At 37.7% G+C, this 144179-nt stretch overlaps 1 protein-coding gene and 1 pseudogene across 1 annotated transcript; one reads left to right on the forward strand and one right to left on the reverse strand.

Moving 5' to 3' along the window:
* Nucleotides 1–40691: 40691 nt before the first annotated feature.
* LOC140894771 (uncharacterized) lies at nt 40692–77390 on the forward strand. Its single transcript, XM_073303388.1, has 23 exons — nt 40692–40871; nt 40986–41206; nt 42652–42757; nt 43221–43322; nt 44827–44886; nt 45653–45731; nt 46809–46956; nt 49318–49438; nt 52181–52361; nt 53213–53241; nt 59229–59380; nt 59851–59953; nt 60986–61081; nt 61511–61566; nt 62104–62212; nt 64467–64529; nt 64611–64670; nt 75593–75754; nt 76129–76202; nt 76299–76392; nt 76635–76759; nt 76850–76930; nt 77264–77390. Exons 1-23 carry the CDS (start codon nt 40692–40694, stop codon nt 77388–77390), a joined length of 2529 nt encoding a protein of 842 aa, XP_073159489.1.
* A 9219-nt stretch (nt 77391–86609) lies between these two features.
* LOC140894777 (uncharacterized) lies at nt 86610–110226 on the reverse strand (annotated as a pseudogene).
* Nucleotides 110227–144179: the final 33953 nt, after the last annotated feature.

The following is a 144179-nucleotide window of genomic DNA, read 5'->3' on the forward strand; positions in this document are numbered from 1 at the left end:
CCAAGAAGCTTCAAGGAAGCAATTTCTGATGCGGATTCGAATTTATGGCTTGAAGCTATGCAGTCAGAATTGGATTCGATGCATACTAACCAAGTCTGGACTTTAGTGGATCCTCCCGATGGAATTGTTCCAATAGGGTGTAAATGGATCTACAAAAGAAAGCTTGGGCCTGATGGTAAGGTATTGACCTACAAGGCGCGATTGGTGGCTAAAGGTTATACTCAAAGGCAAGGAGTTGACTATGACGAAACCTTTTCACCAGTTGCAATGTTCAAGTCCATAAGAATCCTTATTGCCATAGCTGCATGGTATGACTATGAGATATGGCAAATGGATGTGAAGACTGCTTTTCTTAATGGAGACATTAAGGAAGAAATCTATATGAAGCAGCCTGAGGGGTACACATCCATGGGAAGCGAGCATAAGGTATGCAAACTTCAGAGATCAATTTATGGTCTAAAACAAGCATCAAGAAGTTGGAACCAGAAATTTGATGAAACAATTAAAGACTTTGGTTTCATCAAGAACCCGGAGGAACCTTGCGTGTACAAGAAAGTAGTTAAGGATGCGGTGACATTCTTAGTACTTTATGTTGATGACATCCTACTCATTGGGAATGATGTAGGGATGTTGCAGTCAACAAAGATATGGTTATCAGGTAGATTTTCGATGAAGGATTTGGGTGAGGCATCCTACATTCTTGGGATACAGATCTATAGGGATAGATCTAAGAGAATGATAGGACTCACTCAATCAACCTACATCGATACCATATTGAAACGGTTTTCAATGGATGGGTCCAAGAGAGGACATCTACCCATGTGTCATGGAGTTTCTCTATCCAAGTCTATGTGTCCCAAGACTGATGCAGAGATAGAGAATATGACACATGTACCATATGCGTCAGCTATAGGTAGTATCATGTATGGGATGATATCTACCAGACCGGATGTAGCATTTGCTCTGAGTGTCACGAGCAGATATCAGTCTAATCCTGGTCAGATGCATTGGAAAGCCGTGAAGGACATTCTTAAGTACTTGCGAAGGACTAAGAATATGTTCATGGTTTATGGAGGACGAGAACTCAAACTGGAAGGCTATACCGACTCTAGCTTCCAAAGTGATGTGGATGACTCGAAGTCAACCTCTGGATTTGTGTTCATGCTCAATGGCGGTGCTGTCTCTTGGAAGAGTTCCAAGCAGGACACCACAGCGGATTCCACCACTGAGGCTGAATACATTGCAGCATCAGCTGCTGCTAAAGAGGCCGTTTGGATGAGGAATTTCGTCCAAGAGTTGGGCGTCATTCCTGAATTTGTTGGTCCAGTCCCGGTGTACTGCGACAACACGGGTGCCGTTGCTCAAGCAAAGGAACCAAGGTCTCATCAAAGATCCAAACACGTACTGAGGAAATACCACATAATCCGGGAGATTGTGGAAAGAGGAGACATCAGTGTCGAACGAGTGGCCTCTGCAGACAATATCGCTGATCCACTTACTAAGCCTTTGCCAGGACCATTGTTTGACAAACATCGCGAAGCAATGGGTCTACGTAGTATGACTAGTTGGCTATAGGGCAAGTGGGAGATTGTAAGAGTGGGTGCCCAGTGAGCCAACTGTGTGGCTATGGGCTTTGTTGACTCTTTGTATAAACAATCTTTTGTTTAATATTATTTACACTTTTATGGCAATGACTTTATATTACTTCATATTGTTATATTATGATATACTATTGTTGTTTTGATAAAGACCTTGAATATACTATAGTGTATGTAAGATGTGGTAGAACATGGAGATGTCTATCATGAAATACATCTTATAGTCACTGTATATTCTAAAACCGTTCCTAGTCGATTGAGCCGTCCGATAATAAGGATAAGGATCGCTCGAGTTTGAGACTAGCATTTGCGATGCGGAGTACCACGTTTCATTGGTAGGGAACATGGAGATGTTCGAAGCATGCAAATGGATATTCATAGGATGAATAGTCGAACTACCCTATCCGGACTTTCCAAGTGGTTATCACTTATCGAGTGGATAAAGTCCGCGGTTTTGGTTGTACACCATTAGTCCTTACGACTTGAAACATCATGGAGACTCTATATGCTAGTACTGTGCTTTGACTCGTTTACCGACTCTGAGGGGGTCATCAGGTGTCGAGATTGGGTACAGTTACGACACATATAGGAGTCAATGCATTGTTGTCAAGGATTCACCACATACTTGCGAGTGTGGATATCCTATGCGATCTGAGGAGATATTAGTGTGACAAATCTCTGGCCAGAGTACTTGATGTGATTTAAGAAATGGTTTCTTAGTAGCACATGCGATGTCACTAATTTGATCTTCAAGATGTATTGCATAGTTATCGAATCTTGAGCGACTCTCGATATACCAATGGTTGTTGATTCGATCGGGATATATGGATGAAGGGACCGTACTGTACGCTAACCAAAATCTACTGGTTCTTGTAGGCACTATCAGTGATACCTAGGGAATCATGGGGCGATGTTGCTAGGCGCTTTACCATGATTCGTTGGGCAAGTCGGAAAGTGTTGTTCCGAGTCACAAGGAGTTGTGAGCCCACGGCTAGCTGTATCCCTGAACCATTGAGGGTCACACAGTGTAATGGAGTTTTAATCCCCGTTGAGATAGTTAAATTTAAAGAGTTAAATTTAATGAACTAAGGAGTTGGACTTCTTAAATAAGAGTAAGGGAGTAGGATTTCCTAAAATGACATAGGGATGGACATTTTTGGAAACCACTGAATTCGGATTCAGGAAAATTTATTTTGACTTTAAAACGTGCAGAAATGGTTTCTGTGCACATTGGTGAAATCGTTTCATCAATCGGAGTCACGATGAATTTTATATTAATTTCTGAACGAGTGGGCTTTGCTTGTCGGGCCCCAGCTTATGACTAATGGGCCCTAAGGTGTTAGTGGCCTGCATTATAAATAAGTTATTTCAGTACAGAAATTACACACAACAGGTCATTATTTTGAGAGCAATTTTTCGAAAACCCTAGCCTCTCAAAAACGTTTTTTGGCCGCCCCCTCCCTACTCTGTCAGAGAAAATTCCGGTCTGTGATTTTGAATCGCAGTAAGGAATAACGAATCAAATTCGTGTATTCTCTTCGCAGAAAACTTCTGATAGATTTTCTAGTGCAATCTATCAGAGGGATTAAACCTCTGTTCGTGGACCTGATTGAAGGCGTTCATCGGTTCCAGGGAGAGACAACAAGAGCAGAATTGTTCTGTTGGTGTCCATTAATCTCGTTGCGAGATTTGAGGTAAAATTTATTTAATTGTTATTTAAATTTTACACACACATAATTCAATCGATGAACGGTTGATACCCATACCATGGAAACGTTCCATGAAAAATTTTTAAACTTCCGCTGCACCGGGTATCAATCGTAATTGGTCTGGGAACTCGCCAGTTTTCCAACAGCCTTCACACAGCTGGGTAAGCTTTTCCCAGATCTCATTTTCAGTGGTATTGGTCTTGATCTTGCTGAATATGTTCTTGTCCAGAGTCTTGTAGAGGATATCTTGGGAAAATTTATCGAGATTAGATTTCTTCTTATGCTCAGTTGTCCACTCTGATCTGTGCTTCTCCATCATTTGTGGTCCACCACTAGAGATGTCAACTGCAGTATTTGCTTTTAGAATCTTCATAGGTCCATCAGTGATGTCATACCACATGTCTTCATCCTGAGCTGAGAGATGTGTGAAAGAGTGGGTGCCCGGTTAGCCAACTTGTGGCTAAAAGGCTTTTATGACTCTATGTATAAACAATCTTTGTTTAATATAATTTATATTCATTAATGACATTTTCTTTATCTTTCTTCATATTGTTATATTGTGATATACTATTGTTTGAACACGGTGTTCAGATCAATCAGAATAGATACCCGGTGCAGCGGAAGTTTTAAAATTTTATATGGAACGATTCCATATCATGGGTATCAAAACTTTACGATTAAATTGTGCGTGTAAAAATTAAATAACAATTAAATTTTTACCTTGAATCTCGAAACGAGATTATGGATACCAACAGATAACTCTGCTCTTGTTGTATATCCCAGGAACTGATGGACGAACAATTCTTCAATCAGGTCCACGAACAGAATTCGAATCCCTCTGATAGATTGCCCTAGAAAATCTATCAGAAGTTTCTACGAAGAGAATTAACGAATTTGATCCGTTAAACCAGACTGCAAATTTGAAATTCACGGACTGGATTTCAGAGAGAAAAACACAGAGAGGGGGGCGGCCACTCTAGGTCTCAAAACCCTAGTGTTCGAAAATTATGAGACTTGTGTCTAATTTTTGCACTGCAATAACTTATTTATAATGTGGGCTGCTAACAGCTTAGGGCCCATTAGTCATAAGTTAAAGCTTGACAAGCAAAGCCTGCATATTCAGAAATTAATATAAAATTCATCGTGACTCAGATTGATAAACCAATTTCACCAATGTCCACAGAAACCATTTCTGCATCTTTTAAAGTCAAGATAAATTTTCTGAATCCGAATTCAGTGATTTCCAAAAATTCTCATACCTATGTCATTTTAGGAAATCTTACTCTTCTACTCTGATATAAGAAGTCCCACTTCTTTATTCACTAAATTTAACTCTTTAAATTTAATTATCTCAACGGGGATTAAAAATCCATTACTTGTGTGACCCTCAATGGTTCAGGGATACAGCTAGCCGTGGGCTCACAACTCCTTGTGACTCGGAACAACAATTTCCGACTTGCCCATCGAATCATGGTAAGAGCGCCTAGCAACATCGCCCCATGATTCCCTAGGAATCACTGATAGTGCCTGCAAGAACCAATAGATTTTGGTTAGCGTATAGTACGGTCCCTTCATCCATATATCCCGATCGAATCAACAACCATTGGTAAATCGAGAGTCGTTCGAGATTCGATAACTATGCAATGCATCTTGAAGATCAAATAGTGACATCGCATGTGCTACTAAGAAACCATTTCTTAAAAACACATCATGTACTCTGGCCAGAGATTCGTCACACTAATATCTCCTCAGATTGCATAGGATATCCACACTCGCAAGTATGTGGTGAATCCTTGACAACAAAGCATCGACTCCTATATGTGTCGTAACTATACCCAATCCCGACACCTGATGACCCCAATAGAGTCGGTAAACGAGTCAAAGTACAGTACTAGCATATAGAGTCTCAATGATGTTTCAAGTAGTAAGGACTAATGGTGTACAACCAAAACCGCGGACTTTATCCACTCGATAAGTGATAACCACTTGGAAAGTCCGGATAGGGTAGTTCGATCATTCATCGTATGAATACCCATTTGCATGCTTTGAACATATCTATGTTCCATACCAATGAAACGTGGTACTCGGCATCGCAAATGCTAGTCTCAATCTTGAGCGATCCTTATCCTTATTAACGGACGGCTCAATCGACTAGGAACTATTTAGAATATACAGTGACTATAAGATGTGTTTCATGATAGCCATCCCCATGTGCCACCACATCTTACATACACTATAGTATATTCAAGGTCTTCATCTAAACATCTTATAGTATGTCACAACATAATAATATGATAAAATATAAAGTAAATGCCATTATAAAATTGTAAATTATATTAAACAAAAGATTGTTTATACATAGAGTCATAAAAGCCCTTAGCCACAAGTTGGCTCACCGGGCACCCACTCTTTCAATCTCCCACTTGCCCTAAAGCCAACTAGTCATACTACGTAGTCCCATTTCTTCGCGATGTTTGTCAAATAATGGTCCTGGAAAGGGCTTAGTAAGTGGATCAGCGATATTGTCTGCAGAGGCCACTCTCTCGACAGTGATGTCTCCTCTTTCCACGATCTCCCGGATGATGTGGTATTTCCTCAGTACGTGTTTGGATCTTTGATGAGACCTTGGTTCCTTTGCCTGAGCAACGGCACCCGTGTTGTCACACTACACTGGGACTGGACCAACAGCTTCAGGAATAACGCCCAACTTTTGGACGAAATTTCTCATCTAAACGGCCTCTTTAGCAGCAGCTGATGCCGCGATGTATTCTGCCTCAGTGGTGGAATCCGCTGTGGTGTCCTGCTTGGAACTCTTCCAAGATACAGCACCGCCATTGAGCATGAACACAAATCCAGAGGTTGACTTCGAGTCATCCATGTCACTTTGGAAGCTAGAGTCGGTATAGCCTTCCAATTTCAGTTCTCTTCCTCCATAAACCATGAATACATTCTTAGTTCTTCTCAAGTACTTAAGAATATCCTTCACGGCTTTCCAATGTATTTGACCGGGATTGGCTTGATATCTGCTCGTGACACTCAGAGCAAATGCCACATCCGGTCTGGTGGATATCGTCCCATACATGATACTCCCTATGGCTGATGCATATGGTATGTGTGTCATTTTCTCTATCTCTTCGTCAGTCTTGGGACACATAGTCTTGGATAGAGAGACTCCATGACACATAGGTAGATGTCCTCTCTTGGACTCATCCATTGAAAACCTTTTCAATATGGTGTCGATGTAGGTTGATTGATTGAGTCCTATCAATCTTTTAGATCTATCTCTATAGATCTGAATTCCTAGAATATAGGATGCCTCACCTAAATCCTTCATCGAGAATCTACCTGATAACCATATCTTTGTTGACTGCAACATCCCTACATCATTCCCAATGAGTAAGATGTCATCAACATAAAGTACTAAGAATGTCACAGCATCCTTAACTACTTTTTTGTACACGCACGGTTCCTCCGGGTTCTTGATGAAACAAAAATCCTTTATTGTTTCATCAAATTTCTGGTTCCAACTTCTTGATGCTTGTTTGAGACCATAGATTGATCTCTGAAGCTTGCATACCTTATGCTCGCTTCCCATGAATGTGTATCCCTCAGGCTGCGTCATATAGATCTCTTCCTTAATGTTTCCATTAAGAAATGCAGTCTTTACATCCATTTGTCATATCTCATAGTCATACCATGCTGCTATGGCAATAAGGATTCTTATGGACTTGAACATTGCGACTGGTGAAAAGGTTTCATCATAGTCAACTCCTTGTCTTTGAGTATAACCTTTTGCCACCAATCGTGCCTTGTAGGTCAGTACCTTTCCATCAGGCCCAAGTTTTCTCTTATAGATCCATTTACACCCTATTGGAACAATTCCATCGGGAGGATCTACTAAAGTCCAAACTTGGTTTGTATGCATCGAATCTATTTCCGACTGCATAGCTTCAAGCCATAAATTCGAATCTGCATCAGAAATTGCTTCCTTGAAGTTTCTTGGATCACATCCAATGTCGGGTTCACTTTGATCCCCTTCAAGAAGAAAACCATATCTAATAGGAGGCCTAGAAGTCCTCTCGGATCTTCTAGTAATAGGCGTGTCAATCAATGGTTCCTGAGGTGTAGGATCATTATTTTGTATCTTGGGTTCTTCTCGAATTTCTTCGAGTTCCATCATCTTGCCTTTCTTATCCAATAAGAACTCCTTCTCCAAGAAGGTGGCATTCCTTGAAACAAACACTTTTGTTTCAGTAGGATGATAGAAATAATATCCGATTGAATTCTTCGGATACCCTACAAAATAACATAAGGTGGATCGACTATCCAACTTATCTCCCACTGTCTGCTTCACGTAAGCAGGACATCCCCAAATCCTCAAGTACGAATACTTAGGAGCTTTGCCATTCCATAAGTCGTATGGTGTTTTGTTCACTGCTTTAGTGTGAACGTTGTTCAACAACAATACCGTTGTTTCAAGAGCATAGCCCCAAAATGAAGGTGGGAGCTCAGTGAAGCTCATCATAGATCGAACCATGTCCAACAAAGTTCGATTGCGACGCTCCAAAACACCATTAAGCTGAGGTGTCATAGGAGGAGTCCACTGAGAGAGAATCTCATTCTCTTTTAGATAGCTCAAAAACTCGGTACTCAAGTATTCTCCACCTCGATCTGATCGAAGTGCTTTAATCCTCTTACCTAGTTTGTTTTCTACTTCAGCCTTGAATTCTTTGAACTTTTCAAATGATTCAGACTTATATTTCATCAAATATAAGTACCCATACCTAGAATAATCATCAGTAAAGGTAATGAAGTAGGTGTGACCAAATTTTGTACCAATACTAAATGGTCCGCAAACATCCGTATGGATCAAATCCAATAGATTTTGACTACGCTCAGGTTTTCCTTTGAAAGGAGATTTAGTCATTTTTCCTTTCAGGCAGGACTCACAAGTAGGTAGAGAGTTAATATCAGACATATCAAACATGCCCTCTCCCACTAGCTTGTTCATCCTCCTTGATGAAATATGACCTAGCCTAGCATGCCAAAGGTTTGCCGGGTTTTGACTATCGATTTTCCTTTTCTTCGTTGTTACCGGTTTATCAACATAATTTATTGGAACGTCTTTTAATTTTAAGTTATATAGATCGTTTTCAAGTTGTCCATTTCCAATCAAACATTCATTCTTGTAAATATTGCAAATCCCATTCACAAAATTGCAATAAAAACCATCTCTATCAAGCATAGAAACAGAAATAATGTTTTTAATCAAGTCTGGAACAAATAAAACATCTCTCAAAAGTAACTTAAAATCGTTCTGCAAAATTAAATAAACATCTCCCATAGCTTTGGCTTCAACTCTAGAACCATTTCCGAGCCTCAGCTGGGTCTCACCCATTCTAAGCTTGCGACTTCTTGTCATCACCTGCAAATCATTGCAAATGTGAGATCCACATCCGGTATCCAATACCCAAGAAGTAGTATTAAGTGAAACATTTATTTCAATATAAAACATACCCTTCGCAGTTCGCAACTGCTCTAGATATTCCTTGCAGTTACGTTTCCAATGACCGGGTTTCTTGCAGTGATGGCAAACATCCTTGGACTTTTCCATGTTTGAAGCCTTTGTCTTGTTCTTCTTCTCGGGTCCGGTTTTCTTGGATGGGGCAGAACGTTTCTTACCCTTTGTACTTGGCCCCTTCTTAGCAGAAGAAGAGGATCCCACCAAGAGAACCGGTTTATCCTTCTTTAAAGTGGCTTCATAAGTTACAAGCATATTGACCATCTCTTCAAGGGAGGCCTTTATCTTGTTCATATTGAAATTCACCACAAAACCGTCAAACGATGAAGGAAGAGAGAGAAGTAATAAGTCCACATTGAGTTCATGCTCCAATACCAATTCAAGCGTTACCAACTTCTGAATGAGCCAAATCACGCGTACCCCATGATCACGTACCGAAGTCCCTTCATGCATGCGACACGTCATTAACTCTTTTACAGTAGCGAACCTTTCAGCTCTCGATTGAGCCCCAAAAAGTTCCTTGAGTTGTACGTGAATGTCAGCAGCATTCACGGTATCCTCAAATCGCCTCTGGAGTTCATCAGACATCGAAGCTTGCATATAGCATTTGGCCTTGATATCATGGTCCCACCATTTATCAAGTTTGGCCAACTCTTCCGGACTTATATCAGCTGGTGCTTCCTTCGGAGGAGATTTTTCTAACACGTAGAATATCTTCTCCGAGGTCAAGACAATCTTCAACTTACGGAACCATTCCGTATAGTTTGCGCCAGTCAGTTTATTTTGTTCGAGAATAGAGAATAGTGGATTGCGCGAATTCATCTTAATGAAATACTGAAAAGAAACAGACAATAATCAGTGATTGTTTAATTAATTTACTAAGACATAAAATAGGCGAAATTTATTTTATGAATCTCACTCCCACTATTTTAACGATTTCACTACCCTCAAGTGAAAACGAGAAACATTTTCTTTAGTGGGAACATGGAGTCCAATTGACAAACTATAGTCCCGAATAATATCAGCCAACCATAATTTTCAAAATGTAGAGCCCAATTGCTTCCAAAGCAACCTCCATGTTTTTACCTCATGTCCAATAAGGGCCCAATAATATGACGCCGTTTATTGTGACATGTCAAGATGACCCATCAATATCAAGTTGTGATGGATGGTCGCCATGTGGATCCCCAATAATATGAGCCAATCCCATGGGAGTTCCATCCAACTTACAACATGTGTCGATCCAATGTACAGCTTTCCGACGAACGGGCCCTCCCAATAATATGAGCCGAACCGTATCCGCGGGTAGCATCTCATACATTGATCGTTGATGGAAGGTAGGAACATTTAAACAATATTTAAATTTCCTTTATTTATCTTGATATCAATTTTAAATAATATTTAAAATGAGGGATTTTAATTTTGAAAATTTGTCTCATCATTTAAAATTTGTATGCTTGCGGGATTCATACAATTTAGTCTAAAACATGCATACATCAATAATATCATATATTATTTAGGATGATCGATTCCATTTCTAATCGACCCGTGCTTGCCAATCACGAGTCTAAGTCCAATCCTAGGTAATATGCAAGTATGAAATGCAATCCTATTACATTGAGCTTCCAATTTACATTTCTTCAGTCTTTATTGTCTGCTGGGCCCACCTTCGTCTTCAAATCTTCATCTCCCACTAAGTATAATGTATTTACAATAAATAACTATGACAAGTAGGGGATACATTTTAAGGGGTGGGAACGGGCCATAAACCAGGCCCACTTTTATTACATATGACAATTCATATTGGGCCATAAACCAGGCCCATTAATAAATCCAACAACAATAAAAACAAATGTAAATTCCCTAACATACACCTACAAAATTGGTCATGGTAATCGATCATCCTTATCCAATAATATTTAATTCAAAATTAATTTATTGGATAACATGCAATGGCAATTAAATTAAAAAGGATAAAATCATATTCCATATATAAAATCTTATTTTACATACAAAATCATTTTACCTTTTTATCAAATAAAATCATATTTTACATATAAAATCCAATTTTATACATAAAATCATATTTTACTCAATATTTCCATAAGATCATATCTTATCAATTGTACCAAAAATAATTAATTTCATAAAATCTGATTTAACGGATAAAATCTATAAATTTTCCAAAAATTCAAATTTATCCAAAAATCAATTTTAAAATTTTCGGACTCGAACAATTCGATCCGACGCCTCGTGGACCAATCAAAAACAATTTTCGATCGGACCAAAAATAGAATTTTAACATATTAAAATTTTAATTAAAAATAAAAATTAATTTTCACGGGACGCCCGGGACGATCCCAGGCAGCCCGCGCCCCAAAGGAGCTCAGGCCGGCCAGCGATCAAATCGCTGCCCATGGCGCTGCCCCGGGTTTGCCCATTAATTTTAAATTTTTAAAATCCTTTTGTTTCAAAAAAAACCAAGGCTTAAAAATTTTGTACAATCGATTAATTTAATCGCTTGATCTGAGCAACCTGGCTCTGATACCACTGTTTGAACACGGTGTTCAGATCAATCAGAATTGATACCCAGTGCAGCAGAAGTTTTAAAATTTTATATGGAACGATTTCATATCATGGGTATCAAAACTTTACGATTAAATTGTGCGTGTAAAAATTAAATAACAATTAAATTTTTACCTTGAATCTCGAAACGAGATTATGGACACCAACAGATAACTCTGCTCTTGTTGTATATCCCAGGAACTGATGGACGAACAATTATTCAATCAGGTCCACGAACAGAATTCGAATCCCTCTGATAGATTGCACTAGAAAATCTATCAGAAGTTTCTACGAAAAAAATTAACGAATTTGATCCGTTAAACCAGACTGCAAATTTGAAATTCACAGACTGGATTTCAAAGAGAAAAACACAGAGAGGGGGGCGGCCACTCTAGGTCTCAAAACCCTAGTGTTCGAAAATTATGAGACTTGTGTCTAATTTTTGCACTGCAATAACTTATTTATAATGTGGGCTGCTAACAGCTTAGGGCCCATTAGTCATAAGTTAAAGCCTGACAAGCAAAGCCTGCATATTCAGAAATTAATATAAAATTCATCGTGACTCAGATTGATAAACCAATTTCACCAATGTGCACAGAAACCATTTCTGCATCTTTTAAAGTCAAGATAAATTTTCTGAATCCGAATTCAGTGATTTCCAAAAATGTCCATCCCTATGTCATTTTAGGAAATCTTACTCTTCTACTCTGATATAAGAAGTCCCACTTCTTTATTCACTAAATTTAACTCTTTAAATTTAATTATCTCAATGGGGATTAAAAATCCATTACTTGTGTGACCCTCAATGGTTCAGGGATACACCTAGCCGTGGGCTCACAACTCCTTGTGACTCGGAACAACAATTTCCGACTTGTCCATCGAATCATGGTAAGAGCGCCTAGCAACATCGCCCCATGATTCCCTAGGTATCACTGATAGTGCCTGCAAGAACCAATAGATTTTGGTTAGCGTACAGTACGGTCCCTTCATCCATATATCCCGATCGAATCAACAACCATTGGTAAATCGAGAGTCGTTCGAGATTCGATAACTATGCAATGCATCTTGAAGATCAAATAGTGACATCGCATGTGCTACTAAGAAACCATTTCTTAAAAACACATCATGTACTCTGGCCAGAGATTCGTCACACTAATATCTCCTCAGATTGCATAGGATATCCACACTCGCAAGTATGTGGTGAATCCTTGAAAACAAAGCATCGACTCCTATATGTGTCGTAACTGTACCCAATCCCGACACCTGATGACCCCAATAGAGTCGGTAAATGAGTCAAAGTACAGTACTAGCATATAGAGTCTCAATGATGTTTCAAGTAGTAAGGACTAATGGTGTACAACCAAAACCGCGGACTTTATCCACTCGATAAGTGATAACCACTTGGAAAGTCCGGATAGGGTAGTTCGATCATTCATCGTATGAATACCCATTTGCATGCTTTGAACATCTCTATGTTCCATACCAATGAAACTGTAAGAGTGGGTGCCCAGTGAGCCAACTGTGTGGCTATGGGCTTTGATGACTCTTTGTATGAACAATCTTTTGTTTAATATTATTTACACTTTTATGGCAATGACTTTATATTACTTCATATTGTTATATTGTGATATACTATTGTTGTTTTGATAAAGACCTTGAATATACTATAGTGTATGTAAGATGTGGTAGAACATGGAGATGTCTATCATGAAATACATCTTATAGTCACTGTATGTTCTAAAACCGTTCCTAGTCAATTGAGCCGTCCGATAATAAGGATAAGGATCGCTCGAGTTTGAGACTAGCATTTGCGATGCGGAGTACCACGTTTCATTGGTAGGGAACATGGAGATGTTCGAAGCATGCAAATGGATATTCATAGGATGAATAATCGAACTACCCTATCCGGACTTTCCAAGTGGTTATCACTTATCGAGTGGATTAAGTCCGCGGTTTTGGTTGTACACCATTAGTCCTTACGACTTGAAACATCATGGAGACTCTATATGCTAGTGCTGTGCTTTGACTCGTTTACCGACTCTATGGGGGTCATCAGGTGTCGAGATTGGGTACAGTTACGACACATATAGGAGTCAATGCATTGTTGTCAAGGATTCACCACATACTTGCGAGTATGGATATCCTATGCGATCTGAGGAGATATTAGTGTGACAAATCTCTGGCCAGAGTACTTGATGTGATTTAAGAAATGGTTTCTTAGTAGCACATGCGATGTCACTAATTTGATCTTCAAGATGTATTGCATAGTTATCGAATCTTGAGCGACTCTCGATATACCAATGGTTGTTGATTCGATCGGGATATTTGGATGAAGGGACCGTACTGTACGCTAACCAAAATCTACTGGTTCTTGTAGGCACTATCAGTGATACCTAGGGAATCATGGGGCGATGTTGCTAGGCGCTTTACCATGATTCGTTGGGCAAGTCGGAAAGTGTTGTTCCGAGTCACAAGGAGTTGTGAGCCCACGGCTAGCTGTATCCCTGAACCATTGAGGGTCACACAGTGTAATGGAGTTTTAATCCCCGTTGAGATAGTTAAATTTAAAGAGTTAAATTTAATGAACTAAGGAGTTGGACTTCTTAAATAAGAGTAAGGGAGTAGGATTTCCTAAAATGACATAGGGATGGACATTTTTGGAAACCACTGAATTCGGATTCAGGAAAATTTATTTTGACTTTAAAATGTGCAGAAATGGTTTCTGTGCACATTGGTGAAATCAGTTCATCAATCGGAGTCACGGTGAATTTTATATTAATTTCTGAACGAGCGGGCTTTGCTTGTCGGGCCCCAGCTTATGACTAATGGGCCCTAAGGTGTTAGTGGCCTGCATTATAAATAAGTTATTTCAGTACAGAAATTACACACAACGGCTCATAATTTTTGAGAAGCAAAAATCGAACCCTAGCCTCTCAAAAGTTTCGGCCGTCCCCTCCCTGTCCTCTGCCCGAGAAAATTCCGGTCTGTGATTTTGAATTGCAGTCTGGAATAGCGAATCAGATTCGTTTATTCTCTTCGCAGAAAACTTCTGATAGATTTTCTAGTGCAATCTATCAGAGGGATTAAACCTCTGTTCGTGGACCTGATTGAAGGAGTTCATCGGTTCCAGGGAGAGACAACAAGAGCAGATAAAATCTGTTGGTGTCCAGTAATCTCGTTGCGAGATTGAAGGTAAAATTTAATAACTGTTATTTAAATTTTACACACACAATAATTTAATCGTTGAACGGTTGATACCCACACTATGGAATTGTTCCATAACAAAATTTTTAAACTTCCGTTGCACCGGGTATCAATCGTGATTGATATGAGAGCCGCGTTTTCCAACAGTGGTATCAGAGCCAGGTTGCTCAGATCAAACGATTAAATTAATCAATTGTACAAAATTTTTGAGTCTCGGTTTTTGAAACAAAATAAATATTTTTAAATAAAAAAAAATTTTTTTTTTTCGGGGCAAAACCCGGGCAGCGATTGGATCGCTGCCCGGTGGGGCAGCAATTGTTGCTGCCCCGGGCGGCGCACGGCGCCGCCCAAAGGGGGCGCACGGCGCCGCCCAAGGCGGCGACCGTCGCCGCCCAGGGCAGCGCTGTGCGCTGCCCAGGGGCGGCGCTCGGCGCTGCGCAAGGCGGCGCTCGGCGCCGCCCAGGGCAGCGCACGGCGCCGCCCAGGGGCGGCGCCAGGCGCTGCCCTAAGGGGGCAGCCGGGCTGCCCCCGGCCCGCGCCCCGGGTGCGGGCCGGCCCGGGAGTGTCCCGGGCGGCCCGCGGGAAAAATTATATTTTTATTTAAAAAATTAATTTTAATATTTAAAATTTTATTTTTGGTCCGGTCAAAAATTGTTTTTGATTGGTTCACGAGATTTCGGATCGAATTGTTCGAGTCCGTAAATTTTAAAATTGATTTTGGATAAATTTGAATTTTTGGAAAATTTTAATATTTTATCCGTAAATTGAATTTTGAAATCAATTATTTTGGTACAATTGATGATAAGATATGATCTTATGATATATTAAGTAAAATATGATTTTATTTGTAAAATTGGATTTTATAGATAAAATATGATTTTATTTGATATAGAGATAAAATATGATTTTATATGTGAAATGAGATTTTATATATAAAATATGATTTTATCTTGTTTAAATTTGAATTGCCACAGCATGTTATCCAATAAATTAATTTTGAATTAAATGTTATTGGATAAGGATGATCGATTGCCATGACCAATTTTGTAGGTGTATGTTAGGAATTTACATTTTGTTTTTATTGTTGTTGGTTTTATTAATGGGCCTGGTTTATGGCCCGATATGAATGTCATATGTAATAAAAGTGGGCTTGGTTTATAGCCCGTTCCCACCCCTAAAAATGTATCCCCTACTTGTCATTGTTATTTATTGTAAATACATTAGATTTAGTGGGAGATCAAGATTTGAAGATGGTGGGCCCAGCAGACAATGAAGACTGAAGAAATGTAAATTGGAAGCATATGTAATAGGATTGCATTTGCATACTGCATATTACCTAGGATTGGACTAAGACCCGTGATTGGCAACCACGGGTCAATTAGAAATGGAATCGATCATCCTATATAATATGTGATATTATGATTGTATGCATGTTTAGACATAAATTGCGTGAATCCGGCAATGCATGCAATAAATTAAATATGATGAGACAAATATTTTTATAAATAAAATCCCTCATTTTAAATATGATTTAAAATTTATATCAAGATAAATAAAGGAAATTTAAATATTGTTTAAATGTTCCTACCTTCCATCAACGGTCAATGTAAGTGATGCTACCCGCGGATACGGTCCGGCTCATATTATTGGGGGGGCCCGTCCGTCGGAAAGCTGTACATTGGATCGACAAATGTTGTAAGTTGGGTGGAACTCCCATGGGATCGGCTCATATTATTGGGGGATCCACATGGCGACCGTCCATCACAACTTAATATTGATGGGTCATCTTGACATGTCACTTTAAACGGCGTCATATTATTGGGCCCTTATTGGACATGAGGTAAACACATGGGGGTTGCTTTGGAAGCAATTGGGCTCTACCTTTTGAGAATTATGATTGGCTGATATTATTCGGGACCATAAGTTTGTCAATTGGACTCCATGTTCTCACTAAGGAAAAAGTTTCCCGTTTTCACTAGAGGGTGGTGAAATCGTTAAAATAGTGGGAGTGAGATTCATAAAATTAAATTCGCCTATTTTATGTCTTAGTAAATTGTTAAACAATCATTGATATATGTCTGTTTTTCTTTTCAGTATTTCATACAATGAATTCGCGAAATCCATTATTCTCGATCCTCGAACAAAACAAGTTGACTGGCGCCAACTATACGGAATGGTTCCGGAAGTTGAAGATTGTCTTAACTTCGGAGAAAATGCTCTACGTGTTAGAGAAAGCACCTCCGAAGGAAGCACCAGCTGACATAAGTCCGGAGGAATTGGCCAAACTTGATGCATGGTGTGACCATGACATCAAGACCAAATGCTATATGCAAGCCTCGATGTCTGATGAACTCCAGAGGCGATTTGAGGACACGGTGAATGCTGCTGACATTCACACGCAACTCAAGGAACTTTTTGGGGCTCAGTCGAGGGCTGAAAGGTTCGCTACTGTTAAGGAGTTGATGACGTGCCGCATGCGTGAAGGGACTTCGGTCCGTGATCATGGGGTACGAGTGATTTGGCTCATACAGAAGTTGGCGACCCTAGATTTGGTGTTGGAGCATGAACTCAATATGGATTTATTGCTTCTGTCTCTTCCTTCTTCATTCGATGGATTTGTGATAAATTTTAATATGAACAAGATAGAGGCCACCCTTGAAGAGATGGTCAATATGCTCGTTACATATGAATCCACACTTAAGAAGGATAAGCCAGCTTTCTTGGTGGGCTCCTCATCTTCTGCGAAGAAGGGGCCAAGTATGAAGGGCAAGAAACGTTCTACCCCACCCAAGAAAGTCGAGCCCGAGAAGAAGCAAAAGACAAAGGCTTCAAACAATGGAAAATCCAAGGATGTTTGCCATTACTGCAAGAAGCCGGGTCATTGGAAGCGCAACTGCAAGGAATATCTTGAGCAGTTGGGAACTGCAAAGGGTATGTTCTATATTGAAATAAACATGTCACTTAATACAACTTCTTGGGTATTGGATACCGGATGTGGATCTCACATTTGCAATGATTTGCAGGTGATGACAAGAAGTCGCAGGCTTAGAATGGGTGAGACCCAGCTGAGGCTCGGGAATGGTTCCAGAGTTGAAGCTACGGCCATTGGAGATGTTTGTTTGACTTTGCAGAACGGTTTTAAATTATTGTTAAGAGATGTTTTATTTGTGCCAGATTTAATTAAAAACATTATTTCTATTTCTATGCTTGATAGAGATGGTTATTCTTGCAATTTTGTGAATGGGATTTGCAATATTTACAAGAATGAATGTTTAATTGGAAATGGACAACTTGAAAACGATCTATACAACTTAAAACTAAAAGACGTTCCAGTGAATTATGTTGATAAACCGGCGACAACAAACAAAAGGAAAATCGATAGTCAAAACCCGGCAAACCTTTGGCATGCTAGGCTAGGTCATATTTCCTCAAGGAGGATGAACAAGCTAGTGGGAGAGGGCATGTTTGATATGTCTGATATTAATTCTCTACCTACTTGTGAATCCTGCCTAAAAGGAAAAATGACTAAATCTCCTTTTAAGGGGAAACCTGAGCGTAGTCAAAATCTGTTGGATTTGATCCATACAGATGTTTGTGGTCCATTTAGAGTAGGGACTCAACATGGCCACACCTACTTCATTACCTTTACTGATGATTATTCAAGGTATGGGTATTTATATTTAATGAAATATAAGTCTGAAGCATTTGAAAAGTTCAAAGAATTCAAGGCTGAAGTAGAAAACAAGCTAGGTAAAAGTATTAAGGCACTTCGATCGGATCGAGGTGGAGAATACTTGAGTACCGAGTTTTTGGACTATCTGAAAGAGAATGGGATTCTCTCTCAGTGGACTCCTCCTATGACACCACAGCTTAATGGTGTATCGGAGCGTCGTAATCGAACTTTGTTGGACATGGTTCGATCTATGATGAGCTTCACTGAGCTTCCACCTTCGTTTTGGGGCTATGCGCTTGAAACGGCGGTATTGTTGTTGAACAACGTCCACACTAAAGCAGTGGACAAAACACCATACGAGTTATGGAATGGCAAAGCTCCTAAGTATTCGTACTTGAGGATTTGGGGATGTCCTGCTTACGTGAAGCGGACAGTGGGAGATAAGTTGGATAGTCGATCCAGCTTATTTTATTTTGTAGGGTATCCGAAGAATTCAATCGGATATTATTTCTATTATCCTGCTGAAACAAAGGTGTTTGTTTCTAGGAATGCCACCTTCTTGGAGAAGGAATTCTTATTGGATAAGAAAGGCGAGATGATGGAACTCGAAGAAGTTCGAGAAGAACCCAAAATACAAAATAACGATCCTACACCTCAGGAACCATTGTTGGACACGCCTGCACCTAGAAGATCCGAAAGGACTTCTAGACCTCCAGTTCGATATGGTCTTCTTCTTGAAGGGGATCAAGATGAACCCGACATTGGATGTGATCCAAGAAACTTCAAGGAAGCAATTTCTGATGCGGATTCGAATTTATGGCTTGAAGCTATGCAGTCAGAATTGGATTCGATGCATACAAACCAAGTTTGGTCTTTAGTAGATCCTCCCGATGGAATTGTTCCGATAGGGTGTAAATGGATCTACAAAAGAAAGCTTGGGCCTGATGGTAAGGCATTGACCTACAAGGCGCGATTGGTGGCTAAAGGTTATACTCAAAGGCAAGGAGTTGACTATGACGAAACCTTTTCACCAGTTGCAATGTTCAAGTCCATAAGAATCCTAATTGCCATAGCTGCATGGTATGACTATGAGATATGGCAGATGGATGTGAAGACTGCTTTTCTTAATGGAGACATTAAAGAAGAAATCTATATGAAGCAGCCTGAGGGGTTCACATCCATGGGAAGCGAGCATAAGGTATGCAAGCTTCAGAGATCAATTTATGGTCTAAAACAAGCATCAAGAAGTTGGAACCAGAAATTTGATGAAACAATAAAAGATTTTGGTTTCATCAAGAACCCGGAGGAACCATGCGTGTACAAGAAAGTAGTTAAGGATGCTGTGACATTCTTAGTACTTTATGTTGATGACATCCTACTCATTGGGAATGATGTAGGGATGTTGCAGTCAACAAAGATATGGTTATCAGGTAGATTTTCGATGAAGGATTTGGGAGAGGCATCCTACATTCTTGGGATACAGATCTATAGAGATAGGTCTAAGAGAATGATAGGACTCACTCAATCGACCTACATCGATACCATATTGAAACGGTTTTCAATGGATGGGTCCAAAAGAGGACATCTACCCATGTGTCATGGAGTTTCTCTATCCAAGTCTATGTGTCCCAAGACTGATGAAGAGATAGAGAATATGACACATGTACCATATGCGTCAGCTATAGGTAGTATCATGTATGGGATGATATCTACCAGACCGGATGTAGCATTTGCTCTGAGTGTCACGAGCAGATATCAGTCTAATCCTGGTCAAATGCATTGGAAAGCCGTGAAGGACATTCTTAAGTACTTGCGAAGGACTAAGAATATGTTCATGGTTTATGGAGGACGAGAACTCAAATTGGAAGGCTATACCGACTCTAGCTTCCAAAGTGATGTGGATGACTCGAAGTCAACCTCTGGATTTGTGTTCATGCTCAATGGCGGTGCTGTCTCTTGGAAGAGTTCCAAGCAGGACACCACAGCGGATTCCACCACTGAGGCTGAATACATTGCAGCATCAGCTGCTGCTAAAGAGGCCGTTTGGATGAGGAAGTTCGTCCAAGAGTTGGGCGTCATTCCTGAATTTGTTGGTCCAGTCCCGGTGTACTGTGACAACACGGGTGCCGTTGCTCAAGCAAAGGAACCAAGGTCTCATCAAAGATCCAAACACGTACTGAGGAAATACCACATAATCCGGGAGATTGTGGAAAGAGGAGACATCATTGTCGAACGAGTGGCCTCTGCAGACAATATCGCTGATCCGCTTACTAAGCCCTTGCCAGGACCATTGTTTGACAAACATCGCGAAGCAATGGGTCTACGTAGTATGACTAGTTGGCTATAGGGCAAGTGGGAGATTGTAAGAGTGGGTGCCCAGTGAGCCAACTGTGTGGCTATGGGCTTTGATGACTCTTTGTATGAACAATCTTTTGTTTAATATTATTTACACTTTTATGGCAATGACTTTATATTACTTCATATTGTTATATTGTGATATACTATTGTTGTTTTGATAAAGACCTTGAATATACTATAGTGTATGTAAGATGTGGTAGAACATGGAGATGTCTATCATGAAATACATCTTATAGTCACTGTATGTTCTAAAACCGTTCCTAGTCAATTGAGCCGTCCGATAATAAGGATAAGGATCGCTCGAGTTTGAGACTAGCATTTGCGATGCGGAGTACCACGTTTCATTGGTAGGGAACATGGAGATGTTCGAAGCATGCAAATGGATATTCATAGGATGAATAATCGAACTACCCTATCCGGACTTTCCAAGTGGTTATCACTTATCGAGTGGATTAAGTCCGCGGTTTTGGTTGTACACCATTAGTCCTTACGACTTGAAATATCATGGAGACTCTATATGCTAGTGCTGTGCTTTGACTCGTTTACCGACTCTATGGGGGTCATCAGGTGTCGAGATTGGGTACAGTTACGACACATATAGGAGTCAATGCATTGTTGTCAAGGATTCACCACATACTTGCGAGTATGGATATCCTATGCGATCTGAGGAGATATTAGTGTGACAAATCTCTGGCCAGAGTACTTGATGTGATTTAAGAAATGGTTTCTTAGTAGCACATGCGATGTCACTAATTTGATCTTCAAGATGTATTGCATAGTTATCGAATCTTGAGCGACTCTCGATATACCAATGGTTGTTGATTCGATCGGGATATTTGGATGAAGGGACCGTACTGTACGCTAACCAAAATCTACTGGTTCTTGTAGGCACTATCAGTGATACCTAGGGAATCATGGGGCGATGTTGCTAGGCGCTTTACCATGATTCGTTGGGCAAGTCGGAAAGTGTTGTTCCGAGTCACAAGGAGTTGTGAGCCCACGGCTAGCTGTATCCCTGAACCATTGAGGGTCACACAGTGTAATGGAGTTTTAATCCCCGTTGAGATAGTTAAATTTAAAGAGTTAAATTTAATGAACTAAGGAGTTGGACTTCTTAAATAAGAGTAAGGGAGTAGGATTTCCTAAAATGACATAGGGATGGACATTTTTGGAAACCACTGAATTCGGATTCAGGAAAATTTATTTTGACTTTAAAATGTGCAGAAATGGTTTCTGTGCACATTGGTGAAATCAGTTCATCAATCGGAGTCACGATGAATTTTATATTAATTTCTGAACGAGCGGGCTTTGCTTGTCGGGCCCCAGCTTATGACTAATGGGCCCTAAGGTGTTAGTGGCCTGCATTATAAATAAGTTATTTCAGTACAGAAATTACACACAACAGCTCATAATTTTTGAGAAGCAAAAATCGAACCCTAGCCTCTCAAAAGTTTCGGCCGTCCCCTCCCTGTCCTCTGCCCGAGAAAATTCCGGTCTGTGATTTTGAATTGCAGTCTGGAATAGCGAATCAGATTCGTTTATTCTCTTCGCAGAAAACTTCTGATAGATTTTCTAGTGCAATCTATCAGAGGGATTAAACCTCTGTTCGTGGACCTGATTGAAGGAGTTCATCGGTTCCAGGGAGAGACAACAAGAGCAGATAAAATCTGTTGGTGTCCAGTAATCTCGTTGCGAGATTGAAGGTAAAATTTAATAACTGTTATTTAAATTTTACACACACAATAATTTAATCGTTGAACGGTTGATACCCACACTATGGAATTGTTCCATAACAAAATTTTTAAACTTCCGCTGCACCGGGTATCAATCGTGATTGATATGAGAGCCGCGTTTTCCAACAGAAACGTGGTACTCGGCATCGCAAATGATAGTCTCAATCTTGAGCGATCCTTATCCTTATTAACGGACGGCTCAATCGACTAGGAACTGTTTAGAATATACAGTGACTATAAGATGTGTTTCATGATAGCCATCCCCATGTGCCACCACATCTTACATACACTATAGTATATTCAAGGTCTTCATATAAACATCTTATAGTATGTCACAACATAATAATATGATAAAAGATAAAGTAAATGCCATTATAAAAGTGTAAATTATATTAAACAAAAGATTGTTTATACATAGAGTAATAAAAGCCCTTAGCCACAAGTTGGCTCACCGGGCACCCACTCTTTCAACTATTGCTGTTTTGATAAAGACCTTGAATATACTATAGTGTAAGTAAGATGAGATAGTGAATAAAGAGAGATCACTATTATGAAACACATCTTATAGTCACTATATATTATAAACAGTTCCTAGTCAATTGAGCCATCCGCAAATAAGGATAAGGATCGCTCGAGATTGAGACTAGCATTTGTGATGCCAAGTACCACGTTTCATTGGTAATGAACATGGAGATGTTCAAAGCATGCAAATGGATATTCATATGATGAATGATCGAACCACCCTATTCGGACTTTCCAAGTGGTTATCACTTATCGAGTGGATAAAGTCCGCGGTTTTGGTTGTACACCATTAGTCCTTATTACTTGAAACATCATTGAGACTTTATATGCTAGTACTGTACTTTGACTCTTTTACCGACTCTATTGGGGTCATCAGGTGTCGGGATTGGGTACAGTTACGACACATATAGGAGTCGATGCTTTGTTGTCAAGGATTCACCACATACTTGCGAGTGTGGATATCCTATGTGATCTGAGGAGATATTAGTGTGACAAATCTCTGGCCAGAGTACTCGATGTGATTTAGGTTACTTGGTTTCCTAGTAGCACATGCGATGTCACTATTTGATCTTCAAGATTCATTGCATAGTTATCGAATCTCGAACAACTCTCGATGTACAAATGGTTGTTGATTTGATCGGGATATTTGGATGAAGGGACTGTACTGTATGCTAACCAAAATCTACTGGTTCTTGCAGGCACTATCAGTGATACCTAGGGAATCATGGGGCGATGTTGCTAGACGCTCTTACCATGATTCGATGGGTGAGTCGGAAATTGTTGTTCCGAGTCACAAGGAGTTGTGAGCCCACGGCTAGCTGTATCCCTGAACCATTGAGGGTTACACAAGTAATGGATTACTAAAACCCCATAGAGATAGTTAAATTTAAAGAGTTAAATTTAATGAAAGAGAAGTTGGACTTCTTAACTAAAGGGAGTGGGATTTCCTAAAATGACATAGGGATGAGCATTTTTGGAAATCACTGAATTCGGATTCAGAAAAATTATCTTGACTCTAAAAGATGCAGAAATGGTTTCTGTGCACATTGGTGAAATCAGTTTATCAATCGGAGTCACGATGAATTTTATATTAATTTCTAGAACAACGGGCTTGCCTTGTTGGGCTTAAGTTATGGATTGTGGGCTTTAAGGAGTTAGAGTCCTAATACAATTATAACTTAATTTAGTCTAGAAATTATCTATAAATAGGCAGCAGTGTTTGAAAATTACATACAGTTCATTCTTGAATATTCGAAAATATTGCATCAAATTATTCAAGAGGATTTTCAAAAATTCTTCTATCCCTTTTGAGAAAATTCGAACTGTGATTTTTGTGAAAAATTGCAATCCGAATTAACATATCAAATCTGTTTATTCTCTACGTAAAACTTCTGATTGATTTCTAGTGCAGTCAATCAGAGGATTTCTGTTTTTCGTTCGTGGACCTAATTCCGGTGATTGATCGTGACGCCATCGGTTCCCGGGATTTACAAGAAGAGCAGATTAAGTTCTGTTGGTGTCCATAATCTCGCTTCGAGATTTTAAGGTAAAATATTTAATTGTAATTATTTGTTTTACTTACACATATTTAATCGTAAAAGTTTTGATACCATTGATATGGAATCGTTCCATATAATAAAATAAAATTTTTAAACTTCCGCTGGACCGGGTAGCTCTATTTTGGGCTTTGGGTACTCTTATTTTAGAGTTGGAGTAGGAAATATATTTTAGTATAGTCAGACAGTGTTTGACATAGTAGCGGGGCAGTGCTCATGTAGCGGAGCAGTGCTCGAAGCTGTGGAGCTGCAGCAGGGGTGTGCCCCTAGTTGCGGGATAGTCGCCATTAGTGGGCTGACGACGGACGCAGGTATAGCTATGGTCTCCTTAAATTATTTAGCAGTATGCAATAGCTTAGTTAAGGCTTTTAGAGCTTATTGAATGATGCATGGATATTTGCATTGTAGAGTTGTTGATAGGCTTGGAACCTAGAGTGGGACTGCTAGGATTTGCCTGTAGTGAGGTACGTAAGTACTGACTGAGATGGCCAGCATGATATATATTATATGTGTTGCATGAGTATGTGTTATATGTTTTACCATGTTTTACGGCTTTAGCACATGCATATGTTTTTACGGAGACTGCATCGGGATGATGTGAGTCATGACAGTTTCCATCAGTCGAGGCGATTCTTCCTGAGGATTCGTGTCTTAGGAATATACGAGTGCCACGCGGAGTCGCTCTCTAGCCCGGTACTGTGTATTCCAGGCGCCCAGAGAAAGTGATTTAACCCTAATTTTTGAAGTCACTTATGTGTTGCATATAAAATATATATCATTGCTTTCGTATTGAGCTTAGAACTCACGTCCAGTGTTTTTGTATGTCTGGACACCCCATTCGACGGGGCAGTTGTAGGTGCATGGTTGGGCACCAGGAGCTTGGAGTAGCCAGTGACCAGTGAAGACAGCAGGATTTAGCTGTAGGTTTTGCCTTTAGGGTTATTTATTTCGATTAGGTTGTATAAATCGAATTTATTTATCCGGTTGTATTCTGCCGGTCTGTTTTAACTTAAGTCTTTCGCAGCGATTTATTTAATGCATGTTTAATTTTGCTCCTAAACTCTGATTAGGTAGTGGATCCGGGCTGGGTCGCTACATTCATTGGTATCAGAGCATATACATGCAAGAGACTTGGGATATAGTACTAAGACTTTGGGTTATCCTTGTAGGATTGGTGAGACCTCAGGATAATTTTCTTCATTGCCAAGGTCTGCGGCAAGAGTTTTCATTATAAGGAAGGCAACAGTGATGAGAACACCGGTAGTAGCATGAATATGCTGACTACAGTTCATCATTTGATGCATTAGGATGCTGATCGAAGAACATATGAATTCCAGCAGGAAAAGACTGGGAGAGAAGAAAGAGAATATCACGTCAGATATCTCTGAGGGCTTTTTGGAACGAATGGTGTGTAATAACCCATGTGGTTCCAGTTCGAAGAGATTCTCCACTCGTAGTTGGAAAGATTGTCATTTAAACTCATGCAGAACATGGTTTTGCCGGTGTGCATGTATCGATGCTTTTGGTACGCGTACGGGAAACTTCATGTTCAAAAGCATGATTTAGTTACAAGAAGAAAGCTGACGGTAGATCGTGAGCATAAGAGGTCGATTGACATGCACTGACGCAGAGCATAGCTGGTTAGCTAACACGTGCCATTTCTCCGGAGTTCTTTGCGGGAGGACATGTAGAGAGACTTGGATGGGAGTATGCTTGTATCGATGCGTGTGTCGATTAGAAGCTTCATGCTCAAGGAACGAAGACTAGTACGATGATTTAAATACTGTATTGTTGTAGTTGTAAACAGTATTTCAGTTGTAATAAATCATCAGATTCGGTTGTATCATTCAATTTATTGATTGTACATTTTGTATTTTTGGAATACTGTAATTGTATTACATAGGGATTGTAATCAAGAAATTGTACATAACTTGAAGCAATGATACATGTTTTATTAATCTAGCAATTCGTGGATGATTGCGTGTTTTTGCTAAGTTTAGCATTGATCCTAGTTGATTAGTGTTCAACTGGGTGACTCATGGGATTTGAGTAGGGCCAACGGTGATTGTTGACTTGCGGTTAGTCTAGGTGTTTTCCTAGGGTTGACCTAGTTAGTCAGTGGACTAAGATAATGCCAGCGATGGGTTGACTCATCTAGAGGCATTAGGCATATTGTTCGGTTTAGAACATTTGGGCTTTGTTCTAGATTGTTTCTTGGAACAGTAGGCTGTCTGACCTTCGTCAGATTGAGACTTGTGATGATGGGTTTTCATCAGGATGCCAGGTCCAGTATATACCAAGAGTTGTGGACTATGACCATGACTAGACGTGATGGGGCGTGACCCTATGCCAGTATTACTCTGGGAGTCTTTTTACTTCAGAGGTTACCTGGGAGCCCTTGTGCTTCAGGAGACGGCGGTGGGAAGGCTACTCAGTCTAGGGATTTGGTGACAGTCACGACAGGGTATGACCTTGGATTAGATATCAGGTTTGATATTGGTGGTTCGATATCGTCTGATGTGTCAGAGATATCAGTGATAGTGTTTTGCTGTAGGAACCAGTCTTGGAGGGATTTCCTTGACGAGTGTGTGCTATGAGCCGATAAGTTTGACCTTTGGATTACTTCTAGACGTGTGGATCTAGTAGGTGGATGGAATTCTACCAACAATGACATGTGGTTGTCATCAGAGTTGTGGATAAATTTTTCTTGAGATAGGAATTATCCGAGATCCAGGATGGGATGCAGTTTCGAGACTTCGACTCGAATACAAGAATTACTTCATGATGATTGATTTCAACAAGTGTCGGATCATATGATAGTATTTTGTCGTTCAAATGCTTAAAAGATGAGTACCTGGTACAGTCTCGGAGCAGGTGGTGCTTTGAAATATCTAGGTTGGCGGAGATGAATTCACCAAAGAGTTTCAATTGACTTGAAGGGGTCAAGTTAAGGGTTAACTTGACAGGAGACACAAGTGAAGGAATTGGTAACTTCCAGGATAGTGCTTTTGTGATGATGTCTTAAGTGTACCATTGGAGTTTGGGATCCAACGAGGATTGGATACTCATATGGACATCAGTTGTATGATCGCGAGGTGTGACATTAGCTGGGACTTAGTTCTCGAGATCTAGCAAGGGGTGTCACTAATTTTTAGCATATGGTGCGTAAGATTATTGAGACAATCGAAGCAGTCGTTGATCGGCTTAGTGGTCAACAAGATTGTTGTGGGAATTGAAGACTTCGCAAGACAGCGATGCAGCGACTTTGTTCTTTCAAGTTAGTAAGTCACATTCGTGCAGACTGTTTGTCGAAGATATTACGTTGCAGCAGTAGACAATAGTCGGAGGTGTTATATGTGACACACTACTCTAAGCACAAGTGTTTCCCAGGATCGGCTAGGGAATCGACGAATTAGTCTTTTCATTGCTGAGGCTGATGAGTTCAGCAAGGGAAGCTATTTGACTATTGAGAATCCGTTGGGATTTAGTCCCAGGATCAGTGTGATTAACCTTGGGAGGTTGGTATGCGATGATGGTATCATCAAAGACTCCGAGTTGAGTTATACCAGGCACTTACAACTGTCGAGTTTTGAGATGGTATAGGAAGCGTTTCCATATGTCTGTGTACTGTGGAATGTCCCAGTCGAGCATATTGGTGGGAGCTTGCCTTAGTCTTGATTTGTATACAGTGATTGCGAGTATGTATAACTATCGGGGGATGTCCATCGATGAAATTCATGGGTGAATAACCTATGATTGAGATGATGTTGATCATCATAGGCTAGAAATGACGTAGCGTCATTATTGGTAAGTGATAATGTTTTCATCATAGCAGGGTGCTGAGGTATACTAAGAAACATGAACGGTGATTGGTATTAGACTGGATAGTTCCCAGTGTTGCCCTTGGGAAGCTGTTTTGCTTCGGTGAGGCATGGGGAGGATAATCAGTCTATGAAATCATGTTAAGAAGTTATATTGCAATATAACCCTATGTCATTTAGATTCTCTTGAAGAGGATTAGAGCTTTGTTGTGTCAGCACAGTGTTGGGATTAGTGTTTCCTCACTAGAGGTGTTGGGCACTGAGGACTTTTGGTGACCAGTGGATTGTTGTATGCTTCGTGATCAGTAAGATCGTGATTGTGACGAAGGACGTATCAGTGTTGTGGCACGTTAGTGTCAAGCGAGGTTAATTGTCATCAAGTAATGCAGTGGTTTCCAGCTCGGAGAATGCTATTGTGATTTAGCATTTATGCAGTTTGCATATTATTCGACAAGAGTCTGAGTATGTCGGAAGCTATTTCGACCAGGCACTCAAGCAAGGGTCTTTTACATGTTCTCGAGGTTTTACCTTAGATTTCGAGGACGAAATCTTTTAAGGGGGGGAGAATGTAGTGACCCGTATCCGTGATTAACGATTAATGAGTAATTAATCATGTAAATATGTTTGGGTTAAGTAAAACATGATTAATGAAATTCTAGGAGGATTAACTGAGCCCAAAAATGGATCCAGGACACTCGAAATTGGTTTAGAGGGTTCCAAGACTCGAGTGGGATCGGAAGCAACGATCTAGGATCGGAGCGTCTGATCGACAATCGGAACGTCAGATCAAGAACGGAGCTTCCGATGGCTGTCGGTGACAGGTGTGTGGTTGCATGTGGACCGAATTGACACGTGGCGAACGGAGCTTCCGATCTGCCGGAACGGAATGTCCGATCGAGGAACGGAACTTCCGATTGACGTCTATAAATATAAGATCCGAGCTCCTCATTTCTTGCCAATTCCGAATTCCTCTCCTTCGCCCTAGTAGCTATATTTTGGGCTTTGGGTACTCTTATTTTAGAGTTGGATTAGGAAATATATTTTAGTATAGTCAGACAGTGTCTGACATAGTAGCGGGGCAGTGCTCGTGTAGCGGAGCAGTGCTCGAAGCTGTGGAGCTGCAGCAGAGGTATGCCCCTAGTTGCGGGATAGTCGTCATCAGTGGGCTGACGACGGACGCAGGTATAGCTATGGTCTCCTTAAATTATTTAGGAGTATGCAATAGCTTAGTTAAGGCTTTTAGAGCTTATTGATTGATGCATGGATATTTGCATTGTAGAGTTGTTGATAGGCTTGGAACCTAGAGTGGGACTGCTAGGATTTGCCTGTAGTGAGGTACGTAAGTACTGACTGAGATGGCCAGCATGATATATATTATATGTGTTGAATGAGTATGTGCTATATGTTTTACCATGTTTTACGGCTTTAGCACATGCATATGTTTTTACGGAGACTGCATCGGGATGATGTGAGTCATGACAGTTTCCATCAGTCGAGGCAATTTTTCCTGAGGATTCGTGTCTTGGGAATATACGAGTACCACGCGGAGTCGCTCTCTAGCCCGGTACTGTGTATTCCAGGCGCCCAGAGAAAGTGATTTAACCATGATTTTTGAAGTCACTTATGTGTTGCATATAAAATATATATCATTGCTTTCGTATTGAGCTTAGAGCTCACGTCCAGTGTTTCTGTATGTCTAGACACCCCATTCGACGGGGCAGTTGTAGGTGCATGGTTGGGCACCAGGAGCTTGGAGTAGCCAGTGACCAGTGAAGACAGCAGGATTTAGCTGTAGGTTTTGCCTTTAGGGTTATTTATTTCGATTGGGTTGTATAAATCAAATTTATTTATCCGGTTGTATTCTGCCGGTCTGTTTTAACTTAAGTCTTCCGCAGCGATTTATTTAATGCATGTTTAATTTTGCTCCTAAACTCTGATTAGGTAGTGGATCCGGGCTGGGTCGCTACAGTTGGGCGCTGCACAGGGCAGCGATGGGCTGCCCTGCCTGGGCCCCCTTTTGGGGCGCGGGCTGCCCGGGATTGTCCCGGGCAGCCCGGAAGAAATAATTTTAATTTTTTTAATTAAAATTTTAATATTTTGAAATTCTAGTTTTTGATCCGATCGAAAATTATTTTTGATTGGTTCACGAGGCATCGGATCGAATTGTTCGAGTCCGAAAATTTTAAAATTGATTTTTGGATAAATTTAAATTTTTGGAAAATTTATAAATTTTATCCGTTAAATTAAATTTTATAAAATTAATTATTTTGGTACAATTGATGATAAGATATGATCTTATGGATGGATAAGATAAAATATGATTTTATCTTTTAAATTATGATGCCTTTGCATGTTTATCCAATTATTTAATTATTGAATTAATTATTGGATAAAGGATAATCGATTGCCATGGCCAATGTTTTAGGTGTATGTTAGGTAATTTACATTTGTCTTATTGTTGTTGTATTTTATTAATGGGCTTAGTTTATAGCCCAATATGATTGTCATTTGTAATAAAAAGTGGGCCTGGTTTAAGGCCCGTTCCCACCCCTAAAAATGTATCTCATATTTGTCATCGAAATTTATTGTAAATTAATGAGACTTAGTGGGAGACAAAGATTTGAAGACAAGGTGGGCCCAGCAGACAATGAAGACCGAAAAAATGTAAATTGGAAGCTCAATGTAATAGGATTGCATTGCATACTTGCATATCACCTAGGATTGGACTTAGACTCGTGATTGGCAACCACGGGTCGATTAGTTAATGGGATCGATCATCCTTAAATAATATATGATATTATTGATGTATGCATGTTTAGACTAAATTTTATGAATCCCGCAAGCATACATAAATTGCATGATGAGACAAATTTTCAAAAATTAAAATCCCTCATTTTAAATATGATTTAAAATTGATATCAAGATTTATAAAAGGGAATTTAAATATTGTTTAAATGTTCCTACCTTCCATCAACGATCAATGTATGAGATGCTACCCGCGGATACGGTCCGGCTCATATTATTGGGGGGGGGCCGTTCGTCGGAAAGCTGTACATTGGATCGACACATGTTGTAAGTTGGGTGGAACTCCCATGGGATTGGCTCATATTATTGGGGGATCCACATGGCGACCGTCCATCACAACTTAATATTGATGGGTTATCTTGACATGTCACAATAAACGGCGTCATATTATTGGGCCCTTATTGGACATGAGATAAAAACATGGGGGTTACTTTGGAAGTAATTGGGCTCTACCTTTTGAAAATTATGGTTGGCTGACATTATTCGGGACTATGATTTGTCAATTGGACTCCATGTTCCCACTAAGGAAAGAAGATTCCCGTTTTCACTAGAGGGTAGTGAAATCGTTAAAATAGTGGGAGTGAAATTCATAAAATTAAATTTTGCCATATTTTATGTCTTAGTAAATTAATTAAACAATCACTGATTATTGTCTGTTTCTTTTCAGTATTTCATTACAATGAATTCGCAAAATCCACTATACTCAATTCTCGAACAAAATAAATTGATTGGCGTAAACTATACGGAATGGTTCCGTAAATTAAAGATTGTTCTAAACTCGGAGAAAATTTTCTACGTGTTAGAAAAAAATCCTCCAAAGGAAGCACCGGCTAATATAAGTCCGGAAGAATTGGCAAAACTTGATCAATGGTGGGACCATGATATCAAGGCTAAATGTTATATGCAAGCTTCAATGTCTGATGAACTCCAGAGGCGATTTGAGGATGCCGTGAATGCTGCTAACATACAAATGCACCTCAAGGAACTTTTTGGAGCTCAGTCAAGGTCGGAGAGGTATGCCACCGTCAAAGAGCTCATGACATGCTGCATGCGAGATGGGACTTCGGTCCGTGAGCATGGGATACACATGATTGGGCTCATTGAAAAGTTGGTAACACTCGATTTGACATTGGAGCATGAGCTAAACGCGGACTTGTTACTTCTTTCACTTCCTTCGTCGTTTGACGGATTTGTGGTGAACTTAAATATGAACAAGATAGAGGTCACCCTTGAAGAGATGGTCAATATGTGTCTTATGAGGCCACATTAAAGAAGGATAAACTGGTACTCTTGATTGGCTCCTCTTCTTACTCCAAGAAGGGGCCAAGTGGAAAGGGTAAGAAACGTTCTGCCCCACCCAAGAAAATTGTACCACAAAAGAAGGCCAAGACAAAAGCTTCAAACGTGAACATATCCGGAGATGTTTGCCATCACTGCAAGAAACCCGGTCATTGGAAACGTAACTGCAAGGAATACCTCGAGCAGTTGCGAACTGCAAAGGGTATGTTTTACATTGAAATAAATGTTTCACTTAATACTATTTCTTGGGTATTGGATACCGGATGTGGATCTCACCTTTGCAATGATTTGCAGATGATGACAAAAAGTCGTAAGCTTAGGATGGGTGAGACCCAGCTGAGGCTCGGAAATGGTTCCAGAGTTGAAGCCAAAGCAGTGGGAGACGTTTATTTAGTTTTGCAGAACAATTTTAAGTTATTTTTTAGAGATGTTTTATTTGTGCCAGATTTAGTTAAAAACATTATTTCTGTTTCTATGCTTGATAGAGATGGTTTTTCTTGTAATTTTATGAATGGGATTTGCAATATTTAGAAGAATGAATGTTTGACTGAAAATGGACAACTTGAAAACAATCTATATAAATTAAAATTAAAAGACGTTCCAATTAATTATGTTGATAAACTGGTAACAACAAATAAAAGGAGAAACGATAGTCAAAACCCGGCAAACCTTTGGCATGCTAGGCTAGGTCATATTTCCTCAAGGAGGATGAACAAGCTAGTGGGAGAGGGCATATTTGATATGTCTGATATTAACTCTCTACCTACTTGTGAGTCCTGCCTAAAAGGAAAAATAACTAAATCTCCTTTCAAAGAAAAGCCTGAACGTAGTCAAAATCTGTTGGATTTGATCCATACAGATGTTTGCGGACCATTTAGTATCGGTACTAAATTTGGTCACACCTACTTCATTACCTTTACTGATGATTATTCGAGGTATGGGTATTTATATTTAATGAAATATAAGTCTGAATCATTTGAAAAGTTCAAAGAATTCAAGGCTGAAGTAGAAAACAAACAAGGTAGAAGTATTAAAGCACTTCGATCGGATCGAGGTGGAGAATACTTAAGTACCGAGTTTTTGAGCTATCTAAAATAGAATGGGATTCTCTCTCAGTGGACTCCTCCTATGACACCTCAGCTGAATGGTGTCTCGGAGCGTCGTAATCGAACTTTGTTGGACATGGTTCGATCTATGATGAGCTTCACTGAGCTCCCACCTTCGTTTTGGGGCTATGCGCTTGAAACGGCGGTATTGTTGTTGAACAATGTCCACACTAAAGCAGTAGATAAAACTCCATACGAGTTATGGAATGGCAAAGCTCCTAAGTATTCGTACTTAAGGATTTGGGGATGTTCTGCTTACGTGAAGCAGACAGTGGGAGATAAGTTGGATAGTCGATCCACCTTATGTTATTTTGTAGGATATCCAAAGAATTCAATCGGATATTATTTCTATCATCCAACTGAAACAAAAGTGTTTGTTTCAAAGAATGCCACCTTCATGGAGAAGGAGTTCATATTAGATAAGAAAGGCAAGATGATGGAACTCGAAGAAATTCGAGAAGAACCCGAGATACAAAATAACGATCCTACACCTCAGGAACCATTGATTGACACGCCTATATCTAGGAGATCCGAGAGGACTTCTAGACCTCCTATTCGATATGGTCTTCTTCTTGAAGGGGATCAAAGTGAACCCGACATTGGATGTGATCCAAGAAACTTCAAGGAAGCAATTTCTGATGCGGATTCTAATTTATGGCTTGAAGCTATGCAGTCGGAAATAGATTCGATGCATTCGAACCAAGTTTGGTCTTTAGTAGATCCTCCCGATGGAATTGTTCCAATTGGGTGTAAATGGATCTACAAGAGAAAACTTGGGCCTGACGGTAAGGTATTGACCTACAAGGCACGATTGGTGGCAAAAGGTTATACTCAAAGACAAGGAGTTGACTATGATGAAACTTTTTCACCAGTCGCAATGTTCAAGTCCATAAGAATGCTTATTGCCATAGCAGCTTGGTATGACTATGAGATATGGCAAATGGATGTAAAGACTGCATTTCTTAATGGAAACATTAAGGAAGAGATCTATATGATGCAGCCTGAGATACACATCCATAGGAAGCGAGCATAAGGTATGCAAGCTTCAGAGATCAATCTATGGTCTCAAACAAGCATCAAGAAGTTGGAACCAGAAATTTGATGAAACAATAAAGGATTTTGGTTTCATCAAGAACCCAGAGGAACCATGCGTGTACAAGAAAGTAGTTAAGGATGCGGTAACATTCTTAGTACTTTATGTTGATGACATCCTACTCATTGGGAATGACGTAGGGATGTTGCAGTCAACAAAGATATGGTTATCAGGTAGATTCTCGATGAAGGACTTAGGTGAGGCATCCTATATTCTAGGAATACAGATCTATAGAGATAGATCTAAAAGAATGATAGGACTCACTCAATCAACCTACATCGACACCATATTGAAAAGGTTTACAATGGATGGGTCCAAGAGAGGACATCTACCTATGTGTCATGGAGTTTCTCTATCCAAGTCTATGTGTCCCAAGACTGATGAAGAGATAGAGAAGATGACACACATACCATATGCGTCAGCCATAGGTAGTATCATGTATGGGATGATATCTACCAGACCGGATGTGGCCTATGCTCTGAGCGTCACGAGCAGATATCAAGCCAATCCCGGTCAAATGCATTGGAAAGCCGTGAAGGATATTCTTAAGTACTTGCGAAGGACTAAGAATTTATTCATGGTTTATGGAGGGAGAGAATTGAAGTTGGAAGGCTATACTGACTCTAGCTTCCAATGTGACGTGGATGACTCGAAGTCAACCTCTGGATTTGTATTCGTGCTCAATGGCGGTGCTGTCTCTTGGAAAAGTTCCAAGCAGGACACCACAGTGGATTCCACCACTGAGGCAGAATACATTGCAGCATCAGCTGCGGCTAAAGAGGCGGTTTGGATAAGAAAATTCATCCAAGAGTTGGGTGTAATTCCTGAAGCTGTTGGTCCAGTTCCGGTGTACTGTGACAACACGGGTGCCGTTGCTCAGGCAAAGGAACCAAGGTCTCATCAGAAGTCCAAACACGTACTGAGAAAATACCACATCATCCGGGAGATCGTGGAAAGAGGAGACATCACTGTCGAAAGAGTGGCCTCTACAGACAATATCGCTGATCCACTTACTAAGCCCTTGCCAGGACCATTGTTTGACAAACATCGCGAAGCAATGGGATTACGTAGTATGACTAGTTGGCTTTAGGGCAAGTGGGAGATTGAAAGAGTGGGTGCCCGGTTAGCCAACTTGTGGATAAAGGGCTTTTATGAATCTATGTATAAACAATCTTTGTTTAATATAATTTATATTCATTAATGGCATTTTCTTTATCTTTCTTCATATTGTTATATTTTGATATACTATTGCTGTTTTGATAAAAACCTTGAATATACTATAGTGTAAGTAAGATGAGATAGTGAATAAAGAGAGATCACTATTATGAAACACATCTTATAGTCACTGTATATTCTAAACAGTTCCTAGTCAATTGAGCCGTCCGCAAATAAGGATAAGGATCGCTCGAGATTGAGACTAGCATTTGTGATTCCAAGTACCACGTTTCATTGGTAATGAACATGGAGATGTTCAAAGCATGCAAATGGATATTCATATGATGAATGATCGAACTACCCTATTCGGACTTTCCAAGTGGTTATCACTATCGAGTGGATAAAGTCCGCGGTTTTGATTGTACACCATTAGTCCTTATTATTTGAAATATCATTGAGACTTTATATGCTAGTACTGTACTTTGACTCGTTTACCGACTCTATTGGGGTCATCAGGTGTCGATATTGGGTACAGTTACGATACATATAGGAGTCGATGCTTTGTTGTCAAGGATTCACCACATACTTGCGAGTGTGGATATCCTATGCGATCTGAGGAGATATTAGTGTGACAAATCTCTGGTCAGAGTACTCGATGTGATTTATGTTACTTGGTTTCCTAGTAGCACATGCGATTTCACTATTTGATCTTCAAGATGCATTGCATAGTTATCGAATCTCGAACAACTCTCGATGTACCAATGGTTGTTGATTCGATCGGGATATTTGGATGAAGGGACTGTACTGTACGCTAACCAAAATCTACTGGTTCTTGCAGGCACTATCAGTGATACCTAGGGAATCATGGGGCGATGTTGCTAGACGCTCTTACCATGATTTGATGGGTAATTCAGAAATTGTTGTTCCGAGTCACAAGGAGTTGTGAGCCCACGGCTAGCTGTATCCCTGAACCATTGAGGGTTACACAAGTAATGGATTACTAAAACCCCGTAGATATAGTTAAATTTAAAGAGTTAAATTTAATGAAAGAGAAGTTGGACTTCTTAACTAAAGGGAGTGGGATTTCCTAAAATGACATAGGGATGAGCATTTTTGGAAATCACTGAATTCGGATTCAGAAAAATTATCTTGAGTCTAAAAGATGTAGAAATGGTTTCTGTGCACATTGGTGAAATCAGTTTATCAATCGGAGTCACGATGAATTTTATATTAATTTCTAGAACAACGGGCTTGCCTTGTTGGGCTTAAGTTATGGATTGTGGGCTTTAAGGAGTTAGAGTCCTAATACAATTATAACTTAATCTAGTCTAGAAATTATCTATAAATAGGCAGCAGTGTTCAAAAATTCCATACAGTTCATTCTTGAATTTTCGAAAATACTGCATCAAATTATTCAAGAGGATTTTCGAAAATTCTTCTGTCCCTTTTGAGAAAATTTGGACTGTGATTTTTGTGAAAAATTGCAATCCGAATTAACTGATCAAATCTGTTTATTCTCTACGTAAAACTTCTGATTGATTTCTAGTGCAGTCAATCAGAGGGTTTCTGTTTTTCGTTCGTGGACCTAATTCCGGTGATTGATCGTGACGCCATCGGTTCCCGGGATTTACAAGAAGAGCAGATTAAGTTCTGTTGGTGTCCATAATCTCGCTTCGAGATTTTAAGGTAAAATATTTAATTGTGATTATTTGTTTTACTTACACGTATTTAATCGTAAAAGTTTTGATACCCTTGATATGGAATCGTTCCATATAATAAAATAAAATTTTTAAACTTCCGCTGCACCGGGTATCAATTCTTGATTGATCTAAACACGTTTTCCAACAATGTGCCTACATACGAATCTTCCAATCATCATATTCTTCTCTATAAAACATGATAATCTTGTTAAATGAAGTCATGATTAAATTATGAGTATCATCAGTTGAAAAAAAAAATCCTCTCTGATACCACTTGTTGGGGATCGAGTGTGTGCGTAGAGGGGGGTGAATACACACTCTTAAAATATTTTTGATAAAAACAAAGAGTTGAGTGAATGTGAGTCCACTCAACCGATATTCTCAACTTTTGAAGTTATTTGAGCAACTTAAAAAGTACGAAAATATATCAAGTACTTCAGTGATAATTATATACTTGAATCACAGATAAGATCAATAAGATAAAGTGCAGAAATGTAAGTAGAGCATGGGTTATGGAAATTCTAAGGTTGAATCCTTCTACGTCTTTCCTTCTTCCACACACGAAGGAATACACTAGAAGACTTTGATCATTACAACGTCTTGTAACACACCAACTCCGATATTAGGAATTAAACGCTGCCTAACTCAAAACTCCTAAATTTCAATAATATAAGATTCAAAGTTCTTATCAAAAACTCTCTGATATTACAACTCTGTTTGATTTCTCAAAATCAAACTCTCAAATCCTTCTTCTCGAGCTTTTTTTTCTAGAACGGTCGAGAGATTTGAAAACCTTAGATGATCCTAACAGATCTCATAGCTTTCTGATTAAGAGAGGGTTGAAGTGAGAAAAGGTAGATAATATTGAGTAGGAAATCTCAGATAAATTGCTAAGGATTGCGCAGAGTATTCTTTGTTAGTTCTTCTTCGAGCAATCTCAATATATAGTGCCCAGACTTCCAACGTCTTTATTGTGTTCAATAAATATATGTAGGTGTCCTTTGATTGTTGTTGCTTGCACGGAAAGTTCTAGCATCTTTAATTCAAAAGAGCTTTATCTTCTTATGAGTGTAGTCTTCAATAAATGCTTGATTTGGACACTTTCCATATAAGGAGGTAACGATTGCAGTTAGATACTGAACACAAGTGCCTCAGTAATCATTTTAAGTAAAGTTCCAACATTCCTTGTTGGCTTACTCAAAAGTATCTCAGGAAGCTAATAAATGTTGTTTTATAATTTCTGAAAAGTCTCTCCTTTATGACCGTTGAGAGATATCTGCTTGCATGTGAGGCGGTCGAGAAATGCGAGTTGTGTGACCGGTCGAGCAGCTTGTCAAGGTCTAGCTTGTGAGCGGTCAATACCTCTATTCTTTGAAGTAAGACGTTAACACTAGTTACTCCAGGACGAGTGGTTGATACCTGTATTACAAGGAAGACAACACAATCTATAACAATGATGTATTATTTTGTTATCACCAAAATGTAGGATTCAACAAGCCCGGCCTGGGCCCATTCTGGTAAGTTTCAATAAAAACGCAATAATATCAGATACACTTGGAAGATCTCAAAAAGATAAAGGAAGATCCTGATAAAATCGGAATTACGATTACAGTATCCGGATGGCTCGGACCTAGCCGCCATGGCAACAGAGTCCTACCGGTACCAGTCTTCTACCTCGTACAGAACTCTACTTCCACAAGAATTCTACTCCCATGAGATAACGACCCCTCCTGCCCCTATAAATACCATATATTTCTTATCGTTTGATACATTCACTTTTGTTCACGCATTCTCTCACTCATATTCTCTTGCTCTCTCAATTTTATTACGCTCTCCGTCTTCTGAGCACTAACTTAGCCATCGGAGGGGTGACGTCGAACAGACCTTCAACATCCCCTAACCCTGTTTTTGTCTATGCAGAGAACAATTCATCCGACCCGACCCGTGTGTTGACAGATTGGAAGATCTGCTCTACCAGACCGAACCCGAGGTAAAATTTTGATATCATCAGAGTTCAAAATATTATTATTTTAATCAAGAGATTTAGGGTAGGAGATAGCTAGAGATCTTCATTTTCCTTTATTGGTAATTAATTGAAATATCTATCTAGACATAGATGCTGAAGCGCCAGCTCTAACATTAATGCAATTATTTTTATTTTACTTTCTTTTTTTTTTTTACGAATGTAAATATTTTTACAATTGTTGATTTATTTACTTTAAATGTTAATAATAATTAAAATGGTTAACTTGTATTTTTCCTTTCAATTTTATTGGTAAATTAAGAATATGTTTTCAATAAATAAAATAATAAGGATTTTTCAACAGGAATCATGTGGGTGACGTGCAGGGAAAATTCATTGTTAAGATCATAGACTTGAGTCTAACTTAATCTCAAAAGCTAGCTCAAGGAGAAAAATTTTCCAACTTATGCAACTCCCAAAAACTATATCCAACCGACGTGGGTATCTTAATACACCTCTCTTAAGCCAAAGAATGAGAAGTTTATAAGATACATCTGGACCGTGAAGTTTACAAGATAATGGGCGGCTCAACTATGGACAATTTAACACAAAACGGTAGAACTGGACTCTGATACTATTTTGTGATTTAAGACTTGGTCTAACTGATCAACCCAAAAGCTATCTCAATGGTAAGGATTATTCAAGTCCATATATGAATTAAACTTCCGAAAAATTTATATATTCAACCAATGTGAGACATTTTAACAGTCATATATGGTTCAAACCCCGCGGAATAAATATTACATTATGAAATATATTTATAAAATAAAGTATTAATTATGATTAAGTAGTTGGTTGAAAAATAAAATACATTATCATGTTACTTAGCCAATGCCAGAACTACGAGGCTCTTAAATCCTTGTCTTAATATTTTACTTTAGGGGCCTACAAGCAAAAGGATGTTTGTCGTAAATAATTTAATTTGGGGGGTCTACGTGCAAAAGGATTCGAGGGCAAAATTCATTGAGAGATCAGACCAATAACTTTTGTGGGGATCGGAACTCCATAGTACAAAACAATATATATAAGCCATGCATATTCCGAAGCCAATAATACACAATATTCACCCTTTCCCCAGTTGAAAGTAATTGGTACATGCATGCTTTCTTCACTTGTTTCCTCCACACCTAGGCATTCAAAATTTACTACATTTGTATAATTATCATGTGGATGCACGTACGCAAGTAAAATGTGCATTTGTGTTTTGTAAATTGATGTAATTAAATTTTGTTCCCAACAGGAATCCGAGGATGAGAGTGGCGGTCGTGGGCGGGGGTATAAGCGGGCTCGTGTCCGCTTACGTTTTGGTCAAAGAAGGGGTGGAGGCGGTGATCTACGAAAAGGAGGATTACTTGGGTGGCGCTATACAGTCTAGGACCGTTGTGGTTGATGGAGCTCTGATTGATCTCGATTTTACGGTTTTTGATCAAGTAAGTATATGTTTTCATTTTTATCATCTATGCTGTCAAATTTCAGTATTAGTTTTTTTTTTTTTTTTGTTATTTTAGTCATTTTTATATATATAGTGTTGGATCATTTGATAGGCGAGTCATTGTCCATACATGAGGGAAGTATTTGACGGACTTGGCCTGGAATCGGAGTTCTCTAACATGTCATTCTCATTGAGCATCAACGATGGACAAGGATATGAATGGGGGACTCGAAACGGTTTGAAAAGCTTGTTCGTGCAAAAAAAGAACATATTGAATCCATACTTTTGGAAAATTATCAGAGAAATCACCAAGTTTAAGGATGATGTTTTAAGGTATGTAGTACTACTAGTAGAAGAAAAGGTTTTTTGACTGGTTTTGTTTCTTTTTCAAAAATGAGGTTTATGGTAGTAAATTACATACATACATATATATATATTTGTTGATGACTTATGTTTTAAGAATAAAAGAAAATTTTATAATTTTTAAAAATATACTGGCATTATGTGAGTGCTGAATTTTATTTAATAATAACATGACACAATAAAATGATGACGTGATTTTAAAAATTGATGGCATGGTATCGAAAGCTGCTTATTATTTAGTGTCATATTAGTAATTGTATCCAAAATAACCGATTTTTTAAAGTTAATGTACCAAGATCAAAATTTAAAAATTTAATAAAGTTAATGGATTAAAATCCAAAATAAGACAAAATATTAAATTTTCCTACCTTTAGTTGGTCTCTTGGTATGCCCACAAAAATATAAAATAAATAAATAAAAAGAAAAATTACACACACCATAAACCGCTTCTCTCCACTATCTCAATTTCTTTTCTTTTTTTTCATTTAACTATTTCTTCCAATTTTCTTTCCAATTTTTGTATTTAATATATAATACAATCATTTTATTTAATTTGACAATTTTAATTGAAATATAATTTTATTATTAAAAAAGAGATTGTTTAGCACTCAATTCGTGCAACAAGACGCTAGTTATTATTATTTTTAAAAGGAAAATGCTACATGTGCATATTGAGTTACACATTGAGTTACACACTGCACATGAAATTACAACATTATCCCTCTATTTTATTTGAAAAAATTCTTTACAAAATAAATTAAGGATATTTATGTAATTTCAAGTGTAACGTGTAACTCAATGTGTAACTCTCCGTGTACATGTAGCATCGCCCGTTTTTAAGCCATTGTACGTACCAAATACCTAATACTGCCAACGTTAAAAGGCTGCAGAGGGGTTACATTTTTCATGTCCATCCCATGACTCATCAATCATGACCATGAAAATATGGCTAACGTAATTTGCAGGCAATTGCATTAGTACGGGGATTATGTATTTAGTGCGCATCAAAAAATAGCGGCTGCGGGTTCTCATGTCATAAAAAAAATCATGGCCATGAAAATACAAAGGGGATAATACCCCTATGTAGGATCACAAGACCACGTTAACAGTGTTTTTTTTTTTTTTCTTATTTTTTACATTTTTTTACAAAATAGTAAGAAAACAAAACTTGATAAAGCGTTTCAAGGAAAATTAATGGAATTGAACTTTTAGAGAAATAAAAATGATCTAGTATAGTTTTGTTTTTAAAAAAAATTAAAGCATTTTTTTTTTTTTTTGCAAAATTGAAATAACCATACACGTTATGGTTCAGACTGGGGCTGCTCGAGAATTTTAAAGATCGAAAGATTAGCACCCTTGGTTGAAAAGAGATTTAGAATGGTTGCTAATTCTAAACTTTTTGAATAAATTTGCAGTTACTTGGAAGAGCTTGAAACCAATCCAGACATCGATCGTAGTGAAACTTTGCACATATTTATCAAATCAAAGGGATACTCGGAGTTATTCATCAAGTCGTATCTTGTGAGATTGATTGCTGCTTACGCTATAATTACAACTTTAACATGAGTGGTATCACATTAAGATAGTGTTTGGGAGAGCTTCTAAGAAGCACTTTTAAGTTTTTCCTTCACAAAATTTCAAAATTTTGTGAGAAAAAAGCTGAGAATTACTTACTTGAATTTCTCCCAAACACTATGTAAAGCTATCCAACAATGAAATCAAATTCGACATATATTAAAATGGACATTTCTTGAACTTCACTCATGTTTGATATATATATATATATATATATATATATATATATATATATGTGTGTGTGTGTATGTATTGTGTTTGATAGTTTTGAATATGAAAAAAAAATTTATTCTAATTGACTCGAAAACCTCGATTAATTGGCAAAATTAGTCCTTATTTCGAATTCCTTTTCATGTATTATATATGTTGAGTCAAAACAGAGAGTTCTGAATTTTATTTCACTTTACAGGTTCCAATTTGTGCTTCAATCTGGTCATGCTCTTCAGTGGAATTGATGGGATTTTCAGCTTATTCAGTACTTTCATTTTGCCGCAGTCATAAGCTTTTCATGGTATGTTCAATGTAACTAAAAATCAACTAGCAACCGATGCAACTTATTGTGGGCAAATTGCCTTTGCAACCCTCCAGAAAAGTCCAAAGAGTACCACAACTTCGTGTATAATAAAGGGTTAATTACATATATTATCTCATCAAATCTCGAGAGTGATAAAAAAAACCTCATGAGAAAAAGTGGGTTTATTAACTCCTTAATTATTTTTTCAAATCTTGAGTATATGTACTCTTTTTTGTTCATATTTTTAGGGGTATGTATGTTTAAGAATTTGAAAATATGGGTGGATAATAGTAATTATGGGTGTTTTTCACAATGTCTAGATTTCACAGAAGTAATATATGCAATGAACCATGTATCTTTAGGTTTAAATCACAAGTACAAAGTGTCTCTTTTGTATTCACTTTGAGGAGACGAGATTTATGCTTAATTATGATTTAAAAATATAGTGTTTTAAATAGACTAATAAATTTATATAGGAGATTTCATGAACTTCTCAATATTCCTATGGCAAGCGAGAGCGATTTGCTGCACTTATTTAATGCATTTCTTGTTGCAGTAAAAGTTAATGATATACCAGCACTAGGATAGGAAAGTTCGATATTATCCCAATGTAGCTAGTTGTGTCGTCAACAATTGGCCACACATACAAATCAGGTGGTTCTCACATCAAATCATGTGGGATTCACATGATTTTGGGTCAATAAAGGTCTTACACAGTACCCCTCTGTAGGATAAAAATTCTCCACTACATAATGAGTAGTAATTATGTGGGTCCAGTTGAGATACATGAAGCAATATCGTTATATTATTGGATATCTAATATGAGACCATTCTGACAGTAACATGAACTCAATTGAAACCGTCTAAACTTTTAGAAAGGGCTAGCTGCTGTAAGAAATACAAAATGGCAAGTCAAAATATGAAAAAATAAATCACGCCTTTAAAATATATGATTTACATAAACCATAGAAGGAATTGCGATGGGTTTACAGATTTGTCTCATTTTAATTAAATGAAATTTGATCAAAGAAATCTGAACAAAAAATAAAAATTTAAAATTTATATATGAGTACTGTATAGTATAGGATTTATTTAACTAAATAACCTCCGTTTGACCATGATTTGGAAATATAACCTCCTCAATTTTTTTTTTTTTTGTTTTGTTTTTTGCATTTCCTTTGTATTTGAAGGTTATTTTGCAAAGTTTTTTTGAAAGAAAGTCATAAATCAAAAAATTTGGTTAACCAAGGTCATTTTTCAAACTCTACCGTACTGTATATATGCGAGTGTGTAAATAAGTAGCCTTGTTCCACATGTGCGAAGATTTAAAAAAAGTTTATAATCAAAACTAATTGGATTCTATGAAATGTGTATCTTGAAATTACGAAGATAGATACAAAGTAGAATTGTTACATAGGCTTATTATATGGTTGGCCCATGGCCTGCCAGTGTGCGCATGTGTAATAAATCCTTTATTAATTTACTCTCTTTGACCATGCAGCATTATGGTAGCTCTGAGTCTTTGATCGTAAGATGGGGTTCAAAGAATTTTGAGAGTATGGTAAGGTTTAAATATTAATCTTGAAATGAACTGTTGATAAAAATCTAGAAATAAAAAATTTTAGGTAGGGCTCCTATTAGGGACGTAGCCAAGAATATTGTGATTTTTCAATACATTTTCAATCCTAAATATTAGAAATTTTAAAATCCCCAATGTTCACTTTCAACCCTAGAAAGTAAAAATATTAATATACTTACATAATATTTAAAAAAACATAATATATATCATTGATTACACATTTATCTATAAATAAATTTGAAACACTGACCTATATTTGAAGTTGTTCTTGTCTGGTGTCGTCCTGCGTGCGCCACTTCTTCTTTATTTGAAAAATTTTCAATCGGTTGCTTTTGTTTTTCGTCAGATAATGGTTCTGCAATCTACACATTTAATAGCATTTTGAATTGGGCTTTAATCATTAAATGGGCTTTAAAATTCAGTCGTGCTTCTTGCGTTCTTTATTTTTTTGTACAAATTTAATAACCCTTTTAATGGTTCTGCACATAATAATGACCTGTAAATGATTGGGCTTTAAACATGCATAGCTAGCCTTAAAAAACAAAATTTCTGATGGGCTAATGCCCAGCTTTGCCCACGTTATTCTCCGCCCACGGATCTATCTGGTTATACATGTAATGAAAAATAATATTTTTATAATTTTCATAGGTCGGATTGGATTGAAAATTTTTTTCACAAAATTGAACTGTAAAACGGTCTCACATGAGCTTTTGTTAGAATTATATGACACCGGAATATGTTGAGACAGGTTAAAAAAGAGCTGGAGAGTAAAGGATGCCAAATAAGAACCAACACTGAGGTACATTCAGTTTCAACAAATGACCTTGGTGAGTTTTTACTATCAACTAATTAATTCCCCATGCACTTTTTTTTAAAATTATATAATTATATATAATATATAGTTGTAGAGGGTTGAGCGGGAGCTGTGGCCATTGTAAGACATGAGGAACGAAATTAAATCCTCTAGTCCACTTAGGGAGTGTTTGCAATCACTAAAAAAAGTGATTGTTAGCTTTTGGCTTAAAAAAATCATTTTTGTGTGTTTTTTAAATCTAGATTATGTGTTAGCTTATGTTTAACTTAATTGAAATCCAAAAGCTAGTCATGTGGTGATTATGATTCTTCAAAAGTGATTCTAATAAGAAGGTCATTGTTAAAATCACTGTAATAACTTATTTATCAAACACTACTCAACTTTGATTTTTAGATTTTCACATATTTTTTCAAACACTACCAACTTTTGATTTTTCTTAACTTTTTTATAATCTATAAATTACTCACTTCTACAAAAACACAATCTATTGCAAACACTCCCTTAGAGAGTGTTTGCAATAGATTGTGCTTTTATAAAAGTGATTAATTTATAGATTATAAAAAAAATTAAGAAAAATCAAAAGTTGGTAGTGTTTGGAAACAAATGTGAAAATTTAAAAATCAAAATTGGGTAGTGTTTGATAAATATGTGATTAGAATGATTTTAACAATGGTCTTCTTATTAGAATCACTTTTGGAGAATCATAATCACCAAATGACTAGATTTTGGATTTCAATTAAGTTGAGCATAAGCTAACACATAATTTAGGTTTAAAAAACACACAAAAATGATTTTTTAAAACCAAAAGCTAAAAGAATCACTTTTTTTTAGTGATTGCAAACACTCCACTTCTCAGCTTCTCGTTAACAAAATTTCACAAAAATTTAAAATTTTGTTAATGAAAAGCTGAGAATTGGTTCTTTGAAGCTCTCCCAAACACTACCTTAATTAATTAGTTTGATTATCTAATCCAGTGAGGTTTTTAAAAAAAAATAAAAAAAGAAGTAAAAAACCTAGATGCATATATTTATAAATAAATATTGGAGGTGCTAAAATTTTTTATTAATCAATAATTTTATTTCATTGACAGGTTGCGTTTTAATTCGTGATAAAAGTGGTGACGAAATATACGACGGGTGCATAATAGCTGCAGATGCTCCCGTTGTTCTAAACATATTGGGGAATCAGGCAACGTACGATGAATCAAGAATACTTGGTGCATTTGAATTCACCTACAGGTTATAAACTCTTTTTATAATTCTGATTTTATGGCTAAATTTTACTGTTTTCAATAAAAAAATTCTTTCAAGAGAATTTACCATTATTATTTTTTTAAAAAAAATCTAATTTTAATAAACTTTTTAAGGACCCGTAGGTGAAATTTGTCAAATTGGGGTTTTTGCAACAAAGAACAGTTTTCCAGGAAAAATAAAAAATTAAATAAAAAATTTTATGTGAAGCCCCGGTGAAGGTAATTTAATTAATCGGTTTTTAAGAACTTTTTCATAAGCTTATGCTTTGATCCCTTCATTAAAATTTCTGAATTAAGTGTTTCAAACTTATGTTATGAAAGTATTGTACTATTGTATATGATTGAAAATTACAATTTTAATCACGTCAGTTGAGTACGTTTTTTTGGATTTAGACATGTAACTTATCAAAATTTTATTTTCGTCCAATATAACTTCATTTTTATTTTCTTTTTTTTTTATCCCGTAAACCACAAAATTTATCGAATATTGTTTATTTCAAATCGATGACGTTCTCTTACATATCTCACATGTATAAAATATAACTTATATTACACACATCAAAATTTATCTAAGAAAAAATAAAGGAACACGAAAAGTTTGTTTTCTTTCATTTTGAAATATTTGCTTTACTTTATTTCTAATTTTTTTTAGATGGATTTTAATATGAGTAATGTCACGTCTCAGAACCGAGGCGATAGACAACGGTGTTGTTCTAAAACATTCATTAGGAAAACAAGCATCAGATTTCAAAATTTATAATCAGTCTATTCATTCATACTTCATAGTACTGAAATACATTTTTATTCGTGATAATGGAAATACGCTTTCTTTACAATACTTAAATTGATACCAAGTTACAAACGTTTACGCAGTGGACAAATCGTAATAAAACAAAATATAAACTTTATAGAAGAATCACATCCTTCTTCACCAACCCCAAATCTTGTCTTGTTCATCTTCTTCAATTCATCTACGTTGAGATGGTTTTGGGTGCGTGAGTGATATCGTCGTCACTCAACAAATGGGAGAATCATCCCACCTTTTAAAATCGATTTTTAACAGATTTCTCATAAATATAATTCAGAAAAGTAATAATGTATTTAACATGAATAAACATGAATCATGTCATGCACTAAACTTCTTATAAAATTTATGGAGAACCGATAAAAGTTTCTTATATGTTTATCCCCTAAAAATTGAGTCCTGAATTCATCTGTATTCAGTAATGTTCAGAATATATATAATATATTGCCACTAGTTATCAAGTTTTCAGTTAATCAGAATACAAATTTTGAAATTCACGCTTTGAAAACAAAACATATATACATGCTGGAACAATTTTAAAACATATTATCGGATTTTAATGAAGATCGAAAGCACACTTATTGTAATTTGCTAGAAAAATGTTTCGGTTGTCCTTGCAAAAATTCTACACTTGCTACCAAATTGAATTCTCAATTGATCTCCTTCTGCTCAATTGATCATCTTCTTTCACTCAAAATTGCTCTCCTCTCACTCGGATTTTAGTTGTTTTGATATAGAGAATTTTGAAACATTCTCTCATGAATCTGAGTGTTATTTATAGGTAAAATTCTGATTGTTAAGCTCCTATTTAATGCCATTATTTTCCATGATCTCGAGTTTAATGTGTCAGTTACAACTTTGAAGCAATAACTGGACTGTTAGAATTTCAGTCTATCTGAACTCATTAGTCTAGATGAACTGAACCGAATTGGTTTGTTGAACTAAATCTAACTAAACTGAACTTAACTCAACAGAATTGAACTTGCTAAACCAAAGTATATGCTGAATTGAAATTTCGGGTTCTCATAAGTAACATAACCTTAATTCTCGTCACATGAGTACGTAGGAGAGCTTCGGTGCCAAGTAATTAATTAGTATTTGATCATATGTTTAGTGGTTTCCGATGTTAGGGGGAAAAAAAGCCGTACCTGAAAAACCCAAGTTACTATATGAAAACGACATGCAAGTTGCATGACTCAAATCAAAAATATTAAGTTAACTTCTAAGATTAAAATTACTCCTACAATTTTCTCGATTTATTTTAACATTAATTCTTCCATTCATAAGTGATACACTACATCTAGCTCGGTTATTGATATTAAAAATCAATAGGAAAGGCAAATTCTTATTCTTATGACACATACACTAAATCCAACTCGGTTACTGATAGAATGGATAAATATGTGATTTTCTGAAATCTCTCTCCTGATTCCAAAACCTGGTTATACCCGAAAAAAATGAATTTCTTTGATCGTCATATTTTTCGTGCTCGGTTTTCTTAGAAATGCGGCATTATTTTGATTACCATAAGTTTATATGCAGCGATCTTTTTCTTCACCGTGACAAAAGTTTCATGCCGAAAAACCCAACAACATGGAGTGCATGGAATTTTACTGAAACCAATGACCAATTTTTTGTGACATATTGGCTCAATGCACTCCAGGTTTGTAGTCTACTTTGTGTGTCATGTTGAGTTTTATCCTTAGTGTGTGTTAGGAAATCGTCGATTGATCCGCCGCCGAATCGTTTGTGGTTTCACCTGCAAAAAACTCACAACACAACAGGGAAACCAAAACCAACAAAAACGTGAGGTAACAATAAAGGAGGGATTCGGGGCTCAGACGCTACGACTCTCCAAACCACCGGCAATCCACGGCGAAGGCCAAAAAAGCTTCTCCTCAACCCAAACTCACGCCTACTGCCTTCAACCCCACTACACACGCTCAAAGCTCCCAGCTTCCGCCTCACAAAGAAGCATCACACAGAGACGTGGGCGAGAGAGGGCAGCAACACTAAGCCGGACACCTCACTCTCTCGCCCTTGCTCTCGGCCTCACTCTCATGCACAAAGGAGACGGGCTAAAGAGGGAGGCACACTCAGCTTCTTCAAAAGCAAAAAGGGACGCACTCAAAATAATAGGGCAGGGAAGGGGAATTAATATAAGGCTTCAAATTGGGCTTGGGAAAATAAAGGTGGTTGGGCCAAAGCCCAACAATCTCCATCTTTTGGCCCAACACCGGTTCACTAGTTTGAGAGTCACCTATAGCCATCATCATCGCCCCAACAAAAGACACAAAGTCAGTACTAGCAACAGAACATATAGCGAATACAAAGTAAGCTACGACACTACATCCAAAACAGAACACATTTGTCAAACATATCAAAGTTTAAAATTTTCCAAACAAAGATTAAACTTTTCAACATTTTCAAAACAAGACTCGAACCAAATAAATGCTCCATCTCGCTTGGAGCCCAGAAAAGTTTTGAAAAGAATATTCCTACATAACTATTTTTCACATAGAAAAATAGAAAAACAATATAGCAAATTTCACACAGAAAAAAGACATAGTCACAAAGACACAGGTCTCACAAAGAGACACAAGCACAAAGCTAACACATTTTCACACAGAAAACATGCACATGGTCACAAAGACGCACATGGTCACAAAGACACGGACTAATGACAAAGAAACGCAAAAACATGGAAACACGACAGTAACCAATCACACAAAAATAAATCCTAGGATTCTACCAGCAACAAATGCACATAAATCCTAGGCCAGCAACACATGCACAAATCCTAGGCTTCTACCAGCAATACATGCACACTCCTAGGATTCTACCAACACATAATCTCAACACATAAATCCGCGGTCAGCGGTTATGCTACTAAAGCGATAAAAAGCGGTTCCAGCCAATTTACCAGAGCAAAACTCTGCGTAAGAGTTTCAGTTCCCGGATAACCGAAGGCGACTGCAACGGACAACAAATGTCACGGCACAACGGGCACAGGGCCAAGCGACCAGTGGACAGCCCAAAGTCTAGCAGGTCGACGGTGGCAGCGGCTGTCCAGCGGCTCCGGCAGCAATCACGGCGGCGGCGACCAGCAGCTCTAGTGGCTGCTCCGGCGACGGCTCTCCACCTAGATTTTGACGACGGATCTCCACCTTGCTCTGATACCACTGTTGGGAAATCGTCGATCGATCTGCCGCCAACTCGTTTGTGGTCTCACCTGCAAAAAACTCACAACACAACAGGGAAACCAAAACCAACAAAATCGTGAGGTAACAATAAAGGAGGGATTCCGGGGCTCAGACGCTACGACTCTCCAAACCACCGGCAATCCACGGAAAAGGCCACAAAGGCTTCTCCTCAACCCAAACTCACGCCTACTGCCTTCAACACTACTACACATGCTCAAAGCTCCCAGCTGCCGCCTCACAAAGAAGCATCACACAGAGACGTGGGCGAGAGAGGGCAGCAACACTAAGCCGACCACCTCACTCTCTCGCCCTTGCTCTCGGCCTCACTCTCACGCACAAAGGAGACGGGCTGAAAAGGGCGGCACACTCAGCTTCTTCAAAAGCAGAAAGGGACGCACTCAAAATAATAGGGCAGGGAAGGGGAATTAATATAAGGCTTCAAATTGGTCTTGGGAAAATAAAGGTGGTTGGGCCAAAGCCCAACAGTGTGAAATTGTAATGCCCTGCTTAAATGACCAGCATATCTCCCATGGGTTTACCTACGGGCTTCACGACCAATGGTCCTTGGAGTTGGGGGTGTCACACTCACAGAAACAAACAACATATTAATTATTCCTAATTCTATTTATAAACAACGTCCGTAACAAAAATAATAAGAGAATAGTTAAAAAAAATGTCCTCTAAATTTGTCTGTTCTGGATTTTGGTTACATAAATATTCAAATTTGGGCATTGATCTGGTAAGTTTTTGGCTGGAGTAGTAATATGTCCGCAGTCACTTTGGTAATTTATAGTATGATCTTTTTAACAATTTTTGGTGTCATATGTCAATAATTTCGGCACTATGTATACATTCAGCTAAAATATATGACTAAAAGTTTATTTATATATATATATATATATATATATATATATATATATATATATATATATAAGGCCAATACACAATTTTGACAGGCTAGTTAAAGGATCAAAACCTAAAATAAGCAATTTTAGAGAAAAAAATTGGCTATTTCCCATTATAATATATTTGTCCAGCTAAGGCTTAAATTTGACTAGTTAGACTGTTCAAGTACCAAAATCATAGTTAGGTCAAGTTATAGAACCAATTTAATTTGATATTCACTGGTTCAAAAGAAATCCCAAGTAGTGATTTAAATTCTTGATTTTCTTGTTACTAATCCTTCATATATATATATGCAGGATATTAGCGACAAAGGGCTTCTTTTTTTGGCGACACTAAATCCACCTCGCACACCTGAGCATACATTGCTTAAATGGTCGATCGGTCGACCATTTCCTTCCGTCGCTGCATCAAAAGCTTCATCTGAACTCAAATTCATCCAAGGGAAAAGAAATATATGGTTCAGTGGAGCATATCAAGGTACATTTTCAAATGCCTTTGTTCATGAAATTAAGCAACAAAAAATTTGTCCGTGATTTGGCTGTTAATTCCGGGCATGCCACCAACTCCATTACTCGATTCTGAATACAAAAAGGGAAAAAATATTTTAATGCACGCCATACTTGCATGTACAGAGTTTTGTTAAAAGAAATTGTATGTATTAAATTCAAATGCGTGAAGAGCAATTTTGGGATTATAAAAAAGGTTTCACCAAATAGAGGTTTTTAATTATATATATATATATATTGATTTTGTGAGCAACAACTGTGAGCACCGGCTACGATGGATCAGGTGACGTCCATCTATTGGATGTATGGGACGTTGTCTCAGCCAGTCCCCACACAAGTGCCAACAGTGAGTGCAAGCTCACTAGATGAAGATATATAGTTGTGAATTTGATTTAGGGTTCACCAAATTAATGAAAAATTAGTTAGTATATGGTGCATATTTTTATTTGAATATATAGTAATTAGTTAACTATATATGAAAATATTGATCTTGGATTTTTTTTTGTAGAAACTCACTTTCAGTCGATTGTTGTTTGGGTGATGATTGATCTCAAACAAGATATCAAAAACTTCAATCTAGAAAATAGATGCAACAATCACTGAAATATATAGTCACTAATATGCAATGAATGAATTGGGGAACAAAATTTAACCACAACTAGAAATCGATAAATATACCCCCCAATTAAAGAAAAAAAGAACAAAATTACTAAAATAAAAAAAAATTGGGGGTCGTCTCCGGCAGGGGCCATGCCCCTGATCTCGACTCGATGATGGAGGGAATTTCTCGCCATTATTAATATTGCACTACATTTCTTGTAGGTTATGGCTTTCATGAGAATGGAGTAAAGGTACTTTTATATGTTCATTTATTTGTAAGGGGCGATCTTGGGATAAGGGGGCGAGCACTTAATAGTTAGAAAATAATATTTAACATTTTAGATTTTCTTTTTCAAACGAGTCTTCTCTCACTCTCGTGTTGAATCCATCATGGAAACATTGTAACTTATTTTAATACAACCAACATCTTTATCTTTATTAAAAAAATACATGTATTAATAAAAAAAATTACATGTTTGACGTCTCATATATTTATATGGAGATAAATTAAGAATATATAATTAATAATTTCCAAATTCAGATGGATTAGGATTTGATTTACCTTATCAAGAATCGGTATCAACATAGTTTACCATATCTTGAAGATCTTGCTCATCCTTACCTGGAAAAAAGAAAAAGAAAAAGTCAACATCGGATTATATTTTGTTCATATTTTATACATTCGCATATCGATATTTACGTGGATCGATTGTACGTATGTAGACAAAGTTAGAGTCATACCATTAATTCTAACAAACATCAATCACATGCATGTGTCAAGTTTTGACATCATGACCTACATGGCCGAACCAAAGAAACTCCGGAGAATTAAGGATGAGGTCGAGGGAGAGACGTGTCTCGATATAATTTTAGGGATTAATATATAGGTTAGTTGCATAACTACATCCGTAAAATCACGAGATTGATAAAAACCCCACTGTAACTATAAATTCCCTGTGTGTTCAAATTTTCAGCACACATATCCCTTAAAACATGTACATACAAGGGGTTATGTACTCAAATCTTAGAAACTTGAGAATGTATGTGTTCAATATTTGAAAACATAGGGAGTTAATAGATTTTTTTTTATAGGTATTTTTAAAAATCTCGGGATTTCAAATGAGTAGTGTATGCAATTAACCCATTAATATATTTGTATTTATAAAAATTGCATTCCATTTGTATCTTCTAATGTTGAATGTGTCAGCAAAGGTGGGCAGGAAACATGCATTTAATGCATGTCCCAAAGTCTTCAAAGACAGTATAATATGTGTCAATGAAAACGTGTGAAAGAAGAAAATTGAAACGCGATTTCACACCGAAGGTTCAGATTTTGGCATCTATAAATAGATGCATTTTTTGGCATTATAGATCATCTCATCCTCAAGTTCCTCCTTCTGATCTTGAGTGATCTTCTCTCCTTAATTATTTATATATATTTGTGAGATATGTTTTTTCATGTATTAAGAGAGTGAGTGTCTCTTTGGAAACACAGAGAGAGATTGTAATTCTCCAAATATTATAGTGGAATCTTTTGGTCTTGCCCGTGGTTTTTATCCAAATAATTTTTGGGAGTTTTCCACGTAAATCTTGGTGTCTATTTTCAATTTACATAGTTTCTATCTCGTAATGCCGCATCTGGGACCAACAAGTGGTATCAGAGACTTGGCATAAAATTTCTTGAAATTCTGAGTATGCTCTGTGGTTGCAGCTGTGACTGATCTTCCACATCAGAAAATATTTTTTTGAGATTTTATAAGCCAAGATTATTGTAGTCAAGATGAAGACAAAATACGAGATAGAAAAGTTCAATGGGAGAAATTTTTTGCTGTGGAAATTGAAGGTGCTAGCAATTCTAACAAAGGAGCGTTGCTTGGTAGCTATTGGAGATAGGCCGGCGGACGTCACGGACGATCAAAAGTGGAATGAGATGAATCACAATGTTGTTGCCAATTTGCACTTGGTTATAGCAGATGAAGTTTTGTCAAATTTCTCTGAAATAAAAAGAGCAAAGTTATTTGGGATACTTTGGCAAAATTGTACGAGGTCAAGCCACTACACAACAAGATTTTTCTAAAGAGAAAGCTTTATACTCTTCGGATGGCGGAATCCTCATCGATGACCGACCATATCAACACATTGAATACTCTATTTTCTCGGCTCACGTCTATGGGGCATAAAATAGAGGAAAAAAACATGCAGAGCTTCTACTTCAGAGTATACCAGATTCATACGATCAGCTCATCATCAAGGTTACCAACAATGTTCTTTCGGATAATTTAAATTTTGACGACGTCTTAACTGCGGTTCTTGGAGAAGAGAGTCGTCGAAGTAACAAGGAAGATAGGTTGGCAATGTTGAAGCAAGCAGAGGCTTTACCAATGACGAGAGGAAGATTGACGGAGCGTGACTCCAGTGGGAGCCACAGATATGGTAGATCCAAGTCAAGAAGTAAGAAGAAGAATATTTACTGCTTTAAATGTGGCGGTAAAGGGCACTTCAAAAGAGAGTGTACGAAGATCATCGAAAAGGGATCTCAAGGAAATGTGGTTAGTACTTCAGGCGGTGGTGAAATATTATTCAGCAAAGCATCAACAGTTGCGGAAGGCAGACACAGGTTTTGTGATGCATGGATTATGGATTCAGGAGCGACTTGGCACATGACGTCAAAGAGAGAATGGTTCGATCAGTATGAACCAGTCTCAGGAGGATCTGTATTCATGGGAAATGATCATTCCTTGGAAATCGCTGGGGTCGGTACCATTAAAATCAAAATGTTTGATGGCACTATTCGCATCATACAGAAGGTACGACATGTGAAGGGCCTGACAAAGAATCTTTTGTCTTTGGGGCAATTGGATGATATTGGGTGCAAAACCCGTATCAAGAAAGGGATCATGAAAATTGTGAAAGGCGCGCTTGAGGTTATGAAGGCGGAAAAGGTTGCTGCAAATCTGTATGTACTGATGGGAGAAACACACAAAGAGGCGGAACTAGCTGTTGCATCAATTGGTTTGGGAGAAAAATCAACAGTGTTGTTGCATAGAAAGCTTGGGCATATGTCATAACGAGGAATGAATTAAGATTCACTCTGAACGGAAGCTGTTGCCGGGACTTACAAAAGTGACTTTACCCTTTTTGTGAGCATTGTGTTACTAGTAAACAACACAGATTAAAGTTTGGCACATTTACTGCCAAAATCAAAGGCATATTGGAGCTGATTCATTCTGATGTTTGGCATGCACCGGTGGTATCCCTAGGAGGAACGAGATATTTTGTCTTGTTTATTGATGATTTCTCTAGGAGATGTTGGGTGTATTCAATCAAGAAGAAATCAGATATTTTTGAAGTCTTCAAAGTTTTCAAAGCGCGAGTTGAACTTGATTCTGACAAGAAAATCAAGTGTTTGAGGGCTGACAATGGAGGACAATATACCAGTGATGAGTTTGATGCATTTTGCCAGCATGAGGGCATCAAAATACAGTTCACGATGGCTTACACGCCTCAGCAGAATGGAGTGGCAGAGTGGATGAACAGAACTTTGTTGGACAAAACAAGGGCCATGTTAAGTACTGCGGGTCTACCAAAGCCATTTTGGGCAGAAGCAGTCAAAACCGCTTCTTACATCATCAATCGTTCTTCTTCAGTGGCGATTGATTTGAAGACTCCGATGAAGGTGTGGACTGGCAAGCCAGATGATTATTCTCGGTTACATATATTTGGAAGTCCGGTGTACGTTTTGTACAATGAACAAGAAAGATCGAAGTTGGATTACAAATCCAGAAAGTGTATCTTCTTAGGCTATGCTGATGGAGTAAAGGGGTTTCGCTTGTGGGATCCTACTGTCCACAAGCTTATCATCAGCAGAGATGTTATCTTCGAGGAAGATAAAGTGAAGGGAGACAAAGGCACACTGAATTTAGAAACTACTATCATTCAGGTAGAAAATAAGACATACGAAGATCAAGTTTCTTGTGAAGCAGTACCAGAGCACGAGGTACAAGAACCAGTTGAGTCAGAGGTTTCCAAAGTGAGGCAGTCAACTCGAGAGAGAAGACCACTAGGTTGGCTTTCAGATTATGTCACTGAAAGTAACATTGCATATTGTCTATTAACAGAGGATGATGAGCCATAAAGTTTCCATGAGGCTACTCAAAGCTCGGATGTGTCCCTGTGGATGACAGCGATGCAGGAAGAATTGGAAGAATTGGACAGGAACAAAACATGGGATCTTGTTACACTACCACCAGGGAGAAAAGCTATTGGTAATAGATGGGTCTATAAGATCAAGCGTGATGGCAATAACCAAGTGGAGTGGTATCGTGCAAGATTGGTTGTAAAAGGATATGCTCAGAAAGAATAAATTGAATTCAATGAGATATTTTCTCATGTGGTTCGAATTTCAACAGTCAGAGTAGTATTTGAAATGTGTGCGGTGTTTGACCTACATCTAGAACAGTTAGATGTGAAAACAGCATTTCTTCATGGCGATCTTGAAGAAAAAATCTATATGCTCCAGCCAGAAGGTTTTGCAGAAAAGGAAAAAGAGAACTTGGTTTGTAGGTTGAACAAATCTCTGTACGGTCTCAAACAGGCGCCGAGGTGTTGGTACAAGAGATTTGATTCCTATATCATGAGCCTTGGGTACAACATACTCAGTGCAGACCCTTGTACGTATTTCAAGAGGTCTGGTGATGATGATTATATCATTTTGCTTTTGTACGTGGACGACATGTTGGTAGCAGGCCCCAACAAAGACCGGGTCTAACAATTGAAGGCACAGTTGGCTAGAGAATTTGATATGAAGGTCATGGGACCAAAAAACAAGATTCTAGGGATGCAAGTTCACCGAGACAAAAGTAACAGGAAGATTTGGCTTTCCCAGAAAAACTATTTAAAGAAAGTCTTGCAGCGCTTCAACATGCAAGATAGTAAGCCAGTTTCAACCTCTCTTCCTATTAACTTCAAGTTATCTTCTGAGATGTGTCCTAGCAGTGAAGCAGAGAGGATGGAGATGTCTCGAGTACCGTATGCATCAGCAGTGGGGAGTTTAATGTTCGCTATGATTTGTACAAGGCTAGACATTGCACAAGCAGTGGGAGCAGTCAGTCGGTATATGGCGAATCCTGGACAAGAGCATTGGAGCACGATTAAGAGGATCCTTAGATACATTAAGGGTACCTTGAATGCTGCATTATGTTTTGGAGGATCAGATTTTACACTCAGGGGCTATGTGGATTCAGATTATGCAGGTGATCCAGATAAAAGAAAATCTACTATCGGTTATGTGTTTATAGTTGTAGGAGGTGCAGTCAGCTGGGTTTCAAAACTGCAAATGGATGTGGCATTATCTACAACGGAGGTAGAATACATGGTAGCTACTCAAGCTTGCAAGGAGGCAATATGGATTAAAAGGTTATTAGAGAAACTTGGGCACAAACAAGAAAAGATTCATCTATTTTGTGACAGTCAGAGTGCCTTGCACATTGCAAGGAATCCAGTCTTTCATTCCAGAACTATACACATTGGAGTTCAATTTCATTTTGTACGGAAAGTAGTACAAGAAGGAAGTGTGGACATGCTAAAGATCCATACAAAGGATAACATATCTGATGTTCTGATCAAGCCAGTGAATACTGATAAGTTCGAGTGATGTAGATCCTCAAGTGGCCTAGTAGAAATGTAAGCAGCGAAAATGGCAAGATTGAAAGGATGTATGGAGATGTGTTTGATTCTCAATCAATCTCCAAGTGGGAGAAATGTCAGCAAAGGTGGGCAGGAGACATGCATTTAATGCATGTCCCAAAGTCTTCAAAGACAGCAGAATAGGTGGCAATGGAAACGCGTGAAAGAAGAAAATTGAAACGCGGTTTCACACCGAAGGTTCAGATTTGGGATCTATAAAAAGATGCATTCTTTGGCATTATAGATCATCTCATCCTCAAGTTCCTCCTTCTGATCTTGAGTGATCTTCTCTCCTTAATTATTTCTATATATATTTGTGAGATATGTTTTCTCCTGTATTAAGAGAGTGAGTGTCTCTTTAGAAACACAGAGAGAGGTTGTAATTCTTCAAATATTATAGTGGAATCTTTTGGTCTTGCCCGTGGTTTTTACCCTAATAATTTTTGGGGGTTTTCCACATAAATCTTGGTGTCTATTTTATTCTTCAATTTACATAGTTTCTATCTCGTGATGTCGCACCTGGGACCAACAGAATGAATATTGAACTTAACAGGCAGGTATACTTGCTGCAAATGGGTTGCTCCGAAGACGTTGTAACACTGGGGACAAATACTATAAACAAAAGGTCATGTCATGGCCACAGACAGGAGCACGTCTTATTGTTACTATGTTCCTTAAGGGTTTCATTGCCACTGGTTGTTTAATGTGAGTTTTTTTTATTTATTTTTATTTTAATGAACGCTATATTATTGTTGTTCATATTTATTTTTACACGTTTCCGAATAAATCAGGGAGAAAAATATTTTTGGTTATGTAACTTACACAATTATCATTTTTTATCCTGTCATCGATCAATTCACAGTCTTGTTCCATTTATAACATGCATTAGTTTTCAATTTTGGCCTTTTTTCACCAGAATGCCTATGTGGAACAATAAATAATGACTCCGCATGAGATTTTACTGACGTGTTCAATGTTATGTCAGATGAAAAATGATTAAATTTGAAAAAATAGTGCAAGTTAGTGGACTAAAAACATGATCAATTTTGACTTATGACAAGACAATAAATGAAAATCATGCAAGTTACAAGGCCAAAAATACTTATTCTCGATAAATTATTATGTTGACATCCATCGAGTTCTTTGTGATTGAGGTACTAGTGGTGGTGTCGCAGATTGTTGGACGATGGAGGTACAACTTTAGCTTTTGAAGGTACAACTAGGAAGAGCCTCCTAAAAGTGTTGTTGAGGATTCATTCTCCACAGTTTTATTGGAAGGTACGCAAATTAACTAATAAAAATCAACAATTCTTTTGTGTGTTTAAAGGGGTCGGCCGGGTGATTATTTTGACCTCTAATTTTTTAGATGTTCCAAAAGAGCCCTCAACTGGTTTTGGGTTATTGCGTTAATGAAGACAGAAAAATGCACGTGCTCAATCGAATGCTGCGTAAATTTCATAAGAAAAAAAAAATGCTTTTTTGGTTTATACTGGAAACAAGACAAATTAAAACACTTTTGGCCCTAAATGTTAAGAACCAAAAAAGTACGTAATCAATCTGTTTGTTTAATTTTTGAATTTTAGGCAGATGTTAGAATACACATGTTAATGAAAAATAAAATGTTGCAGAGAGCAATAATTGTTCTTTTTAATGAGAGTGATGTGCATGTGACACTTAAATTAATGTTATATGATTTAAATGATATGAGTTGCAGTACAGTTACCAATAATTATAATATTTAGTAGCCAATAAGCTCTCGATCTTATGAACTCATTGAAAAATTCAAGATGATTTAAGAAAATTTTATTTCATGGAAATGCTCATCATGCTGCTTTTATAGATATCAGATTTGAAGACAAATTAAAATGAGATAATTAATAATGGGTGGTTGTCGTCGTCGTAGTAGTAGTTGTTGTTGTTATTATTATTATTATTATTATTATTATTATTATTATTATTATTATCTTCTCTATTTTATGAGAGTCATTTAAAAACTGTTTGGTATGTTGATATGACTGTTTCAACTTCTCCACTCATTTCTCCAAACTAATACCACACGTTCCTCAATTTTGTTTTCCCATCATTTATAATAGATTACTCATAATTAAAAAATCTTTATCCATAATTACATGATTTCATATTATATACTTTATTATTAATATTACATATTTTTATTTTATTAATTAAATTATATTACATGCAAAAAATATATTTATTTATCCATTATATTTCACACACACGTTATGTGCCCACTTGCTAGTTATTATTATAAGTTAAGCAGCGCTCTGTTTTAATTTGTGTATTAAAAAGGTTGCAACCAAAGGTCACATTGGTCTTGCTGAAGCCTACATAGATGGGGACTTCTCTATGGTTGATTCCAATGAAGGTCTCGTCAACCTTTACATGGTAAACTAAGTATATATTTATATAACATACACACCCAATGTATGTGTCAAATTTCGTATGTGTGTTTATATTATATATATATAACATAATATAAATAGAATTGATTTTTTGGGTTCCTTAATTAAACTTGTACGATTTTTGGGTTTTGATCTAATATTAAGTTTTCAAAATGTATTTTTGGTACTAAATTTTTATTTTCGAAAATTTTGATCTCATTGTTAACGTGACATCTGATATCTCAGTAATTTTTTTACGACATGTTAGAATTTTTCGATGGCATGTTTTCGATAACATGTCAATAATTAGATCAAAATAATCAAAATTTAAAAGTTAGTATATCAAAACCAAATTAAAAACTTAGTGAACCATATGTTAATTGGTGAGTGAAATTAATTTTGCACTAACAAGTTCCTCCACTCTAATTTGCAGCTATTTCATATCAACAGAAATTTAGAATCTTCAGCCTCGGAATTGACCAACGAAAGGTAATTTTATTTTATAAAATTATGACCTATATAAACTCCCTTTAAAAATGAATATACATTCGAGAATCAATAATTTGATCTTTAAAAGATATATGTAGAACCTAAGTAAATACATATCATTGAATGTAATAAAGATTTTGTGAAAGGTATTTGAATTAATTTTTTCAAGATATTAAAAATTGTCACATTAGAATATTAGCAATCTTCGACATAATATCTTCAATAATATCCTGAAGTATATCAATAATGACCGATATTACATCAGTAATATCAAATATCACGTCATATTTCAGGCCAAAAAAGCTAAACTTTTATTGCGTTCCGGAGGTTTACCCAGAGCGCACCGAAAGATAGCGGCTACGGGTTCCCACGTCACAAAAAAAAACTAAACTTTTAAAAAATAAAATCTAAATTATCTGGCAAAGCTCGAACTTTGAATATTTTCATGACCGAGAGTTAAAACATGCATGATAACTTAGACGACGATTTTGCTAATTTTCTGGAGTACACACAAATTTCTTTGGAAATCAATTGTAGGGGGCAGTGGGCACCATTGCTTTTCACTTCTTTAGCAGCAAGATTCTTCTTCAAGCACGATTGGAGGCAAAGTAGAACATCTCAAAACAACTTAGTTCATTATGATCTTGTAAGTTCTTTGCAATTCCCATTAAAATTTTTTTTAAAGGGAAATATTTTTTCCCCTCTAACTTGTCCAATTTTCGATATTGTTGGTCCAATAGGTTTTCAAATTCTAATTTTTGTACACTTACTTTTAATTATTTGCTATTTTTGGTCAAATTGTTGACATAAAATCAGTAGAACGGTCAAAGTGGGTTGGGTCCACTGGGTTAGATCACCCCGTTGATCCATTTTGACAGCTCTAAACATCAAACAACTTACGATTTTTCGATTTTATATCAGTATTTTTCGGCATCACGTCATCGGTTTTCGGTGTTACATTAGCACTACGGTGAACAGGGACGGCCCTGACGTAGGGCGGGCCGGGCGATCGCCCAGAACCTCACCTTCAGACGGGCCCCCAATTATTTTTAAATTAGTATTTATATTAATATTTATATAATTTTATTAAATAAAAAATTATTAAAAAAATTGATTATAGGGTTTTATGAAAAAACTTTTGCTTGAATTGGTTAAATCACCACAAACTCTCGTACCCCACTAATTTATTTTTAATTTCATCTTCTTTCTTCATGCGGCCTTGCAAACAATTTATTCTATACACAAAAATTTATCGCTGACCTCCATTGCTTCATAGGTAGGCATATCGTCAAGTTTTTCTTACTTATACAATTAAACCATGAGGATTACTCATATTACAAATTTGAAATTGTGTGATTTTACAAAAAAAATGTAATATATATTTTTTTTCATTTTCTTCATTTACTAATTGATTATTTCATTGTTATTTTATTAATTCATATTACGCTAATTTATTATTATCATATATATATATATATGTTTTTTTCTTCGTTTTTTATTTCATTATTTAGTATTATTTTATATTGCACATGAGTTTAGTTAAAATATTTTTATTCTTGCACAATTATTCATTGAACGTAAAATGAAAAAAAATGACGAATTTGCTTCAAAAAATGCGAGAAGAGTGCATTTTAAATAACATTAGTTGTTGAATAGGTTATTTTTTGAGAAATTATGTAGACATTTATGATGCGTAATTTTATTAATTACATTATATGGTTTACTTTGATTATAATATTCGATTAGTTTATATATATATATATATATATATATATATATATATATTTATATAGTTCTTGTATGGTGCCCAACAATATATGCCCACTTTATGCCCACCATGTACAAGTCAACGCATCTATTGTACCGGTTAACTCATCTATTGTACATGGTGGGCATGAGTGGGCATATATTGTTGGGCACCATAAAAAAACTCTATATATATATATATATAAATATATATCACACTGTTCAAGTTATTGAAAGAACATTTTTTTATTCGCCCCGGGCCTAATTTCTCTCAGGACCGCCCCTGACGGTGAAATATTAAGACGGAAAAGCCAAACCCGTTTTTTTTTTCCCCTCCCCAAATGCATGCATCAAGGAATTTAGTAATTAAGCGGTCTCAAGAATGTAGGGTAAATTAAAACATTCTTGTATTTATTTATTTTAAAAAAAAAATTGGTAATTTTCTAAAATCTCTTATGAAAATCAATAAACCAAACCCTTTAGGAGAACAAATTTTTTGGCTAAGCATTTGACTAAGGTTAGAAGTTCGATTTCCCTTACCAACACTTTGTTGGACTAACATGTCGTACATGGTTTGCCTAATATTATGCATGGTTTACTTGACTAGCGTAGTTAATTTGCAGGATATTGTGTTAGTTTGGGGGTTTACTCAGTTTGCAAAAAAAGATAACGACTACGGGTTCTCACGTCATAAAAAAAATTATCATTATGTTAATTTTGTTGTTTAAATCCTCTGGTCGATAAATTTTATGTGATATAAGTGTATTTTAATTGCTTATACGTATAATAAATAAATAAACCTCATGTGAAATTATTTCATGGATCAATTTTATGAGATAGATCTTTGAACCGACCGAACTCATGAAAATATATGTTACTTTTTATTTCAAAAACATTAATTTGTATTATACATGTATGGACCAGGTCGATCCATCTCACATATAAATCTTTGACCATATCATAGAAGACCTACTTAATTATGTATAATTATTTTGAAAATCAAAGTGTCCAAAGTTGAAAATGACGTTGTGTGTGTGCACGCACGCTTGCTCGCACTTTGTTCTTATTTATATATACCATATGAAAAGTTTCAATACTTTTTGTTGAAGAAAAATTCATATATACTCGAACCTAAAACATGCTTTTATTTCCAGGGCAGTGAACTCTTTGAATTGTTTTTGGATGAAACCATGTCTTATTCATGTGCAATATACGAGGTTAGTCTCTACTTGTCACTATATATATTTATTTCCCTATAAACGTAGTCCTCTACATAACTTGATCTTCCATTTTGTAAGACACAAGTTGAAGACTTGAAGATTGCCCAGCTTAGAAAAATTCACACTTTGATTGAAAAGGTAAAAATTTCTCTATGCACATATATATATATATATATATATATAAACAGCACGTGTGATGCACGTGTTGACACATTGTTTTTATAATATATATTTATTATTTTTTATAATTATATTTAGTGAGATTTTCAGGCCTCATAATAAAAATCATATAAAATTGAATAATTATGAAATCAACTCAAATAATATAACGATCAATTTTTTTCACTTTGTGTATATATATATATATATACACTAGTAAACAACAAGTGCGATGCACGTGTTGACACATTGTTTTTATAATATATATTTATTATTATTTATAATTATATTTAGTGGGATTTTCAGGCCTCATAATAAAAATCATATAAAATTGAATAATTATGAAATCAACTCAAATAATATAACGATCAATTTTTTTCACTTTGTGTCATGTTAATAGTGAATTTATATTTTCAGACTTATAAATTGAATATTTTTTATTTTTAGTCACGTCATGATACATTTTCATTTTAGTTATGTCACTCGTATATTGTTTTATTTTGATCATTTAACTCACATGTTTTTTTTTAAAATTTTTGGTTTTGTTACCATAATCTATCATGTTTCTCGATCATAAAAAAATGAAAAATTAAAATAAATACAAATTAAATGATCAAAATAAAAACAATATACAAGTAAAATGACAAAAATGAAAATGTATCGTAATATGATTAAAAATAAAAAGCATTCAAGTTAGATAATACTCCTTCATCCCAATTATATAGATCATGTTTGTTTGTTTGTTTTTGTCTCAAATTTATAGGCATATATATATATATACATATATATATATATATATATATATATATATATATATACATTTTAGTAATATTTTTTTACACTCTACCCATATTAAGTATTAACTATATTTTGAAACTTGGGCATATACCATTTTAGTAATATTTTTTTACACTCTACCCATATTAAGTATTAATTATACTTTGAAACTTGGGCATTAATTTTTTGAATTCATTCAAAGGTATAATTAATAGAAAGTTTACAAAATTTGTTTTCTCGATTATGTTTTTAATATTTGTTAAAAAAAACTACACTATATAATCAGAACGAAAAATATGAAATGAGTCATAATTAGATTCATTACCATAGTACAAATTATATAATTTGTTCACTTAATATTAATAAAGAAAATAATCTACTAATTAAACCATCAAATTTATTAATTTAAAGATTTTTATCATAATAATCAAAATCATATATATATATATATATATATTATCATTATTAATTAAATTTGTATAATTATTATTAAAAATTTTCTCCCTCTTAAATATATAAAAATATCAAGAATTTAATTTATAATCTAAAAATTTCGTAAATATATATTTTTAATTATAAATTTTTATATTAATGTCATAATTTTTAGTTTTTAGTTTTGTTATTTTCAAGATTTATTTATATTTGATTAACTACAACTTAATTAAAGCCATAAACTAAAATTTATATTTTACTTTAATATTCTTCTAGTTTTTTTTTAATATCAAGGGTTACATTTATATTCTTACAACATTAATATTTATGGATATTAATAATATTTACATATAATATAATAGAAATATTTATTTTAGGGTTGATTTTACTTATATGTGTATATTTTTTTCTATGACCTTATTTATCGTGTAAATAAAAGGGCAAATTTTTCACAATGATAAAACTTTACCCTTTTATTCACACTTTTAGATAGTATAAATACATTTAATTTATACTCCTACATTAATTTCGTAAATATATATTTTTAACTCTAAATTTTAATATTATTACACTAAATTTTTAGTTTTAGTTTTGTTCTTTTCAATATTTTTATTTTTATATTTTTTTAATTCTAACTTTATATATTAATACCGTAAGTTTTTTTTTCTTTTCAAGATTTTCAAATTCTTTCATGTCCCATATTCTGAATTGAGATGCAATGTGATTTGTCTTTATTCACACATTATTAAACAATAGTTACTACAGAGTCACCGACTTTCGTTATAACTTTTTTAATGAACACATCTGATGAACTAAAACCAAACTCTACAAAATTGACTCACATACTAAGTGACATATATATATAGAGTTTTGATATGCTGCCCACCAACTATGTCCAATTCTGTGCCCACCATGTACAAGTCAACTCACCTATTATACGGGTCAACTCATGACTTGTACATGGTGGGCACGAAGATGGGCATAGTTGGTGGACAACATAACAAAAATTTATATACATATATATAAGAAGGTTATTTACAAAATCCAAAGAAACCTCAAATATCGATGAACTTATGAAAATTATAAATCTGACATATTCACGACAATATAAATATGAATTCTCCTAATAAACTTTGCAAATAAATCCATTCAAGATACATTAATGATTATTTTATGTTTTAATTGTCCGGCCACATTCAGTTACAAGTACTCAATCGATATAATTTATATTGTTCAAATTTATGTATAATTATTTTTTCTATTATACTATTCTACCTTATTCTAGTATTTGAAGTTAATATAAAATTTTTAATTAAAAATTTTAAAATTTTATTTTTTTATTCATATTTTAAAATAAGTAATAATATATAATAGATAAGTTAATTCTTTTTTTTTCATAGATGCTCATATAAAATACATTGATACTTTATCACACTAAAAATATACAAATGAAAAATAAAAAAGATAAAAATGTTTAAAAGTAAGTCATATATCGAAATCTTTTTTTCATTAAAATTTTGTTTTTTTATTTATACTAAAAATATATAAATTAAAAATTAAAAAGATAAAATGTTAAGAATAAGTGATCGAAATTTTTTTCATTAAAATTTTATTTTTTTATTCACACTTTTAGATAGATAATAATAGATAATAGATAAGTCAATTCTTTATTCTCATAGATGTTCATATAAAATACATTGATACTTAATTATTACACTAAAAATATATAAATTAAAAATTAAAAATATAAAATATTTTAAAGTAATTCATAGAATTTTTTTTTAATTTTTTTATTAATTATCATCAAATGAAAAATGAAAGACTAATATAGTAGTAGTTATGCAATAGGTCAACCTACCCACTAATTGCAATTAAGTTATAGTCATAAATGTATATAACATAAATATATTATATTTAATAGATAGAATATATATTTACTTTTATGTCCTAGTTAAAATGAGACTATTTAATTTTATATCCCTATATATATTTATATAACCTAAATAAAATGTGGAATAAAAGGACAAAGTTGTCAATTCACAATTGTAAAACTTTACCCTTTTATTCACACTTTTAGATAGGTAAAGGTATATATATATATATATATACCTGTTGTGAGACCTCGGTTCTAAACATCTAATATCGGATAATATAACAATTAAGCATACAAGATCAAAAATAAGAAGCAATAAATTTTTTTTAAGAACAGAGCTCGCTCTGCTCGATCGGTAATATCTTACCTATCGAGCGGACACAAAAAGCCCAACTCTCTGCCTCAGCTCAGGAGTGCTCGCTCGATCGGTAATAATCAACCGATCGAGCGGCACAGTTATGCAGAAAACAAAAAATAAAATTACTCTCCTCAACATGCAACACAACACCTCAAATCTCAATATACAACATGCATAACTCACTTCAATCGACATGCATAATCCAGTACAAGGTAGTTCTAGAGTTATACAATCTCAAACTAGTAGAACATGCTACAGTCTAGTTTATTCAATACAATACATAACGAGTTCGAATACAATCTAAGTTTGATTACATATTCGACTTCTAAAACACCAAGACCTCACTCTATCAACTCGACCACTTAGCCATGCGATCTCTGACTCGGTCCTGCCCCACCTGTTGTCAAGCACACATACAAAGACAAGACAACATTCGGATAATCCGGTGAGAATAATATTCTCAGAAAAAAAGACAAACATGCAATATCATTCAATATATCAACTAATGATATATAATCTCAAGCATGATACACAAATCTCAGTCATGTACTTCAAGAAGGAATCTAAAATGAAATGCATGACTTTAAACTCTGGGATTATCAAGTCTGGGTAATCAAAAGGTAATCAGCTCTTCTCTTCCTCTATTGGGATCCCGAGGATGGACTATCACACAAATCACACCGACCCTCCACTCGGGATGGATAGTGTATCATTCAATCCTCTAGACTCTGGAGCAACTATATAGGGTTAAATCGGTCATTGCAGTAAATCGCCTACCAATGCCCCCTATTATAATTCTCAAATCGTCTAAATCAAAATGAATGAATTCAAATGGCTCAATATGAATGAAAGTGCAAGCATAACTCATTCAATAATCCAAGTAATCAAATAACATGCAAGTATGTGAATTCTCCGGAACACTCGAATCAAGTCGGATTCGAGTTAATCATTCCATTCAAATCTAAGCCGTCCTTTACCTCCTCTCAGTACGTCGATGCTCCAAAACCTGGAAACAAAAACGATTCCTCAATCAAGATTCATTCTAATATCCTTTATCGATAATAAGAAGGCGATACTATATCATCTCCAATCTCTTGAACTATTCAAATTCTGAAATCTCTCAACTCCCGGCCTTCAAATGAATCTGTAAAAGAAATAACAAGGCTCGAGATCAATAATGACATTCAAACTCGAATCATAACGGCTCAAACCAATTCATCCAAACTATAGTCCAAAACTCAAATCGACGACATAACGGCTATATTTTGATCAAACCAAAAACACAAACAACAGTATAATAACGATACTAAATCAAATCAGTACCAAATCATCAAAACAACTCAAAACAAACAAATCTCAAAACTCCAATTCTCCAAAATCACAAGAAAATTCATAACAAATCCGAACGACGAGCTATTTCCAAACCGACTGAGAATAAACGATAAAAACTCTGTCAAGAACAACATAACCAAAACTCAATCGATTCTAACGACATCCCAAAATATAAGTCTAGCTTATCGAAGAAGAACTTACTATAGAACGAAGCTCTCGCAGCCGTGATCGCTAATCTGCCTTCAGAAATAAATTCTAACGGACGGATCGGCCGAAAACTGAAATCTAAAAGCTTGAAAGTGAAATGGGGTGTCTTCAATGGAGGTTGGGCGGCTTGGAGGAGAAGGTGAAGTTAAGAAATAAGTCAAACCAAGTATAAATATCTAATAAAGTCCAATTTTGCAATTTAGTCTCTGAAAAATCCGAAATTTGCAAAAATGACCCTGATCAAACTCAAGTCGATCCTCTAATTCTATAATCTCTGATTATCTCAAATAAAATCAATTAAGATAATTTTGGGGCATTTCAATTATCCCTCTCTAAGAATAAATTTCGACCTCGAAATCAAACACAGTTTTATCTCAAAGGCTAAGGAATAAAATCCAAAACATCAAGAGAATTCATCTCTCAAAATAAGTCCAGAAAATTTCTGATCCCATATGAACTCTATCTCTCAAATACTCCTTCAAGACCGTCTATCAAAATTCGACTCATTCTCGTCAGAATAATCCTCCTCTGCTCAGTCACAATCGAATCTTCTCTGGTTCCGACCAATGACACAGAAAATCATCTCGAAAACACAGAGATCTTCATCTCTTCTCGTTCAACTCTTTAAAAGTGCCTTAAATAATGCATCGAATAGCTGTCGTTGTACGGAATCTCTACAAGAATCCAGAATTCTGCCAACTAGGGCTAAGTCAAGCTCTACTACTCATGGCATATCCTCCAAAGTTTGACTCGTCTGATCTGGTTGTCCGTCGTTCTGAGGATATTGAACTGAAATAAGTTGTAATCAAATAAAAAAAGTCTCTTTGAAGTCTATGCCGAAAGAACGAGTGCAACGAGGATCTCTGTCTAAACTGTTGGACTTTGGCAAAACAAGACATCTGACGACCTCTGGCAAAAATATCAATCCCCTGATTCTGACTAAAAGTCATTCTGTACGGAATATGGTAGCAGATTACATCAATCAGTCAATCATAAACAGATAGTAGATAAAATAAGAACAAATCCGTTGGCTCAAAACATCAGCTGTTGCAATCAATTCCTCAGGTAAAAGATTCGCAGTCAGAATCTCATACAATCTAATCTTCTTTTCTGTCCTCATAATCGGTTCCGTCTGCGAAATAAATACTACAACTCTTAAGATTAGAAAAGATCACGAAAATCTCCTCATAAGAAAATAGATAACAGATATTCTAATCAATAAGATCGCTGCGAGCTCAAAGTCCAGATTCGGACATTGAGTCTCGAGCGTCTTCAGCTGCCTCGATGTCTAGACTAGAGCGCTATTCCTATGAATAAGAGCACATCCAAAATCTCGATAAGAAGAAAAGCTAAGTACTGAAAGATCATCAGTACCGAAAATCAGTATACTGGGCCGCTGTTATGTCAGAAATTTCCATCACCAGATCATAAAATCGAGGAAGACAACTCGATCCAAACAGAATTCAGACATCAAAGAATAGCCTACAACTGTTCGACACCAAAATCTTAAATATGATTCTCAAAAGATCGGAATGATCAGTACAATTCTCATTCCAAAAGATAAGCAAATCATCGATAAGAATTCCTAGCTTCAACTAATACTTCGGAAAGATCCGGTTAATAGAAAAATTAACAACACTGCAGGAGCATTCGTCAATTCAAATGACCCGACAAGATTTAGAGGCGCGATAAACATAAAATAGATTCTTCAATAAGAAGGCAAGAGACTCACCAGTATCTATCAGTCAATAAGAGTAGGAAACCAAATTCGAACGTTTACCTGATATGACATTATCGGGTGCAGTATGAGCCTGATCCTCGGTCAGAGCATAAACTCGTGCCTGCTGTCTGGGAGGTTGGTTCGCAAGCTGGCTACCTTCCTGTCTATTCTGCTGCTGAGGTTGGAAAGAGTGGACCGTAGGTGCTTGCCACTGAGGCTGAGCTGTCTGTCTCGAAGAACTTCCATTCTGTGCTTGCTCAGAGCCCGATGAGGACACAATCTGGAAAAGTGATCCGCCTGCTTACAGATATAGCAGCTTCCAAAAATACCTCTACACTGATCACTAGAGTGACGACCTCCGCAATTGGCACAAGATATGCCTGACTGACCCGAACTTTGTCCCGATCAGAACTGCCTTGAGCCACTAGAGCTCGAAGAACTGCTTCTGTGCTTCTTAAACTGCTTCCCCTTAGGATGATAGTAATCCTTCTTATTACCTCCACTACTACCACCCTCAGAACTCGGTGGTTGATTCTGAAACTGAAAAGATTGATTTTGGTAAAGAGATGTTTGGTTCTGAAACTGACTAGGCTGTTGAGGCACAACTGGACCTCCTCTCTGTCTCCACAAACCTGCTTCAGCTCCTTTTGCATGATTCATGGCATCCGCAAAATTATCTGGCCTAGCAGTGTTTACCAGCGTGAAGATGTCAGGGTTCAAACCATTAATGAACTGATCAGCTTTGGCTTCTTCGTTGTCGGCAATGTGCGGTGCAAATCTCAGTAAACTATCAAACTTGGTCACATACTCCTCAATATTCAAATTCCCCTGCCTTAAATTTTCAAACTTGGCTCTCTTGTCCTTTCGGTATGAAACTGGGAAAAACCGCTTATAAAACTCAGATTTGAACAGATTTCAGTTAATAGTTGTACCTCGGTTCTCCATGGATCTCTTCGTCGTGATCCACCAGTTCTTAGCAACACCCCTCAGCTGATGAATAACCAACCTGGTTCTGCGGTCATCAAAATAGTCAAGGGAATCGAACAATTGGTCAATGTCGTCCAACCAGCTCTCACAATCAACAGGATTCTCTGTACCCAGCAACAAAGGCGGATTAAACGACTGAAACCTCTTCAGCAAGGTTTTCATAGGCGTCGCTGTGGCATCCATCTGAACAGTTTCGGTACTAGCTTGTTCGTTCAGAGGAGTAACTTGCGGTGGGTTTCTGTTAATAACTCGACGAGGACCCATCTGATAAACAAAGGTTAGGACACAAGATATCTCATCGCTGCAATCGGTGCCCTTTCAACCTCTCAGAATTCGGATACCAGTCGATAACAAAAAGAGTTATATCTCAAGTAGTCCATGCTTTATAAATTAAATCACATAATCATGTAATTCAGATAATTCTCAAATAATAAAGCATGCTCGCATGAAATTTAAATAATCAATAAATAACGCAATCACATGCGAGGAGCCAATACATGCGGACTCGATCTACCCCGCTCACTCTAGTTCAACCAAGAACTTATCGCTCTGATACCACTTAATGTGAAACCTCGGTTCAAAATATCTAATCTCGAATAATACAACAATTAAGCATACAAGATCAAAGATAAGAAGCAATAAATTTTTTTTAAGAACAGAGCTCGCTCGATTGGTAAAATCTTACCGATCGAGCGGCCAAACAATAACCCAAGGACTGCCCGAAAAATTCAAAGGCCCCCGCTCGATCGGTAACTCGATCGGTAATATCTTACCGGTCGAGCGGACACAAAAAGCCCAACTCTCTGCCTCAGCTCAGGGGTGCTCGATCGATCGGTAATAATCAACCGATCGAGCGGCACAGTTATGTAGAAAAGAAAAAACAGAATTACTCTCCTCAACATGCAACACAACACCTCAAATCTCAATATACAACATGCATAACTCACTCCAATCGACATGCATAATCCAGTACAAGGTAGTTCTAGAGTTATACAATCTCAAACTAGTAGAACATGCTACAGTCTAGTTTATTCAATACAATACATAACGAGTTTGAATACAATCTAAGTTTGATTACATATTCGACTTCTAAAACACCAAGGCCTCACTCTATCAACTCGACCACCTAGCCATGCGATCTCTGACTCGGTCCTGCCTTACCTATTGCCAAGCGCACATACAAAGACAAGACAACAGCCGGATAATCCGGTGAGAATAATATTTCCAAAAAAAGAGACAAACATGCAATATCATTCAATATATCAACTAATGATATATAATCTCAAGCATGATACACAAATCTTAGTCATGTACTTCAAAAAAGAATCTAAAATGAAATGCATGACTTTAAACTCTGGGATTATCAAGTCTGGGTAATCAAAAGGTAATCAGCTCTTCTATTCCTCTATTGGGATCCCGGGATGGACTATCACACAAATCGCACTGACCCTCCACTCGGGGTGGATAGTGTATAATTCAACCCTCTAGACTCTGGAGCAACTATATAGGGTTAAGTCGGTCATTGCAGTAAATCGCGTGCCAATGCCCCCTATTATAATTCTCAGATCGTCTAAATAAAAATGAATGAATTCAAATGGCTCAATATGAATGCAAGTGCAAGCATAACTCATTCAATAATCTAAGTAATCAAATAACATGCAAGTATGTGATTTCTCCGGAACACTCGAATCAAGTCGGATTCGAGTTAATCGTTCCATTCAAATCTAAGTCGTCCTTTACCTCTTCTCAGTACGTCGATGCTCTAGCGTTGATCCGATCCGAAGGTTGATTCCCCATGGTTGATAAATTCTCCTTTTAGTTTCCCCATTAATGTTGATCACAAGGAGACAATTCGAAGGAACAACTTCCACAGTTTATCCAGAGTATGATAAGTTGGAAGGGGCTCCAAAACGTGGAAACAACAACGATCCCTCAATCAAGATTCATTCTAATATCCTTTATCGATAATAAGAAGGTCGATACTATACCGTCTCCAATCTCTTGAACTATTCAAATTCTGAAATCTCGCAACTCCCGGCCTTCAAATGAATCTGTAAAAGAAATAATAAGGCTCGAGATCAATAACGACATTCATACTCGACTCATAACGGCTCAAACCAATTCATCCAAACTATAGTCCAAAACTCAAATCGGCGGCATATTCTGATCAAACCGAAAACACAGACAGCAGTACAATAACGATACTAACTCAAATCAATGCCAAATCATCAAAACAACTCAAAACAAACAAATCTCAAAACTCCAATTCTCGAAAATCACAAGAAAATTCATAACAAATCCGAACGACGCTCTATTTCCAAACCGACTGAGAATAAACGATAAGAACTCTGTCAAGAACAACATAACCGAAACTCAATCGATTCTAACGACATCCCAAAATAGATGTCTAGCTGATCGAAGAAGAACTTACTATAGAACGAAGATCTCGCAGCCGTGATCGCTAATCTGCCTTCAGAAATAAATTCTAACGGACGAATCGGCCGGAAACTGAAATCTAAAAGTTTGAAAGTGAAATGGGGCATCTTCAATGGAGGTTAGGCGGCTTGGAGGAGAAGGTGAAGTGAAAAAATAAGTCAAACCAAGTATAAATATCTAATAAAGTCCAATTTTGAAATTTAGTTCCTGAAAAATCCAAAATTTGCAAAAATAACCCTGATCAAACTCAAGTCGATCATCTAATTCTATAATCTCTGATTATCTCAAATAAAGTCAATTAAGATAAAATTCGGGGCGTTACACCTGTAAAATTCATAAATTCTCTATAAATAAATACCATAGAAAAAACAACATTTAGAGTTATATCTTTGTTTCTTTGCAATTTTTGTCATCGACATTTTCAAAACACTAATAAGGCGCCGATAATACGCAAACCAACATGCGTTGGAGCTGGCGTGTGATTGGACAACAATTGGTACGTATAAATTCTTATTAAAGTTGTGTTTGGATGGAAGTATTTCGAATCCATGGATTTCTATTATAATTTTAGTGTTAACATGAAACATTGAGAAATCTTAAATTCATAACTTAATTATTTACACATTAGTTAGATAAATTAAAATAGATTTCAAATCACCACTTTATTGAATGAACATAAAATCCATCATAATTATCATGAATTAACATATAAACATAAAAGAAGTGAATTTGATGTTACAGTGTTACTTCTCTGTCTAAAAAAGTTTAAAATATGGCAGGCAAGAATTGGTAAGGACCATCACGTGTTGGAGATTGGGTGCGGATGGGGAAGTTTCGCGGTCGAAGCAGTGAGGAAAACAGGATGCATGTATACGGGTGTCACCCTTTCAAGAAAGCAACGGGAATATGCAAGAAAGAAGGCCAAGGAAGCTGGACTTCAGGTATACAATTTGGTCGTAATTTTCCATATAATAAAACAGTTGTATGACGTCCAAAACTTGTGGTAACCCACCATTAGGTAGAACGGGTCGGTCGGATAACCTTTCAAGCAGGTTGGGAAAAAACCAACCTAACTCAACCCAACCCACATATATTAAATGACGGGGTGGACCAACTTGGCAGACTTACGTGTAATTTGACGGATTGGAACGGGCCGACCTGCAACCCATCATTAGGTGAGGCGGGCTGTTCTGCCATTTGGTTGGGTTTATCCACCTATTTTATCTAGCAGGGTGGACCAACCCGATAGATCTAACCCATTTTGATACGTCTAGTTCTTTTGTTTGTTTATTAATTAATTGAATTTTAATTACAGGATCGAATCAAAATTCTCCTTTGCGACCACCGGGAGTTACTTAATGACAATAAATACGACAGGATCATATCATGGTCTGGTGTCGATGACTGTATTGTTCCGATCCATCGCTGCTTTCGTGTTCAAAGTGCGTAACTCATGCATGATAAATTGACATTATAAATTTGCAGTGAGATGATAGAAGCAAAGGCGCATGAATTTATGGAAGAATATTTTAGGTGGTGTGAATCTTTATTAGCAGAAGATGGCCTTCTTGTTCTTCAGGTAAATGTTATCATTTATATGTATTAATAATTTCTTTTTTTTCCCATTTAACATTTTTATTATAAAATAATTTTTCTGGTTTATTAAGTTGTCAAATTTTGGGTTTTGGTCAATTAATGAACTTAATGGATCGATCAAAACTCAAAACTAAACAAGTTAATAGAAAAAAAAAAAAAAATCTATTTTCCGTAACAAAAAACTATTTCCAACATTTGAAAATTTTCGACTTGTTTTGTTTTTAGTTCGTGTCAATACAAGATCAAAGGAGGACCTCAGGTTTTATCAAAGAACACTTCTTTCCTGGTACATGCTTGCCTTCGTTAACCCGAATAACAATATCGGCCATGGCTTCTGCATCGAAACTTAGGTATATAGTACTTACATATATTTATCCATCGATTTTGAAAAAAAAAAATATAGGATTAAAAAAAACTTATCAAAATATATGTTTATGTAGCGTGTTGCACCTGGAAGACATTGGTACTCATTACTATAGAACCCTCAGAACTTGGAGTGAAAACTTCCTCAGAAACAAGAGGTACGAATCTTGATCGGTACTCCGCAATCCGCATCCAGCGAAATATTTATTTATTTTTTTTAAAAAAATAACTATAAGTATTTTACATTTAGTACTAAATATGACACCACCTCAAAAATCATAAAGTACACATGATATAAAAGTTACTTTGTAGACTTAAATATACACATAATTTGACGTACAAGCATGCAACAGAGTATATATATATATGCAAGCTATCGAGCATTAGAGTTGCCTCGAAGGCCATTAATTCAATTCAAGTTAAATATAAATAAAATTCTTGATTGATCAATACAAGGAAATTGACATGGTATATATATTTTTGTTATAAAGTAAAATCTTATCTCTTGGATTCGACGAGAAGTTCATCAGAACCTGGGAATATTATTTCGACTCAATGGCTGCTGGGATCAAATCAGCAACTTTTAAAGACTATCAGGTACTATTCCCATCATGTTAATTTACTTGGTCTCCATTTTCTTTTGTTAGCCAAAATTTTGAAACTTCACATGGGACAAATTAACAAAACTTTAAACTATAACTTGAAATAATTTTTTTTTTAATTCTGTTTTTTCCAGATGGTACTCACTCGGACGGGACATTATTGAGTTGTATTCGAGCCATGAAAAAATTAAATCCTTTCAGGAATATATGTAATTCCAAACTGCAGGAGTACCGGACCTGAAGCGAGGCCGAATAATTTTTCGTCTTTAATTTAAATAATTCTGAGAGGAACCCATAAAAATTTCATGGTTACTCAAACATGATGTTAATATGAAAACTTGTCATCAATCAACTAAGTCATCATGATTATGTTGGATTATTTTAATATAGTCCATAAAATAATTTAATTATGGTCAACATATTTCATAAAGATAAATATGAGAGACGTCTCATATTTAAAAAAAAAGTAAATCAAGAATATTATCTGGATTAAGATGATAAATATTTTAAGATTTGAATTACCATATCTCTGATAAATATCATCAATATTTGTCAAATCTTGACTCTCTATGTTAGAGAACATCTATAAATAGTGGCATAGAAAATCCCTAAATCTATGCAGTTATTCAGAAAATACACCATCTCATAAAATTTCATTAAGATTTAGAAGATCTCTGTTTTCTTGTGTCCGTGGAATCTCGCTGGTTGCAATCTCAATTCAATATCAATGGCTAGAGGTTGGATCGTTCCTACATTTACTTTTTCGCATATCGATCGATCTTTACGCATTATGTTTGTGCGTATGTAGATCGAATTTAGTTTTTCAATATGTTAAATTTTTAACCGTTGGTATCAAAGGGGTTTTTTTCTTCGCCTTGATATTTTTTGAGATTTTCAAATTTGTCAAATTTATAAAAAAATCATATTGATATAATTTCAATTTTTTTTTCATCAATTTTACATGATTTTCAAAATTAAAAGTAAAACACCAAATTAAGATCTGAAAATTGATTTACATGAATCCCCTGTAAATTCGAAATTTTCAGAATTAATTTTGATATTAAAAATTTAAAAATTTTGGGAGTTTGGTTTGTTTCTCACTTAAGAATTTTCAAATTTTGAAATTTATCTTTATGGACATATTTGAATGTCATTTATTTATGAAATTAAAATTCTAAAAATTGATTTTAGAAATATTGAAATTTCAAATTATGAATATTGACATGTTGAGATATTTATTTGCATGACATATTTTTTACCAAAATTGTATGTAATTATTGTTTTGGTTCTAATGCAATTTTTATGTTATGATATTGCGTTTATTATTATCGTGATATTACATGAAAATAAAATTAAGATAATTGGCATATAAAAATTCACATATTGTTAATATTTAATTATTATTTGTTTCTTATAAAGATCCATCTATATGGATGATTAAGTTGAATAATAATTATGAAATAATACATAAAAGAACATTTGAGTGAGTTCTCTATAAGATCGTCTTAAATTGCCTTATAGCGATTGGTTTCCCTGGAGAACGCTGCTCTGTCTTGGAGATATGTTTTTAAAGAGGCCTTAGTCCTACCCAGTGTTCTAAAATGCACCGCCTAGACCCGCCTAGGTAGTTGTTCACCGCCTCGCTTTCTTGTTAGGCTATGCCTGTAGCGACCCGACCTGGATCCACTACCTAATCAGAGTTAAGAGCATAATTAAGCATGCATTAAATCAAATTGCTGCGGAAGACTAAATACAAGTAGACCGGCAGAATACAACCGGATAATCAAACTCGATTTATACAACCCAATCGAATTACTTTAAATAAAACCTACAGCTAATCCTGCTGTCTTCACGGTCACTGGCTACTCCAGGCTCCTGGTGCTCAATCTTGCACCTATACCTGCCCCATCGAATAGGGTATCCAGATGCACAGAAAATTCTGGACGTGAGCTCTAAGCTCAATACGAAAGCACGGATAAACATACAAATATGATGCATGAAAATGACCGGGTATCCATATCTGGGATAACTGTATACAAACTGCTCAAACTGGCGCCTGGGATATAAGCTCGTCACATCGGGGTAGGTAACCACTGTGTGAGACCACTCATTCCCGAATCTCGGATGCGGACCACGAAGTTCTCGAGGTATCAGTACTTAAGGGTACTCGATATCAAACGTCCTAACAGGGCTGAGCAACCCTAACTGGCTCATCTCGAAAGATATACAGATGTACAGGCACAAGATGATATGCACATGCCGCATAACAATAATAACATGCAAACACATAAATGCAACATATAAGCATGCATATCCGCTGGCAATCTCAGTCAGTACTTACGTACCTTTCTAAGGCAGTCCTAGTAGTCCCACTCTAGGTTCCAAGCCTATCATCAAGTCGACAATGCAAATACCCATGCATCATTCAATAAGCGCTAAAAGCCTTAACTAAGATATTGCATACTCCTAAATAATTAAAGGAGACCATAGCTATACCTGCGTCCGTCGTCAGCCCACTGATGATGACTATCCCGCAACTAGGGCACTCCCCTGCTGTGAATCTACAGCCTCGAACACGGCTCTACAACACAAGCGCTGCTCCGCTACTATGTCAGACACTGTCTGACTATACTAAAATATGTTCCCTACTCCAACTCTAAAATAAGAATACCCAAAGCCCTAAAATAGAGCCACGAGGGCGAAGGAGAGAATTCGGAATTGGCAAGAAATGAATGCATCGGACCTTATATTTATAGGCATCGATCGGAACCTCCGATCCTCGATCGGAACTTCCGATCCTTGATCGGAACGTCCGATCCTGCCATCGGAGCTTCCGAACATCCTTATCTGCCACATGTCAAAATCTTACTGGTTGACTTCGGATAGGGCGATCGGAGCTTCCGATCCTGATCGGAGCTTCCGATCTCACCTTCGGGGCTTCCGATCCTTCAGATACCAAATTGGTTTAATTAACATAATTAATCTCTTAATTACCAATTTCGGTTACGGGGTACTACATTCTCCCCCACTTAAGATATTTCGTCCTCGAAAATAGATCTTAAGTACCGAATGCAATACAAGATACAGAAACATTCCTTATTCAAATCAAACGTTACAACCGAATACAACTCAAAACTGAAATCAAAACAACTTAGGATGGTCTTCACGCATCCTTTCTTCAAGCTCCCAAGTAGCTTCCTCAGTGCCTCGGCGCTGCCACTGAACTAAAACCAAAGGAATGACTTTGTTCCGTAAAACCTTATCCTTATAATCCAGGATACGAATAGGTTTCTCAGCATAGGTCAAATCCTTGCTCACTTGAACCTCAGACCACTGCAAAATATGAGACTCATCCGCCACATACCGTCGCAACAGTGATACATGGAATACGTCGTGAATACTGGAAAGATGCGGTGGCAAAGCTAGTCGATAAGAGAAATCGCCAATTTTCTCCAAGATCTCAAACGGACCGATAAACCTGGAAGACAACTTGCCTTTAAGACTAAATCTGAGAATCTTACGAAAAAGTGACATTCTCAGAAATACTGTCTCCCCCACTTCTTTCTAGAAGAATGGAGTATGACAAGTCGCCCGTACAACGCCTCAACAGGTGTCCTCCCAATGCTACGATGGTACCTATTGTTGTACGTGAACTTAATCAATGACAACTGATCTGTCTAAACTGAACCAAAAATCCATAGTACATGCCCAAAACATGTCCTCCAAGGTATGGATAGCGTTCTCCATCTGACCATCTGTCTCTGGATGATATTCAATATTTAAACTGAAAGCAGTGCTCGTAGCACGCTGGACACTCCCCCAGAATATGGAAGTAAACCTGGGTCTCGATCGCTGACAATGCCCACCGGAATCCATGAAGTAGAACGATCTTTTGGATGTATAACCGAGCCTTATGATCAATAGAGTGCTCTCGACTGCTCTTCGAATACCCACCGTTCATACGAACCTTAGCAGTGATAGTTCCTCGTCAAGTATACCACTTGATACCGACTATCCCTCTTGCTAGAATCAGTTCGTACTAACGAGAAGACCAGATACAACCAATCCCGAAAGTTCCTAGCATCGACAGACTTACATTCCGTACTTATTTTCTTCGATGCTGACTAATATTCTCAAAGAATGTCACCGCTATAATGCTGAACACATAGATGGGACCGCAACATCTACAACATTAGTAGTCTAGATTAAAGATCACCACTATCTCGTCACTCGAGATATCAATTGAATTCGCAACACTGGTTATCCAACCATAGATAACAATCCCAAGTCACACTTGACTTGCTACCAAGATGAACAAAACTAGTTCACCTCAACCCTTCGCGCAATCCATGACACATGCGGTAAACCAACGAATTTACCCGATAGATCTCGGTCGATCCCAACACCTCAATGGCATAGCACATCAGAACGTTCTGGGAAATCACTGACAACAATCTCACTAGACTCTGAACACAGTCTCAGCTGTCGTATCATCCCACGAACAAACAACTGATATCGGCCTGCTAATGCTCATTGAATTCCGCAACACTCGTCGAATCATAATTTAACGAAAATCCTCCGAGAAAACTGCTGAAAATGCCTAAACAAGTATTCGGCTAACAGTTCCCAAAACTATAATCCAATAGCATGGAACAATTCTATTTCCAAAACTGGGTCAACCATTGCTAATACCAAGCAATGTTCAGATCAATTATGTCTTTTCTTACCACTGATAACTTTACCCGAGTTATCGAACTAGCCATGACTTACCAAAGTCAAAACATGCAATCACCTCCCGTGATCTATCGAACTTGAAAGTCCAAACGACTGCACTTCGAAAATCTCAACCACCCGAGAATCCTGAATGCAAATAATTCTCTTACTGTTCCGAGACATTTACTTAAAGGATCCAAACTCATAAGCACGACGGCTTATAGTATCGTCCCAAGCATCTCTCGGTTCATGATATCTTAATTACTGATCTGCTCAACCAATCGACCTCGTCAATAAGTTGTGACTATCACACAACTTGTTAGTACCAACCAAATTATGGCAACCATTCGCCAGGTCTTGGTCATTTGAAATCTCACATGGCTCGATCAATAATCATGATCTCACGACCATACGTCCGCATATCCCAAATACTTGGAATCAAAAGAATCACAGCTGATTCAACTCACCTATCTCTGACAAAGTCAGACAATAGCTATTAGTAGTCACCAGTACCAATCTCGCATCGATACTGACTCACTACCAACTGTCGCTAAACTTGCTCCTGATAACTATATCTCTTGCTAAGACTGCAACAAATCGAGACTGAGGTTACTTGCCGCGGTGTCCCACCTAAAATCACCACCAAGTGTACACTGGCATAAATCACGCTATCCTCACGCCTCAAATAGTCATGTACAATCCTTAGCATCAGATATAATCTATCACTGAAGGAAACCATTAATGCTGAAAACTACTCATCTCCGAGTCAAATGTTTCAGGAATTTCACAAACCAAAACTCCTGGATAGCCCCTATCACAAGAGCATCCACACCCCGACTAGATCCACTAGTCTAGCAGTATCCAATAGACTAAAACTATCTGTTCAGAGTACGTACTCGTCAAGGAAAATTCCTCCAAGACTGGTCCTTGTGACAAAACTGCAAACCAATATCTCTGACGACAGTCAGACGATATCTAAACCGCTGACATCTAACCATGCATCCAATCCAATGTCATACCCCGTCGTGACTGTTACCAAAACTCTAGACTAAGTAGCCTTCCCACCGCCAAATCCTGAAGCACGAAGGCTTCAAGGCATTCTCCGAAGTACGAAAGACTCCCAGAGTAACACTGGCATAGGGTCGCGCTCCATCATGTCTAGTCATGGTCATAGTCCACAACTCTCGGCATATACCTGACTTGGTATCCCGATGAAATCCCATCATCACGAAGTCTCAACCTATGCAGGTCAATCAGACTACCGTCCTAAGGAAACAACTTAGAACAAAAACTAAAAATTCCAAACAAGATCGATATTTCCATGCTCCCAGATGAATTACCTCATCAATGGCACTAACTCAGTCAAACAACTAATTAGGTCAGCCCTAGGAAGACACCTAGACTAACCCCATGTCAATCTGTTACCGTTGACTTACTCAAAATCCATGAGCTATCCTAGTTGATTAGTCAACTAATTCCAAGCCAAACTCAGTAACATTACTTGTAATCAAACACGAATCTTTGAACATGTATCATTACTTCAAGTTATGTACAATTTCCTTTATTACAATCCCATGTAATACATACAGTATTTCAAAATACAACAAAATGTACATCCAATAACTTGAACTGATACAACCAATTTTTGATGATTCATTACAACTGAAATACTGTTTACAAATACATCAATACAGTATTTAAAATCGTCGAACTTGTCTTCACTTCTTGAGCATGAAGCTTCCAATCGACACACGCATCGATACAAGCATACTTCCGTCCAAGTCTCTCTACATGTCCTCCAGCGAAGAACTCCGGAGAAATGGCACGTGATAGCTAACCAGCTATGCTCTGCGTCAGTGCATGTCAGTCGACTTCTTCTGCTCACGATCTACCATCAGCGTTCTTCTTGTATCTAAATCATGCTTTTGAACATGAAGTATTCCGTATGCCTACCAAAAGCATCGATACAAGCATACCGGCAAAACCATGTTCTGCACGAGGTTAAAGACCTCACTCTCAAAACCTGTCATGTTTTAGGCACTCGAGGCATTCTCTGGTGAAGGTCTATCTGACAATCTCTTCAACTACGAGTGGAGAATCTTCAAGGACTGGAACCACATGGATTACTAAACACCATTCGTTCCAAAAAGCCCTCAGAGGTATCTGACACGATATAACCGATCTTCTCTTCCAGTCTTCCCTGGCTGGAATCCATATGTTCTTCGATCAACATCCCAATGCATCGAATGATGAACCGTCCACAGCAGTCAGTCTATCTATCGATATGCTACTACTGGTGTTCTCATCACTGTTGCATTCCTTATAGTAAAAACTTCTGCCGCAAACCTTGGAACTGAAGAACCAAATCTTCTTTCACTAGCCTCAATCAATCCTACAAGGATAATCAAGAAGTCTTATTATCAATTTCCTAAGTTCCTTGCATGCAGTGCTCTGATACCATAAATGTAGCGACCCGACCTGGATCCACTACCTAATCAGAGTTAAGAGCATAATTAAGCATGCATTAAATCAAATTGCTGCGGAAGACTAAATACAAGTAGACCGACAGAATACAACCGGCTAATCAAACTCGATTTATACAACCCAATCGACTTTAAATAAAACCTACAGCTAATCCTGCTGTCTTCACGGTCACTGGCTACTCCAGGCTCCTGGTGCTCAATCCTGCACCTATACCTGCCCCATCGAATAGGGTATCCAGATGCACAGAAAATTCTGGACGTGAGCTCTAAGCTCAATACGAAAGCACGGATAAACATACAAATATGATGCATGCAAATGACCGGGTATCCATATCTGGGATAACTGTATACAAACTGGTCAAACTGGCGCCTGGGATATAAGCTCATCATATCGGGGTAGCTAACCACTGTGTGCGACTACTCATTCCCGAATCCCGGATGCGAACCACAGAGTCCTCGAGGTATTAGTACCTAAGGGTACTCGATATCAAATGTCCTAACAGGGCTGAGCAACCCTAACTGGCTCATCTCGAAAGATATACAGATGTACAGGCACAAAATGATATGCACATGCCGCATAACAATAATAACATGCAAACACATAAATGCAACATATAAGCATGCATATCCGCTGGCAATCTCAGTCAGTACTTACGTACCTTTCTAAGGCAGTCCTAGTAGTCCCACTCTAGGTTCCAAGCCTATCATCAAGTCGACAATGCAAATACCCATGCATCATTCAATAAGCGCTAAAAGCCTTAACTAAGCTATTGCATACTCCTAAATAATTAAAGGAGACCATAGCTATACCTGCGTCCGTCGTCAGCCCATTGATGACGACTATCCCGCAACTAGGGCACTCCCCTTCTGCGAATCCACAGCCTCGAACACGGCTCTACAACACGAGCGCTGCTCCGCTACTATGTCAGACACTGTCTGACTATACTAAAATATGTTCCCTACTCCAACTCTAAAATAAAAATACCCAATGCCCTAAAATAGAGCCACGAGGGCGAAGGAGAGAATTCGGAATTGGCAAGAAATGAATGCATCGGACCTTATATTTATAGGCATCGATCGGAACCTCCGATCCTCGATCGAAACCTCCGATCCTCGATCGGAACCTCCGATCCTCGATTGGAACTTCCGATCCTTGATCGGAACGTCCGATCCTGCCATCGGAGCTTCCGAACATCCTTATCTGCCACATGTCAAAATCTTACTGGTTGACTTCGGATAGGGCGATCGGAGCTTCCGATCCCGATCGGAGTTTCCGATCCTGCCACATGTCATGCATGACGTAATATCGATCGGAGCTTACGATCCTGCATCGGAGCTTCCGATCCTGATCGGAGCTTCCGATCTCACCTTCGGGGCTTCCGATCCTTCAGATACCAAATTGGTTTAATTAACATAATTAATCTCTTAATTACCAATTTCGGTTACGGGGTACTACAATGCCTCTAGGCGTTGCCCACCTAATCTCCTGCCTAGGCGGCTTGGCAGAAATCCGCCTAAGCGGGCAAAATCCACGTAGGCGGTTACTATTTTTTATTAAAAAAATTAAAAATCAAACAATAAAAGAGAGACGCGAAACGAGAAACAAACACAGAAAGAAAAAAGAAGCGCAGAAAAGAAAGTCTAGACAAAAATTAAATCTCATATTATATATGAAGACTTGATATCTATTAATATTTATTTTGTTATTGTTATTATTATTATTATTATTATTAAAATTTTATAAGATTTTCGTACAAAAACTGAAAAAAATAAGACATAAAAATTATATTTTATAGTAAAACTCGTGAATATTCCAATTTTTTTATTATTTAGGTTTTAAAAAAACCGCCTAGGCGGCTAGGCGCTAGGTGGTGGGTCGCCGCCGGCCTACCGCCTAGCGCTTTTTAGAACATTGGTCCTACCAATCTTTCTTGGGAGAACTCTTTAACATGTTGCTTGTATTATTGAACAACTAGTATTCCACCAGTGCGATGCACGGAGCTTATTTCGTATATAGTTTTATTAAACATTAAATATTACTATAATTTTGGCAATTCAATTAAAATGTATACACAAGCTAACTTAACAATGACTACTACATGTGACGTAGGAAAAAAAAAATTACAAATTATGAAAAACTTTTTGAATACGACATTTGTCGTTGAATTTTCCTGGTTACCATCTGCATCACATATTAAAAGTTTGAGGCCCTTAGGACTTGTAACTCTGGATAAAGCAACGTACAGTTGGCCATGGCTGAAAACAGGTTTCTTAAAAAAAAGTCCTACATGAGATAATGATTATCCTTGACTTTTGTTAATTGTCATTGAAACATCTACTAATAATAATAAATGCGGAATTTTTTTTTTATTACTTACTAAATAAAGATATGTACATACATGCCCATACATATATGCACAGAATAAATAGATTTAAAAATAAATAAATTAAATAAAAATGCAACTTTTAATAAATTAAATATCTGAGTCATGCATTTAAATAAAAATGTGGTTCTAAACAATTAAATAAAAGTTTGCATGCACTGAAAATATTTAAATAAAAATAAGTACTAGTACCAACCACTGAAAATGAATAAAAAAAAATGACATGTTTAATATTTCATAAAAACATAAACATAGAGACTCAGACGACGGCCGCGAGGGATCACTGTATATCCACTCATAGGTCCTCGCCTCCGGTGGGTACTACATTCTCTACGTACTCACCTGCACCATACCAGTGTAGTGAGCCTAGAGGCCCAACATGCTAACATAACAAGGGTTTAAAATAATTTAAATCACTTAAATACTAATACATAACATATACATGAATGAGCATAAACTTAAATTAAACTTGAATATCATAATAATACATAAACATTTTTGAGCAAAGTATTTTCTAACATCGCATGGTTGTATCCATAGTGTAACCTTAAATCATACATTAAATACGGATCAGCGTGGAAACCAACGTACGTGGCGGTGACGAATCACCTCTTAAATTGGCAGTAAACTGCCCTTCAATAGTTCACATATGGGGACGAATCCCCCTTAAATTGTCACACTACTTCAACTTCCAACATAAAATATTTTCTTTTGCTCAACCTTAAACATTAAATCATGCATAAAAAAAATTATTTCATGAATGCATGTACTTAAATAAAATGTGTGTCCTTCATATATATTTAATTTTAATTTCATACTAACATATAGATATAAAAATAACTTCCATGCATAAAAATAATTAAATATATATTCAGGACACATGCAATTTCTCATGGGTTGTACTGAACTGCTGGCCCTCACACTCAAGCCCATTTACTTAAATTTGGCCCATTAACACTGAGACTGGCCCATTAACATACTTAAACCCAACATTACATTGCTAAGCCCAATTAATTAATTAAAGCCCATTAAAACATTCCTGGCCCAATAACAACCTATTCTGGCCCAATGGGCCCAAAAGTTCAAAGACTAGCCCAATAACTTCCATGGGCCCCAAGGCCCATAAAAATTTAGTGGACTCACTTAATTAATTTAATTAAGCCCAAAAATATTTAAACTCAACCCAAAATAATTAATGGAGCCCAAATAAATTTTGAGATTTAATTAGGCCCATTAAACACTTAATTAAACTTAAAACCTAAAAATAAAAATACCCGAGCCCGACTAACTTAACCCGGACCCGGACCAACCCGACTTGACCCACTACCATCCAGACCCGACCCAGGCCCTTGACCCGACCCGGAACCAGCCCTAACACTTAACCCGATCCCCCCCTCTTCCCTGCAGCCCGCGGCCGCGAGCAGCAACCCTTCTAGGGCTGATGCCGCCCTGCTCCGGCCGCTCCTGGCCGGAGCCCCGCCGCCCAGACGTAGCCCACATCTGAGCAGTTCGAACCAGCCCATGGCCCCAGCCCCATGCAGCCTAGACCACCAACACCGAGCCCCCTTCTTAGAAGCCCTAATCTGCACACACACAAGAGCCGAACACTCCCTGACTGATTTTTGGGCTCGTTTGGCTCGAGCCATTCGAGCCACTCGAGCCTAGACCCATCTTAGACCCCTTACCAACCCCAACCAGCAGCTAGAACCAACCATGTCTAAAAAAAAATCGTGAGATGAAAGAATAAACATATAAACAAGCTTCAACCACAAAACCGATCCTCTTTTCTGAAAATTCTTAAAAATTTTCGATGCACACACAACACACACCTATAATACTGATATGGTGAAGGAAAAGTGAATGAATACATGCCTTGCACCGAGGAAATCAATAGAGCAACGTACGTAGAACGTTTCCGGGACGACGGGACGACGAAGAACACCAAAAATCCTTTAAGAGATCGACTAGGGCTTGAAGTTTTCTGTCAAAAAGGGTCGTGGGAAAAACTGATGGAGAAGATGGAGGCGGCTGAAAGTTTAGGTTGTGAGGTTTGGGGTGAAATTTTAGGTGATTTTTGATTTAATTAGGATATAGAATAATTAAGATATTGATAAGGGTTTTAAATATACAATATATAACTTAAAAGCTCTAAATAATATTTAAAAATCTGATAATTTAACTTAAATCCCGAAATTTATAATTAAGGGAATTTTAAAAGTAATTAAAAGTCAATATTTTGGCTCAATTTGGATAAAAATGGACTCCTAAAATTATATAAAATTAAATATTGATAATTTTGAGGAAATAAAACTCAAAATAATATTTTTGGGCTCTTAAAAAGGCTCATGAAATAAATTGGATAGAAAGTTGTCATCTCGTCCGTCCACGGTCCCGTCTACGCGATAAAATAATTCAAATACCAATAATTCATAAAAATCACTAATTATGGGTTAAATGCTTGAAAATAATTTAAATAATGCACAAATAATTCACATAATAATTTAACCCATAATCTAAAATTTTAAATAAATAAATATCCTAATTATGCATGCGAATTTACGTATTTAAAAATATCGGATGTTACAATTCTCCCCCCCTTAAATTGGATTTCGTCCTCGAAATTAAAGTACTTACCCGAACAACTCCGGGTAGCGAGTCCTCATATCTGCCTCGGTCTCCCAAGTAGCTTCCTCCTCCGAGTGATTCAGCCACTTGACCCTGACCATCGGTATAACCCGTGTCCTCAATCTGCGCTCCTCCCTAGCCAAGATCCGTATAGGCCTCTCCTCAAATGCTAACTCCGGTGTCAACTGAAGAGGCTCAAAATCCAACACATGTGACGGGTTCGAGATGTATCTCCGAAGCATGGATACATGGAATACATTGTGCACTGCCGCTAGCCCTGGTGGTAGAGCTAAACGGTAGGCCAACGTGCCCACTCTCCCCAAGATCTCGAATGGCCCTATATATCTCGGATTAAGCTTTCCTCTCCGGCCAAATCGCACTACTCCCTTCATAGGTGACACCTTCAGGAATACGTGATCACCTACAGCGAACTCCAAATCTCGTCGTCGAGTATCTGCATAACTCTTCTGACGACTCTGAGCAGTCCTCATGCGATCCCGAATCTGTGTCACAATATCAGCTGTCTGCTGTACAATCTCAGGACCAAGTAAAATCCTCTCACCGACCTCATCCCAATGCACAGGAGATCTACACCTCCTCCCATACAATGCTGCATAAGGAGCCATACCTATAGACGACTGAAAACTGTTGTTATAGGTAAACTCCACTAATGGCAGTCTAGTCTCCCACGAGCCCTGAAAGTCGATAACACAAGCTCTTAGTAGATCCTCGAGAACCTGGATCACTCTCTCAGACTGACCATCTGTCTGGGGATGGAACGCTGTACTGAACAAAAGTCTAGTCCCCAATGCAGTGTGCAAACTCCTCCAAAACGCAGACGTAAATCTCGGATCTCTGTCTGATACTATCGACACTGGTATGCCATGCAGTCTAACAATCTCCTTGATGTAAAGCTCTGCATACTGTGTCAACGAGTAAGTAGTCCTCACCGGTAAGAAATGAGCTGACTTGGTGAGTCTATCCACGATCACCCAAATAGCTGTGCAACCTCTGGCACTCCTCGGTAAGCCAACTACAAAGTCCATCGTAATATTCTCCCATTTTCATTCCGGAATAGGAAGAGGTCTAAGAAGTCCTGCTGGACGCTGATGCTCTGCATTGACCTGCTGACAAGTCAAGCACTCTGACACAACTTTCCCGATGTCTCTCTTCATCCCGGGCCACCAATACAATAACTGCAAATCTCGATACATCTTCGTACTTTCGGGGTGAATGGAGTACGGAGATGTGTGAGCCTCTGCTAAGATCTCAGCTCTCAACTGATCAACGTTCGGTACCCACATCCTACCATGGTACTGAACAATGTCATCCAAAACTGTATACAGAAGATTACCCTTGGCCTCATCTCTCTGTCTCCATCGCTGCAACTCCTCATCAGTAGACTGTCCATCCCTGATCCGATCTCGCAGAACTGGCTGCACCGTCAACACTGACAAGCTCGGTGCATGACCACTCGAGTAAAACTCCAAATCAAACCTCTGAATCTCACTCTGCAGTGGTAGCTGCACTGACAAACACGATACCACTGACGACTTCCGACTCAAAGCATCGGCCACTACATTAGCTTTACCCGGATGGTAGCTAAATCACAGTCGTAATCCTTCACCAACTCCAACCATCTCCGTTGCCTCATGTTCAACTCCTTCTGAGTGAAGAAGTACTTGAGGCTCTTATGATCAGTGAAAATCTTGCACTTCTCGCCATACAGATAGTGCCTCCAGATTTTCAAAGCGAAAACCACTGCCGCTAACTCCAAGTCATGTGTCGGGTAGTTCTGCTCATGAATCTTCAACTGCCTCGACGCATAAGCAATAACCTTACCACACTGCATAAGTACTGCGCCTAAACCTAGCTTAGACGCATCGGTGTACACCACTAACTCCTCGTGTGGTACTGTCATCGCTAAAACAGGTGCAGTAGTGAGTGCTTCCTTCAGCTGATCGAAGCTCCTTTGACAGTCTGGACTCCAAACAAACTTCGCATTTTTCTTGGTTAAGGAAGTCAAGGGTACTGCAATAGAGGAAAAACCCTTGATGAACTTCCTATAATATCCTGCCAAACCCAAGAAACTGCGAATCTCCGAAGCATTCCTCGGAATACCCCATTTCTGCACTGCCTCAACCTTCGACTTATCCACTGCAATCCCATCTTTCGAAATAACGTGGCCAAGAAACGCCACCTGCTCGAGCCAAAACTCACACTTGCTGAACTTGGCATACAAACGATGCTCCCTCAAAGTCTGCAAGGCTGTCTGTAGGTGCTGTCTATGCTCCTCAATGCTCCTAGAGTATATCAAGATATCATCAATGAAGACTATGATGAACTGATCTAGATACGGCTGAAAAACTCGGTTCATGAGATCCATGAAAACCGCTGGAGCATTGGTCATCCCAAATGGCATCACTAAGAACTCGTAATGCCCATAACGTGTCCTGAAAGCAGTCTTGGACACATCTTCCTCTCTAACTCGCAGCTGATGGTAACCAGATCGCAGGTCGATCTTGGAGAACACCGAAGCTCCCTGCAACTGATCAAATAAGTCCTCTATCCTCGGCAGTGGGTACTTATTCTTCACTGTGACCCTATTGAGCTCTCGATAATCGATGCACAGTCTCATACTGCCATCCTTCTTCTTCACAAATAACACCGGAGCTCCCCATGGAGAAAAGCTAGGACGAACAAAGCCTTTTTCTAATAACTCATGAATCTGCTCCTTCAACTCTTTCATCTCGGTAGGAGCAAGTCTGTACGGTGCCTTAGAGATAGGCACGGTGTCTGGCACTAAGTCGATGCTGAACTCCACATCTTTCACTGGTGGAATTCCTGCAACATCCTCCGGAAAGACATCCGAAAAGTCACGAACCACCTCTATCTCTGATAATGATCTGCTAGGTGATTCTGTGGCCGTGACAATACTTGCTAGAAACCCCTGGCAACCCCGTCTCAACAACTTTCTCGCCTGAATAAGAGATATCACCTGAGGAAAATCACTGCTCTGAGATGCATGGAAAGTAAACGGGTCGCCTTCTGATGGTTTCACTGACACTGATCTCAGATGAAAGTCAATCGAAGCTCCATTGACTGTCAACCAGTCCATACCCAAAATCAAATCAAAACCACTCAATGGCAAAACCACCACATCTGCTCGAATGGAGTGTCCCTGAAGCTCCAACTCCAGTTCTCGAATGACCTTCGAGGTAGAAATAATCTGCCCTGATGGCATAGTAACATCATACCCACTATCTATAATCTCAGGTGTGATGCCTATCCGCCTGATAAACTCCAGGGAGATAAACGAATGCGTAGCCCCAGAATCTAGCAACGCAAACGTGGAGTTGCCTCCAACTAGAATTCTCCCTGCACGCAGAAAATTCCCAACAACTTCATGCCACTACTAAACTTTCCCCCAACGAGACACTAATAACCCTTAATTCTAATCACAAGTAAAACATGCTTCTTATTCTAACATGCAGATAGATAACCCAAATAACAACAATTTCGCAAGAAAACGAGATTCTTAACCAAAGGAAAAATTATAAAATACTAGGGATAAGATATACCGGTGATCAAGGAGGTGTCTGGGTCTGCCTCCTCTGCCTGCATGACGAACACTCTACCAGCCGTGTTCTTCTTCCTCGGGCAGTTAGCTATCTGATGCCCTGGCTCCCTGCAGTGGTAACAAACTCCTGCTCCCAACAGACAAGGTCTCGAATGCATCTTCTGACACTTCGGGCAAGTAGGAAAACCTATAGCATTAGGGGCCCCGCCCCTCTGCTGCTGTGGCCTCTGCTGCTGCGGCCTCTGCTGTGGATTCGGGCCCTTAGCCGGCCCAGTAAACTGCTTCTTCGCAGGAGGCTGCGAAGATGGTCGCTGATACCCCGACTGAATCTGTCTCTTCCCCTGCTGCTCTCGCTGCATCTCTCTCCTACCCTCCTCTGACCTCAGTGCTCTACTAACTGCCGCCTCATATGTAGCGACGTCCATCATACGTACGTCGTGCTTGATATCCGCTCTCAGTTCCTCCACAAACTGCCTCATCTTCTCCGGTGGACTGTCTGCAATCAGAGGCACAAAATGACAGCTCCTCTCGAACTGGCTCACATACTCAACCACTGACCTGTCCCCCTGCCGGAGACTCATAAACTCCCGGATCATGCGACTCCTCACATCCTCTGTCCGCATCTGTGATCCCTGTCCGCATCTGTGATCCCCATATATGCAAAGATGGAATCCAAAGAACGAATCCACCCCTCAGCCACCAAAGGATCGGTGGTACCAATGAACTCCTTCGGCCCCTTCTTCTGGAACCGCTCAGCTACGTCCTCCTCATGGGACATTCTAGGACGTGAAGCCTGCTGCTCTAACAGAGCAGTAATCCCTGCCATCATGTTAGCATTGGCCTGCTCCAATGCTGATAGAGGGTTCTGCGGAGGTGGAGGTGGAGGTCCCCCACGTCTGTTCATCGGTCTCGGAGGCATTCTGCACCACCACATTTTTCTTTACGTAAATCGACATGCATAGCTAAGTTCTTTAACATTAATGCTAACTTAAATTCTTAAAAGTAAATCATGCTATAAACACTTAAAACTTACAGACCGGTAGCGTGGATTTCTGAGCTCGCATAGTAGTGATGACCCCACCAAAAATGCGTCTCTAATACCAATTGAAACATCTACTACTAATAATAAATGCGGAATTTTTTTTTTATTACTTACTAAATAAAGATATGTACATACATGCCCATACATATATGCACAGAATAAATAGATTTAAAAATAAATAAATTAAATAAAAATGCAACCTTTAATAAATTAAATATCTGAGTCATGCGTTTAAATAAAAATGTGGTTCTAAACAATTAAATAAAAGTTTGCATGCACTGAAAATATTTAAATAAAAATAAGTACTAGTACCAACCACTGAAAATGAATAAAAAAAACGACATGTTTAATATTTCATAAAAACATAAACATAGAGACTCAGACGACGGCCGCGGGGATCACTGTATATCCACTCATAGGTCCTCGCCTCCGGTGGGTACTACATCCTCTACGTACTCACCTGCACCATACCAGTGTAGTGAGCCTAGAGGCCCAACATGCTAACATAACAAGAGTTTAAAATAATTTAAATCACTTAAATACTAATACATAACATATGCATGAATGAGCATGCTTAAAATATCACGAACATAACATAAACTTAAATTAAACTTGAATATCATAATAATACATAAACATTGTTGAGCAAAGTATTTTCTAACATCGCATGATTGTATCCATAGTGTAACCTTAAATCATACATTAAATACTGATCAGCGTGGAAACCAACGTACGTGGCGGTGACGAATCAACTCTTAAATTGGCAGTAAACTGCCCTTCAATAGTTCACATATGGGGACGAATCCCCCTTAAATTGTCACACTACTTCAACTTCCAACATAAAATATTTTCTTTTGCTCAACCTTAAACATTAAATCATGTATAAAAAAAATTATTTCATGAATGCATGTACTTAAATAAAATGTGTGTCCTTCATATATATTTAATTTTAATTTCATACTAACATATAGATATAAAAATAACTTCCATGCATAAAAATAATTAAATATATATTCAGGACACATGCAATTTCTCATGGGTTGTACTGAACTGCTGGCCCTCACACTAAGCCCATTTACTTAAATCTGGCCCATTAACACTGAGACTGGCCCATTAACATACTTAAGTCCAACATTACATTGCTAAGCCCAATTAATTAATTAAAGCCTATTAAAACATTCCTGGCCCAATAACAACCTATTCTGGCCCAATGGGCCCAAAAGTTCAAAGACTAGCCCAATAACTTCCATGGGCCCCAAGACCCATAAAAATTTAGTGGACTCACTTAATTAATTTAATTAAGCCCAAAAATATTTAAACTCAACCCAAAATAATTAATGGAGCCCAAATAAATTTTGAGATTTACTTAGGCCCATTAAACACTTAATTAAACTTAAAACCTAAAAATAAAAATACCCGAGCCCGACTAACTTAACCCGGACCCGGACCAACCCGACTTGACCCACTACCATCCAGACCCAACCCAGGCCCTTGACCCGACCCGGAACCAGCCCTAACACTTAACCCAATCCCCCCCTCTTCCCTGCAGCCCACGGCCGCGAGCAGCAGCCCTTCTAGGGCTGCTGCCGCCCTGCTCCGGCCGCCCCTGGCCGGAGCCCCGCGGCCCAGACGTAGCCCATGTATGGGCGGTTCGAACCAGCCCATGGCCCCAGCCCCATGCAGCCTAGACCACCAACACCGAGCCCCCTTCTCAAAAGCCCTAATCTGCACACACACAAGAGCCGAACACTCCCTTACTGATTTCTGGGCTCGTTTGGCTCGAGCCATTCGAGCCACTCGAGCCTAGACCCATCTTAGACCCCTTACCAACCACAAAACCGATCCTCTTTTCTGAAAATTCTTAAAAATTTTCGATGCACACACAACACACACCTATAATACTGATATGGTGAAGGAAAAGTGATTGAATACATGCCTTGCACCGAGGAAATCAATAGAGCAACGTACGTAGAACGTTTTCGGGACGACGGGACAACGAATAACACCAAAAATCCTTTAAGAGATCAACTAGGGCTTGAAGTTTTCTGTCAAAAAGGGTCGTGGGAAAAACTGATGGAGAAGATGGAGGCGGCTGAAAGTTTAGGTCGTGAGGTTTGGGGTGAAATTTTAGGTGATTTTTGATTTAATTAGGATATAGAATAATTAAGATATTGATAAGGGTTTTAAATATACAATATATAACTTAAAAGCTCTAAATAATATTTAAAAATCTGATAATTTAACTTAAATCCCGAAATTTATAATTAAGGGAATTTTAAAAGTAATTAAAAGTCAATATTTTGGCTCAATTTGGATAAAAATGGACTCCTAAAATCATATAAAATTAAATATTGATAATTTTGAGGAAATAAAACTCAAAATAATATTTTTGGGCTCTTAAAAAGGCTCTTGAAATAAATTGGATAGAAAGTTGTCATCTCGTCCGTCCACGGTCCCGTCTACGCGATAAAATAATTCAAATACCAATAATTCATAAAAATCACTAATTATGGGTTAAATGCTTGAAAATAATTTAAATCATGCACAAATAATTCACATAATAATTTAACCCATAATCTAAAATTTTAAATAAATAAATATCCTAATTATGCATGCGAATTTACGTATTTAAAAATACCGGGTGTTACATGTGACGCCCGGGGCTGAAGAAGCAAGGAGTGATCGCCGGTGCCAAGAGGTTGCACGGACAATGAGCGGCTCCTGGTAGGCTTCTAGGCGGAGGGAGACATGAATGAACCGATCTCGTGCCGGAATGAGAGGGATTCTGAGAATGTGTAGGTATGAGACTACATGGTTGAGGAGAGCTTAAAAGATTTCATATGTACTATTCATATCAAGAAGGTGAATCTTCTTTTCGGAAGCTCATCACATAACAACTCCAAAGTTAAGCGTGCTTGACTTGGGGAAATTATAGGATGGGTGACCCCCTGGAAAGTTTTCCAGGGTGCGTGTGAGTGAGGACATAAGCACGCTGAAAAGACCCGTCTTGATACAGTGGGGCGCTACAGTCATTGCATACGAAACAATCAACGGAAATTGTCTTCGCTGGAACTTGAAAAGGAAGTCTTGGATCAGAAGGAGTTAATGACATTCTTGGAATAAGAACTATATGACCAGCATTACTTCCAGTAAGAATCTGTCCTTCCAAAACATGGTTCCCAAGCCTCGTTATAATCAATCTAGTTCCATTGCATAATCCAAGAGAATGGTCTATGTTTCGTAACAACATAACCGAAGTTCCAACCTTCAAGTTTAGCTCGTGATTCAGAACTCCAGAACATCTAATTTCATTTAAGAATTCGGGCGTATGGACATTATGCAATATATCAACATTTTTATCCGAATGGCACGCAGAATCAGAGCTTAAATACAATCTTCCCTCTGAATTGTTTAGTGATGTCATGTATTCATTTATGGATTGAACAACATCGAGAGTTGGTGCTAATATAGCTCTTTGCTGGAAGTATGTTGTATCACTTATCATAGTACCAAACAACGGATATGTACTCTCCACTATAGTTGCAATAGGATCATTGCAGACTTTCAGCAACATTTCATCCGGAATATCAATGTTCGCATAACCATCGTTTGGTTCTTTAATTTTTCCATCTCCTATATTTGCAATCCAATCTGAAAATCTCTTAATTTCAGCACCTTCATCACAAGCCAAATTCAGTCGCATATTCTTAGTCAATCTCAAAACTTTGCAGTGTCTCCATAGATATGACGAATTAATAGTAGCATCAACAATATATTGTCTACTTTCCTTTGGAATAACAGGCAAAATTTGTCAAAAATCACCACCGAATACAATTGTCTTGCCTCCAAATGGGAGTTGAAAGTTTGAAGGATTGACAAATCTCATTAAGTCGCGCATGCTTCTGTCAAGTGATTCGAAACAGAATTTGTGCATCATTGGAGCTTCATCCCATATGATAAGTTTGGATTTCACAATAAGTTCCGCAAGATGACTCCTTTGTTTGATATTGCATGTTGATTCTTCATTAGGATTAAAAGGAATTGCAAATCGAGAATGAGCAGTTCTTCCACCAGGTAAAAGAAGAACGCGATACCACTGGATGCCATATTTAATACAATTTCTTCCTTCGATCTCAAGGCTGCCGATAGGGTTTTCCAAACAAATTTTTTTCTAGTACCTCCATAACCATAAACAAAGAACATTCCACCTTTGTTTGAATCAACTGACACCATCACCGTGTCATGTACATGACGTTGCTCATGATTTAAATTTTTCAGAAGATGTTCATATTGTTCTAACAAAGATCTTCTATCATAACACAACTCATCTTGTACTAACCTGTTTCTTGAGGATTGGAAATATTGATCACCAGGAAATGGCATCGACTGAAAATCACGTAGACTCTTTCCACAACCTCGCAAAAGTTTTCGATTTCCACCAATGCATAATTTTTAATTTCTTCCTCGTTTAATTACAATTCTGTAATAGAAAAATAAAATGATCAAATGTTGTAAAATAGTATTATTATAAAATAAAATTCATGATATTACCTAATGCTTACCATGGTGTTTTAGCAAGTTTCGTTGTCTGTATAAAATATCATCTGATAAGTATGTCCAGCATGACTCCCAAATTGCTTCGGGTCGGCTGATGCAATCTGATGATAACAGTGTAGCAAAAAGAACTCTCAATGATTGTGCTGAAGCCCATTGGTTTGTCTCAACAATACCATCAATATACTCACTGTCATCGTTTAACAGCCCTAATCCATAGCAAGCATCGCGAAAGGACTGATATTGAACACCATTGACAAAAGATATATCATCGTAGCATTTTGCACCGCGACTGACATTCAATAGACATCTTAAGTAATACAAATCCCCACATCCAGGTGGAACGAAAAAGATACGCCCAATTGAGAATCCTCGTTTCCTTGGAACCCATTCACGTGCATCTTGCTTCCAGACAAATTTCATTGGAAACTGAGCATACATTAATTCTCTTGCCTCGGGATATTTTTTATTCGCTTCAAACCAAGCTAGAAACATGCTCTGATTAATAGTAGGACGATCAAGAACATTTTCGATTTGGTCCAAGTCAGAAAATACTATATTTTGTTCATTCGGAAGATGAAAGCTCAGTCGCTCAACTGGTGGATCTCTATATTGAATGTCAAATCCAAAAATTCTCCATGCAGCCTCACATGAGGAAATATACCTGCAATCATAGTACATATTAACTTCATCAACATGCTTACCTGAGTTCTCATCATCACCACTCTGATAAAATGATGCAGTCACACGATCGTGTCCCTTATTTATATACTTGAACAAATATTTAATGGCTCGAGATTGGTTGCACCATTCAACATTCATATGAGCTCCATAACAAATCAATAGATAACGATTATGTGGCACGACATATCTGTTGTCCAAATCAACACCATTCTTCTGAACAGTTTGCCCATTATCTCTACGTCTATAGACTGGGTATCCATCCTCATCTACTGATGTGACGTCAACAAATTTTTTTGGAAAATGTTTTGTGCAACGACCATCTGACATGCATGGAGAATTCTTTCTCACCACACCACATGGACCATGAATCATGAAGTCACGCACAACTGCATAATAAATTGGATCTTCTTTCTCATCTGGAATTTCAGCTGAAATTATATCGTTTACTTCTTCTGCACCTGGAAATTTGTCTTTTTTATGGAGAAAGAGAAGAATGTGCGCATGAGGTAATCCTCGCTTCTGAAATTCCACCGTATATATAACTGCAATAAGGTTAATAAACATTTTTTAAATTATTATTAAAAAAAGTCATACATAAATCAATACAAACACACACACACACACACACACACATATATATATATATATATATATAGTTTGATGCAAGATATTTAAAATTATTACCTGCTTGAACATCACCGAAAATACTGTTCTTACGAAGATCTTTGATCAAGCCATCCAATTTAGCTTTGAATATTCTGCTCACAATATCAGGACGATCCTCAGTCTTCAAACCCTTAGCCTCGACAAATCTTACGATCTCGGGCCATTTGGGGTTGCATGTAAAAGTGATAAATAAATCTGGATATCCAGCCCATTTGCATATAGCCATTGCATCTTGATAGTTTTGAATCATGTATCTTGCCCCTCCAGTAAAATAAGATGGCAGTATAATTCGTTTTCCTTGCCTAGACGCATCTGTTTTCCCACGCAAAAGAGCTTCATGGAGGCCTTTGTATATTTCACATCGTAATTGCTTTTGATGCATCTTAATATACGTCAACCTTGTAGATTCAATCATCATGTATTGTTGTGAAAATTCCTCGCAAGCGTACGAGTGTCAAGTTTTAATATAGTGAATAATTCAGATATCGATCCCACATGGAGAAAAATGAAAATATTTAGTACTTGTAATTAGAATAGTCTAAACTTTATCTAAAAAATCAAACTTTGAAAATTTTGCAATAAAAATAAAATAATTAATGATGTTTCGATAGCACACACACGACTTTCAGGAATAATAAATCAGAGAAAATGGTCTAGAGGTATAGATTTCACCTGGTTTCAACAACAATCAATCCTAATTAATTAATCTTCATGAATTTCAAAGAATTAATAGCCAAGAACACTTACGTGTATTATTCCCTCTCCCGAGTGCTGAATAAAGTATGTCAACTACAATTCAATTCCAATATCCCTATTAAGAATCTACTTGTAGTGATCAATTCAAAAGCTCTCTCGAGTTAGATAAACAATTAACAGTGTATTTTCCAATGGTCCTATTCAAAATCTCCTCTCCCGAGTGCCAGATTTCAAATAAATATTACAAATCAATTATTGATCAGATAATTGAAAAGACAATCAATTCTAAAAAAAACAATTAATCTAGAAGAAACTCAATTCAATAAAATCAAGAATTCATGAAAGCGTCTACACCAGGTTCTATCCGACCTCTAGACTATAAAAATTAGTTCATACTAAAATTCTGAAAACAATAAATAATAAATTCAAACATGTTCAGAATTAAATAAAAGATAAGACACAAATCCGTAGTCGACGCCGTGTCCGGACTATCAAACTCCGTCTTCGTTCTTCAGATTAAACTCCAGAAATCTTCTCAGGAAAATCACACGATCAAACCCTCTGATTTCTGTATAAAATATTGTGGCGGCTCTTCCTCTCTCAGATTCTAATGTATTCCTTTTATATCGCATCTCAAAAGCCCACTCAAAAGCCCACACAAAATATAGAAGTTTCCTTCCGATTAAAATTTCCAAACTCAAACTTCGCGACACGCGCCCGCTCCAGAAATCATGCGCCCGCGCATAGGCCTCTGTTCTCAAGTTTCTCGCCTTCCCAAGAACTTGAGCGATAGCTCTTCTTTGAGCGCTAACAAAGAGCGCTGAACTTAGGCCCAATAATATGGCCCAACACTATTCCTCTTCTTTGTATGTACGTTTCTTTTCTTTTCTTTTCTTCTTCTTCTTTTCTTTTCCTTTCTCTTCTAAACTTCTTATTTTTCTCCTCGAAATTCCATAATTCACAAAATCTCGATAATTTTCTACAATCACAAAAACAAAAAAATACCCATATAAATCTGCTCGAAACAAATATTTAACAATTAAAATCATATATAAATTAAGTGTATAAAATACACTTATCAAATACCCCCAAACTTAGACTTTTGTTAGTCCCGAGCAAAACTATTAAATTCCAAAAACTAATTCTATCAAACCAACAATAATAGTCAAGAAATATTATGTAGCAATGGCCTCATCAATGATTTCAAAAATATCAAATCCAATCATATCCAACCTACTAACACTTGAAAGTTTTAGCCAATCACAAAATAATAATCACATAAACTCACAATCTCCGCAACTCAAATTCAAAACACCATTCTCCAAATTCAATTCAAACATTCATAGAACATGAGGACTTTTCAAGGATAGCATAGGATCAAATATAGGATATTAATCAAAAACACTCACAAATAGGTAAATGCAAAGAATAATAGTGTGTGCGTGTTTAGATCAAAATTCATAATCATTAAAAGCATCAATCAACAGTCCATAGGCTAAATTCTCGCAACTCTTCTCCACTAGTATATTGGGTCACTGAGACTCGGTCAATAGGACTTATTCATCTTATAATGTAAGGTCTGGCTCATTGCTACAAATGAAGGATAAGAATTCAAAAATAAGGAGTAATTTATAATTTTATGCTCAATTTAACTTCAACTCCTTTCATTCACAATTTCACACTTATTTCACTTCACTCAATTTTTCAACTTCTTCACAACTCTCTCACAAATTTTTTCTTTCTTTCACAACTTTTTCAACCACATTTTTCAACTCTTTTTTCTACTACCTTTTTTTCATCTTTTCAATTCATCCACCACACCAATCCTTTTTCTCACAAATAAAACTAGGAGCATATAACATTTTAGCATTCAAATTACTCCCTTAAAGGTAGGAAATAGTGTATAGGCTATTCAGGTAGTCAATGTAGGACCTTGAAATAATGACGAATGGGGTTTAATCACACGTTTACACGCATGCCACTCGATTTTCAATAAAGCTCAAACAAGGTACTAGGGATAACATATATAATAGGTAGCTTGAAAGGCTCAAACAAATTCAGAAAAATCGCCTAAATCATTCCTAATCTCAGTTTTTGCCCGTATTTCGCCTCGAAGAGTGTTCGAACTAGTTCTAGACAAGTCTCAATCCACAATTAATTCATACAAATCTCAATCAGTGCAGAAAAAATAATCATCAGCAGTTAACGATGATTTTCACAAAAAATTCAGGTTTTCTCGTACCTCAATGTACTAATATACGTGTAGCTCAAATGGGCAACTAAGGATAAATTCAATGAAAAGTAGGCCCAAAAATTTCAAACAATGCCTCAATCATATCTATGTCTGTATGTCTCAAAAATCAGATTCAAGTATTAATCACAGAGTATATAGGAAATTGTTCATCTAATTGATTCCATATTTTCAAAAATATTTGTCAGATAGGTAGACAATCATGGATTTCAGTTATAGCACAAAAATATTTTTCATTGGCCATGCATCCATTTCTTTCTCAACTTCTTTTAAATTCAACTCAACTCAAATCAAAAACAACTAAACTCAACAAAAATTTTATCTATGAAATTCAAAACTCAACTTTCAACCAAACAATCAAACAACTAAATCAAACATTGATTCACCCCCCCAAACTTAATGTAATCATTGTCCCTAATGATTAAAGAACAATAAAAAGAACAAGGGACTCATACCTTCGACACCGAGCATCAGGACTCGGTGTTAGCATCAGGACTCGGTGTTATCATCTCCATAACAAAAATTTTGGAGCTGCAAACCATTAGAGGAGGTAGAAAAGCAACAACCACACTCATTTTAATCGAGGGTTGCTAGGATGGCTTCTTGTAGAGTCAAGAGATTCTCACACAGGAGGATGTGCTGATGTTATGCATGTAGATTACTTGCTGCTGTAGTGGTAGGGGATTAGCGCTCTGTAGGAAGAACTTGTTCGCGCATGAAGAGGCGCTGAATGGGGAAGCTATCGCGCAATAATGCAGGCTGGTTAGCACATGGAAGAAGTGATGATGGCCTGCGCTAATGGTGAGTGTTGGTAGCGCAATTTCGCTAGATTAAGCGATGATGGGAGAAGGAGGGCGCGATAGCGCTATGAAGGGTGCAGATGGGAGAGTCGTTGGCGCAAGGTTATGCGCTGTTGAGGAGCTAGGACGCGCGTTAGCGCTTAATAAATGCACTGATGGGGTTCGTTAGCGCTAGGTGATGTGCGATAGCGCAGGTGGGAGGCTGCTGATAGGGATTGTTCACTCATGAGTGCAGGAGCTGAGACATGTGATTGCTCAAGAGGGAGACACTGATGATGTTTTTTGTCGCACGAATGAGATGCAGGATCGCGATAGCGCATCATGGAGTGTTGCTGGTGGACCTGGTTGGCGTATAATTGCAGCAGCTTGGACGTGCGATTGCTCTAGAGATGGAGCAATAGATGATGCGCAATCGCTTAGCTTGCTTCGCTGCTGAAGGAACAAATCTTTCAGGTGAAGATGCGCTAATGGGAGATGGTTCGTGCTATGTGTCTGCGCTGAAGGATTGGGTGTGCGCGATAGCGCTTTAAGGTGCAGATTTGCTAGCGCGATAGCGCTTTAAGTAGCGTTGTAGGATGGGGCGTTAGCGCTTAGGTAGGCGCTAATGGTGAGCGCGATAGCGCATATGGAAACGCTGTTCTTGCATGAGTGAAACGAGGAGGATGCGCGGGCGCTCGAGAATAGTGGCGCGGGCACGCCTTTAGTTCGCAAATCAACCCAAAATTTCTCCCAGACAAAGGGCGGGCGCGCGATTGATAGGGCGGGCGCGCAGTCTGCTCGAATTTGAGATTTCTGGAGACTGCAAATTTTTTTGAAAATTAAGAAAAATTAAGGTCAAAAATTTAAAATAAAAAAAATTACTTAAACAATTAAATAACAAAAATTAAATAAACTAAAAATAAAATAAAATGCTTGGGTTGCCTCCCAAGTAGCGCTTGGTTTATAGTCGTCAGCCCGACTTTCACCGTTGTTAGATCTTCCCTTTCTCTTTGACACGCCAAATAATTTTCACGAACCGCCTTTTAAATTTTTCTCTCTTTGTTGTGGCCTTCTTTAGTGGTAAATTTGGCGCTTTCTTCTTTGACGATTCAACCGCAATATTAGCTCTTTGACAGCTCTCCAACTTCACAACCGGTTCAATTAAGCATAATTCTTCGATGGGTGGATTAGGTGCTTTCATAAATAGATTAAAAATCACTCGTTCGCACTCCACACCCATCGACAATTCACCCTTTTTCACTTCAATTTTTGCATCCGTCGTGGCCAAGAATGGTCTCCCAAAGATCAATGGAGCACCATGATCTGCGTCAATATCCAAAATTACAAAATCCGCTGGGAATATAAATTTATCCACCTTGACTAGAACATCTTCAACAATACCAAGGGGATATGTAATGCTCCGATCCGCCAATTGCAATGAAATCTTAGTCGATTTCATGTCTCCCAACTCCAAGGCCCTGTAAATAGATAATGGCATTAAATTAATACTGGCCCCTAAATCACAAAGTGCATTATTAAAATAAGAACCACCAATAGAACAAGGAATAATAAAACTCCCTGGATCCTTAAGCTTTTGTGGCATTTTCTTTTGAAGCACCGCACTGCACTCTTCAGTTAGCTTGACCACCTCGTTTTCTAGCAGTCTCCTCTTCTTTGACATCATCTCCTTGATGAATTTTGCATAGTTCGGCATTTGTTCTAAAGCATCAGCAAATGGGATGTTGATGTGAATTTTCTTGAAAATCTCCAAGAATTTGGAGAACTGCTCGTCCAATGCTTTCTTCTTGAATCTCTGCGGGTAGGGAAGTGGAGGCTTGTACATCGGTTTCGACTCCAGTTCAGGCTCTTTCTTCTCGACTTCCTTCTCTTCAACCGCAGGTTCTTGGACTTCAACTTCTTTTCCACTCCGCAACTCTATGAAATTGCACTGCTCCTTGGGATTTACCTCAGTATTGCTAGGAAACTGGCCGCGGTTGTTGTCCTTCAGTGCGTTCGCCAACTGCCCTATGCTGGTTTCCATGGATTGCAACACAGCACCCATGTTGGTCATGTGCGTCTCCAAGCTGTCAAGGCGAGACTCAATTCTTGCCATCCTCTTACCTGATTCCTGCACAAAGGTACTAACCACATCCTCCAAAGACAACTTACCATCACCCTTATTAGTATTGTTAGCATAAGAAAAATCTTCATGATTTCGAAAGCTAGGATGGTAAGTATTTGGGACAGGATTACCTCTGAAAGCTCCATAACCTCTTTGATTGATGTACTGGGCTTGTTCATGATAGTGAGATTCATCCATAGCACTCCGCACACCTGCTGGTTCTGCAACACTCACTTTATTCAATGCAGCTACCTGTGTAGTCAGTGCCGATAATTGAGCAGTGATGGACGTGAGAGGATCCACTGCATACAGTCCAGCTGGCTTTTTGACTCCCATACGCTCAGATGGCCATTGAAAGCTATTGACTATCATCTGCTCTAACATATCATAAGCCTGAACATGATCCTTCGCAAATATAGTACCTCCAGCAGCAGAATCGACATTCATCCTTGTAGGCGCATTCAGTCCGTTGTAAAACCACTCGATCTGTTCCCAATCTGCAAAATTATGGTTAGGACAACGTCTTAATAATTCTTTATACCTTTCCCACGCCTCGTATAACTGTTCAGTGTCCATCTGCCGGAAGGTACTGATCTCAATCTTCAGTTGGGTGGTTTTGGCAGGTGGAAAATATTTCGCAAGAAATTTTTCTGCCATCCCCTTCCATGTAGTGATGCTTCCAAGCGGCAGTGATTGCAACCAACTTCTGGCTTGATCCCTGAGAGAAAACGGAAACAAGCATAAGCGAATAATATCTTCAGGAATCCCGTTAAATTTTACCGTATCAGTAATTTCTAAGAAGGTCCTGAGATGCAGATGAGGATCAGCTGTGGCACTCCCATTAAATTGGTTCGATTGAACCATGTTGATCAATGCAGGCTTCAGCTCAAAATTGTTTGCATTGATAGTTCCTCGAGCGATTCCAGAATAGTGAGCCTGGATCGTCGGTCTGAAGTGATCTCTAATTGGCACTAGGGGAGCTTGATTTTCTTCTTGTTCAGCCATTCTTTCAATTTCTTCTCTTCTAGCTCGTCCTAAAGCACGTGCAGTGCGCTCGATCTCGGGATCAAATAGTAGAGAATTAGCACTTTGAGATCGTCGCATAGACTGCAATTAAAAGATAAGAAAAAATTAATTAGTAACTTAGAAAATAAAATAAAAACTCTAAATTAAAATCTAGACTAATTGGTAACAAGACTAAAAAAAATAATCAAAATTTACTCCCCGGCAACGGCGCCAAAAACTTCTTGTGAAAATTCCTCGCAAGCGTACGAGTGTCAAGTTTTAATATAGTGAATAATTCAGATATCGATCCCACAGGGAGTAAAATGAAAATATTTAGTACTTGTAATTAGAATAGTCTAAACTTTATCTAGAAAATCAAACTTTGAAAATTTTGAAATAAAAATAAAATAATTAATGAAGTTTCGATAGCACACACACGACTTTCAGGAACAATCAATCAGAGAAAATGGTCTAGAGGTATAGATTTCACCTGGTTTCAACAACAATCAATCCTAATTAATTAATCTTCATGAATTTCAAAGAATTAATAGCCAAGAACACTTACGTGTATTATTCCCTCTCCCGAGTGCCGAATAAAGTATGTCAACTACAATTCAATTCCAATATCCCTATTAAGAATCTACTTGCAGTGATCAATTCAAAACTATGTTCTCATTAAAAGCTCTGTTAAAATTATAAGCTCTCCCGAGTCAGATAAACAATTAACAGTGTATTTTCCAATGGTCCTATTCAAAATCTCCTCTACCGAGTGCCAGATTTCAAATAAATATTACAAATCAATTATTGATCAGATAATTGAAAAGACAATCAATTCTAAAAAAAACAATTAATCTAGAAGAAACTCAATTCAATAAAATCAAGAATTCATGAAAGCGTCTACACCAGGTTCCATCCGACCTCTAGACTATAAAAATTAGTTCATACTAAAATTCTTAAAACAATAAATAATAAATTCAAACATGTTCAGAATTAAATAAAAGATAAGACACAAATCCGTAGTCGACGCCGTGTCCGGACTATCAAACTCCGTCTTCGTTCTTCATATTAAACTCCAGAAATCTTCTCAGGAAAATCACACGATCAAACCCTCTGATTTCTGTATAAAATATTATGGCGGCTCTTCCTCTCTCAGATTCTAATGTATTCCTTTTATATCGCATCTCAAAAGCCCACTCAAAAGCCCACACAAAATATAGAAGTTTCCTTCCGATTAAAATTTCCAAACTCAAACTTCGCGACACGCGCCCGCTCCAGAAATCATGCGCCCGCGCATAGGCCTCTGTTCTCAAGTTTCTCGCCTTCCCAAGAACTTGAGCGATAGCTCTTCTTTGAGCGCTAACAAAGAGCGCTGAACTTAGGCCCAATAATATGGCCCAACACTATTCCTCTTCTTTGTATGTACGTTTCTTTTCTTTTCTTTTCTTCTTCTTCTTTTCTTTTCCTTTCTCTTCTAAACTTCTTATTTTTCTCCTCGAAATTCCATAATTCACAAAATCTCGATAATTTTCTACAATCACAAAAACAAAAAAATACCCATATAAATCTGCTCGAAACAAATATTTAACAATTAAAATCATATATAAATTAAGTATATAAAATACACTTATCATGTATGCATCGACAACAAACTGTTGGAAAAGTCTTTTGGAACACAAAATTGTCGATGAATCACAATTTCTATCATGGAGTCGATACGCAAAAAATTCCCTCATACTGACATTTTTTATTCCTCCGGCACTTTATTTAGAAGAAGACAGAGATATATCTTCTTTGTATCCATTCTCACCATATGAGAAAAGAAAAGGATATTGAAGGCCAAGATATGAAGCATTCAATTCATTAATACGTTGAAGTTTTCCCGTCTGCGTTTCTACTAAAATATCTCTATCGCCCAAATATTCATCAAAATCTCCAACAATTAATGCAGCAACTTCGGATGTTGAAGGAAGATTATACCTTCTTGCGTCCCCACCTCTTCTACCTATCAACCTTAATCTCACGTCTAATCGTCTCTCCTGCATCATCTTTTCCTTGGCCATCCTAAAAGACTTCACCAAAACGTTGTTGTCATCTAACATAGATTTCAAATCACATATTATTTCATAGTGGATTTCATCCGTTTCATTTCGTTTCCTGTAAAAAAATTCATATCTATATAAGTCAAACAACTATATATGTTTTAGTATGGATAAATTTAATTTTAAAAAAAATGTGGATATAGAAAATACCTGGCAACTGATATTCTATTAGAAATTTCATTCTCTGTGTCATAAATATATAATTGAGCAAACTTGGGCTTTGACCCTTCACATGGAAGTAAACTTCCAATTAAATGATAATTCTGACCATGTAGTTTAAACACTGGAGGTGAACCACCCCGATTTATACTTGAATCTACTTTTCCACCCATGGACGTGAAACAAAACATGCTGTTGTATGATCGAATATTTTCGCAAAAATGTTTGCTTTTAGCGCTCACCCCATACAACAAATCATGCAACACTTGAGGGGGTTTTTTCAAAAGTGGAAGTTGGATTTTTTCTTGCATACAACACAAAGAATGTTTAGGATTCTTGGCATTATAGTATCGATATAACCTTTCTTCATACCAAAATATTGCACCACAAAAACCACATGCATATGTTGGATCGCCAATATTCCAATAATCTACACCTACATATATAAATAAAGAAAAGATTAGTTTTAAAAATATATAAGTTAAAATTTAAAATTTTACACATACAAAATTTGGTAAAATTAAATGTATTCTGTAAGAATACTTAAATAATAATTTATTGTATTATTTAAAGTACCAGAAACTTTTAGAACAATATTTATCAAACAAAATATAAAAATAAAATATACAGAGAACGTACCAATTGAAGACATGGAAAGTTTTTTTGCACGATTACGGAAAACACATTCATTATGAGGAATGCAATCCAAATTTTCTGAGAGTTCATTGAGATAGTCAATGGCACAACAAACTCAAATATTATTGGTGCGAATGAATTAATGCAATATTACTAAAGATACGTAAAATAAATAATCATGATGATAAATGAATACCATTTGTGACACAGTCCAAAGGAATTTCCATCTCACTTTCCATCAAATTGATATCAGGCCTATTGTGATTGACGACATTCGTAATTGAAGATACTGATAACTCTATGTCATCTGTTAAATCAATGATGTCTATGCGATGTGGGGTTGAAGATGTTGGAATTTTAGAATCATGTATCATTCTACACGTTTTTGTAGATGAGCCACCTACAAAACCAAACATTGAAATCAAATAATAGATATTCGTGTGTGCATATAATTTAAAAGAGATGTCAATTGTATTGTTAATTAATCTCACCATTGGTTATATCACTTAAAGGAGATATATTTCTTTGAAAAAACGTGCTGCTGACTGTACCACGTACAGATGTGGTTTGTTGTGAAAATCTGGACGAAACATCTGAATTTTCTGCTTAGCAAATGAAAATATAAAACATTTAGTAAGCTCTTAGATTGACAATATATTTAAACAATTTACATTTAATTTATACTTTTATAAAATAACAAATGAAGAAATGTGATTGCATCGAAGAAAAAAAATCATTGTAGGCTTCATATTTAATATGTATACAATATTAAAGATGCTTATTAAATATGATATTTAGATAGTTTTAGTTATTTCCTTGTAGGCTTCATAGAAGTACATTTTTTTATTTTTTGTTGGAGAAGCGACCGTGCTAGCTCAGCACCTATTTGTCGGGCTTCTTGTTTGCATTTGTGCAGTGGATTGACTCTTTAATAATAAAATAAATATGTTTGATTCACTAATGAGAAAAATAATTGAGAAAAAAATAGTTGGACAGAAAATGGAATTTAAATCCCGAAACAAACCAATTTAATTGTATGGGTTCATCAAATATTAAGTGTTATAATTGGACTCGTAAATCTAATATATATTTGGACCTTGAATTGTATGTTATTGTCGGACAATGTTTGGACTTCAAAATCACAAGAAATGAACAAAGCCCATTATCTAAAATCTATTTAAGTCACATTCTCAACCCTACCGACAGTCTTCTCGTCTCGTGTGTCTCCCCTCCTACATTGTCTTCTCAAAGCCTCTATACCGAAGCAAAATAAAAAAAACATCTCATGCCTGCTAAAAAGATTTTCTAATCTATGTTACCAAAAGGTGTTTATGTTTATGTTTTGGTTTCTGGTTGTTTTTTGTTTTTTTGTTTTGTTTTTATAGATGTAATATTCAACAATGAAAATATATTTGAATGATGTTTTTGTTTTTGTTTTTGTTTTCTTGTTTGAGTTTATGGATATATCTGTCAAAGAAATACGGACATTCGTCTTGTTTTCCATTTTGATAGATATATCTCTGATAAAAATATGATTTCATTTTTTTCAACCATTATTAAATTTTTTTTTTGGAAAAAAGATGTATAGATCCGATAACTGGGACACAAGATCTAATCAGATCTGCTCATCGTGATAACTGCTGTAAAATTGAGATTTGTAACCCCTTTTTCGAAAGCAGTAAGAGTAAGATTTGATTGTTCGTATCATTATTAATTATTTTGGAAAATGTTCTATAGATCTGGTTATTGGGCCGCAAGATCTAATGAGATTCATTAAGCTGCTACCCATTTTATAAAAATGGAATTTGTAAGCCAATATATTCTGTAAAACATAATAAGATGGTAGTTTTATATATAATTTTTTTCCGTTTTTTTAGATTATGGATTTTTAAGTATATGCGAAGCCATCCATCGGTTTACAGCTTTTGATATTTTGTAATTTTTAATTTTTAATAATGTTTCTACCTCAGAAAAACATAGTTTCTGTAGTTGTCTTACATAGATCTACATGTTTTTTATGAGTAAAGAATCCATGACATTTGATTAATAAACTATGTTTAATTTATCTATAATTTGAAATTCAGTCATATATTTATTTGTATTTTTAAATATAATGCTAATGTCTATACTCTCTTTAGAATCAAATTTTTAGCTGGATATGTTGGTTTATATTTTTAACATAATTTTCTGCTTTTATGCATAGATACATAGAGAGATATACAAAACAATCACATTATTAAAAAAAATTAAATTTTGTTTGATCACTATAAATAGTACTTTAATTTTTTAAAATTAAATCAGATTTATATATATATTTTAAAATTTTTAGATCAAATATTTTATCATCCATAATATTATTTTTTTAATCTTCATATTATCTATATCTATAATTTTAAATTTAACTATATCTTATTTTTAAATTTAATGATTAATGATAATGTCTTTAATATTTTTATAAATTACTTTTGGGCGGGAAACTATTTTTAATAGACTTTTCTGCTTTTATATATATATAGATTATTATATAAAGAATTAAGTAAATCCAAAATTATGCCAAGTGAACCATATAATTTTAAGTAATTAAGGCTTAGCCACAACACCCTTAATTATGCGAAATTATGCATAAAGTGGAATTAGATCACATAAAGGATAATTTTAAGGTAAATTCTTAATGTCATAAATATTTATACATGATTAATTTAAAGTCATAGTGGTTCGTATAATTTTAATTAATTAAAGAGTAGTCACAACATCTTTAATTGGATTAAAATTATCATTAATTATTTGAATCACATTTTGTTATAATGGACATAAATTAAATAAAAAAATATTTTAAAACTATTCATCAATTTATCGTCTTTGGTTTATTTCGATAAAATATTTGGTGATGAATGATTATAAAGAATAAATATTTATGCATAAAAAAATTAATGTTCCAGTGATCCGTATAATTTTAATTAATTGAAGAGTATCCACACATCTACGATTCAATTAAAATTTTACATAAATTATTTTGATCACATTTAGTCATATAGGTAGAGCCGTCAATTTGGTTTAGGCCCGGCGGGTTGGCCCGGCCCGCCACACAATTTAAGTGGATTGGGTTGAAATTTTTTCAACCCAACAAAAGGTGGGCCTAAATGGGCCAACACGCCTAGGCCCGCAACCCCCGCGGGTTGGCCCTGGAAAATTAATAATTTATTTTTATTTTTATTGTTATATATGTATTTTTTTAATAAAAGTTGTGATTTTTTTTGTATTAATTACTTTATATAAAATTTACACACATAAAATCAATAATTAAAATTTTTATTAATATGTTTCTATTAATATTTATTTATGAAATGATAATTATAATTAATTATAATATTTTTTATTTATTTTTATTTGTCGTGATCTAACCCGCGGGCCGGCCCGCCTAACCCGCAACCCCCCTTGGATTGGGTTGGGTTGAGAATTTCCATCCCGTCAAAATGGTGGGTCGTCCCGCCATCGACCCCCCAAGAAGTGGGTTTTTGGTGGACCAGCCCGCCCCGCCCCGCCATGAGTTGACTCGTTTGACAGCTCTACATGTAGGACATAAACTGCCTAATGAAATTTATCCTACAAGAAGTTTTATTATGGTAAGTATAATTAATTAGGATATGATATTGAATTATTTTCTTAACTTACCCATATGGATTAATAATAAAATATAATTCAATAGTTATATAATCAAGTTACATATGAATCTAATTAAATTAAAATTTACCCCATAGGTAATTTTTATGTCAGTGATTCATATTTATATCATGATTTACATGGGTAAAACATGACATATTGTTTTTTGCATCATTTGATAACTTTAGCATGTATTATATTTAATTTGCAGCATTTTGTCCTCTTAATTTGATATTACTTGTGAAGTTTCCGAAATTCATGGTTCTAAATTCTAATTGTAAGGTGTGGAGGAAGAAATTTTCTTCATTATAGTATAAGGACATCGATTATACTATTTGGATAGATGAATCACCTACATTAATAAAAACAGTTATTATTGTGACCATATTTATGAAAAGTTGGAGAGATTTCATCTTCTCTCAAAATAGTACGTTTCATAAATAACAATATTTCTGTTGGGAACAGTGGTTCAATTAAACATTATGATAGTGTCCATATAATCACAAGTACCTTAATAATATAGTTTCATCTTTTAAAGCTCACTAATAATTCGAGTGTTTGAACATGTCATGAACATAAAGAATATAAATACTCATTTTAAGATTATTAAATTTGAGATATATGAGATATTTATAGTTCAACTCTCATTATTTATGAATCCAATATGGTTTAATATTAATCATAGCATTTGGTGGATTGATTATATGATTTTACAATCCATATTACCAATATATTACAATAATTGCAAGTCATAAGGAATTCATTAGAAAGTGAGTTATGCATCATCTGTTTAGTACAGTAGATGCTCTCACATTAAGAGACAATTAGTGTGGGACCCCGGGTGCTATGCATGAAATGACAGCGCAAAACGAATCCGGGACAAAAGTTTTTTTTATAATTTTTTACTGTAGCATGAACAGTACCGCGCTCGAGCCGCAAGAAGTTTTGCTCGAGCCTGAACCCCTCTGTCCCAAAAAAATAATAATGCGAGTTCGAACAGCAAAAAACTGCGCTCGAGCGAGAAACCTGCTGTTCAACTATTCATGCGTGAAGAATTTGAGAAAGTGATAAACATAAAAGTTATAGATCTTTTTCTTAGCATTCCAATGCCACTAACTTCACCCTAATCGAAATTTGCAATGAAAAGTTATTCTCATTCTCCCAATATGTGTCAGTGCAGAAATGTACGAAACAACCGACACATTTCGGGGTGATTTTGGCCAAAATTTCAAACGGAAACCCAGAATGACTCAAACTCGATACATAGTCAATTCTTACATTCAAAATGAGCTTAAACACCACAACCAAGACGAATATATAACCATGCAACTGATACAAAATGCTTGAAAATTCAACTCTTATACATTTCAAAATCGATTCCATATAACTCGCTAAAACCCAGAGTTCCACTTCTAAACTCAATCCCAAATCGTCAATGAACTCTCAATCTCAGCCCTGGATTACCTGTTGCAATGCACACACACAAGACAAAGCAAAAACCAGAAAATCGATAAGTATAAAATTTATTATGAACAACGAAAGCATATAATCATAAAATATCAAACTCAAATGGATTTCAAAAACGATAAAACTCAATCGATGCTATTTTAAAGAGATAATGATTTTCATGAAATGCATGTTCAAAAATATGCTGGCTTGCAAACGAAGGACATCAATCATCGAGGTTCGTATCCGATCCTGACAACAAGATTCGAATCCGATCTCGACATCAAGGTTCGTATCAGACCTCGGTATCGATGTTGTAACTCATCATTGATGCTATAAATTTTGAAAGAAATCAGGCTCAATATGAATGAGATGATACAATATACATGTCAATATAGCTTGCTCTCGCTAGTGCTCGTTTCAAAACCATCTCAAACATATGCATAACATTTGATTCATGTAAATGGCATATAAGCAACATCGATAATCATCGAGGATCAAAAACAATTCATGCCATTTAAAACACGTGAATCAAATAAATCAAGCAATAACACATAAACAAGTAAAGTGTGTGATTTTTCTCGGGATTCGAGAAATCAACTCATCTCGAGGCTCAATCCCATTCATTCCTCGTATGTTCATACCTTCAATCACGATTCGTAAAAGCTCAAATTTTGCAAGCTATAACAATACAAAGCTTATATCAATTTTCATTCAATCAAGAATCAATATTTTCAAGGCAATAATCGACTCAAACATCGATCGATTCCCAAAAAACTCGAATTCGATAAACTCCAAATCAAATGTTAAAACATAGCTCTCGTTTCAAGGATTGCAAATATGCAATTATCTTCGAATTCTACCAGTCGGATGAAGTCGGATCGAATTTTGAAGTGCTTAACAATGGCGTGAAGGAGCTTCTCTGCTGCTCTCTCCCTTCTTCTCGTGGAAATGGATTGAATGAGGAGACAAAACATGTCTCCTCATTGATTAAGGGGGTTGGTTGAGTCAAAACCGCAATTTAGCCCCTGGTCAAACTCAAAAACTTGAATTCAGTCCCTTAATTTCTGAAACTTGGAATTTAAATCCAAAATTCCGCAAATTCTCAAATTAAATATTTTTGGAGTATTACAATTAGTACATGCAAATTATTTTTTAATGTTGGAAAACGGTGTTCAGATCAATCAGAATTGATACCCGGTGCAGCGGAAGTTTTAAAATTTTATATGGAACGATTCCATATCATGGGTATCAAAACTTTACGATTAAATTGTGCGTGTAAAAATTAAATAACAATTAAATTTTTACCTTAATTCTCGAAACGAGATTATGGACACCAACATATAACTCTGCTCTTGTTGTATATCCCAGGAACTGATGGACGCACAATTCTTTAATCAGGTCCACGAACAGAAGTTTAATCCCTCTGATAGATTGCACTAATTAATCTATCAGAAGTTTCTACGAAGAGAATTAACGAATTTGATCCGTTAAACCAGACTGCAAATTCAAAATTCACAGGCTGGAATTTTCAGAGAGAAAACACAAAGGGGGGCGGCAACTCTAGGTCTCAAAAAACCCTAGTGTTCGAAATTATGAGCCTCTGTTATGTAATTTCTGTACTGCAATAACTTATTTATAATGTGGGCTGCTAACAGGTTAGGGCCCATTAGTCATAAGTTCAAGCCTGACAAGCAAAGCCCGCATGCTCAAAAATTAATATAAAATTCATCGTGACTCAGATTGATAAACCAATTTCACCAATGTGCACAGAAACCATTTCTGCATCTTTTAAAGTCAAGATAAATTTTCTGAATCCGAATTCAGTGATTTCCAAAAATGCCCATCCCTATGTCATTTTAGGAAATCTTACTCTTCTACTCTGATATAAGAAGTCCCACTTCTTTATTCACTAAATTTAACTCTTTAAATTTAATTATCTCAACGGGGATTAAAAATTCATTACTTGTGTGACCCTCAATGGTTTAGGGATATAGCTAGTCGTGGGCTCACAACTCCTTGTGACTCGGAACAACAATTTTCGACTTGCCCATCGAATCATGGTAAGAGCGCCTAGCAACATCGCCCCATGATTCCCTAGGTATCACTGATAGTGCCTGCAAGAACCAATAGATTTTGGTTAGCGTACAGTACGGTCCCTTCATACATATATCCCGATCGAATCAACAACCATTGGTAAATCGAGAGTCGTTCGAGATTCGATAACTATGCAATGCATCTTGAAGATCAAATAGTGACATCGCATGTGCTACTAAGAAACCATTTCTTAAAACACATCATGTACTCTGGCCAGAGATGAAAGAGTGGGTGCCCAGTGAGCCAACTTGTGGCTATGGGCTTTGATGACTCTTTGTACAAACGATCTTTTGTTTAATATAATTTACACTTTTATTAATGACAATGACTTTATCTTTCTTCATATTGTTATATTATGATATACTATTGTTGTTTTGATAAAGACCTTGAATATACTATAGTGTATGTAAGATGTGGTAGAACATGGGGATGTCTATCATGAAATACATCTTATAGTCACTGTATATTCTAAACTGTTCCTAGTCGATTGAGCCGTCCGATAATAAGGATAAGGATCGCTCGAGTTTGAGACTAGCATTTGCGATGCGGAGTACCACGTTTCATTGATAGGGAACATGGAGATGTTCGAAGCATGCAAATGGATATTCATAGGATGAATAATCGAACTACCCTATCCGGACTTTCCAAGTGGTTATCACTTATCGAGTGGATAAAGTCCGCGGTTTTGGTTGTACACCATTAGTCCTTACTACTTGAAACATCATGGAGACTCTATATGCTAGTACTGTGCTTTGACTCGTTTACCGACTCTATGGGGGTCATCAGGTGTCGGGATTGGGTACAGTTACAACACATATAGGAGTCGATGCATTGTTGTCAAGGATTCACCACATACTTGCGAGTGTGGATATCCTATGCGATATGAGGAGATATTAGTGTGACGAATCTCTGGCCAGAGTACTTGATGTGATTTAAGAAATGGTTTCTTAGTAGCACATGCGATGTCACTAATTTGATCTTCAAGATGTATTGCATAGTTATTGAATCTTGAGCGACTCTCGATATACCAATGGTTGTTGATTCGATCGGGATATATGGATGAAGGGACCGTACTGTACGCGAACCAAAATCTACTGGTTCTTGTAGGCACTATCAGTGATACCTAGGGAATCATGGGGCGATGTTGCTAGGCGCTTTACCATGATTCGTTGGGCAAGTCGGAAATCGTTGTTTCGAGTCACAAGGAGTTGTGAGCCCACGGCTAGCTGTATCCCTGAACCATTGAGGGTCACACAGTGTAATGGAGTTTTAATCCCCGTTGAGATAGTTAAATTTAAAGAGTTAAATTTAATGAATAAAGAAGTTGGACTTCTTAAATAAGAGTAAGGGAGTAGGATTTCCTAAAATGACATAGGGATGTACATTTTTGGAAACCACTGAATTCGGATTCAGGAAAATTTATCTTGACTTTAAAATGTGCAGAAATGGTTTCTGTGCACATTGGTAAAATCGGTTTATCAATCGGAGTCACGATGAATTTTATATTAATTTCTGAACATGCGGGCTTTGCTTGTCGGGCCTCAACTTATGACTAATGGGCCCTAAGGTGTTAGTGGCCTGCATTATAAATAAGTTATTGCAGTACAGAAATTACACACAACAGGTCATAATTTGAGACAGTTTTTTTTCGAAAACCCTAGCCTCCTCTCTCTCAAATCGGCCGCCCCCCTCCCCTTCTCTGCGTGAGAAATTCCGATCTGTGATTTTGAATTGCAGTCTGGAATAGCGAATCAAATTCGTTTATTCTCTTCGTAGAAAACTTCTGATAGATTTTCTAGTGCAATCTATCAGAGGGATTAAACTTCCATTCGTGGACCTGATTGAAGGAAAGCTTGTTCATCAGTTCCAGGGAGATACAAGAAGCGCAGAGAAATCTGTGTGGTGTCCAATAATCTCGCTTCGAGATTGAAGGTAAAATTTAATAATAGTTATTTAATTTTACACACACAAATAATTTAATCGTTAAACGGTTGATACCCACACTATGGAATTGTTCCATAATAAAATTTTTAAACTTCCGCTGCACCGGGTATCAATCGTGATTGATCTGAACGCCAGTTTTCCAACAGTGGTATCAGAGCCAGGTTGCTCAGATCAAACGATTAAATTAATCGATTGTACAAAAATTTTTGAGTCTTGGTTTTTTAAAACAAAATAAATATTTTAAATAAAAAAAATTTTTTTTCTTCGGGCAAAACCCTGGCAGCGATTGGATCGCTGCCCGGTGGGGCAGCGACGGTCGCTGCCCCGGGCGGCGCACGGCGCCACCCAAAGGGGGCGCACAGCGCCGCCCACGGCGGCGCACGTCGCCGCCCAGGGGCGGCGCTCAGCGCCTCCAGGGCAGCGCTCGGCGCTGCCCAGAGCAGCGCACGGCGCCGCCAGGGCAGCGATTGTCGCTGCCCTAAAGGGGCAGCCGGGCTGCCCCGGCCCGCGCCCATGGGTGCGGGCCGGCCCGGGAGTGTCCCGGGCGGCCCGCGGAAAAAATTAATTTTTTATTTAAATTAATTTTAATGTGTTAAAATTTTATTTTTGGTCCGGTCAAAAATTGTTTTTGATTGGTTCACGAGGAATCGGATCGAATTGTTCGAATCCGAAAATTTTAAAATTGATTTTTGGATAAATTTGAATTTTTGGAAAATTTTAATATTTTATCCTTAAATTGAATTTTGAAATCAATTATTTTTGGTACAATTGATGATAAGATTTGATCTTATGTATATATTAAGTAAAATATGATTTTATCTATAAAATTAGATTCTGTAGATAAAATATAATTTTATTTAATAAAAGGTAAAATATGATTTTATATGTAAAATATGATTTTATATATAAAATATGATTTTATCCTGTTTAAATTTAAATTACCATATGCATGATATCCAATAAATTAATTTTGAATTAAATGTTATTGGATAAGGATGATCGATTGCCATGACCAATTTTGTAGGTGTATGTTAGGAATTTACATTTGTTTTATTGTTGTTGGTTTTATTAATGGGCCTGGTTTATGGCCCAATATGAATGTCATATGTAATAAAAGTGGGCTTGGTTTATGGCCCGTTCCCACCCCTAAAATGTATCCCCTACTTGTCATTGCTATTTATTGTAAATACATTAGATTTAGTGGGAGATCAAGATTTGAAGATGGTGGGCCCAGCAGACAATAAAGACGAAAAAATGTAAATTGGAAGCTAATGTAATAGGATTGCATTGCATACTGCATATTACCTAGGATTGGACTAAGACTCGTGATTGGCAACCACGAGTCAATTAGAAATGGAATCGATCATCCTATATATAATATATGATATTATGATTGTATGCATGTTTTAGACATAATTGCGTGAATCCGGCAAGCATGCAATAATTTGAAATTGATGAGACAAATTTTTTATAATTAAAAATCCCTCATTTTAAATATGATTTAAAATTGATATCAAGATAAATAAAGGAAATTTAAATTTGTTTAAATATTCCTACCTTCCATCAACGGTCAATGTATGAGATGCTACCCGCGGATACGGTCCGGCTCATATTATTGGGGGGGCCCGTTCGTCGAAAAGCTATACATTGGATCGACAAATGTTGTAAGTTGGGTGGAACTCCCATGGGATCGGCTCATATTATTGGGGGATCCACATGGCGACCGTCCATCACAACTTAATATTGATGGGTCATCTTGACATGTCACTTTAAACGGCGTCATATTATTGGGCCCTTATTGGACATGAGGTAAACACATGGGGGTTGCTTTGGAAGCAATTGGGCTCTACCTTTTGAGAATTATGGTTGGCTGATATTATTCGGGACCATAAGTTTGTCAATTGGACTCCATGTTCTCACTAAGGAAAAAGTTTCCCGTTTTCACTAGAGGGTAGTGAAATCGTTAAAATAGTGGGAGTGAGATTCATAAAATTAAATTCGCCTATTTTATGTCTTAGTAAATTGCTTAAACAATCATTGATATATGTCTGTTTTTCTTTTCAGTATTTCATACAATGAATTCGCGTAATCCATTATTCTCGATCCTCGAACAAAACAAGTTAACTGGCGCAAACTATACGGAATGGTTCCGGAAGTTGAAGATTGTCTTGACTTCGGAGAAGATGCTCTACGTGTTAGAGAAATCACCTCCGAAGGAAGCACCAGCTGACGTAAGTCCGGAGGAATTGGCCAAACTTGATGCATGGTGGGACCATGACATCAAGACCAAATGCTATATGCAAGCCTCGATGTCTGATGAACTCCAGAGGCGATTTGAGGACACCGTGAATGCTGCTGACATTCACGCTCAACTCAAGGAACTTTTTGGGGCTCAATCGAGGGCTGAAAGGTTCGCAACTGTTAAGGAGCTGATGACGTGTTGCATGCGTGAAGGGACTTCGGTCCGTGATCATGGGGTACGAGTGATTTGGCTCATACAAAAGTTAGCGACCCTTGATTTGGTGTTGGAGCATGAACTCAACGTGGATTTACTGCTTCTGTCTCTTCCTTCTTCGTTTGACGGATTTGTGGTAAATTTTAATATGAACAAGATAGAGGCCACCCTTGAAGAGATGGTCAATATGCTTGTGACATATGAATCCACACTTAAGAAGGATAAGCCAGCTTTCTTGGTGGGCTCCTCATCTTCTGCTAAGAAGGGGCCAAGTATGAAGGGCAAGAAACGTTCTGCCCCACCCAAGAAAGTCGAGCCCGAGAAGAAGCACAAGACAAAGGCTTCAAACAATGGAAAATCCAAGGATGTTTGCCATTACTGCAAGAAGCCCGGTCATTGGAAGCGCAACTGCAAGGAATATCTAGAGCAGTTGGGAACTGCAAAGGGTATGTTCTATATTGAAATAAACATTTCACTTAATACTACTTCTTGGGTATTGGATACCGGATGTGGATCTCACATTTGCAATGATTTGCAGGTGATGACAAGAAGTCGCAGACTTAGAATGGGTGAGACCCAGCTGAGGCTCGGGAATGGTTCCAGAGTTGAAGCTACAGCCATTGGAGATGTTTGTTTAATTTTGCAGAACGGTTTTAAGTTATTTTTAAGAGATGTTTTATTTGTTCCGGATTTAATTAAAAACATTATTTCTGTTTCTATGCTAGATAGAGATGGTTATTCTTGCAATTTTGTGAATGGGATTTGCAATATTTACAAGAATGAATGTTTGATTGGAAATGGACAACTTGAAAACGATCTATACAACTTAAAACTAAAAGACGTTCCAATAAATTATATTGATAAACCGGCGACAACAAACAAAAGGAAAATCGATAGTCAAAACCCGACGAACCTTTGGCATGCTAGGCTAGGTCATATTTCCTCAAGGAGGATGAACAAGCTAGTGGGAGAGGACATGTTTGATATGTCTGATATTAACTCTCTACCTACTTGTGAATCCTGTCTAAAAGGGAAAATGACTAAATCTCCTTTTAAGGGGAAGCCTGAGCGTAGTCAAAATCTGTTGGATTTGATCCATACAGATGTTTGTGGACCATTTAGAGTTGGGACTCAATATGGCCACACCTACTTCATTACCTTTACTGACGATTATTCAAGGTATGGGTATTTATATTTAATGAAATATAAGTCTGAAGCATTTGAAAAGTTCAAAGAATTCAAGGCTGAAGTAGAAAACAAGCTAGGTAAAAGTATTAAAGCACTTCGATCGGATCGAGGTGGAGAATACTTAAGTACCGAGTTTTTGGACTATCTAAAAGAGAATGGGATTCTCTCTCAGTGGACTCCTCCTATGACACCACAGCTGAATGGTGTATCGGAGCGTCGTAATCGAACTTTGTTGGACATGGTTCGATCCATGATGAGCTTCACTGAGCTTCCACCTTCGTTTTGGGGCTATGCGCTTGAAACGGCGGTATTGTTGTTGAACAACGTCCACACTAAAGCAGTGGACAAAACACCATACGAGTTATGGAATGGCAAAGCTCCTAAGTATTCGTACTTGAGGATTTGGGGATGTCCTGCTTACGTGAAGCGGACAGTGGGAGATAAGTTGGATAGTCGATCCAGCTTATGTTATTTTGTAGGGTATCCGAAGAATTCAATCGGATATTATTTCTATTATCCTGCTGAAACAAAGGTGTTTGTTTCTAGGAATGCCACCTTCTTGGAGAAGGAGTTCTTATTGGATAAGAAAGGCGAGATGATGGAACTCGAAGAAGTTCGAGAAGAACCCGAAATACAAAATAACGATCCTACGCCTCAGGAACCATTACTGGACACGCCTGAACCTAGAAGATCCGAGAGGACTTCTAGACCTCCTGTTCGATATGGTCTTCTTCTTGAAGGGGATCAAGATGAACCCGACATTGGATGTGATCCAAGAAACTTCAAGGAAGCAATTTCTAATGCGGATTCAAATTTATGGCTTGAAGCTATGCAGTCTGAATTGGATTCAATGCATACAAAACAAGTTTGGTATTTAGTAGATCCTCCTGATGGAATTGTTCCAATAGGGTGTAAATGGATCTACAAGAGAAAGCTTGGGCCTGATGGTAAGGTATTGACCTACAAGGCGCGATTGGTGGCGAAAGGTTACACTCAAAGACAAGGAGTTGACTATGATGAAACTTTTTCACCAGTTGCAATGTTCAAGTCCATAAGAATCCTTATTGCCATAGCTGCATGGTATGACTATGAGATATGGCAAATGGATGTGAAGACTGTTTTTCTTAATGGAGACATTAAGGAAGAAATCTATATGAAGCAGCCAGAGGGGTTCACATCCATGGGAAGCGAGCATAAGGTATGCAAGCTTCAGAGATCAATTTATGGTCTAAAACAAGCATCAAGAAGTTGGAACCAGAAATTTGATGAAACAATAAAAGATTTTGGTTTCATCAAGAACCCGGAGGAACCGTGCGTGTACAAGAAAGTAGTTAAGGATGCTGTGACATTCTTAGTACTTTATGTTGATGACATCCTACTCATTGGGAATGATGTAGGGATGTTACAGTCAACAAAGATATGGTTATCAGGTAGATTCTCGATGAAGGATTTGGGTGAGGCATCCTACATTCTTGGGATACAGATCTATAGAGATAGATCTAAGAGAATGATAGGACTCACTCAATCAACCTACATCGACACCATATTGAAACGGTTTTCAATGGATGGGTCCAAGAGAGGACATCTACCCATGTGTCATGGAGTTTCTTTGTCCAAGTCTATGTGTCCCAAGACTGATGCAGAGATAGAGAATATGACACATGTACCATATGCGTCAGCTATAGGTAGTATCATGTATGGGATGATATCTACCAGACCGGATGTAGCATTTGCTCTGAGTGTCACGAGCAGATATCAGGCTAATCCTGGTCAAATGCATTGGAAAGCCGTGAAGGACATTCTTAAGTACTTACGAAGGACTAAGAATATGTTCATGGTATATGGAGGACGAGATCTGAAATTGGAAGGCTATACCGACTCTAGCTTCCAAAGTGACGTGGATGACTCGAAGTCAACCTCTGGATTTGTGTTCATGCTCAATGGCGGTGCTGTCTCTTGGAAGAGTTCCAAGCAGGACACCACAACGGATTCCACCACTGAGGCTGAATACATTGCAGCATCAGCTGCTGCTAAAGAGGCCGTTTGGATGAGGAAGTTCGTCCAAGAGTTGGGCGTCATTCCTGAATTTGTTGGTCCAGTCCCGGTGTACTGTGACAACACGGGTGCCGTTGCTCAAGCAAAGGAACCAAGGTCTCATCAAAGATCCAAACACGTACTGAGGAAATACCACATCATCCGGGAGATTGTGGAAAGAGGAGACATCACTGTCGAACGAGTGGCCTCTGCAGACAATATCGCTGATCCGCTTACTAAGCCCTTGCCAGGACCATTGTTTGACAAACATCGCGAAGCAATGGGTCTACGTAGTATGACTAGTTGGCTATAGGGCAAGTGGGAGATTGAAAGAGTGGGTGCCCAGTGAGCCAACTTGTGGCTATGGGCTTTGATGACTCTTTGTACAAACGATCTTTTGTTTAATATAATTTACACTTTTATTAATGACAATGACTTTATCTTTCTTCATATTGTTATATTATGATATACTATTGTTGTTTTGATAAAGACCTTGAATATACTATAGTGTATGTAAGATGTGGTAGAACATGGGGCTGTCTATCATGAAATACATCTTATAGTCACTGTATATTCTAAACTGTTCCTAGTCGATTGAGCCGTCCGATAATAAGGATAAGGATCGCTCGAGTTTGAGACTAGCATTTGCGATGCGGAGTACCACGTTTCATTGGTAGGGAACATGGAGATGTTCGAAGCATGCAAATGGATATTCATAGGATGAATAATCGAACTACCCTATCCGGACTTTCCAAGTGGTTATCACTTATCGAGTGGATAAAGTCCGCGGTTTTGGTTGTACACCATTAGTCCTTACTACTTGAAACATCATGGAGACTCTATATGCTAGTACTGTGCTTTGACTCGTTTACCGACTCTATGGGGGTCATCAGGTGTCGGGATTGGGTACAGTTACAACACATATAGGAGTCGATGCATTGTTGTCAAGGATTCACCACATACTTGCGAGTGTGGATATCCTATGCGATCTGAGGAGATATTAGTGTGACGAATCTCTGGCCAGAGTACTTGATGTGATTTAAGAAATGGTTTCTTAGTAGCACATGCGATGTCACTAATTTGATCTTCAAGATGTATTGCATAGTTATTGAATCTTGAGCGACTCTCGATATACTAATGGTTGTTGATTCGATCGGGATATATGGATGAAGGGACCGTACTGTACGCGAACCAAAATCTACTGGTTCTTGTAGGCACTATCAGTGATACCTAGGGAATCATGGGGCGATGTTGCTAGGCGCTTTACCATGATTCGTTGGGCAAGTTGGAAATCGTTGTTCCGAGTCACAAGGAGTTGTGAGCCCACGGCTAGCTGTATCCCTGAACCATTGAGGGTCACACAGTGTAATGGAGTTTTAATCCCCGTTGAGATAGTTAAATTTAAAGAGTTAAATTTAATGAATAAAGAAGTTGGACTTCTTAAATAAGAGTAAGGGAGTAGGATTTCCTAAAATGACATAGGGATGTACATTTTTGGAAACCACTGAATTCGGATTCAGGAAAATTTATCTTGACTTTAAAATGTGCAGAAATGGTTTCTGTGCACATTGGTAAAATCGGTTTATCAATCGGAGTCACGATGAATTTTATATTAATTTCTGAACATGCGGGCTTTGCTTGTCGGGCCTCAACTTATGACTAATGAGCCCTAAGGTGTTAGTGGCCTGCATTATAAATAAGTTATTGCAGTACAGAAATTACACACAACAGGTCATAATTTGAGACAGTTTTTTTTCGAAAACCCTAGCCTCCTCTCTCTCAAATCGGCCGCCCCCCTCCCCTTCTCTGCGTGAGAAATTCCGATCTGTGATTTTGAATTGCAGTCTGGAATAGCGAATCAAATTCGTTTATTCTCTTCGTAGAAAACTTCTGATAGATTTTCTAGTGCAATCTATCAGAGGGATTAAACTTCCATTCGTGGACCTGATTGAAGGAAAGCTTGTTCATCAGTTCCAGGGAGATACAAGAAGCGCAGAGAAATCTGTGTGGTGTCCAATAATCTCGCTTCGAGATTGAAGGTAAAATTTAATAATAGTTATTTAATTTTACACACACAAATAATTTAATCGTTAAACGGTTGATACCCACACTATGGAATTGTTCCATAATAAAATTTTTAAACTTCCGCTGCACCGGGTATCAATCGTGATTGATCTGAACGCCAGTTTTCCAACAAGAGATTCGTCACACTATTATCTCCTCAGATTGCATAGGATATCCATACTAGCAAGTATGTGGTGAATCCTTGACAACAAAGCATCGACTCCTATATGTGTCGTAACTGTACCCAATCCCGACACCTGATGACCCCAATAGAGTCGGTAAATGAGTCAAAGTACAGTACTAGCATATAGAGTCTCAATGATGTTTCAAGTAGTAAGGACTAATGGTGTACAACCAAAACCGCGGACTTCATCCACTCGATAAGTGATAACCACTTGGAAAGTCCGGATAGGGTAGTTCGATCATTCATCGTATGAATATCCATTTGCATGCTTTGAACATCTCTATGTTCCATACCAATGAAACGTGGTACTCGGCATCGCAAATGCTAGTCTCAATCTCGAGCGATCCTTGTAGTAGCCCGTGCCCTAATTGAGTAATCAAAGGATTAATGCTAATTAATTGAATTGGGTATTGGACGGATCGGAAGCTCTGAAGGCACGATCGGAAGCTCCGAACAGGATCGGAAGCTCCGATGAGCGATCGGAGGCACCGATCGATATTACGTCAGGCATGACGTGTGGTTGGATCGGAAGCTCCGATCAGGACCGGAGGCTCCGATCACCCCTATCCGGAGTCATCAAGTGATATTTTGACACGTGGCAGATCAGGATCTTCGGAAGCTCCGATGGCAGGATCGGACGTTCCGATCGAGGTTCGGACGTTCCGATCGAGGTTCGGACGTTCCGATCAAGGATCGGAAGTTCCGATCGTTGTCTATAAATAGAAGGCCGAGACTTCACTTTCATTTGCCAATTCCGATTTCTCCTTTCCTTTCTAGTCCTTTTGGAGCTGTTCTAGTCTTCTTAGGCTTGGTCCGGAGGTCGGAGAGGCGTTCGGTAGTCGTAGCGGAGTTGTGCCCAAGTTCTGGAGGCATCGACATCAAAGGGCTAACGACGGACGAAGGTATAGCTTTTGCTTCCTATAAATATTTAGGAGTATGCAATAGCTTAGTTAAGGCTTTTAGAGCACTTTAATGATAGTGGTATCATTTGGCAGTGTAGAGCAGACTATAGGCGTGGACCTAGAGTTGGTAGAGCTTGCACTGTATTGAGGTACGAAAGTACTGTTCGAGATATCCTGACTGAGTATGCATGTATTATGTGACCGCATGATTTATATGCCATGATATTATGCTGCATTCATTTGCATCTTGCTGTATCTCCTTCGAGATGTCTGTTAGTAGGGTTGTACCCTATCCTGTTAGTGGATGGACTTCCATCGATTTGGGTCCGGCGTTCCATGGTTATCTCGGTATGGGAGCCACATCCTGAAGCGACGGCACAGCGTGCTACATACCAGGGCCCGGTCTGTCTCTGTTATCTGATCCTTGACCTCGAGTCTATAGGGAGTTCACTTTGCATGCATGTATACTCATACTCTCGCACTGAGCATTTTATGCTCACGTCTCGTACTCTGTATTTTCTGGACACCCTATTCCATGGGGCAGGTTTGCGATTGGACGAGGAGGGTGGATCCAGGAGGGGCTAGTCAGTGGTTGGCCAGCTGGAGCTTCGTCTAGGTTTTATTACTGTTGTTTGGGTTTATACAACTATTCGATTTGGTTGTATATTATTTGATAATTACAGATTCCTTTACTTGGGATTGTATAATGTTATTGGTTTCCGCAGTTTTATTCTGATATCTGTTTTATTAAGTTAATTGCATGCCTAAGTTCTGTTTAGTAGGTGATCCGGGTAAGGGTCACTACATTTATGGTATCAGAGCATGCAAAAGAATTCTTGGGATTTAGTCTCATCTTGAGGTATTTTTGTAGATGTCAAATCGTGACGACCAGAGTTCTCATGGCAGTGTTGGTGGGCGTTGGGGTGATGCCGACTGGGAGCCTCGTCGAGAACGGCGTCATCGTCACCATGACGACGAGCGTTTCACTGTGCGTCGATTCTTAGCTATGGGTCCTAAGCCCTTAGTTGGAGGTGAGTCTCCGGAGGATGCGGAGAACTGGTTAGACCGCATGGAGACGACTTTTCAGACTTTCCAATGCACCGATGAGCAGAAGGTGGAGACCCTTGGCTATCTTCTGGATGGGCGTGCGCGCAGGTGGTGGAGGTTTACTTCTACACCTTTTGTTGCGGCAAGAGGAGTGACCACCTGGGCCGAGTTCCGCACAGCTTTCCAAAAGCGGTATTTTCCTCCTGCACTCCGACAGTCGAAGGCAGGCGAGCTACTGAGTCTGCGACAGGGAGCCATGTCTATCGATGAGTATCAGCAGAGGTTCTTTGATCTGCTATCCTATTGCCCCGAGATTGCTGATAGCTCAGAAATGAAGTATAATCTGTTCCTTCAGGGCCTTAACCCTGAGATCCATGACCGTGTGGCGGTTGGCGACGACATGTCCTACGAAGGTTTGGTGAGCCGTTGTCATCAGGCAGAGGTCAGCATTCGGCGGAACAGGTCTTTCCCTCAGTCGAGGCCTGCTAGTTCTTTGGGTCCCCGTGCCCAAACTTTCAAGAAGTCTGGATCTTCTTCTTCCTCTGGTTCGGGAGGTGTTGTCCGTTACTGTAAGAAGGAGAAGTGTGATCACTGTGGGAAGAACCATCCATCCGACAAGTGCCGTAGAGCTTCTGGAGCTTGTTTCCGTTGTGGAGAGACTGGTCATATCCGGAGAGATTGTCCAATGTCTGGGGGAGGCGGTTCTGGTTCTGGTTCAGGATCGGGTTCTCAGGCCACCGTTCAGCAGAGGTCGCAGGGACAGTCTGCTGGGAGTTCTCATTTGAGGCCACGAGCTTCTGGCCAGGTGTTTGCCCTGAGACATGATCAGGCTGTGGAGGAGAATGAGAAAGTCATCGCAGGTACATTTCTGCTTTATGGTATACCTGCTCTTGTACTTATTGACACTGGTGCATCTCATTCCTTCATTTCTGCACGTTTTGTTAAGAGGCATAAGTTACCATGCATTGCACTAGACGTAGTGATGTCTGTTTCTACTCCGACGGGCCAATCTTCTTTGGCTAAGCGTCTAGTGATGGGTTGCCCTTTAGAGTTCGAAGGGAACGTTCTGTTGGTGAATCTCATGGTCCTGGCGATGGACGACTTTGATTGCATTCTGGGAATAGATGTGCTGACTACCTATCGAGCTTCAGTGGACTGCTATCAGAGATTAGTACGCTTTCATCCGAAAGGGAGTGAGAGTTGGTTTTTCTATGGTGAGGGAGCGCGACCCCCGATGCCTTTGGTATCAGCTTTGAGAGCCTGTCGAGTTCTAGAGTCTGGCGGGGAAGGCTACCTTATCTATGCAGTTGATTTGTCCGCTGAGAGTATTGGGATAGAGAGCATTCCTGTTGTGGATGAATTTCCAGATGTGTTTCCTGATGAGATTCCGGGTTTTCCTCCTGCTAGGGAAGTCGAGTTTGGCATAGAGTTGATGCCGGGTACTTCGCCTATTTCTAGAGCACCATATCGTCTGGCTCCGTCAGAGATGCGAGAGTTGAAGAATCAGCTACAGGATCTTTTGGACAAGGGGTACATTCGTCCTAGTGTATCTCCTTGGGGAGCTCCTGTTCTCTTCGTGAAGGAGAATGATGGGTCGATGCGGCTGTGAATTGACTACCGGCAGCTGAATCGAGTGACTGTAAAGAACAAGTATCCGTTGCCTCGTGTTGATGACTTGTTTGACCAGCTGCAGGGCACATCAATTTACTCCAAGATTGACTTGAGATCTGGGTATCATCAGTTGAGAGTCCGTGATCAGGACGTAGCCAAGACTGCATTCCGTACTCGCTATGGGCATTACGAGTTTCTAGTGATGCCATTTGGTTTGACTAATGCGCCGGCTATATTCATGGATTTGATGAACCGTGTCTTCAGGGAGTATTTGGACAAGTTTGTCGTGGTCTTCATTGACGACATCTTGGTGTATTCGCATAATACGGAAGAGCATGTTTCTCACTTGCGGTTGGTACTGCAGACTCTTCGAGATGAGCAATTGTACGCCAAGCTGAGCGAGTGTGAGTTCTGGATGGATAGAGTGGTTTTTCTGGGCCATATCATATCCAGGGAGGGGATTTCTGTTGATCCAAGCAAGATTGAAGCGGTACTTAATTGGTCGCGTCCGACGACAGTTGCTGAGATCCGTAGTTTTCTGGGTCTAGCAGGGTATTATCGTCGCTTCATTCTGAACTTCTCTCAGTTAGCTCGACCTTTGACACAGCTTACCCGCAAGGGTGTGGATTTTGAGTGGTCCTCCGAGTGTGAGGAGAATTTCCGTGAGCTTCAACGGCGGTTGACTTCTGCGCCGGTGTTAGCATTACCGTCAGGATCTGGAGGGTATGTAGTTTACACGGATGCTTCTCTTCAGGGGTTAGGTTGTGTCCTGACTCAGAATGGGCATATGATCGCATACGCTTCTAGACAGCTGAAGCTTCACGAGGACAACTACCCAGTCCATGATTTGGAATTGGCAGCCATTGTGTTCTCTTTGAAGATCTGGCGTCATTATCTTTATGGCGAGAAATTTGAGATCTTCACCGACCATAAGAGTCTCAAGTATTTGTTCACTCAGGCAGAATTGAACATGAGACAGAGACGTTGGATGGACTTGCTTAAGGACTATGATTGCGAGATTAAGTACCATCCGGGAGCTGCTAATCTCACCGCTGATGCTTTGAGTCGCAAGGTGCGACTATCCGCACTCCAAACTTGTTCGATGTCTAGTGCGATCAGTGACTGTTGTACTTCAGGTTATACCTTCAAGCATAAGAAAGGTATGCAGAGTATCCAGATGTTTGCGATATTATCTGAGCCAGCCTTGTATTCGCGGATCCGAGATGCTCAGATGTCTGATTCAAAGACCCAGCGTTTAGCTCTAGCTAACGAGGGTAGCTCGTCTGGATTTCATTATCAGTCAGATGGCTTTCTGTGTTTGTCTGGTAGGCTTGTGATTCCACAGGATGAAGAGTTGCGAGAGGAGATTTTATCTCAGGCACATCGCACTAAGTTGAGTATTCATCCTGGGAGCAACAAGATGTACAAGGATCTACGTACTCGTTTCTGGTGGAAGGGAATGAAACGCAGTGTTTATCAGTTTGTTTCGAGATGTTTGGTGTGTCAACAGGTCAAGGCAGAGCACCGACGACCTGGAGGATTGCTTCACAGTCTGCCTATTGCTGAATGGAAATGGGAGTTTATCACTATGGACTTTGTGACCCATTTGCCGGTATCCCCGAGGAACTGTGATGCTATCTGGGTGGTGGTGGACCGACTCACCAAGTCAGCGCATTTCATTGCCTATAGCCGAGAGTACTCTGTGGATCGCATGGCTCGGTTGTACAATCAGGAGATCGTTCGACTTCATGGAGTGCCTGTGAGCATTGTCAGCGATCGGGACCCCAGGTTTACTTCTAGGTTCTGGGGGAGTGTTCAGCGTGCGATGGGTACTACTCTCAGTTTGAGTACAGCCTATCATCCGGAGACTGATGGTCAGTCAGTGCGCACTATCCGTACGTTAGAGGATATGCTTAGAGCGTGCGTCATGGATTTTGGTTCAGCCTGGCAGGATCATTTGCCGTTGATCGAGTTCGCTTACAACAACAGCTATCACACTAGTATTGGGATGGCACCTTTTGAGGCGTTGTATGAGCAACGTTGTCGTACTCCACTCTTCTGGGAAGAAGTGGGGGAGAGACAGGCTGAAGGACCGGAGTTTATCCAGCAGGCGATAGACATTGTTGATCAGATCAAGAAACGGATTAAGACTGCACAGGATCGTCAGGCCAGTTATGCTAATATCAAGCGTAGGCCTTTGCAGTTCGAGGTCGGGGAGAAAGTGTTTCTGAGAGTGTCACCCTTCCGCAAGATTCTCAGATTTGGCCTTAAGGGAAAGTTGTCTCCCAGATTTATCGGTCCGTTTGAGATCTTGGAAGGTATTGGCGATTTGGCTTATCGACTAGCTTTGCCACCGCATCTATCCAGCATTCACGACGTGTTCCACGTATCTCTGTTGCGACGGTATGTGGCGGATGAATCTCATATTCTGCAGCGGTCTGAGGTTCAGGTAGACAAGGATTTGACTTATGTTGAGAAACCTCTTCGTATCCTGGATTTTAAGGATAAGGTTTTACGGAACAAAGTCATTCCTTTGGTTTTAGTTCAGTGGCAGCGCCGAGGCACTGAGGAAGCCACTTGGGAGCTTGAGGACAGGATGCGTAAAGACAATCCTGAGTTGTTTTGATTTCATTCTTTAAGTTGTATTCAGTTGCAAACTCTGTAAGCGTTTGATTTGAATAAAGAATGTTTCTGATTTCTGTATTTGCGTTCGGTACTTAAGATCTGATTTCGAGGACGAAATATCTTAAGTGGGGGAGAATGTAGTAGCCCGTGCCCTAATTGAGTAATCAAAGGATTAATGCTAATTAATTGAATTGGGTATTGGACGGATCGGAAGCTCCGAAGGCACGATCGGAAGCTCCGAACAGGATCGGAAGCTCCGATGAGCGATCGGAGGCACCGATCGATATTACGTCAGGCATGACGTGTGGTTGGATCGGAAGCTCCGATCAGGACCGGAGGCTCCGATCACCCCTATCCGGAGTCATCAAGTGATATTTTGACACGTGGCAAATCAGGATCTTCGGAAGCTCCGATGGCAGGATCGGACGTTCCGATCGAGGTTCGGACGTTCCGATCAAGGATCGGAAGTTCCGATCGTTGTCTATAAATAGAAGGCCGAGACTTCACTTTCATTTGCCAATTCCGAGTTCTCCTTTCCTTTCTAGTCCTTTTGGAGCTGTTCTAGTCTTCTTAGGCTTGGTCCGGAGGTCGGAGAGGCGTTCGGTAGTCGTAGCGGAGTTGTGCCCAAGTTCTGGAGGCATCGACATCAAAGGGCTAACGACGGACGAAGGTATAGCTTTTGCTTCCTATAAATATTTAGGAGTATGCAATAACTTAGTTAAGGCTTTTAGAGCACTTTAATGATAGTGGTATCATTTGGCAGTGTAGAGCAGACTATAGGCGTGGACCTAGAGTGGGTAGAGCTTGCACTGTATTGAGGTACGAAAGTACTGTTCGAGATATCCTGACTGAGTATGCATGTATTATGTGACCGCATGATTTATATGCCATGATATTATGCTGCATTCATTTGCATCTTGCTGTATCTCCTTCGAGATGTCTGTTAGTAGGGTTGTACCCTATCCTGTTAGTGGATGGACTTCCATCGATTTGGGTCCGGCGTTTCCACGGTTATCTCGGTATGGGAGCCACATCCTGAAGCGACGGCACAGCGTGCTACATACCAGGGCCCGGTCTGTCTTTGTTATCTGATCCTTGACCTCGAGTCTATAGGGAGTTCACTTTGCATGCATGTATACTCATACTCTCGCACTGAGCATTTTATGCTCACGTCTCGTACTCTGTATTTTCTGGACACCCTATTCCATGGGGCAGGTTTGCGATTGGACGAGGAGGGTGGATCCAGGAGGGGCTAGTCAGTGGTTGGCCAGCTGGAGCTTCGTCTAGGTTTTATTACTGTTGTTTGGGTTTATACAACTATTCGATTTGGTTGTATATTATTGGATAATTACAGATTCCTTTACTTGAGATTGTATAATGTTATTGGTTTCCGCAGTTTTATTCTGATATCTGTTTTATTAAGTTAATTGCATGCCTAAGTTCTGTTTAGTAGGTGATCCGGGTAAGGGTCACTACAATCCTTATCCTTATTAACGGACGACTCAATCGACTAGGAACTGTTTAGAATATACAGTGACTATAAGATGTGTTTCATGATAGCCATCCCCATGTGCCACCACATCTTACATACACTATAATATATTCAAGGTCTTTATCTAAACATCTTATAATATGTCACAACATAATAATATGATAAAAGATAAAGTAAACGCCATTATAAAAGTGTAAATTATATTAAACAAAAGATTGTTTATACATAGAGTCATAAAAGCCCTTAGCCACAAGTTGGCTCACCAGGCACCCACTCTTTCAATCTCCCACTTGCCCTAAAGCCAACTAGTCATACTACGCAGTCCCATTGCTTTGCGATGTTTGTCAAATAATGGTCCTGGCAAGTGCTTAGTAAGTGGATCATCGATATTGTCTGCAGAGGCCACTCTCTCGACAGTGATGTCTCCTCTTTCCACGATCTCCATGATGATGTGGTATTTCCTCAGTACGTGTTTGGATCTTTGATGAGACCTTGGTTCCTTTGCCTGAGCAATGGCACCCGTGTTGTCACAGTACACCGGGACTGGACCAACAACTTCAGGAATAACGCCCAACTCTTGGACGAAATTCCTCATCCAAACAGCCTCTTTAGCAGCAGCTGATGCCGCAATGTATTTTGCCTCAGTGGTGGAATCCGCTGTGGTGTCCTACTTGGAACTCTTCCAAGAGACAGCACCGCCATTGAGCATGAACACAAATCCAGAGGTTGACTTCGAGTCATCCACGTCACTTTGGAAGCTAGAGTCGGTATAGCCTTCCAATTTCAGTTCTCTTCCTCCATATACCATGAACATATTCTTAGTCCTTCGTAAGTACTTAAGAATGTCCTTCACGGCTTTCCAATGCATTTGACCGGGATTGGCTTGATATCTGCTCGTGACACTCAGAGCAAATGCTACATCCGGTCTGGCAGATATCATCTCATACATGATACTACCTATGGCTGACGCATATGGTACATGTGTCATTTTCTCTATCTCTTCATCAGTCTTGGGACACATGGAATTGGATAGAGAAACTCCATGACACATAGGTAGATGTCCTCTCTTGGACCCATCCATTGAAAACCTTTTCAATATGGTTTCGATGTAAGTAGCTTGAGTAAGTCCTATCATTCTCTAAAATCTATCTCTATAGATCTGTATCCCTAGAATATAGGATGCCTCACCCAAATCCTTCATCGAGAATCTACCTGATAACCATATCTTTGTTGACTGCAACATCCCTACATTATTCCCAATGAGTAAGATGTCATCAACATAAAGTACTAAGAATGTCACAGCATCCTTAACTACTTTCTTGTACACGCACGGTTCCTCCGGGTTCTTGATGAAACCAAATTCCTTTATTGTTTCATCAAATTTCTGGTTCCAACTTCTTGATGCTTGTTTGATACCATAGATCGATCTCTGAAGCTTGCATACCTTATGATCGCTTCCCATGGATGTGTATCCCTCAGGCTGCGTTATATAGATCTCTTCCTTAATGTTTCCATTAAGAAATGCAGTCTTCACATCCATTTGCCATATCTCATAGTCATACCAAGCAGCTATGGCAATAAGGATTCTTATGGACTTGAACATTGCAACTGGTGAAAAGGTTTCATCATAGTCAACTCCTTGTCTTTGAGTATAACCTTTCGCCACCAATCGTGCCTTGTAGGTCAATACCTTACCATCAGGCCCAAGCTTTCTCTTGTAGATCCATTTACACCCTATTGGAACAATTCCATCGGGAGGATCTACTAAAGACCAAACTTGATTTGTATGCATCGAATCTATTTCCGACTGCATAGCTTCAAGCCATAAATTTGAATCCGCATCAGAAATTGCTTCCTTGAAGTTTCTTGGATCACATCCAACGTCGGGTTCATCTTGATCCCCTTCAAGAAGAAGACCATATCGAATAGGAGGTCTAGAAGTCCTCTCGGATCTTCTAAGTATAGGCGTGTCCTCTGAAGATTCTTGAGGTATGGGATCATTATTTTGTATTTCGGGTTCTTCTCGAATTTCTTTGAGTTCCATCATCTCGCCTTTCTTATCCAATAAGAACTCCTTTTTCAAGAAGGTGGCATTCCTTGAAACAAACACTTTTGTTTCAGTAGGATGATAGAAATAATATCCGATTGAATTCTTCGGATACCCTACAAAATAACATAAGGTGGATCGACTATCCAACTTATCTCCCACTGTCTGCTTCACGTAAGCTGGACATCCCCAAATCCTCAAGTACGAATACTTAGGAGCTTTGCCATTCCATAACTCGTATGGTGTTTTGTCCACTACTTTGGTGTGGACGTTGTTCAACAACAACACCGCCGTTTCAAGCGCGTAGCCCCAAAACGAAAGTGGAAGCTCAGTGAAGCTCATCATGGATAGAACCATGTCCAACAAAGTTCGATTACGACGCTCCGATACACCATTCAACTGAGGTGTCATAGGAGGAGTCCACTGAGAGAGAATCCCATTCTCTTTCAGATAGTCCAAAAACTCGGTACTTAAGTATTCTCCATCTCGATCCGATCGAAGTGCTTTAATACTTTTACCTAGCTTGTTTTCTACTTCAGCCTTGAATTCTTTGAACTTTTCAAATGCTTCAGACTTATATTTCATTAAATATAAATACCCATACCTTGAATAATCATCAGTAAAGGTAATGAAGTAGGTGTGGCCAAATTGAGTACCAATTCTAAATGGACCACAAACATCTGTATGAATCAAATCCAACAGATTTTGACTACGCTCAGGTTTCCCCTTGAATGGAGATTTAGTCATTTTTCCTTTCAGGCAGGATTCACAAGTAGGTAGAGAGTTAATATCAGACATATCAAACATGCCCTCACTAGCTTGTTCATCCTCCTTGAGAAAATATGACCTAGCCTAGCATGCAAAAGGTTTGCCGGGTTTTGACTATCGATTTTCCTTTTAATTGTTGTTACCGGTTTATCAACATAATTAATTGGAACGTCTTTTAATTTTAAGCTATATAGATCGTTTTCAAGTTGTCCATTTTCAATCAAACATTCATTCTTGTAAATATTGCAAATCCCATTTACAAAATTGCAAGAAAGACCATCTCTATCAAACATAGAAATAGAAATAATGTTTTAATGAAATCTTGGCACAAATAAAAACATCTCTCTCAAAATATAGCTTAAAATCGTTTTGCAAAATTCAAACAAATGTTTCCCATAGCTTTTGGATTCAACTTGGAACCATTCCCAAGCCTTAACTGTGTCTCTTCCATCCTTAGCCTATTACTTCTTGTCATCATTTGCAACTCATTGCAAATGTGAGATCTACATTTGGTATCCAATACCCAAGAAGTAGTATTAAGAAAAACATTTATTTCAATGTAAAACATACCCTTTGGAGTTCGCAACTGCTCGAGGTATTCCTTGCAGTTACGTTTCCAATGACCGGGTTTCTTGCAGTGATGGCAAACTTGTTTAGACTTGTCCAATTTTGCATGTAACATTTGGCCTTGAGATCATGGTCCAACCATTTCTCTAGTTCGGCCAACCTTTCGGCAGTTACATCAGCCGGGGCTGTTTTCGGAGAAGCCTTTTTCTAACACTTAGAAAATCTTTTCCGAACTTAGGACAATCTTAACTTATGGAATCATTCCGTATTTTTTGCGCCAGTAAGTTTGTTTTGTTCGAGAATTAAAACATGTGGATTACGAAGATTCATCATAATGATATACTGAGATGAAACAGACAATTATCGATAATTGTTTAATTAATTTACTAAGACATAAAATAGGCGAAATTTATTTTATGAATCTCACTCCCACTATTTTAACGATTTCACTACCCTCTAGTGAAAACGGGAAACTGTTTTTCTTAGTGGGAACATGGAGTCCAATTGACAAACTATGGTCCCGAATAATATCAGCCAACCATAATTTTCAAAAGGTAGAGCCCAATTGCTTCCAAAGCAACCTCCATGTTTTTACCTCATGTCCAATAAGGGCCCAATAATATGACGTCGTTTATTATGACATGTCAAGATGACCCATCAATATTAAGTTGTGATGGACGGTCGCCATGTGGATCCCCCAATAATATGAGCCGATCCCATGGGAGTTCCACCCAACTTACAACATGTGTCGATCCAATGTACAGCTTTCCGACGAACGGGCCCCCCCAATAATATGAGCCGGACCGTATCCGCGGATAGCATCTCATACATTGATAGTTGATGGAAGGTAGGAACATTTAAACAATATTTAAATTTCCTTTATTTATCTTGATATCAATTTTAAATCATATTTAAAATGAGGGATTTTAATTTTGAAAATTTGTCTCATCATTTAAAATTTGTATGCTTGCGGGATTCATACAATTTAGTCTAAACATGCATACAACAATAATATCATATATTATTTAGGATGATCGATTCCATTTCTAATCGACCCGTGGTTGCCAATCACGAGTCTAAGTCCAATCCTAGGTGATATGCAAGTATGCAATGCAATCCTATTACATTGTGCTTCCAATTTACATTTCTTCAGTCTTTATTGTCTGCTGGGCCCACCTCCGTCTTCAAATATTCATCTCCCACTAAGTCTAATGTATTTACAATAAATAAATATGACAAGTAGGGGATACATTTTATGGGGTGGGAACGGGCCATAAACCAGGCCCACTTTTATTACATATGACAATTCATATTGGGCCATAAACCAGGCCCATTAATAAATCCAACAACAATAAAAACAAATGTAAATTCCTTAACATACACCTACAAAATTGGTCATGGCAATCAATCATCCTTATCCAATAATATTTAATTCAAAATTAATTTATTGGATAACATGCAATGACAATTAAATTTAAAAAGGATAAAATCATATTCCATATATAAAATCTTATTTTACATACAAAATCATATTTTATCTTTTTATCAAATAAAATCATATTTTACATATAAAATCCAATTTTATACATAAAATCATATTTTACTCAATATTTTCATAAGATCATATCTTATCATCAATTGTACCAAAAATAATTAATTTCATAAAATCTGATTTAACGGATAAAATCTATAAATTTTCCAAAAATTCAAATTTATCCAAAATCAATTTTAAAATTTTCGGACTCGAACAATTCGATCCGACGCCTCGTGGACCAATCAAAAACAATTTTCGATCGGACCAAAAATAGAATTTTAACATATTAAAATTTTAATTAAAAATAAAAATAAATTTTTTCGGGCCGCCCGGGACGATCCTGGGCAGCCCGCGCCCCAAAAGGGGCTCGGGCCGGGCAGCTCGTCGCTGCCCCTTGGGCAGCGCCGTGCGCTGCCCTGGGCAGCGATCACATCGCTGCCCATGGGCAGCGCCGTGCCCAGCGCTGCGCTGGGCAGCGATTGTGTTTTGCCCGTCAAAAAAATTTAATTTTTAAAATTTGTTTTGTTTCAAAAACCGAGGCTTAAAAATTTTTGTACAATCGATTAATTTAATCGCTTGATCTGAGCAACCTGGCTCTGATACCACTGTTGGAAAACGGTGTTCAGATCAATCAGAATTGATACCCAGTGCAGCGGAAGTTTTAAAATTTTATATGGAACGATTCCATATCATGGGTATCAAAACTTTACGATTAAATTGTGCGTGTAAAAATTAAATAACAATTAAATTTTTACCTTGAATCTCGAAACGAGATTATGGACACCAACAGATAACTCTTCTCTTGTTGTATATCCCAGGAACTGATGGACGAACAATTCTTCAATCATGTCCACGAACAGAAGTTTAATCCCTCTGATAGATTGCACTAGAAAATCTATCAGAAGTTTCTACGAAGAGAATTAACGAATTTGATCCGTTAAACCAGACTGCAAATTCAAAATTCACAGGCTGGAATTTTCAGAGAGAAAACACAGAGGGGGGCGGCCACTCTAGGTCTCAAAAAACCCTAGTGTTCGAAATTATGAGCCTCTGTTATGTAATTTCTGTACTGCAATAACTTATTTATAATGTGGGCTGCTAACAGGTTAGGGCCCATTAGTAATAAGTTCAAGCCTGACAAGCAAAGCCCGCATGCTCAGAAATTAATATAAAATTCATCGTGACTCAGATTGATAAACCAATTTCACCAATGTGCACAGAAACCATTTCTGCATCTTTTAAAGTCAAGATAAATTTTCTGAATCCGAATTCAGTGATTTCCAAAAATGCCCATCCCTATGTCATTTTAGGAAATCTTACTCTTCTACTCTGATATAAGAAGTCCCACTTCTTTATTCACTAAATTTAACTCTTTAAATTTAATTATCTCAACGGGGATTAAAAATTCATTACTTGTGTGGCCCTCAATGGTTCAGGGATACAACTAGTCGTGGGCTCACAACTCCTTGTGACTCGGAACAACAATTTTCGACTTGCCCATCGAATCATGGTAAGAGCGCCTAGCAACATCGCCCCATGATTCCTTAGGTATCACTGATAGTGCCTGCAAGAACCAATAGATTTTGGTTAGCGTACAGTACGGTCCCTTCATACATATATCCCGATCGAATCAACAACCATTGGTAAATCGAGAGTCGTTCGAGATTCGATAACTATGCAATGCATCTTGAAGATCAAATAGTGACATCGCATGTGCTACTAAGAAACCATTTCTTAAAACACATCATGTCATCTGGCCAGAGATTCGTCACACTAATATCTCCTCAGATTGCATAGGATATCCATACTAGCAAGTATGTGGTGAATCCTTGACAACAAAGCATCGACTCCTATATGTGTCGTAACTGTACCCAATCCCGACACCTGATGACCCCAATAGAGTCGGTAAACGAGTCAAAGTACAATACTAGCATATAGAGTCTCAATGATGTTTCAAGTAGTAAGGACTAATGGTGTACAACCAAAACCGCGGACTTCATCCACTCGATAAGTGATAACCACTTGGAAAGTCCGGATAGGGTAGTTCGATCATTCATCGTATGAATATCCATTTTCATGCTTTGAACATCTCTATGTTCCATACCAATGAAACGTGGTACTCGGCATCGCAAATGCTAGTCTCAATCTCGAGCGATCCTTATCCTTATTAACGGACGGCTCAATCGACTAGGAACTGTTTAGAATATACAGTTACTATAAGATGTGTTTCATGATAGCCATCCCCATGTGCCACCACATCTTACATACACTATAGTATATTCAAGGTCTTCATCTAAACATCTTATAATATGTCACAACATAATAATATGATAAAAGATAAAGTAAACACCATTATAAAAGTGTAAATTATATTAAACAAAAGATTGTTTATACATAGAGTCATAAAAGCCCTTAGCCACAAGTTGGCTCACCGGGCACCCACTCTTTCATTTCATTGTGGTTTAATTTTGTAGTTGGAAAAGACTGTTTGTGCCAAATTTCTTTAAGAATTTGATTTCAGTTTTAAGACTAATATCAAATAGATATTACTTTAATTTTCAGATTTATCATTTAGTTATCGTATAAATCTGATTTTTTTGAAAGTGATACTTTGTCTGAGGGTTTTTTTCACATTAGCTTACAAAATTGTATCCATTATTATATTATTTTTTAAAGAAATTATTGGTATTTGGAAATTTGTTAAAATTAATATTTCTCTATCACATGCATCTTGATTTTTATGGTTTTGATATTTATTATTGGACTATATTGAGGTTAAGTAGACCAATTGTTGCAATATTTGTACCCGCAAGTGCACGGTGTCAAGTTTTAATATATAGATAAATATAGTGTCGATTCCACGAGGAGTAAAATGAAATTATCTAGTACTTGTAATTAAAATAGTCCTAATTTTATTTAGAAAATTAATATTCAGAAGGTTTGCAGCAAAATAGAAATAAGCAATGGAATTTTAATAGCACGCATACAATTTTCATATAAATATCAATAAGAGGAAAAATGGTCTAGAGGTTTAGATTTCACATGTTTTCAACAACAATCACTCCTAAATAATTTATTTTCATGAATTCCTTTCAATTAAGAATCAAGAACACTTAAGTGTATTATTCCCTCTCCCGAGTGCCAAATAATATGTATCAACTACAGTTCAATTCCAATATCCCTATTAAGAATCTACTTGTAGTGATCTATGTAAAACAATGTTATTCTAAAGGCTTTGTCAAAATTATACACTCTTCCGAGTTATACAAATAATTAACAGTGTTATTTCTATTGGTCCTATTCAAAATCGCCTCTGTCGAGTGCCATATTTCAAATAAATATTACAATTCAATTATAAATCAAGTAATTGAAAAGACATTCAATTCTAGAAAATAATTAATTTCGAAGAACTCAAATCAAATAAATTCAAAAACTCATGAAAGTGTCTATACCATGTTCCATCCGACCTCTAGATTCTAAATATTTAGTTCATAATCGAATTTAAATAAACAAAAGACATGTTTATAAATCCCAACATCAAATCAATAAATATATAATTCAAAGGAAGAAAACAAATCCGTAGTCAGTCTTCTGTGTCAAGTCGATCGATCTCCGTCTTTGTTGATTGATGTCATTCTCTCCAAAATCACGTTCAAGCTCTCCAAATTATGTCTGATGTGTGTGGCGGCTGATGACCTCCTCTAGGGTCAGAAACTCTCTTTTATATGGCCTCCAAATCTTCCAAGAAAAAGCCCACAAAAATACCCGAGTTTCCTTACAAAATAAAATTCTCACGTCTGAATTTTCCGTCGCGCGGGCGCACAACTAACATAGCGCGGGCGCGCTGCACTCACGCATTACAAAATTTCGCTAACTCTTTCGCAGCGCGGGGGCGCTGGCATGATGGCGCGGGCGCGCTGCCAGTTCGAACTTCAGCATTTTTCTCACTTCTTCAAATCTTGATTTCCGCACTTTTTTCATACTTTTTGTCTTATTTTCACTTGAACTCATCAAATTCAATTATTTCCTGCAAACACAAAAACAACAACAAAATCACGCAATATCTCCCAATAAACCACAAAAGCCAAGTAATATCATAAACAAATTAAGTGCACAAAATGCACTTATCAAATACCCCCAAACTTGAACTTTTGTTCGTCCCGAACAACACTAACACAAAACCCAAAACTTCATACACATACAACAAGAAGAATCATCAAGAAATACTATGGATCAATGGCCTCAGCGTGGATTTCAAAAAAAATTTCAAATCCAATCATATCTAACCTACTAACACTTGAAAAATTATTTAACAAGAAAAATATCTCAACCTCGTAAACTTATAAACTCTGCAACTCACGTTTCAAAATACTCTTCTCCGAATTCAATTCAAACATTTACAGATCATGAGGACTTTCAAGGTAGCACAAGATCAAAGTTAAGGATATTCAATAAAAAACACTCACAATCAGGTTAGTTCAAAGAAAAATAGTGTGTGCATGTTTCGATAAAAAAATTCATACTCATTAAAAGTGTCAATCGACAATCCATAGGCTAGACTCTCGCAACCCCTCTCCACTAGTATATTGGGCAACTGTGACTCGGTCAATAAGACTTAATCGGCTTGTAATGTAAGGCTTGGCTCATGGCTACAAACGAAGG

Source organism: Henckelia pumila, chromosome 1, assembly GCF_033568475.1.
Source record: "Henckelia pumila isolate YLH828 chromosome 1, ASM3356847v2, whole genome shotgun sequence".
Lineage (NCBI taxonomy): Eukaryota > Viridiplantae > Streptophyta > Magnoliopsida > Lamiales > Gesneriaceae > Henckelia > Henckelia pumila.

Coding starts and splice junctions, on each gene's coding strand:
- LOC140894771 (XM_073303388.1), top strand. CDS start 40,692: ATGAGAGTGGCGGTCGTGGGCGGGGGTATAAGCGGGCTCGTGTCCGCT. Junction 42,758..43,220: donor TATTCATCAAGTCGTATCTT/GTGAGATTGATT, acceptor TTCACTTTACAG/GTTCCAATTTGTGCTTCAAT. Junction 43,323..44,826: donor GCAGTCATAAGCTTTTCATG/GTATGTTCAATG, acceptor TTGACCATGCAG/CATTATGGTAGCTCTGAGTC.